Raw genomic sequence first — 128,167 nt, forward strand, 5'->3', positions numbered from 1 at the left:
GTCCTGAGAGGTATCGGGGTTCATATAGTGAGGCTTATATACCGCAGATGTTTTCTTTGCGATTGTGCAGCTGCGCTACGTAATGGAAGCTGCTCTATAAACTGCACCTTTAGTCGCTTTCTGATGCTGTGGGCATAGGGAGGCCATACACATTAGATACATGAGCAGTTGACTAATGTGCATGGGGGAGGGGAACCTCCTGACCCTCGCCTGATTGCAGATATCCCGTGAGATAAGGATCGGGTACAATGCAGGATGTTTTCTACTCCATTCACATCCAAAGCTATAGTCAGAACTCCGCCGATATCCTGTTGCCATAGATGAATCCATTGTAGGAGCTGTTAGAGGTCGTAGGTCACATGACTGACAGCGGGGTCAGTGTCTGAGGGCGCGCAGCCGAAACGTGTAAGGCCTGGATGTGAATAGAGAGAACGCTGCAATACAAATCCGCACTGAAAGGCTGAAGCAAAGCCTTTGCAAAATGACTCCACTTTTTATTTTACACCGTGAAATGTGATTAAAAAGGGCATAACAGGAGCCATTGTATCGATGGGTTAACAGCATGACGCGAGATGACTGGGTGAAGTCCGGGACCGCAGGCTCCGTAGAGGGATCAGACGGCTTTGGCGCTGCTCAGACATTTCTGTTACTGAGAATCTGATGCAATATTCTCGGCAAAGTCAGATTTGCAGCAACTGAAGTCTCCGAGCAGCGCCAAAGGGGTCTGACCTGTCTGTAGAGCCTTTCATCCTGGAAATCGGGGGTGGAAGATCACAGACTTGACCGATGTCTTCATACCGCCGTCTGTATATGTTACATGTGGACATCACGGGTGAATCGGGGTCTGTCCAGAAGAGAAGCAAGAGAAGTGTGGCGGCCCTGATGGTCAGAGAATTAACTCTTTGTATGCACTGCAAATCAGTCGTTTCTAACATAAAGTACAGATTCCAACATGAATGTCACCCTTGAACATCATTATTTAGGTGGGTCTCAAATTCTGTGCTGGTTAATTTTTGTTTCCTGTATATTTTTAGCTTGTGGACCCTCTGTCCCTCTGCATAGATAAGAAGTGAAATGATAAAATTCTGACTTCCTGCAGGTACCACTAGGGGGAGCTCACTGCATACTCGTTATAGTATGTATTGAACATATACACTCACCTAAAGAATTATTAGTGCCCCCATACTAATACGGTGTTGGACCCCCTTTTGCCTTCAGAACTGCCTTAATTCTACGTGGCATTGATTCCACAAGGTGCTGATAGCATTCTTTAGAAATGTTGGCCCATATTGATAGGATAGCATCTTGCAGTTGATGGAGATTTGAGGGATGCACATCCAGGGCACGAAGCTCCCGTTCCACCACATCCCAAAGATGCTCTATTGGGTTGAGATCTGGTGACTGTGGGGCCATTTTAGTGCAGTGAACTCATTGTCATGTTCAAGAAACCAATGTGAGATGATTGGAGCTTTGTGACATGGTGCATTATCCTGCTGGAAGTAGCCATCAGAGGATGGAGACATGTTCTCATTCTGTTTACCCCAAATTCGGACTCTACCATTTGAATGTCTCAACAGAAATCGAGACTCATCAGACCAGGCAACATTTTTCCAGTCTTCAACAGTCCAATTTTGGTGAGCTCGTGCAAATTGTAGCCTCTTTTTCCTATTTGTAGTGGAGATGAGTGGTACCCGGTGGGGTCTTCTGCTGTTGTAGTCCATCCGCCTCAAGGTTGTGCGTGTTGTGGCTTCACAAATGCTTTGCTGCAGACCTCGGTTGTAACGAGTGGTTATTTCAGTCAATGTTGCTCTTCTATCAGCTTGAATCAGTCGGCCCATTCTCCTCTGACCTCTAGCATCCACAAGGCATCTTTACCCACAGGACGGCCGCATACTGGATGTTTTTCCCTTTTCACACCATTCTTTGTAAACCCTAGAAATCCCAGTAACTGAGCAGATTGTGAAATACTCAGACCGGCCCGTCTGGCACCAACAACCATGCCACGCTCAAAATTGCTTAAATCACCTTTCTTTCCCTTTCTGACATTCAGTTTGGAGTTCAGGAGATTGTCTTCACCAGGAGCACCCCCCTAAATGCATTGAAGCAACTGCCATGTGATTGGTTGACTAGATAATTGCATTAATGAGAAATAGAACAGGTGTTCCTAATAATTCTTTAGGTTAGTGTATATCCTGAATAATTACCCTATATGCAGTAAGTTCCTGAGCTCCTTCTAGTGGTGGATTTATGTATCTGTATACAGTAAGCTCCTGATCTCTCCCTAGTGGTGGCTGTATATATCTGTATGCAGTAATCTTCTGAGCTCCCTCTGGTGGTGCCTGTATATATCTGTATGCAGTCAGCTCCTGAGCTCCCTCTAGTGGTGGCTGTATATATCTATGCAGTAATCTCCAGAGCTCCCTCTAGTGGTGGCTGTATATATCTGTATGCAGTAATCTCCAGAGCTCCCTCTAGTGGTGCCTGTATATATCTGTATGCAGTCAGCTCCTGAGCTCCCTCTAGTGGTGGCTGTATATATCTATGCAGTAATCTCCAGAGCTCCCTCTAGTGGTGGCTGTATATATCTGTATGCAGTAATCTCCAGAGCTCCCTCTAGTGGTGGCTGTATATATCTATGCAGTAATCTCCTGAGCTCCCTCTAGTGGTGGCTGTATATATCTATGCAGTAATCTCCAGAGCTCCCTCTAGTAGTGCCTGTATATATCTGTATGCAGTCAGCTCCCCCTAGTGGTGGATGTATATATCTGTATGCAGTCAGCTCCTCAGCTCCCCCTAGTGTGCGCTGCAGGCAGTCAGAATTCACTTGTTTAATGCTATGCAGGGGATTTGGAGATCTGTAACAAGAAAATCACACCGCAATACATATATATTAAGAAATTCATCAGGATGGAATGTGGACCTAAAACTGGTCTAGTGTTAATAGGTGGCCATTTGTAAGGACAGTACTGTTCAGACTGCGAGATATGAGGGGCTTCAGTCTGTGTACTCTGCACTGTATGTAATATGTATGACAATAAAGAATCATCTTATTTTTTCTATCCTCAGTAGTCTGTGGATAAACTGCTGCATCTGAATTCACCCCAAAAGTTAGAATCTTTTCCCTGACGTCCAGTAATGTAGAATAACTGATAATCTGCAGGGGTGTAGCTATAGGGGTTGCAGAAGTAGCATTCGCACCTGGACCCAGTGGCATCACATTAGAGCACCTCTCCAGTCCCGTTATTGCCGGATTAAAGGAATTTTGCCGTAAAATTCCCCACCTTGCAGTTTGGGGGTACATTTCCTATCCTTCTCTTTGCCGTCTGCCTGAAGTGGAAGTCTCAATGTCTCAGTGATTGCACCTCTGTTGACACCGTCATTAACGTTTCTGAACGTGCGGCGGAGCAGATGGTTTACAGGCGTAGACGCCGCGCTTAGAAAAACTACTTTGACAGAAAGGTCAGAAAAATCAATAAAACTGGAAAAAAAACAGAAGGTTCCAGCCAGCGGCAGAAGACGACGCTTCATGTGCCGGAGCCATGGTGACTGCTGCTGATACTGCACTGCTGAAGAGCCGGGAAAAGATGACGGGCAGGAGTCATTATACGGGGAGAATCGGCTATTCTGGGGGCATCACCTAGCTTTCCCACAACCCTGAACGCCAGATACATCACATACTCCCATCTGCTCAGGAAAGGACACATGGTGCTCGTAGCCTGTACCTTCAGCTCTGCTATGGAGTCACCATATGGCGGCACAGGCAATGCCTATGATTATGCAAAATGGATCTTTAGGGACTCCGGGTACACGACTGTGACACATCGATGGAGGACGTGTGCAAGGATCACCTGATAGTATATAGGACTGATGCACACATGCATATTACGGTCAACTCGAAGGTGGTACCCAGCCATAATATGGCATCCATAGACGACATACTTACTCTCTAGTGCCGCCTATAGGTAAATCAGTGTCCGGCCCAGAAACCCCCCTCTGTAGGTGGCGCTGTTTTGGAAACTGAAACCTTTTCTTGTGCAAAAGGACAAAAGTGAAAAACATAAGAAGACCTTGTAAAAATGACTCCAGTCCTTGGCGGTCCACAACCCCGCCGGGTCCGTTACTAATGAATCCAAGATGGTGAAAAAAAATCTGAAAATCTTATGGTTAACCACAGGCAGAGGGATCTATGATGTTAAGTTTAGGCTCTTAGGGCCCTTTCACACGGACGAGAATTCCGCGCGTGAGGTGAACGCATTGCACCCGCACTGAATCCGGACCCATTCACTTCAATGGGGGTGTGCAGATGAGCGGTGATTTTCACGCATCATTTGTTCTATATTGTGCGTTTTTCACGCAACGCAGGCCCCATAGAAATGAATGGGGCTGCGTGAAAATCACAAGAAAGTGCGGATGCGGTGCGATTTTCACGTATGGTTGCTAGGAGATGATCGGGCTCATCAACCCTGGACCCCATTAAAGTAAATTCACTGTATTATTTTCCCTTATAACTTTCCTAATACAGAATTCTTACAAAAATGTCGATTGAGGGGTTTAAAAAAAATTAACTCGCCTTATCCGATTGATCGCGCAGCCGTCTTCTTTCAGGACCTGCAAAAGGACCTTTGATGACGTAATCGGTGAGCGCGCTGATGTCAGCGCAGGTCCTGCTGAATAAAGATAGAAGGATCGTCTATCTTCATTCAGCAGGACCTGCGCTGACATCACCAGCGCGATTACGTCATCAAAGGTCCTTTTGCAGGTTCCTGAAAGAAGACGATGCCGGCTGCGCGATCAAGTGGTTGAGGCGAGTTAATTTCTTTTATTTTTTAACCCCTCAATCAACATTTGACTTGGCATTATGTATTCAGAATTCTGTTATTTTCCCTTGTAACCATGTTATAAGGGGAAATAATAAAACCTACAGAACACCTGAGCCAAACCTGAACTTCAGTGAAGAAGTCCGGGTTCGGGTCTGGGTACCACATTCAGTTTGTTACCACGCGCATGCAAAACGCATTGCACCCGTGCAATAAAAACTGAACAACGCAATTGCAGTCAAAACTGACACTTGCGCGGGTTTCCCGCAATGCACACGCGTTGCATCCGGAGCAAATCCGGGACACCCGTCTGAAAGAGGCCTTAGACATGATTTGTGCATCGGCCTATGGAAAGAGTAGCATAGACGTCCCCCCAAAAAAACTGCACACACAAGTCCAGGTATAGGGTCAAAAATTATTTTTTGGATCTTTTATGGATTTTGACAAAAAAAACAAAAACTGCACAAATCTGCACCGTGTGAACAGGGGTTCTCCCAAAGAACCTTCTAAGAGTGGTATAATGAGTTTGATTCGGTTTGCGGCTCTCGGTGACGTCCACGCCTTCTGGCCCTATAGATTTATCTCTGCCGCCGCGAGATTTCTCTATATTCAATTACTGCTCAGGAGACGGGGGTCAGATGCCTTTTTTGTGCATTTCCACCTCAGAGGTCATTTATCTTCCTCCTTCATTGGGGTAAGCACAGAGAGGTTTCAGTGGGCCATCCTCTCTTCCCATTACTCCGCCGGTAAGTCTGGATATGCTGCATTTGCAGTATACCCTTATTAATTCAGTATCCTCTGCCGTATCATTACCTCCTTGTGCAAATTGCAAAGCTTAAAGGGGTATTCCGGTTGTTACAAGTTATCCCCTAGCCACAGGATAGGGGATAACTATCAAATCAGTCGGGGTCCTACCGCTGGGACCCCCACCGATCATGAGAATGGGGGCCTAGTACCCCCTGCAGCTCCCCTGAAATGACCGGAGCAGCCAGTCACGCATGGGCGCGGCTGCGCCCATCATTTCAGTGGTGCTGCAGGGGGTACGGAGCCCCCGTGCTTGTGATCGGTGGGGGGTCCTATAGCCGATCTGATAGTTATCCCCTATTCTTTGGATGGGGATAACTTGCACCAGTCGGAATACCCCTTTAAAGGGGGTGTTACGGGATTAGAAAAACACGGCTGCTTCCAAAAGCAGCGCCACACCTGTCCACAGGTTGCATGTCGTATTGCAGCTCAGCCTCATTCACTGTGCAATACACATCTTAGGCCACTTTCACACTGGCGGTAGCCTTTTCCGGCAGGGGAACAGCCTGCCGGAAAAGGCTACCGCAAGTGTGAAAGTGGCCTTAACCCATGCACAGATGTTGCCGCTGTTTCTGGAAGCAGCCATGTTGTTCTAATCCTTTACACCCCCTTTAGTATCTTAATAGGTAGGGAAGATAGTCTAATTTATCATGCACAGATTTTAGCTAACCCCATAGCAAATACTGTCATTGGCTGTAGTGCTGAACATGACCAGCAGAGGGAGACTTATCACTGACTAGGACACGTAAAGATCTCGGGGGTTCACACATTTTTGCCCCATCATGCCACACCTGAATACAGCCGTCTCCTTAAAGAGGACCTGTCGCCGCCTCCCCTGACATGACAGTTTTAGTAACTACCTGCATTCCCCATGTTATACTAATACTGGAGCATCTATTCTTATGACTCGGTGTGGTAACATTCCTACATTATTCCTGCTAGAAGTTTACAAATAAATTCCCAGCAGTTTGCGATAAAGGTACTGCTGGGTGTTACCAGTAGCTGATGTATCTCCCTCTGCCCAATTAGTGCTGCTGGAGTCAGACTCTGCAGGGACCCCCCCCCCAACTGGTAATACCCATTTGTACCTTTAGTACAAGCTGCTGGCAATGCATAGTCATAACTTCTTAAAGAAATAACAAAGGAATGGCACAACATAGTCATAAGAATAGATGCTCCAGAATTGTTATTACATGGGAAATGCAAGTAGTTACTAAAACAGACATGTCAGGAGATGGGACGGGTCACACATTCCAATCCTGAAATACTCTGCGCTGCAGTGATTCCCATGACCTTACCGGCAAAGCTATGTCTGGTTTTGTTCATCCCCATGTTGTAGTTATAGGACCTATGATAAATGTCTGATTGGCGCCCCCACCGCTCACCCCCGTAGTGGTGGTCACACCTGCACATGGCAGCTTCATTCAAAGTCTATGGGACTGACCGATAGCTGAGCACTGTACTTGGCTGTTTGTCAGTCCCATAGACCTTCAATGAAGCGGCAGCACACACACACACGACTGCCACTCTATTCAAAAGGAGGGACCCCGGCAATCAGACATTTACCACCTATCCTAAGGTTTGATTCTGGGAAAAGCCTTAAAACGCGTCAGTCCAAACTAAATTACACCACAATATTGTTCCTCGTAATACGCAGGCTACAAAGCGGTCTCGTATCTTCTTGAGAAATGTAATTTAAAAGACTCCATGGCGTCTTATTCCCCGTGGACAGAGTCATCGCAGCTTTGTTAGTCCCCGACCCTGCGAGCGGAGAGCTGGATCAGAGAGGGGCTTTAATGACTGATCGCCGGCCTGACAGTAATAAACTAATGGCAGCCAGAGTAATCCTCCGAGGTCCCTTATCTCCCACCGTCCCTGACACTAGCTCATCCGTCCAGCTGTTTGTGCACCATATCTCCCAGCATGCTCTGCTCATCCTGACCATAATCTTCAGGTCAATAAAAGTCAGACCTTATGTAATGAAGGATGTGACTTATCAGAGTCCCCGGGACCTTTCCATTAGAAAACATAGATGATGAATGGTGCAATATCGAGTGAATGTCACCCATAGGATTTCTTTCCCCGATGTGCGTCATATAGCATGGATTGATGTTTAGAAATGTCACCAGTAAGAAAAGAATATTTTCCAAATTCATCCATTAGCCAGGGCAGAAAGGAACTACAAAGAGCGTCTCTTCCATGGATGTGGATGCTGGAGTGTGGCGCCACACATTAAGGGTATGATGCATGGATCTTCTGGTGAGTTTTCTGTACTGAGCAGTGGACAAGTACATAGCGCCAAGTGTACCTATGGCCGCCTTGTCATCTTGACCAGCACTGGGCTGCAGCCTTGCTTGGGACTGCCAAGTCTGAAGAGAGCCCTGGAAAGTGGTTCGGGGCTGCTTCCTGCAGGCCAAGGAAGGTCCCAGAGAATACTGCTGACCAGAGTCTAGAAGAGTACCAACCCAAGGTGTCCCATCAAGTCAGTGTGGGCTGCTCTAGAAGCCTGTTTAGACTGCAACCGATATACTGATTGCCCTGTAAGAGAGACTACAACCAATATGCAGTGTGTCCTCTAAGAGGGGCTGCAAATATATATGCTGTTTGCCCCTACTAGAGACTGCAACCAATATGCTGCGTGCCTTCTACTAGAGCCTGTAACCAATATGCTGTGTACCTTCTAAGAGAGACTGCAAAAGATAAGCTGTGTGCCGTGGGACAGAGACTGCAACCAATATTCAGTGTGTCCTCAAAGGAGGGGCTGAAAAGATATCCTGTGACCCTTACTAGAGACTGCAACCAATATGCTGCGTGCCTTGTAGTAGAGACTGCAACCAATATGCTGTGTTCTCTCTAAGAGACTACAACCAATATGCTGTGTTCTCTCAAAGAAAGAATGCAACCAATATGCTGTGTGCCTTCTAGTAGACACTACAGCCAATATGCTGTGTGCCTTCTAAGAGAGAGACTGCAACCAATATGCTGTGTGCCTTCTAGTAGACACTGCAACCAATATGCTGTTTGCCTTCTAAGAGAGAGACTGCAACCAATATGCTGTGTGCCTTCTAGTAGACACTGCAGCCAATATGCTGCGTGCCTTCTAGTAGAGACTGCAACCAATATGCTGTGTACCTTCTAAGAGAGACTGCAACCAATATGCTGTGTACCTTCTAAGAGAGACTGCAACCAATATGCTGCATGCCTTCTAGTAGAGACTGCAACCAATATGCTGCATGCCTTCTAGAAGAGACTGCAACCAATATGCTGTGTACCTTCTAGTAGAGACTGCAACCAATATGATGCGTGCCTTATAGTAGAGACTGCAACCAATATATGCTGCATGCCTTCTAGTAGAGACTGCAACCAATATGCTGCATGCCTTCTAGTAGAGACTGCAACCAATATGCTGTGTGCCCTCAAAGAGAGACTGTACTGCGGCCACTACTAACCACCAAGATCAGTGCCTTTAGTAAATGCGAATGCCAATCTTGTACCTGTTGTGACTATAACTATCAGGTGTTGTGTCCTATTAAAGTTCAATACAAGTTCACTGCTGCATGTCTGTTTCTTCATTCTGCCATCCGCAAATAGGGTCCTGTATTAGGGTCAGGGGCCACACACACACACATCACGCCCGTACACAACCCCATTTTTTTGTCTCTATAATGAGCCTTATTATGATCTTCTTGGTACCCCCAGGCTTGCATTCTACAAGTATTCAGTTTCCCTGCAGCACCTCTACAGGGGAAGTGGAGTATTACACAGACCTAACTGAAATCATGTGTAATGCATCGACAGAGCAAGAGATGATGTCTGTAGCTGCTTTCTTTTCTGGCTAGTAGATGAGGGTCCTGAACAGGACCCCCTGAAGGGAATACATTATTTGAGATATATTATAGGACCATAAGTAAAATGGAGCCAATACCCTGGGGTCCCCACCATCTTCTTCAGGATGATATATAGCATAGGCTACAAACTGCAAATCTCCCATGCCTGTCTTGAGAACTTGGGGCCATATTTTGGTGGTATTATTTATACCTGCCTGCGATATAGATGAACACTTGAATGTTGAAATTGTTCCTCTAAGGGTAAGAAAAAAATACTTCTGATTGCAGTGCCCCATGAGCCTCAGTTGCCCCCTAGGGTGCCTAAAAAGTATTTAAAAAAAGCACACCCAGCAAAGACGTTCCTGCATGGCTAATTACGACAAGGTACTAAATGGCCAGTTTGGTACCCTTCCATCGCAGGTGACTACAGCCAAACTTCTCGACACTGTGAGAACCCCAACATATAGCTCCTCATATCTCATCTTCTTGGATCGCTGTAACGGCGGGAAAGATTTGAGTGGCGATATTACTGCTCAACTCGCCACTTGATTTACAGATACAATAATCTACCACCGGAGGGCGCCAGAGGGCTAAATGTAATGAAAGGCATAATTTATGTACCAAGTTGTGACAGTTTTATTGCTGGGCGGCTTAGACCAATATATTAAATCTATATCGGGAAATCTACTTTCTTTTCTTAAATTTTCCTGTCTTTGGGGGTGATTTTCCACCGTTTTTATTCACGAGAGATGCTGATGTACAGTGTAATATATATATATATATATAGTGTATATAGCATGATGACACTACGTGTATGGTACCAATACGATTGCTTGAAATCTGCTCCAGAATTTACCATAGTTTTTCTTATTCATTGGTGATAAACGGGGTCATTCTGACTGTTCTGACAATTGGTCTGAGGGTTGGAGATCCATTTTGATCCATTTTTCTACATACGGATATTGACTTGGATTTGGCTGTGGATTCAAATTTAAATGGGTGAAATCTACGTCAGAAACCTGCTGTGTATTTTGACGTGCTGTGGACTTCAAATTTGCGCTGCAGGTCAAATTATGTGCAGACTCCGCGGAGGAAATGCTCTGCAGAGTGTGGATGTGGATCATCTACTTTGCTGCCACTGTAATGGATTTTTCACGTGGAATTTTGCTGCGGAAAATCAGCAACCTTTCTGCCATAAAATTCTGTCTGCCTGCTGCCACCACTAGGGGGAGCTCACTGGATATCACATTTATTCAGCCCAATGGACACTAAATAAAGTGTCCATTTGTGGTGAGCTCCCCCTAGTGGTGGCTGCAGACAGCAGTGACATTGGAATATCCCCTGGCTATTGGATGAAGTGGCCAGACGCAGTACTACTGCAGCCATGGCAATTCATACATAAAGAAAAGAAAACATTTGCGGTCTGTAATGAAGGAGCCGTGACTTGCGGGCCGCAGTGACTCTCAGATTAGGAAGCGAGATTACGTCTGCAGTACTTCGGGATCATTCATCATTTGTTTAATGTGTCTTTCCCTGCAGAGTCTTGCAGATTGAAGGAGCCAGCACTGCAGACATCAAATCCTTATTTAGTGGCACCTACATAACCGGACTGCATTGCAGAGACCGCATGCTGAATCGACTGTAATCAGGTGACATCTCCAGACAAAGCGGGGGAGGGGAGTGATCATCTACTCCAGAGGTCTCCAGCATCCTTCACTCTGCAATCCTCATCCTTCTCTGTTATCAGTTCATTTACAGAAGGTATCAACCTCTGTGCTGGGAAATGTGCATTACCTAAACCCGTCTCGTGTTTAGGGTCAGATCGGCCCACCAGAGGACAAGAGCATTTTCCGGTGGTAATCTTCACCAGTGGGGCACATGAGGAGACATGCATCTGTTCTATAGAGTTGCATATGTTTTCCAAACCCCCTGGATAGCCATAACGTTATAGGATAAAATTCTTGTCTGTCTGCAGCCACCACTAGGGGGAGCTCAGAAGCTCACTGTTTAGGCATATTTCCGTATGTAGTGAGCTCCCCCTGGTGGTGACTGCTAGAAGTTCTCCATATCAGACCTCCAATCCCAATAGAGATACACTGTGTACATTTCTTTCATACAGTCATGGCTCAGTAGTAGGAGAAGCTAGCTACTTCCTCCCTTGCTGATGTCCTCACCGAACTATTGTACATGGCTTGTTGGCAGCAATGGAGGCTGTGATTGGCTGCCGGGGAGAACTGAGAGAGGAGGGGGTGAACTCTCTGGGTGACCAGGTGACAGTAAAAGCAGCTCATGTGAGGGAATATGGCTGCCAGACCCCGAAGCTGAGCGTATAGGACTGCAGGTGTACACCGGAGGACAGCTGGGGGGCTGAGGAACGTTTCTTCTATCGGGGACTGCTAGGAGTCAATTCCTTAGGGACTGTCTTAATTTTAGCTTGTCTCCTTGGAAACATTTCCCCTCGTAACGTCCTTGTCTTTATTTTTATTTTTTTAGGCGTCCGCATTTCCTGTGGATACGAGGGGTAGAAGTGAATTATATTCATCAGTTCCTTGGAAAGCTGGGTGACGACCATTGTGACAACCGCTGCAGCTCTCGCCAATACCGGTACTACGCTCTACCCTTATGTTGCTACAGGATGTCTTGTTTTTCAGTAGACTGGGAAAGTTGGATGACGACCCCCATAGTCCATGGGATAGGATTGTGTTATGTTATGTCTCCATGTGGCGCCACCACATCCGCACCCACCCCGGAGCAAATGCATAAAACGGGTTTTCACCCAGCTTTCCCGACACCCTGAATGTCAATCTTACTTAATTCTGCATAAAACGGGTTGTCACCCAGCTTTCCCGACACCTGGAATGTAAATCTTCCTTAGCTATGCATAAAATGGGTTGTCACCCAGTTTTCCCGACACCTGAATGTCAATCTTACTTAGTTATGCATAAAATGGGTTGTCACCCAGCTTTCCCGACACCTGAATGTCAATCTTACTCAGTTATGCATAAAATGGGTTGTCACCCAGCTTTTCTGACACCCTGAATGTCAATCTTACTTAGTTATGCAGCAGTATGGAAGTGGGGATATGTAACTGGGTCATTAAGAGTCTGGTGATGGACATATGAGATGTCACCCAGCTTTTCTAAACACCTGAATGTCAAATCGGCCAAGTTACGCAGCAATATGAATGTATTACAGGATCTCCAGGCAGATTTGTCATTCAGGAGACTGGGAAAGCTGAGTGACCACCCTCTAATGGTTAACACATAGCTGTCACCCAGCTTAGATCTGCATCTCTATTCAGCAGTGTAGAAGAGGGGATATGTTACTGGATCTCTCGGCAGGTTTGCCATTCAGGAGACTGGGAAAGCCGAGTGACCTTTCCATAATGGCGACCATATAGTTGTCACCCAGCTTTTCTGAACGCCAAACCTGCCAAGGTACACAAAGAATATGATATTGGATCACTAGGCAGATCTGCCATTCAGGACACTGGGAAAGCTGAGTGACTGTCCCCTAACGGCAGCCATCATGGTTGTCACCCAGCTTTCCCACAGACAGATATAACCAAGAACCAGCTCTATGGGATGTTTAACCATAGGTGACACAAGGCTGAGGTTTACTGGGAATTTTCTTTCCTTTAGTGGTAAATGCCCCCTTTAATATCAGAAATGCCCCCCAGAAATGTGAGTGAAGGCGGCGGGAGTTTTATGTGTAATTTTCTTTTTCTGTCTTTCTCATTCGGCCATCAGAGACTGGAGAGAACGAGCGAGCGAGGAAGAGGAGGAGGAGGAGGGGGAGGAGGACCAGAGAGAGTCAGATACAACGTGCAAGCAGCGGAGGCACAACATGCTGGATGGAGTCTCCTGCCACCCCTGGTATCGGCCCGTCGGACCAGCACTACAGCCCTAGCAGCGCCCCCTCCGGCCGACCTCTAGGACACTGCCCCCTGGCAGGAGAAAGAAGTTCCTTATTGCCAAGTGAGATCCGAAGTGCTAGCGCCGGGGACGGGAATCACTCGGGGTAAGGGTTTCTCATATCATTTCTATAGGGGAGATATGGGCAGTGCCGGTGTCCAGACCTCGCCAGCTCCTGTGTGTGGTGGAGCTGGCACCAGAGAACTCTTATGCAATGCCAGGTATCCGAGAGCGCACCTGTGGGCGCAATGCGGCGCCTTTATAAAACGTAGCGCGCCCTTTTAAAAATGTTGTATTAATTTTTTCTCAAAAATAATGTGCAGCGGTTGCGCCGTCTTATGGTGAATAATACCGGTACGTGTGCACAACGGGCGTGAGGTGGCACGGGCGAGGGTCTGTGTGTCACATAGCGGGCACCGGATTTGGCACAACTTAGGCTCTTGTTCTTATTGGCTGCATATGACCACTGATACCCACTGACTATGGCATGCTGATGCTTGTAGTTCCACAGTAGCCAGAACATTGCACAATTGACTGAGTGTCTGACTACACATGCTGATACTTGTAGTTCCTCTGAATATGCGGGTCATAGGATGCAAGTCTCAGCTACAGACATCTAGCTAGCTGTGCATGCTGATACTTGTAGTTCCTCTGCATCTACGGGTCATAGGATGCAAGTCTCAGCTACAGGCAGATGGTTAGCTCTGCATGCTGATACTTGTAGTTCCTCAGTCTGCAGGTCATAGGATATATATCTTTCATCTGCAAACATCTTGCTTGCCATGCATGCTGATACTTGTAGTTCCTCAGCATCTGTAAGCTAGAGCATGCATGTTTCTCATCCACAGACATCGGGCTAACTGTGCATGCTGATACTTGTAGTTCCACAGTCTCTGGGGCAGTCCCAGGACTTTATGATTGCTGACACTTGCAGTTCTACACCCTCCTACCAGGAAGCCTGTGATCTCCAGACCTCGGAGCAGCTAAGCATGCTGCTGCTTGTAGTGCTGATAGTTCAGGATGCCTGCCTCTATAGAACCGACTAGAGGGCATATGGGACTTGTAGTGCAGCGTGGTTGGTCAGACATTTGCCATGTCTTGCAAGGGGCAATTGGACCCTGATTTTCTTACATTTCCAGGTGGTCAGATCCCTCAAGATTATGTGGTGCCAGGCATCTTAGCAGGAGGGTCATGACCATTGTGTATTTTGCTATAAAACAGGTGATTGAGGTTTTTTGGTGGAAAATTTAGGCTGGCAGTATATGGGGCATTGTGCCTGGCACCATTTAGAGACATTGAGACTGGCATTATATGGGTCATTCTACCTGGAGGAATACTTGTGAACCTTGAGGATGGCATTGTATGGGGCATTATGGCTGGTACTGTTATGGGGACGCTGTGATTGGCACTGTATGAAGTATTTGTAACTGGCTGTGTTATATGGGCACCGTGGTTGAAATTATATGAGGTATTTGTCACTGGCTTTGTTATGGGGATGCTGTGGTTGGCACTGTATTTAGTATTCGTAACTGGCTTTATTATGGGGGCACTGTGGTTGGCGCTGTATAAGGTATTTGTAACTGGCACTGTCATGGGGCACTGTGGTTTGTACTGTATGAAGTATTTGTAACGGGCACTGTTATGGGGGCACTGTGGTTGGCACTGTAAGAAGCATTTGTAACGGGCACTGTGGTTGGCACTGTATGAAGTATTTGTAACTGCCACTGTTAGGGGGGCACTGTGGTTGGCACTGTATGTAGTATTTGTAACGGGCACTGTGGTTGGCACTGTATGAAGTATTTGTCACTGGCACTGTTATGGGGGCGCTGGTTGGCACTGTATGTTGTATTTGTAACGGGCACTGTGGTTGGCACTGTATGAAGTATTTGTAACGGGCACTGTTATGGGGGCGCTGTGGCTGGCACTCTATTACACACTTCAGCTGCTGCACACCTTATTTTGAAAGTGGGAAATTCCTTTTATTCAATAATGAATATGAAATTTTCGCTTCCTGTTCAAAAAGAGGTTCTGCAGCAGCTGGGCTGTGCATGATGCGGAGTGATGCAACCTCTTACCATATATTATAAGAGTATTCAAAGTCGTCTTGGGCCCATAGTGTGTATAAGACCATCATACTGTGGCTTCTGTAATGTCCTGGCGACTTGTAATAATCTTATCATTTACGCTTTCTTATATAATGTAATATTCCTGTCGGCTCCTGGTTTAGAAGCGGAGGTTTCTGGGCACGCTCAGTACACGGGGAGGATTATTGTCATTATTATGATGAAAACCGACATGAACCTACAGCTGACAATAATCCTGACACTCACAGGGCAGTTGCGGGGCCTGAATGCAGCTTTTACAGAAGTGCAAGGGGTTTTGGGTGAGACCCGGCAGGTTTGGCCCTTGGACGTGGTGCGAAACCTGCAACTGTGTCCCTATATGAGTGCACGCTCACCGATGAGCTATCGGAGCGCACGCGCCTGGCTTTGTTATAGGCCTTGCTACCGCCACTTCAGGGCCTAAACCTCTCCAATATGGAGCAAAAGCAGCCAGCAGCAGGTTTTAAATGATAAGCGGCGCCAAATGTGTCTGCAGTCAGTTTATCTCCCTTCAAAAAATAATACTTGTTATAAATAATCATAAATATACATGACGTACTTTAAAATAAAGCAATTCTGCAAATACTTTTCATTAAAAAACGTTTTGTGTAGACAGCTCCTACGTGAGCTCCTCCTAGTGGTGGCTGCAGGAAGTAGAATGTTATCATTTTTCACTCTTTAGGGGGGACCTACACATTTATGTCATATCCTATCAAGCTGCCATAAAGGCCTAGATGGGACATCCCCTTTAAGCACTTTTTTTTTTTCTTTCGAATTAACAAATCATTAACCCTTTAGGTCCGTTCACCGAGCAGTGGGGCTACACGTCCTCCGCTACGTGTGATTCGGTTACCCCAGAGTCCACATACACCTGGAGCTGAAAAGAGCTATGCGGGTGGAGGGGACACATGCACACCGCTGTCTGCCCCCGGGGGAGCCTCGCTGTACAGATAAGCCGGCTGTCAGGTAGATATTGCCTCGTCTTCAGCCTCTCTTTGCTTGAAGTGATTTTGCAAGTCCTGGACGTGGTCCTGACAGTTCTCCCTGTCGCGTTCCAGCTGGCTGAACGTTTTATTAAGTGGATTTTCTGTTCCTTTCTATTACCATAACATTGGCAGAGATGCCGCTCTCTGATGTAGGTAAAGAGACTGTTTGTCTGTATTTTTATTATCAGCACAAGTTGTACCATACGCGGAAGATAAAACCGGATATGGCGGTTATGATTCTAGGATCATCTGCGATCTCCTGGTATATCGCACATGATCCTAGAATCATAACCGCCATATCCGGTTTTATCTCCTGCGTATGGGACAACTTTGTGCTGATAATAAAAATACTGAAGGATGTGTAAAAAAAAGAAATAAAAAATATGATATAAAATCAAGCAGACGTAATTACATCTAAGGGGCGCTCCATGCTGGGGGTCTGCATTATCAAATGATTAAGAGTGTATGCCTACCGTATAGACCAGTGATGGGGTTGTCAAGGAAATCAAATATTTTTGTACATGGAGAGATAATAGAGGTCGATAGATAGATAGAAAGATAATGTATTTTTCAGACTATAAGACACACCTTGGATTTGGAGGAGGAAAATAAGAAAAAAATATTTTCCATCAGACCTCATGGCAGACCCAAAATCAGACCCCCATTTTCCATCAGACCTCAGATCAGACCCTCATCGGACCCCACAGTCCCCATCAGCCCCCCAGCTCCCATCAGACTCTCAATCAGACCCCACAGCCCCCCAGCTCCCATCAGCCTCAGATCAGACCCCCCAATCAGCCTCAGATCAGACCCCCCCAGCCCCCAATCAGCCCCAGATCAGCCACCATCAGACTTCCAGTTAGACCATATCAGCCTCTGATCGGACCCCCCAGTCCCGCCACCTTGTCGCTGGTAGATGGGCCCGACATATTCTTGATAAAAAATATGCACAGAGACCTTCTACTTCTCATACAGTAAGTGCAGCAGTGATGACGTTTACACTTTCATGTATTCACCGTTCACCTGTGTCTTTGTGCATTAAGCAGGGTGCTGCTACTTGTAGTTCTACGCATTACGTTGCAGCCAAGGTAGCGTGCACCTGCTGGTTTATTCTGTTTGGTGAAGGTAGATAAGAGATAGAAAGATAGATAGAAAGATACCATGAGGGACAGAAGTATTTGAACACCCTGCGATTTTGCAAGTTCTCCCACTTAGAAATCATGGAGGGGTCTGACATTCACATTGTAGGTGCTTTCCCACTCTGAGAGACAGAATAAAATAAAAAAATCAGGAAATCACATTGTATGATTTTTAAAGAATGTATTTGTCTTGCGCTGCTGAACAGAAGTATTTGAACACCTGAGAAAATCAGTGTTAATATTTGGTACAGAAGCCTTTGTTTGGTCAAACGTTTCCTGTAGCTCTTGACCAGGTTTGCACACACGGCAGCAGGGATGTTGTCCCACTCCTCCACACAGATCTCCTCTAGATCTGTCAGGTTTCGGGGCTGTCGCTGAGCAACACGGAGTTTCAGCTCCCTCCAAAGATGTTCTATTGGATTTAGGTCTGGAGACTGGCTAGGCCACTCCAGAACCTGGATATGCTTCTTACGGAGCCGCTCCTTGGTTATCCCGGCTGTGTGCTTCGGGTCATTGTCATGTTGGAAGACCCAACCACGACCCATCTTCAGTGCTCTGACTGAGGGAAGGAGGTTGTTGCTCAAAATCTCACAATAAATGGCCCCATTCATCCTCTCCATATAACAGTGCAGTCGTCCTGTCCCCTTCGGAGAAAAGCACCCCCAAAGCATGATGTTACCCCCCCTTCCCCCATGCTTCACAGTAGGGATGGTGTTCTTGAGATGCAACTCATCCTTCTTTTTCCTTCAAACACGACGAGTGAAGTTTAGACCAAAAAGTTCTACTTTGGCCTCATCTGACCACGTGACTTTCTCCCCGGCCTCCTCTGGATCATCCAGATGGTCATTGGCAGACTTCAGACGGGCCTGGCCATGTGATGACTTGAGCCGGGGAACCTTCCGTGCAATGCGTGATTTGAAACCATGACGGCGTAGTGTTCTACCGACAGTGACCTCTGAAACTGTGGTCCCAGCTCTCTTCATGTCATTGACCAGCTCCTCCCTTGTAGTTCTGGGCTGATTCCTCACCTTTCTTATCATCAGTGATACCCCACGAGGTGAGATCTTGAATGGAGCCCCAGTCCGAGGGAGACTGACAGTCGTCTTTAGCTTCTTCCATTTTCTAACAATTGCTCCAACAGTTGATCTATTTTCACCGAGCTGCTTGGCAATTGCCCCGTAGCCCTTTCCAGCCTTGTGGAGGTCCACAATTTTCTCTGGTGTCTTTTGACAGCTCTTTGGTCTTGCCCATGGTAGTAGTTGGCGTCTGACTGACTGTGGGGTGGACAGGGGTCTTTAAAGAGCTCAGACAGGTGCCACTAAGTTAGATTAATGAGTGGAGTAGAAGTGGACTTTTTAAAGGCACAGTAACAGGTCTTTAAGAGCCAGAATTCTGAGGTGTTCAAATACTTATGTTCAGCCGTGCAAGACAAAGAAATTCTTTAAAAATCATACAATGTGATTTCCTGAATTTTTTTTATTTTATTCTGTCTCTCAGAGTGGGAATGCATCTACAATGTGAATGTCAGACCCCTCCATGATTTCTAAGTGGGAGAACTTGCAAAATTGCAGGGTGTTCAAATACTTCTGTTCCTCACTGTAGATAGATAGATGCAGTCTACTCTGTATAGTGGTTCTTGTTTTCTGGTGGGACTCTACTTAATACTGGCCGTATCTTTTCTGATATATGATACGGCCCCAGATGCTATGATTGGTGGAGTAGTACACAGTGGCCCTCTGTAGTATAAGAGCACATAGGCACAGGGACGCCTCTCTCCCCACGTGAGATAACTCACAAAAAGGGTTGTCCTTCCCTCCTTTGGGGAGTCCGGGGAGCCTTGTTGGAACCCATTTGATTGCTTCACCCCTGAGCCGGGCTCTGCTGGGAGGATTTTGGGAGGGTGCTGGTTGCTGGAGCTAGGGGCGCACAGTCTGTTCAGCAAAACAGCATATCCCACGTTCATGCGGCACCGTGGAATCTGACCGTAGGAGACAGCGTGGCCACCCCTGAAGCAAGGTGATACTTCTCATGTGGTGTACCAGGTGTGAACCAAAACTGTGAGTTGGACGGTGTAACATTGAAGAAGAGACGCTTGCTCCACTCTTCTAATGGCCGGACGGCCGCTACCCTAGAAGGACGTTCTTCAAAAGTTGACCAAACCGTGTCAGTGCCGTGTTCCTAAGCATTGACTCCAGGGGCTGCACCTAGCCACGTGGGAACGTATCTGATACCCCGAACGCGACCTTTTAGGGATAGAAGGACAGATGCACAGAGGTTCCAGCTGACCGAGCATTAAGTACTTCAGTGTCACTTAGAAATAAAAGATTCCCCTCCGTAATCTCGTCTGCATTTGAGAAGGACAGACTCGCTCGGGTTACTGCCTGGCTCCCAGCGCCATCATGACACTTTAGTGTGTGCCTGAGAATATTCAACGCCCGTCTCTATGGGAGCTCAGGCCAGAAACGGGAATATTAAAGGGGTACTCCCATCTCATACTTTGATAGCATATCACCCATCAATGTCAGATAGGTACGGGTCCCACCTCTGGGACCTGCTCCTATCCCCACAACGGGCCCCCAGAAAGTAAAGGAGAGCACAGAGCGCATGCGCAGGCACCCTCCATTCAGCAGTCCCATATCGGTTTTATTCGAGAGGTGGCTGTACATGCGCGAAGCGCTCTCCAATCACCGCTAGGAGACTTCCAAAAATAGCCGGGTGCGCTTGCTCAGCTATTTTTAGAACTTCCATAGCAGTGAATGGAGGGTGGCCGCGCATGAGCAGTGCGCTTTCGTTCACTTTCCCTAGAGGTGAGACCCGCACAAATCTGGCGACATATCCTAGCGATATGTCACCAATGTCTGAGATGGGAATACCCCTTCAACGCCGTGGATCCGTGGCAAGAGCACTGGAAGAGCTGCACGTTCTACACATGGATTTCGATGCTGCTTCACCCCAGAACTGAAAATCTGCCGCGCGCTTATTTTCCAGGTGGGAAAATCTTGTACCGTCATTGGCTGCAGCTTGGCGGGCCAGAATCGGCACCACATGTTTGCAGTAAATCCGCCATATCGGGACGTAGTCTAAGAGCTCAGCTACTAGGTTTGACTGTGAAGAGGAAGGTAACCACATACAGATCCTAAGCTGAGTGATGACTCTCGCTTTAGGCGCGACTGGAGGAGAAAATCGCTCCTTTTTTATATGGCTTTGATAGCACAATATTATGGAAAAGTGGAATGTACCTTTAAAAGCTTGTTAGCTCAGCACAGTCCCTTCCACGGAGGCAGAAGCACACACGAAAAAAAAAAATATACGGCGGATTCCGATGACAGCAAACGCATCAGGAGCATCAGACCTTAAATCCGCCCGAGGCGCTCGCTAATCCTCTTTACAACTAAAAGCATCGTGTACGTTTTACTCTGCTTTCATTGATTATCTCAGCCCGGGTACAACGCCAGGAAATTACCATTCCGGAAAAAAGCACCATTCTCTAAATCTAGAATTTTTTTCAAAAAATATTATATTATAATAATTTTTTTTTAAACGAATTTTTAGTAATTGATTCCACATGCTCCGTTATTAGGCTACTTTCACACTCGCGTTTGGTGCGGATCCGTTCAAATAATACAACCGCATGCATCGGTTCAGAACGGATCCGTTTGTATTATCTTTAACATAGCCAAGACGGATCCGTCTTGAACACTATTGAAAGTCAATGGAGGACGGATCAGTTTTCTATTGTGCCAGATTGTGTCAGTAAAAACGGATCCGTCCCCATTGACTTACATTGTGCGCCAGGACGGATCCGTTCGGCTCAGTTTCGTCAGACGGACACCAAAACACTGCAACCGTTCCAAAGCAGAATGGAGACGGATCGGAGGCAAACTGATGCATTCTGAGCGGATCCTTTTCCATTCAGAATGCATTAGGGCAAAACGGATCCGCTTTGGACGCTTGTGAGAGCCCTGAACGGATCTCAGAAACTGAAAGCCAAAACGCGAGAGTGAACCCAGCCTTAGGGTCGTCCGCATAGATTTATAATAAGGCTTCAGACAGGATATCATCGCCGAAGACGCGGTACGTGCGGCCGGGATAATTGTAGCAATTTTCTTCCCGAGAGACGTCATTGTTCTTTCTGAACTTTAAGCGACGTCAGTAGGAGAAGAACTTTGTTTTTGTCTTTGCCGCCGGCCCCGGTGGGATCTCCGCGGGGCAGACAGCGCCGTCTTGTACCTCGCACACAGCGCGCCTCGGGGTCACTGCCTCCATCAAGCTGCAACTCAAACCCTGTGATTAAGCCGTAGGAGAGTATTAAAGCGAGGAGCGGTGGCGTCAACTGTTCATATCCGTCCGAGTCTCTGTAGATGCGCTGCAGGAAGATTGCTGTGCATTGATCGCAGCGACGGCTTTATTCCCAGACCATGTTATGTATTTGGCATTAAAAAAATTTAGTACACAGTGACTCCACCAGCAGAATAGTGAGTGCAGCTCTGGAGTATAATACAGGATGTAACTCAGGATCAGTACAGGATAAGTAATGTATGTACACAGTGACTCCACCAGCAGAATAGTGAGTGCAGCTCTGGAGTATAATACAGGATGTAACTCAGGATCAGTACAGGATAAGTAATGTATGTACACAGTGACTCCACCAGCAGAATAGTGAGTGCAGCTCTGGAGTATAATACAGGATGTAACTCAGGATCAGTACAGGATAAGTAATGTATGTACACAGTGACTCCACCAGCAGAATAGTGAGTGCAGCTCTGGAGTATAATACAGGATGTAACTCAGGATCAGTACAGGATAAGTAATGTATGTACACAGTGACTCCACCAGCAGAATAGTGAGTGCAGCTCTGGAGTATAATACAGGATGTAACTCAGGATCAGTACAGGATAAGTAATGTATGTACACAGTGACTCCACCAGCAGAATAGTGAGTGCAGCTCTGGAGTATAATACAGGATGTAACTCAGGATCAGTACAGGATAAGTAATGTATGTACACAGTGACTCCACCTGCAGAATAGTGAGTGCAGCTCTGGAGTATAATACAGGATGTAACTCAGGATCAGTACAGGATACGTAATGTATGTACACAGTGACTGCACCAGCAGAATAGTGAGTGCAGCTCTGGAGTATAATACAGGATGTAACTCAGGATCAGTACAGGATAAGTAATGTATGTACACAGTGACTCCACCTGCAGAATAGTGAGTGCAGCTCTGGAGTATAATACAGGATGTAACTCAGGATCAGTACAGGATACATAATGTATGTACACAGTGACTCCACCAGCAGAATAGTGAGTGCAGCTCTGGAGTACAATGCAGGATATAACTCAGGATCAGTACAGGATAAGTAATGTATGTACACAGTGACTCCACCAGCAGAATAGTGAGTGCAGCTCTGGAGTACAATGCAGGATATAACTCAGGATCAGTACAGGATAAGTAATGTAATGTATGTACACAGGGACTCCACCAGCAGAATAGTGAGTGCAGCTCTGGAGTATAATACAGGATGTAACTCAGGATCGGTACAGAATTAGTGATGTAATGTATGTACACAGTGACTGCACCAGCAGAATAGTGAGTGCAGCTCTGGAGTATAATACAGGATGTAACTCAGGATCAGTACAGGATAAGTAATGTATGTACACAGTGACTGCCCCAGCAGAATAGTGAGTGCAGCTCTGGAGTATAATACAGGATGTAACTCAGGATCAGTACAGGATAAGTAATGTATGTACACAGTGACTCCACCAGCAGAATAGTGAGTGCAGCTCTGGAGTATAATACAGGATTTAACTCAGGATCAGTACAGGATAAGTAATGTATGTACACAGTGACTGCACCAGCAGAATAGTGAGTACAGCTCTGGAGTATAATACAGGATGTAAGTAAGGGTCAGTATTAGATAAGCAATGTGACCCACAATGTTTTATGTAAAGAGTTCCAAACTGGATGTTCCCTTTAATGTAAAAATGCAGCTGATCTGTGTTGACCTTAAAGGTTTATTCCCATCTCAGACAGTGGAGACATATCGCTAGGATATGCCTCCATTATCTGATAGGTGCTTGTCCCACCGCTGGGACCCGCACCTATATAGGAAACGAAGCCCCAAAAGTGGTGGAAGGAGCACTGCGCATGCGCAGCTGGCCTCCATTCATTTTAATGGGGTTGCTGAAAATAGTCTTTGGGCCCATAGAAGTGTATAGGAGCGGTGGCCGGTCATGCGCGGTGCGCTCCAATTCACTTCAATGGGGAGAGAGCGCTTGGTGGTGGCTGGACCGCACCCAGTTTGCGGGGCTCCGTTCCCGATATAGGTGCGGGTCCCAGCGGTGGGACCTGCACCTATAAGACAATGGGGGCATATCCTAGCAATATAACCCATATTATAACCCATAAGAGCCTTCACCCGCTGTGTGCAATTTATCATACTGATGTCTTAGAGGGGCACCTGGACCCCCTCACATTCCGAGGCCCAGGTGCATTGGTCACCTCCACCGCCCCTATAGCTGCGTCCCTACGACACATTTAAATTAATACAGCACAAAGCAATGAAATATCAACCTGTCACCAGAAATTCCCATACATACTGATGCAACAGCTGGGGGCGCGTCCCTCACCCATAAAAATGACTGATAGCAGAGTTATTTTTTTTCATTAGCCCCCATTTTGTAATAATCCACAGCAGGCGATCGTCTGATAAAACCTGTAGTGGGGTTAATGCAATTCTTTAGATAAATTGACCTCTTTGCCTCTCGTGAGCATCTGTATTAATGCAGAACCCACTACAGATTTCCCCCTCTCCAGCTGTTTACTGAAAGCCCAGGCCGGGTGGGGGCTCCGCCATCTCTAATTCCTCATTTATATTTTATGGACTGCTCTTGTAAATAATGTATCTCTGGGCTTTTAAGCTGTTAGAGCTCCTAATTTGGACTTGCTGGAGACAAATGAGATGGAAAATCCTTACAACGGCCAATTATCTATGATTTATATACGGTAGGTGTTTTATCACCGGCAAAATGCTGCCTTCTATCCTTCAAAGCCCTTACAAAAACAGACTTCCAGCTGCAGCTCCTGAGTGACTGATGTGTATCCGGAGCCCGACCGCAGGAACGCACAGCCGCACCGCTCCATATACTGCTACATAGCTATAAAGGGCAACTCTGAGCAGATATGAAGAATTCACATGAGCTAATCCATACTCTATAGGAGGCAGTATTATAGTAGTTATATTCTTGTACATAGGAGCAGTATTATAGTAGTTATATTCTTGTACATAGGAGGCAGTATTATAGTAGTTATATTCTTGTACATAGGAGGCAGTATTATAGTATTTATATTCTTGTACATAGGAGGCAGTATTATAGTAGTTATATTCTTGTACAGAGGAGGCAGTATTATAGTAGTTATATTCTTGTACATAGGAGGCAGTATTATAGTATTTATATTCTTGTACATAGGAGGCAGTATTATAGTAGTTATATTCTTGTACATAGGAGCAGTATTATAGTAGTTATATTCTTGTACATAGGAGGCAGTATTATAGTAGTTATATTCTTGTACATAGGAGGCAGTATTATAGTAGTTATATTCTTGTACATAGGAGCAGTATTATAGTAGTTATATCCTTGTACATAGGAGCAGTATTATAGTAGTTATATTCTTGTACATAGGAGGCAGTATTATAGTAGTTATATTCTTGTACATAGGAGGCAGTATTATAGTATTTATATTCTTGTACATAGGAGGCAGTATTATAGTAGTTATATTCTTGTACAGAGGAGGCAGTATTATAGTAGTTATATTCTTGTACATAGGAGGCAGTATTATAGTATTTATATTCTTGTACATAGGAGGCAGTATTATAGTAGTTATATTCTTGTACATAGGAGCAGTATTATAGTAGTTATATTCTTGTACATAGGAGGCAGTATTATAGTAGTTATATTCTTGTACATAGGAGGCAGTATTATAGTAGTTATATTCTTGTACATAGGAGCAGTATTATAGTAGTTATATTCTTGTACATAGGGGGGCAGTATTATAGTAGTTATATTCTTGTACATAGGAGGCAGTATTATAGTAGTTATATTCTTGTACATAGGAGCAGCATTATAGTAGTTATATTCTTGTACATAGGAGCAGTATTATAGTAGTTATATTCTTGTACATAGGAGCAGTATTATAGTAGATATATTCTTGTACATAGGAGCAGTATTATAGTAGTTATATTCTTGTACATAGGAGGCAGTATTATAGTAGTTATATTCTTGTACATAGGAGCAGTATTATAGTAGTTATATTCTTGTACATAGGAGCAGTATTATAGTAGTTATATTCTTGTACATAGGAGCAGTATTATAGTAGTTATATTCTTGTACATAGGAGCAGTATTATAGTAGTTATATTCTTGTACATAGGAGCAGTATTATAGTAGTTATATTCTTGTACATAGGAGCAGTATTATAGTAGTTATATTCTTGTACATAGGAGCAGTATTATAGTAGTTATATTCTTGTACACAGGAGCAGTATTATAGTAGTTATATTCTTGTACATAGGAGCAGTATTATAGTAGTTATATTCTTGTACATAGGAGCAGTATTATAGTAGATATATTCTTGTACATAGGAGGCAGTATTATTGTAGTTATATTCTTGTACATAGGAGGCAGTATTATAGTAGATATATTCTTGTACATAGGAGCAGTATTATAGTAGTTATATTCTTGTACATAGGAGCAGTATTATAGCAGTTATATTCTTGTACATAGGAGGCAGTATTATAGTAGTTATATTCTTGTACATAGGAGGCAGTATTATAGTAGTTATATTCTTGTACATAGGAGCAGTATTATAGTAGTTATATTCTTGTACATAGGAGCAGTATTATAGTAGTTATATTCTTGTACATAGGAGGCAGTATTATAGTAGTTATATTCTTGTACATAGGAGGCAGTATTATAGTAGTTATATTCTTGTACATAGGAGCAGTATTATAGTAGTTATATTCTTGTACATAGGAGCAGTATTATAGCAGTTATATTCTTGTACATAGGAGGCAGTATTATAGTATTTATATCCTTGTACATAGGAGCAGTATTATAGTAGTTATAATCTTATACATAGGAGGCAGTATTATAGTAGTTATATTCTTGTACATAGGGGCAGTATTATAGTAGTTATATTCTTGTACATAGGAGCAGTATTATAGTATTTATATTGTTATAGATAGGAGCAGTATTATAGCAATTATATTCTTGTACATAGGAGGCAGTATTATAGTAGTTATATTCTTGTACATAGGGGCAGTATTATAGTAGTTATAATCTTATACATAGGAGGCAGTATTATAGTAGTTATATTCTTGTACATAGGGGCAGTATTATAGTAGTTATATTCTTGTACATAGGAGCAGTATTATAGTAGTTATATTGTTATAGATAGGAGCAGTATTATAGCAATTATATTCTTGTACATAGGAGGCAGTATTATAGTAGTTATATTCTTGTACACAGGAGCAGTATTATAGTAGTTATATTCTTGTACATAGGAGGCAGTATTATAGTAGTTATATTCTTATAGATAGGAGCAGTATTATAGCAGTTATATTCTTGTACATAGGAGCAGTATTATAGTAGTTATATTCTTGTACATAGGAGCAGTATTATAGTAGTTATATTCTTGTACATAGGAGCAGTATTATAGTAGTTATATTCTTATAGATAGGAGCAGTATTATAGCAGTTATATTCTTGTACATAGGAGGCAGTATTATAGTAGTTATATTCTTGTACATAGGAGCAGTATTATTGTAGTTATATTCTTGTACATAGGAGCAGTATTATAGTAGTTATATTCTTGTACATAGGAGGTAGTATTATAGTAGTTATATTCTTGTACATAGGAGCAGTATTATAGTAGTTATATTCTTGTACATAGGAGCAGTATTATAGTAGTTATATTCTTGTACATAGGAGGCAGTATTATAGTAGTTATATTCTTGTACATAGGAGCAGTATTATAGCAGTTATATTCTTGTACATAGGAGCAGTATTATAGTAGTTATATTCTTGTACATGGCGCAGTATTATAGTAGTTATATTCTTGTACATAGGAGCAGTATTATAGTAGTTATATTCTTGTACATAGCAGGCAGTATTATAGTAGTTATATTCTTGTACATAGGAGCAGTATTATAGTAGTTATATTCTTGTACATAGGAGCAGTATTATAGTAGTTATATTCTTGTACATAGGAGGCAGTATTATAGTAGTTATATTCTTGTACATAGGAGCAGTATTATAGCAGTTATATTCTTGTACATAGGAGCAGTATTATAGTAGTTATATTCTTGTACATGGCGCAGTATTATAGTAGTTATATTCTTGTACATAGGAGGCAGTATTATAGTAGTTATATTCTTGTACATAGGGGGCAGTATTATAGTAGTTATATTCTTGTACATAGGGGGCAGTATTATAGTAGTTATATTCTTGTACATAAGAGCAGTATTATAGTAGTTATATTCTTGTACATAGAAGCAGTATTATAGTAGTTATATTCTTGTACATAGGAGGCAGTATTATAGTAGTTATATTCTTGTACATAGGAGGCAGTATTATAGTAGTTATATTCTTGTACATAGGAGGCAGTATTATAGTAGTTATATTCTTGTACATAGGAGCAGTATTATAGTAGTTATATTCTTGTATGTAGGCAGACTAATTCCTAGTGTACTTAAGACTTCTTTATCCCATTCCTGTTGGTCCCTTCCTATTATAAGCATACTGGGTAGACACATGTCCAATGCCACCAAATACTCCCCCCCCCCCCCCCCCCCCCCCCCCCAAATTTTACACTTGTTTTTTTAGTGTGTTGTTTTTAAATTTCATATTGCAAACTGGTAGCTGTAATCTAGTTGTTGATAGATCTCATACTTTCTTTAGAGCCATTGGATCTTCACTTAAGGTCCCTGTTATCCCTTTTTGACCGTTGAATCCCTTCTAAACCCTATAGCCTGCTTTTTACAGCGAAGGAATTTTCTGGTCATGAGTTCCTTCAGTTCTGTACGGTTTACTTCCTCGAGGAAGATCTACTTGGAGAGAACCTTTTACCACTCACACTCACTGTCCCTCTGGGGGTTCACTTACCTGGCTCTTGACCCTTCAGATGTTGTCAATGGTGAGTTATATCACTTTATGGTCCTTCAAACTCCATAACCTACACCTTTATGGTCCCTCTCGGAGCACAGGGAGCAGGTAGATCACAAGACAGAAGTCTACAAGGAGTGTGGCGGCTGCTTAAAAATTAATGAAGATACCAGCGCCTGGGAAGCAGAGACATTTGTGTCACCTGAATAATGCAGCATGAGAACAACTTGGTGTAAACTCTCCGGTAAAACTCAGACACTAATACGGGAAGTTATCCTATCCCTGGTGCCAGTAATGGACAGGACCAGACCAGAACCTCGGGGGCAGATATTTATGGGCCAGTCCTTAAAAATGGAGCAATGTCGTCTCTGTGTGCTCCATTTAGACACCCCCCTTTTAATTTGAAGCTCCCTGATGGCGAGTAGATTACAGAGATCCTATTACTGGAACCACCAAAAATCAGTATAACCATGCGGAGCTGCCAGCGCCTGGACATTGAAACCTATGGGCAACCATGTAGCATGTGATTGTGCCGATTCCTGTTTTTGCAGCAGTTTTCCTATCTGTCTAATAGAAGGGGTCCTGAGTGGATGATCCGGCTCTGCCATATCCTTGGAAGAGGTGGAAAAGCATATCTGCTTTCTTGAGCTGCAGTAAAGCGGCACGGCCACTGCGCACTGTATAGCGCTGTCTGCTTCTTAGATCCGGGTTCTGCGGCCCCTGCTTGCAGCTGATTGGCGGGGATGCTGTGTATTGGACTCCCCCATACACTATGTTAGTTCCAGCCCCAAAACTCCTGCTATCAACTAATTGGTGGGGGTGCCAGGTGGTGGGATCCCCCCATTAATGGGAGTCTATGAGATGGAATCTTTCCCTAAAGTGAAATGGTAAATTGAAGGCATTTATGAATTACAGAATAGTTTCTTCTTTGATTTTTGAATTACTTGATAAAATTCTGTCTGCAACCACCACTAGAGGGAGCTCATGAGCTTACTGCATACATTCTGTACATTGACTTTTATAATAAAACTGTATGCAGTCAGCGACTAAACTCCTCCTAGTGGTGGCCCCAGTCAAGCAGAATCACCGTTTGATTCTATGACTCTTTGAGAGCAAAACTGAGCTCCAGCCATATTAGGATCTATCCTTAAAAAATATTGTACCTGATATGCGTGTTTAAAGGTGGACATTTAATTGAATGTGTGACTTGCCTTTTAAGTAAGGCTGGCCTATAAAGTGCACACACACAATGTGAATATAAACGGTTGATCTCATTCATATTTGCATATAATTGCGGATCTGTTATGTTCGACATTCAACAGATTCTCCTTTATCACTGGTAATATATTGCATAGAAATCTAATAAACTGGAAAATAAGTCTGAACGTGCAGGACGGCACGGCGAGGCGAGATGCTGCAAATCGCATGTTACTGAGACACCTCGAGCAGCAGAGTTACAGGGCGAACAGGATAATTGCTTTATGCATCTGTGTCCATTCAGTTCTCTATAAAGGACCAGCATGTTCCAACAATTTTCAAGCTTTATTATTGGCGACGAACCTGACTGTTAGTACATTGCTAAAGTCACGTGCTGCCCAGCTTTCCTGCAGCCCTGACTGCCATGAAAATCTGCATTACTGTACAGTTTCATGCCATGTGCCATATGCATTAGCTGGTAAGGGTATGTTCACCTGTGGCAGATAGCCACTTTGAAGTTAAGTCTTTCCTTTCCCTTTTTGTATTTTGTTTGGGTTCTGTGTGTTGCATTTCCCTATTGTTAGTATTAGGCCTGAAGGAGACTCCTGTTCGTCCTTCCTTTTGGAGGAACAGGTAGTCTCGTCCCTGCCATTAGTACCAGGGTCCTATAGGGCTAGATAGGACTCTAGGTATTCCTGCGTACGAACTCACCTACCTCTGGGGCCTGTTCATACTGGTAGTCAGTCAGGATTTTGGTTAGAGTTTTACTAGGAGGTGTCCATCTTCCTTCCCTAGTTCTCAGGCCTGATTCCCTGTTCCCCCCTTTCCTCTTATGCTCGGTGTGGTGTTTCCCTCCCACACTGAAGCGTGACACATACGGTAAGAATCGGCAAAGTGAATGAAATGTTTTTTTACGGCGCATTAATTTATGCTGTGGATTTTCATCTTGTTTTTTACCCTCTGCAATGCATAGTGTGAATTCCACGTAACACGTGTGGCTTTTTGCATCAGAACTCTTTTGCGGAAATTCTATCCCACGTGGCCGTCCCTCTATGTGCCAACGTCTACAGGACTTCGTTCACACTTCTGCATTGCGAAGGGGGAAATCTGCAGCGTAAATTGACATGCTGTGGATTTAAAACCAGAATTTTTGCTAAGAATTTCTGTAGCCGGTGGAAGAGTTTTTTTAAATTCTCAGGATTTTCCGCATGCAGTTCAGTTGCAGGAAATCCACAGCATATCCATGTGGCCATAACCTGACGTGGATTTGTATTCTAGTCAATGTGCAAAGAGATATTTCCTATTAAAAGTGTCTCTTTTTGAGTCAAGATCCGACTTTCCAAAAAGCCTTGGGATTTGAGAAGAGATTATAGCCAATCACGGATCCATCCGCAGACAGTTGTTTCGGGGTGCTTGCCCTTGGAGAGCATTGCCAATAAGTCTCCATAAAGGCATTAACATGGGCCGAGGAGCAGCCGATTGTCAGGAAGGAAACGTTCCTTCCCGACAGTCGGCTGCTCGTTCAGTGGAGGTGAAGTGTTGCATTTACATGCAGTGATCACCTCCACAGTATGAGGACGAGCAGTCGCTATTGCAATCGCTCGTCCTCATACAGCTGCATTAGACTCCTCTGCTCCCTAGAAACGATAATTTAGGTGCCTGCACGAACGACAGGATCGCCCGATGAACGAGTGTTTCGCTCATTCATCATGTGATCTGCGGCACCTTTAGACGAGCAGATTGTTGGGAACGAGCATTCGCTGGAATGTTCTTGATGGGCTTTGAATTTTGGCCTCAGAGGGGGTTGCACTATCTCACTCAGCTTTACGAACGGGGTCTTTTTAGGTCTTTTAATAGTCCAGCATTGCCTTCACAGTTATTTCCAACATCGCCCATGCCTGCACTGCCCAATTTGGAAAGGGTCCTCTGATGCTCAAATGTTGTCCTGCTGAGTCAGTGGTGGCGACGGTTCGATGATCTAAACCGGTTTTGACCATATTTGCGACATTGATGGCTGAGCAGGGCTCTCCCCTTGACAAATCCTTTGCCAAATGGAAGCATGATATTGATGACCTGGAGGTGGCCCATATGAAGGAACTAAGCTCCACTTGGTGGTCCACAGTTGTTAGTGCCAAAGACCAAGCCTATGACGAGTCTATTGGGTCTGGTAAAGATGTAATTCCCCTTAAATATGGTAGAACACTGTACCGATTGCTTATGTATTATGCAAGGAAAACCATTCTCCATAATCGGAAGTCCCCTAAGACTCCTACTAATCAACACTGGATACAACTGACCAACCCAGATCTGACTAATCAGTTCCTTAATATATGGGATCCTCGGATCAACGCCCAAAATGTGATACCTTAACTGCTCAGACCCTTCTGTTTTTTGAATCCTGTGGAGGAGTGAGTGCATGATGTGTGTTGGGTACTTAATGGAGGAGATATATCAAGACTTGCAGATCCATCCGCCAGTCTCGATCTCCCTGCGTTGGTCTGAGATGCACCTGATCAGGCCATGTCGCATGCGCCTGAAACTGAAGACTACGCAAGCTACAGGCCTGCGTAAACTTCAGCTGTAACTTCCGCCACTTTCTGGCGAAAGTTATAGTAAATGCGGCGGCGGCGAGAAGTCATGCCCCCTTCCGCTAAGCCCCATCCCTTTTTTCTAGGCACTTCTGAAAAGTGCCGAAAAGCTCAAATAGTCATAAATTATGGTGCACTCATTCTATGAGTCTTTTTTACGCCACAGTTGATAAACGTCCCTCATTATGTTTATTTTCATCACTCCCGGTCTTATTTTATATATTTCTTTTTGATATTTGCAATGTATTATTGTAGCCCTATTGTGCTAATTGGATGGGGCTGGTCCTGTTGTGATTGAACGATTGTCTGATTTATTGTTATGGAGTATATTGTGCTGTGTATTGTAAAAAAAAAAACTATTAAAACAAAAAGGTACTCCATGGTATGGAGACTTATTGCTAATACTCCATAAGGGCAAGCACCCCGAAACCGCTGTCTATTCCCTTGTCAAATCCCAAGGCTTGATGGAAAGTCAAATCTTGACTCATATGGAGCCACTTTCAATAGGTGGCGCCGGCGAGAGGGTTCTTTTTCTTGGGAGATACCTCTTGGCATGTTCATGGTCCCATGGAGCATTGCCTATAAGTCTCCTCCATACAGGACTGGTCTCTTTAAGTTTAGTCAATGTACAATTTTAGGGCTTATGCACATGACCGTATGTATTTTGTGGTCCGCATTTGTGGTGCATCCGTTTTTTGCAGATCCATTGCAAACAATTGTCTGCAAAACGGATAAGAATAGGACATGTTCTATCTTTTTTACGGATTTTTTGCAGACCCATTGAATTGAATGGATCTGTATCCTATCCACACCAAAAAAAAACGGAACGGATATGGAAACAAAATACGTTTGTGTACACAAGCCTTTAGACTTCATTGGTCTCTATGGGACCGATATGAATCCATAGTCACTCTTTTTGCCGTCTCCAATCAATTCTTTGTTTATTTGGAAGTTTTCAAAAATGTACTTTTTTAATGTTTTTCCAGAGTGAAAGCAACGCAGTTGGATGTTGTGTCAACGGAATAGAGCCCCAGTGACGACTATGGGAATATCGGAAGCATCTGACGTCCTCCTCCTGTCGGACCTTAATACTGGAGAGACTATTGACGCTGGATCTATAGATTCCTGCCCCAGGGTCATCAGATGTTGACTTCTATCGTCACCTCCCTAGAAGCCCTGGCTCGTAATCGATGGGATCATTTCCCTTGGCTGGCTGACCTGTATCACTCATCTCTAGTTGTCTACAATGCCGGTTTCTATCATGGCCTCCAGTGGCATCACGTCCCTCTACTGGGAAGTTTTTCCTTTGATGCCCACCTGTCGGGTTTATTGCACACCGACATACCAGGATGGGCACTTGTACGTGATGGGAGGTTGTAGCAAAGCGGGACTTCCTTTGGACACGGTGGAAATGTTGGATGTGGTGTCACAAACTTGGACTGCGCTACCTTCGTTGCCAACCCCTCGAGCCGGAGCAGCGGCAGTGACGGTGGGGAAACAGGTCCTGGTGATTGGGGGTATGAATTATGAGCAGTGTCCGCTGGCAACGGTAGAGATATACAACAGCGACGAGGGAAAGTGGGAGAAGAAGGCTCCACTGTGCCAACCGTCCATGGGGATCAGTGCCATTGAAAAAGGTGAGATACGGCTATATGTCAGTATACAACAGTTAGATGGTTATGGGGGAGACTGACTTATCCTGGACTCTCATTCTCATTGGACAGGTTGAAATAGGTCCAGAATCAGCACCAATTTTGTCCATGGACCGTGTCTAGTAGTGCAGCTAAACCTCATTTATATGAATATGGATGAGCTGCCGTACAGGCACAGCACAAGGCCAAGTATAGCACTGGTTACAGAAAGAAAATCAGATCCACATCCTGTATTATACTCCAGAGCTGCACTCACTATTCTGCTGGTGGAGTCACTGTGTACATACATTACATTACTTATCCTGTCCTGATCCTGAGTTACATTGTGTATTATACTCCAGAGCTGCACTCACTATTCTGCTGGTCCAGTCTCTGTGTACATACATTACATTACTTATCCTGTACTGATCCTGAGTTACATCCTGTATTATACTCCAGAGCTGCACTCACTATTCTGCTGGTCCAGTCTCTATGTACATATATTACATGACTTATCCTGTACTGATCCTGAGTTACATCCTGTATTATACTCCAGAGCTGCACTCACTATTCTGCTGGTGCAGTCACTGTGTACATACATTACTTATCCTGTACTAATTCTGAGTTGCATCCTGTATTATACTCCAGAGCTGCACTCACTATTCTGCTGGTGCAGTCACTGTGTACATACATTACATTACTTATCCTGTACTGATCCTGAGTTACATCCTGTATTATACTCCAGAGCTGCACTCACTATTCTGCTGGTGGAGTCACTGTGTACATACATTACTTATCCTGTACTGATCCTGAGTTACATCCTGTATTATACTCCAGAGCTGCACTCACTATTCTGCTGGCGCAGTCACTGTGTACATACATTACTTATCCTGTACTGATCCTGAGTTACATCCTGTATTATACTCCAGAGCTGCACTCACTATTCTGCTGGTGCAGTCACTGTGTACATACATTACTTATCCTGTACTAATTCTGAGTTGCATCCTGTATTATACTCCAGAGCTGCACTCACTATTCTGCTGGTGCAGTCACTGTGTACATACATTACTTATCCTGTACTAATCCTGAGTTGCATCCTGTATTATACTCCAGAGCTGCACTCACTATTCTGCTGGTGCAGTCACTGTGTACATACATTACATTACTTATCCTGTACTGATCCTGAGTTACATCCTGTATTATACTCCAGAGCTGCACTCACTATTCTGCTGGTGCAGTCACTGTGTACATACATTACATTACTTATCCTGTACTGATCCTGAGTTACATCCTGTATTATACTCCAGAGCTGCACTCACTATTCTGCTGGTGCAGTCACTGTGTACATACATTACTTATCCTGTACTAATTCTGAGTTGCATCCTGTATTATACTCCAGAGCTGCGCTCACTATTCTGCTGGTGCAGTCACTGTGTACATACATTACTTATCCTGTACTAATTCTGAGTTACATCCTGTATTATACTCCAGAGCTGCACTCACTATTCTGCTGGTGCAGTCACTGTGTACATACATTACTTATCCTGTACTGATCCTGAGTTACATCCTGTATTATACTCCAGAGCTGCACTCACTATTCTGCTGGTGCAGTCACTGTGTACATACATTACTTATCCTGTACTAATTCTGAGTTGCATCCTGTATTATACTCCAGAGCTGCACTCACTATTCTGCTGGTGCAGTCACTGTGTACATACATTACATTACTTATCCTGTACTGATCCTGAGTTACATCCTGTATTATACTCCAGAGCTGCACTCACTATTCTGCTGGTGGAGTCACTGTGTACATACATTACTTATCCTGTACTGATCCTGAGTTACATCCTGTATTATACTCCAGAGCTGCACTCACTATTCTGCTGGTGCAGTCACTGTGTACATACATTACTTATCCTGTACTGATCCTGAGTTACATCCTGTATTATACTCCAGAGCTGCACTCACTATTCTGCTGGTGGAGTCACTGTGTACATACATTACTTATCCTGTACTGATCCTGAGTTACATCCTGTATTATACTCCAGAGCTGCACTCACTATTCTGCTGGTGCAGTCACTGTGTACATACATTACTTATCCTGTACTGATCCTGAGTTACATCCTGTATTATACTCCAGAGCTGCACTCACTATTCTGCTGGTGGAGTCACTGTGTACATACATTACTTATCCTGTACTGATCCTGAGTTACATCCTGTATTATACTCCAGAGCTGCACTCACTATTCTGCTGGTGCAGTCACTGTGTACATACATTACTTATCCTGTACTAATTCTGAGTTACATCCTGTATTATACTCCAGAGCTGCACTCACTATTCTGCTGGTGCAGTCACTGTGTACATACATTACTTATCCTGTACTGATCCTGAGTTACATCCTGTATTATACTCCAGAGCTGCACTCACTATTCTGCTGGTCTCTCAAATGTACCTTTGCAGCAACCAAGTGGAGGAGATTTTAAGAAACCTCCTTTACTCGCAGTGGAGGTCGACCTGTAACGTTTATCCTGTTAGTTTTTGCTGTGGATGACGGTGCAAGATCCATTTTTACCAACAGTCCCAAATAGTCAGGGACTGTCCCAACAAAAGGAGGCTGTCCCGGTGGAAAATGGGTGGAGCTTGTCAGCAGGATGGGTGGGGGAAATTCTGCCCCCCTGTGGCCACCAGGACATGATTATACACCTTGATCTGAACAGACGGACATAAGTCGTATTTAGCGCCAATATTCTCCTTCTCACAAGCGTCGTCTTCTGTCTTTTCATCGTCAAGACTCATTAATTCTCTCCCAAATGTCAGGCGTCTAATTACCAATTTACACAACTGATCTTTAAAACGCTTTGAGAAAAAAAAAGTCATCCCGAGAGCTTCATCCCGGCGTCCGGCGAGAGCTTAATGGGCGACACGATGACTAATTAAAACGTCTTGTACGGACAGACAATTAGCGGCGAGGTTCTCGGGCCGTCAGTCACCGGAGACGCGGAGGAGAAGCTGCGCTCCTGTGATAAAACCTATACAAAAAGTAAACAGGCCCTGAATGTTGCCCTGGTAACCGAGCTGAGGGTTGCCATGGAGCCGCCCGCACATACATTATACTGACCTGCGTATAATTAGTCTGACTACCGCGCGTCTTATTAACCTCTCCGAGGGCTGAGGACCGGTCACTTTCCTGACGGCTCCCGCTTTGTGCGAGCTCCGCGCCCCCGGGTCACATTATATAACACAAATAGAAGTCCTAATGTTCAGAAGTGGGAAATGGGGGCAGGTGTATGGGCATTACCTGTACTCCTCAGCCGGACATAGTGCCCCCATCATAGTGTCTGCCCCAGTGCCCTGATAATGGCAGTCACAGTGCCCCCATAACAGTGCAAGCCATATTAGTAATAGCCACAGAGCCCCCACAACTATGACAACCACAGTAATCCTCATAATATAGCCACAGTGCCCCCACAACTATGACAACCACAGTAATCCCCATAATATAGCCACAGTGCCCCCACAACTATGACAATCACAGTAACCCCCATAATATAGCCACAGTGCCCCCACAACTATGACAACCACAGTAATCCCCATAATATAGCCACAGTGCCCCCACAACTATGACAACCACAGTAATCCCCATAATATAGCCACAGTGCCCCCACAACTATGACAATCACAGTAACCCCCATAATATAGCCACAGTGCCCCCACAACTATGACAACCACAGTAACCCCCATAATATAGCCACAGAGCCCCCACAACTATGACAACCACAGTAATACCCATAATATAGCCACAGTGCCCCCACAACTATGACAACCACAGTAATCCCCATAATATAGCCACAGTGCCCCCACAACTATGACAACCACAGTAATCCCCATAATATAGCCACAGTGCCCGAACAACTATGACAACCACAGTAACCCCCATAATATAGCCACAGTGCCCCACAACTATGACAACCACAGTAACCCCCATAATATAGCCACAGTGCCCCCACAACTATGACAACCACAGTAACCCCCATAATATAGCCACAGTGCCCCCACAACTATGACAACCACAGTAACCCCCATAATATAGCCACAGTGCCCCCACAACTATGACAACCACAGTAACCCCCATAATATAGCCACTGTGCCCCCACAACTATGACAACTACAGTAACCCCCATAATGTAGCCACAGTGCCCCTAAAACGATAACTAGCATAGTACCTCCATAATAAACGTAACCACATTGCCCCCACAACTATGACAACCAAAAAAAAAACCATAATAATCATAGCCTCTTTGCCCCCACAACTATGACAACCACAATACTGCTATAATGATCATGGCCACAGTGCCGCCATAACTATGACAACTACGTTAATCCCCATAATATAGCCACAGTGCCCTCAGAAGTATGACAACTGCATTAACTCCCATAATATAGCCACAGTGCCCTTACAACTGTGGAAACCACAGTAACCCCATAATATAGCCAAAGTGTCCTAACCGCTATAAGCACAGTACCCCAATAATAATAAGAGCCCCCACACCCCTATAATAATCATAGTGACAGTTCCCCACAACTGACAACCACAGTAATCCCCATAATATAGCCACAGTGCCCCCACAGCTATGACAACCACAGTAACCCCCATAATATAGCCACAGTGCCCGCACAACTATAACAATCACAGTAACCCCCATATTATATCCACCGTGCCCCCACAACTATGACAACCACAGTAACCCCCATAATATAGCCACAGTGCCCCCACAGCTATGACAACCACAGTAACCCCCATAATATAGCCACAGTGCCCCCACAGCTATGACAACCATAGTAACCCCCATAATATAACCACAGTGCCCCCACAACTATGACAACCACAGTAACCCCCATAATATAGCCACAGTGCCCCCACAGCTATGACAACCACAGTAACCCCCTTAATATAGCCACAGTGCCCCCATAACTATGACAACCACAGTAACCCCCATAATATAGCCACAGTGCCCGCACAACTATGACAACCACAGTAACCCCCATAATATAGCCACAGTGCCCCCACAACTATAACAAGCACAGTAACCCCCATATTATAGCCACCGTGCCCCCACAACTATGACAACCACAGTAACCCCCATAATATAGCCACAGTGCCCCCACAGCTATGACAACCACAGTAACCTCCATAATATAGCCACAGTGCCCCCATAACTATGACAACCACAGTAACCCCCATAATATAGCCACAGTGCCCGCACAACTATAACAAGCACAGTAACCCCCATAATATAGCCACAGTGCCCCCACAGCTATGACAACCATAGTAACCCCCATAATATAGCCACAGTGCCCCCACAGCTATGACAACCACAGTAACCTCCATAATATAGCCACAGTGCCCCTACAACGATAACTAGCATAGTACCTCCATAATAAACGTAACCACATTGCCCCCACAACTATGACAACCATAATACCCCCATAATAATCATAGCCTCTTTGCCCCCACAACTATGACAACCACAATACTGCTATAATGATCATGGCCACAGTGCCGCCATAACTATGACAACTACGTTAATCCCCATAATATAGCCACAGTGCCCTCAGAAGTATGACAACTGCATTAACTCCCATAATATAACCACAGTGCCCTTACAACTGTGGAAACCACAGTAACCCCATAATATAGCCAAAGTGTCCTAACCGCTATAAGCACAGTACCCCAATAATAATCAGAGCCCCCACACCCCTATAATAATCATAGTGACAGTTCCCCACAACTGACAACCACAGTAATCCCCATAATATAGCCACAGTGCCCGCACAACTATAACAATCACAGTAACCCCCATATTATATCCACCGTGCCCCCACAACTATGACAACCACAGTAACCCCCATAATATAGCCACAGTGCCCCCACAGCTATGACAACCATAGTAACCCTCATAATATAGCCACAGTGCCCCCACAGCTATGACAACCACAGTAACCCCCATAATATAGCCACAGTGCCCCCACAACTATGACAACCACAGTAACCCCCATAATATAGCCACAGTGCCCGCACAACTATAACAAGCACAGTAACCCCCATATTATAGCCACCGTGCCCCCACAACTATGACAACCACAGTAACCCCCATAATATAGCCTCAGTGCCCCCACAGCTATGACAACCACAGTAACCCCCTTAATATAGCCACAGTGCCCCCATAACTATGACAACCACAGTAACCCCCATAATATAGCCACAGTGCCCGCACAACTATGACAACCACAGTAACCCCCATAATATAGCCACAGTGCCCCCACAACTATAACAAGCACAGTAACCCCCATATTATAGCCACCGTGCCCCCACAACTATGACAACCACAGTAACCCCCATAATATAGCCACAGTGCCCCCACAGCTATGACAACCACAGTAACCTCCATAATATAGCCACAGTGCCCCCATAACTATGACAACCACAGTAACCCCCATAATATAGCCACAGTGCCCGCACAACTATAACAAGCACAGTAACCCCCATAATATAGCCACAGTGCCCCCACAACTATGACAACCACAGTAACCTCCATAATATAGCCACAGTGCCCCTACAACGATAACTAGCATAGTACCTCCATAATAAACGTAACCACATTGCCCCCACAACTATGACAACCATAATACCCCCATAATAATCATAGCCTCTTTGCCCCCACAACTATGACAACCACAATACTGCTATAATGATCATGGCCACAGTGCCGCCATAACTATGACAACTACGTTAATCCCCATAATATAGCCACAGTGCCCTCAGAAGTATGACAACTGCATTAACTCCCATAATATAACCACAGTGCCCTTACAACTGTGGAAACCACAGTAACCCCATAATATAGCCAAAGTGTCCTAACCGCTATAAGCACAGTACCCCAATAATAATCAGAGCCCCCACATCCCTATAATAATCATAGTGACAGTTCCCCACAACTATGACAACCACAGTAATCCCCATAATATAGCCACAGTGCGCCAATACTAGGAGCAGTTCCCAGTTAACAGAGGCAAGAACAGATCCCCCATAATAGCGCCAGCAGTGCCCCACAACAATCACTCACATGTCAAATCGTTTATAAATTTCCAATCGGAATAACAGAGGAATGCCACCACGTAGAGTTTTAAAAACAGATGCTCCAGCATTGTTATTACAGTATTTACTAAAACAGACATGTCAGGAGAGCGGATAGATCCTCTTTAAAGGGGGGGCCGCATTTGGCAATCAGAAGAGTCCACCACAGAAGACACGTCATGGGTGTGCCACTGCTGAGCCCTGCAGAGATCAGCTGTAATTTGTGGAGGAACTTGGCAGCAAAAATACAGTTGTGTGAATGGGGCCTTAACCAGATGCGTTAACAGGGCATTTTTTACCGCTCACGTTCCTTTTTTTCCCGGTCCATTTGGTCTTTGCGGTTCGAACCTCTTGGTATTTCTGTACACACGCGCAATCATCGCTCTGAACCCGCCAAGACATTTGGCCTCTTTTGATGTCAGCTGAGATAGAAGACGGAAAATGATGGTTTTACTTCTTCGAGCAAGATGTCAGGATAAATTAGAGCACACTGGGTGACCAGACCGGCGGGGATCGGCAGTCGGCCGCGTACACAAATGTACTAGCACCTCAGCCGGCGAGCCTCCTTGTCTCTTGCTGTACGCGTCTGAAGCTTTCCACGAGAAAAACGGCAAGAATGCCAACATCGACAGGCAGAACTAACATACTGTCTGCCGAAAATGTTATCAAAACAAATGACTAGGCAGGGATCAAATAACCCAAAGATACAGAGACAGGCAGATGGCACAAGCTAACGAATGTACTAATTAGATGTTCTGCATTGTCATTATTGGTAGGAGTCCATACAGATCTGACAGTAAAGAAGACGGCGCATGATTTTTTTTAACCATCAAACAGAACAGAGAGCGACTGCAAAGAACCTCCCGCTCTGGAGGAGCCGACGTGTCCATTACATAGAAAGCCCATTGTTTTTAAGGAGATTGGTGTAATACCTTATTTTCCCTGCGGGGGCACTGCAGGGAGAAGGAACTCTTGCTGCCAGGTTCCCTCACAGATTAAAGCTAATTGCTAGGGGTATCATCAGCGGGACACGTCTGTGATTACATCATCAAGAGGGGTTATCTAAAGTGGGCAACGATTTAATATTTAGATCATTGTATGTCATTTATTGCAAATGGAGGAGATACATTACCAGCTTGGTAGAATGCGTAAATTTAACAGTCTGCAAAAATTCTTTAAATTTGGGACAATCCATGGCTGGCGTACACACCAAAAATAAGGGAACGCCCGCTTTGGCGTAAAATTGCACAAGTCCCACCCCCTTTACGGTTGGCCTCACCCCCTTTCCCTGTACGATTGGATAGAATTCTGGTGCCTTTTGTTTAGCAAATTTCTCTCCATATTTTCATCTTTTTGACCTTTAATTAAATTTTAGAAAATTCAGATTTTTAATGCAGGTGGAAAATGTGATTTATAAGGCCACTTTGACATTGGCGGCACAGCTCTCCGACCGGCTGTTCCGGCGTAGAATGTCAGAAATCGGCTGGACAAAAATCGTTGTTTGCTGCATTTTTTGTCTGGCAGAATCCCGGCATATTTGCCGGGTATCTGCCAGATCTCCGCCCAACCTTAAGGCTGCGTCTACACGACGACACTTGTCGCTCGACATTTTGTTGCACTAATGTCGCGCGACAATTTTTATAATGGCAGTCTATGGTGTCGCACTGCAACATGCAACATGCTGCGACTGCGACGCAACAGTCGCAGGAAATCCATTCGAGATGGATTTTTCTGCGACTGTTGCTTCGCAGTCGCAGCATGTTGCATTGCCACACCATAGACTGCCATTATAAAAATTGTCGCGCGACATTAGTGCAACAAAATGTTGCGCTACAAATGTTGCAGTGTAGTTGTGTCCTATAAGTCGTGCGACAAATGTCGTCGTGTAGACGTAGCCAGGCCCCTCAGAGGGGAATATACTTACCCCGCTCCCTGCGGCGCTTCTCCCTGTACACGGATGGGGTGTCGGTGGGGAGGAGCCAATGACAGCCAATATTTAATGGCGACATTCCATCTGCATCTGGCAGTGCTGCATGCAGTGAATTCCAGCAGGATGTTCTCTGCCGGAACAGCCTGCTAGAATTCACACTGCAGCTGTGAAAATAGCCTTAAATGTTAAGAAGTCTTTTATTGATGTGGAAACATGAAAGAAAGTAAGAAATGCAAAATAAACAAAAAAATGCTAAATAAACTACACTTAAAATAGTGGAAGAACAGAACTTTCTTAGTGAAAAAGAAGAGAAAAAGACCAGTATTGTCCTCATGTGTTGCAACAAGGAAGGCTAGAATGGCATTTTAAATTGCACTTTATAGTCTTTCTCACACAAGAGCACTTCATAGTTTGGGAATTTTTCTGGCACAGAAGCAATGAAAATGTTCTCAATAAACTACACTTGTAAATTATAAAATAGTGGAATAACAGAACTTTCTTACTAAAAAAACTACAGAAAAAGATCAATATTGTGTTGCAACAAGGAAGGCTAGAATGGCATTTTGAATTGCACTTTATTGTCTTTCTCACACAAGAGCACTTCATAGTTTGGCACCTGTTCTTGCACAGAAAAATTGAAAATGTCCTCAATAAACGACACTTGTTAAAAAAATAGCGGAAGAACAGAACTTTCTTACTGAAAAACAAGAGAAAAAGATCAGCATTGCCCGACCTCACTTGTGTTATGGCTCTGTATTGGGGGTGACTTTATGGTGCTATCGCTATGAGACGACCTCTAGAAGGGAGGATTTTATACTTTCCCGATTTGCCTGACGATTTCTGGGAGGGAGGATTTTATACGTTGGCAGTTTGCCTTTAGGCATTATATAGAATGCCTAGGAAATGTGTGAATTATTAAACAGGCATTCTATAGAATTTCATCCATTGCCTGTTAGGCTACTTTCACACTTGCGTTGTTCTTTTCCGGCATAGAGTTCCGTCACAGGGGCTCTATACCGGAAAAGAACTGATCAGGTATGTCCCCATGCATTCTGAATGGAGAGTAATCCGTTCAGTTTGCATCAGTATGTCTTCAGTTCAGTCGTTTTGACTGATCAGGCAAAAGAGAAAACCGTAGCATGCTACGGTTTTATCTCCGGCTAAAAAAACTGAAGACTTGCCTGAATGCCGGATCAGGCATTTTTTCCCATAGGAATGTATTAGTGCCGGATCCGGCATTCAGAATACCGGAATGCCGGATCCGTCCTTCCGGTATGCGCATGCGCAGACTGAAAAAAAGGTGAAAAAATAAATGCCGGATCCGTTTTTGCCGGATGACACCGGAAAGACGGATCCGGCATTTCAATGCATTTTTTCGACTGATCAGGCATTTTTAAGACTGATGAGGATCCTGATCAGTCTTACTAATGCCATCAGTTAGCATACATTTTGCCTGATCCGGCAGGCAGTTCCGGCGACGGAACTGCTTGCCGGATCTCTCTGCCGCAAGTGTGAAAGTAGCCTAACATCTATATTGTTCTCCTTAAAGAGACCATTCCTCCTTTTTCTCAGATCTTAAGTTCATTCCTCTTAATTCCTCTGGAACTAGAGGAGATGAGACAACCCGAGTGGTGACCGCTCTGGATCCTGACATTACTTGACTCCGTTAAGCCCTCCATTATTATAAGTGTCGCTGTAAATCATAGCCGCATCTACTGCAGATGAAACCAGTTGTCCGATAAAATGTCTGCAATATGCGTGGTCACGTGCGGAGGTTTCCCGACCGCGCCATATGTTTGGAAGGCTTTTCAATAGGGGGTTAAGTGCAATTAAGCTGTATGGGCTCAGCTGGAATCGTTAGAATTTTATTATCTGGGTCGGTGGAGACGGGTAACTGATGACAACACGTCGCTGACAACTGCTGTACATTAGACTTGAATTACCGCTTCGAAATAAGCTCAGCTGGGGCCCCCTGCATCCTGTACTGTGGGGGTCCACATTCAGCTAGATACAGTTGGTTTATATCTTAGGTTCAGATCTAGGAGCGTCCCCCCCCCTTCTGACACAGGGTTGCTCTATCACCTTCTCCTAATTAAGGATCCTCTGGGCAATAAACGAGCACCAAACGACGATATACAAGTCCGTCGATGCAAAGTGACCCTTCTTGCTCCACCGCATATCAAGCAAATTACAAAGTACAAAGCCAACTAGCTAACCGGCGGCTGCAGGTCTTCTGAATTTACTCCTAGGGACGTCTCTCGGGTCTTTTCTTTGGTCCAGGCCATTTTTGTTAGAAGTATCCCCTAAAGATAAGCCTCTTGCAGGTTGTCCTGCTCCTAGGACCCCCAGCGATCATCTGTAATCTTCACAGGAACCAACTATTTAATTCTTCTGCAGCACTCCCGCAGGACAAATTAAGTATTACACCATCCCAATTGAAATCAAGAGCCCGTCTGTGCAATGCATGGACATTCTGGGTCTTCTAGAGAGATAGATCTTTTAGAGCTGCTGTAGATAACAGGTAAGGGTCCCACTCAGGGTATTAGAAGATGTTCTTTGTTTTTTTGGGGTGGGGGGGGGGGGGCCTTCTTATCTAATGCTATGGCAAAAAGATGTCCCCCAAGTGCACGCAGGTGTTGTCGCCTCCCCCGGTACAATGCAGGTACACAGCATTATATACAGATGCCAGCGTAATGCATAGTCACGTTGCCATGGAGTCTCCAGGGAGACAAGTGATTAAAATTAGATCCAATCTTCTGTTGTGTTTGTAGTATTTACGCGTCGGCTGCGGGGGGAAGGGGAGGCCATGTTACTAAGCCGGCCGGATAGTGAGAGATTTGTGTGCATCGTGTGCCGAGTAATGAAGTAAAAAGTTCATGTGTGGATTTACCCCCATCCCCCCCGTCCCCATCACCATCTATAAGTTAGTTTTGGGGTGTTTTAAAGGGCATCTGTCAGCAGTTTTGTCCCTATGACACTGGCTGACCTGTTACATGTGCGCTTGGCAGCTGAAGGCATCTGTGTTGGTCCCATGTTCCTATGTGCCGGCATTGCTGAGAAAAATTATGTTTTAATATATGAAATGAGCCTTTAGGAGCAACGGGGGCGTTACCGTTACACCTAGAGGCTCTGCTCTCTCTGCAACTGCTGTGTCCTCTGCACTTTCATTGACAGAGCCAGACCGTGCAAATGTCATCACACCCGGGCCTGCCAATCAAACTGCAGTTGCAGAGAGAGCCTCTAGGTGTAACGGTAACGCCCCTGTTGCTCCTAGAGGCTCATTTGCATATACTAAAACATCATTTTTCTCAGCGATGCGGGCACATATGAACATGGGACCAACACAGATGCCTTCAGCTGCCAAGTGCACATGTAACAGGTCAGCCGGTGTCATAGGTGCTGTCGGAGGTCCTTTAATAGGACCACACAAGTCCCAGCTCTGAACAGAAGAACATACATTTACACCAGTCAGCAGTCCTGATTTTTATTGGATGTTAATTTTTTGACTCATTGAGGGTGCTATGTCTACATCTATCTATCTATCTATCCATCCATCCATCCATCATGCTATGGTTCCGACACTGCAGTCAGGCAGTAGATAATTGAAAGTCATCTGAAGGTAAACTCCTTGTCCACGGGACACTTTGAAGCTTGACAATGCGCAATTACATTTTCTTGAGCCCATTAAATATTAACTGCAGAGGACGTTCCTGGGAGATGCCCGCCGAGCGCCGGGCCCCGACATAATCTAATCTCAGCTGGGCGAATGTTATCTGCGGATATTTGCCAAATGACCACATGGTGCAGAGCACAGTAATGGCCTCTCTTGTCTGAAGATGTGAAATTAACAGGGCGTGGACAATCAACTTTTCTCGTAAAACTGTAAAGTCATCGCATACGGCGGAGGAGAGAGATGAATGTTCTCATTACCCTGCTGCTCAATACCCAGAGCCGTGGTAATTTACAGAAGTGCTGATGCAGCAGCGGGCCTGCATGTCCGAGGAGACTGCATAACTGCAGCTACCTGCAATGAGGAGGTCTGGGATACAGAGCCCCCCTCCCCCTCCAGATAGCTCAATGCAGTGTAAACTAGTAAATGCAGGTTGCATAAGTATTCACAGTGCATTAAGAGGTGTGTACACTTTTTTTTTTTGTAGCTCAGATGCATCTAAAATAAAAATATAAATCTAGCAAGTTTGGAAACGGTCTTGATTCAAAATGTCCTACCGTTTTGAGTATACAGCTCCTATGCACGCCTACAGTATGTGTCTCCAAGTGTAAAGACTATAAGCAAATCCAGTGTGTAGTCTGACCCTGTAGTCACGTGTTACTCTGTTCCATCTGCCCCATCCCTCCCGTCTGTAGGTCTGTACATTGTATCTGCTTGTAGTCTGTAACCATGGAGACACATTGTTCCGCATAGCAGATCTGTACACTAAACTCCAGGAGATTCTTCTTTTAATCAAGACTAGTTGCAAAGTAAAAAAGTAAATAAATCTTATGTATTGGAGTATTACACCAACTGACTGCAAAACTATACATACCCTTTAAGTTTGGCCAGTAGTCATGTGCAGTTTCTAAAACTGGCCTCCTCTTATGGCCGTGGGGTTCTTGGGACCCTCAGGCAACAGGATCCAGGTGCAACATCAACCTCTGCACCCCCTATAACCGCTGTATGTTGCACCAAGTTGAGATGTAATCCATCTAGGCAGTACAGAACCAGTTTTCCTTGGTCAGGACCACCAGACTTGGCAGGACAGTCTTGGATTTCCTATACTGTTCTATCACCCAGGGCAAGAGCTTAGCTGGGTGGGCTGGAGGCTGGCGGATCATGTGCCAGGATGCCATGGAGGTGCCAACATATCCTTCTCAGCTATGACTAGTGTGGCAGTCTTTGCCCAAGATAAAGGAAAACCAAGATACCCCTCTGGTCCCAAGACTCTCCACTTCTGGTTGTGCACTGGATAAGCTTTCTGAGGGTTTTGATGGCAGCTTCATGAAGTGATAGGTTGAGGTTTGAGGCTGGCCTTTATGGTTTGAATGGCCAGCTTCTGCCACCAGTGAAACACGTTTTGTCCTCCGGGCCCATTCAGCTGCTTTATCTCCATGTTTATTGAGTTTCCTCGGGGGCAGGCCTGTACAGTCATGTGATCCCTTGATCAGTCTTTGGTCACTCCTACGCAGTCTTCTGTCATAATTATATCACAGTGAGTTACATGAAATGATAAACTCGGCTATGCTACATTTTCAAACCCATTATTCATCAGAGACCGCTAAGAATAGCAGCCTGAAACACCACAGATTTTGCACGCCTCACATCATAAATATCTGCCATTTAAAAGGTCGTTTACAGACGACCATTTGTTGTAAATGCATTTCAAAGGAGCCAAACGATATTACGTCCCGTGTGCGGCTTATCTCCTGGGCAGCCGCGAGAAAATCCATTTTAATTAAGAATTTTTCTTGTCTTCTTCTCTCTCTTTTTTTTTTGCCCATCCTCACAGAGATTTCCATAAAATCTGCATAACGCACACAGGCCTCGTCTGCCGCATATTTCCCACAGGTAAAAACTGTCAGGATCCTTGGCAGAGAAAGAAAAATTCTATGTGTAATTAGTTTGAAGTTCGGCGGCGTACCTGTCCGTGATAGAACGGGAGACATCAGGACCGCGGGAGCTCAGGGATGATATCGCCGCTGTATTGTCACCGCTTATCACAAATAATTAGCAAATCCTTGTTCCCCTGAGAGGATAATTATAAAGGAGAGATTTATAATGAACTATGATCGAAGCTGCTACTTTGGAATGACGGAAAGGTCTGCAAAACCAGGGATAGATCCAACTGGGTGTCACCCGTCACCAGCGATTGATCTTATTGAAGTTAATTACAAACGCTATTTTCAGAAAACGAAAGGGCGTGCAGACCTTTGCAATCACTGTATTTATTGTACAAAAGCATAAAATAATAAAAATGAAGCAACAAACAAATAATCTTAGATTAAAAATATCCTACCGTTTTGTGTGTACAACCCCTATGCAGATTACAAACAAACCCTGTGTGTAGTGTGATGATGCCGTCATGCCTCCTCTTTTACTGTTTGCAAAGAACAGGAGTAAAGAGGCATCTCTCAAGGAAAGAGAACCATCTCGCTAGCGCCACCTTGTGGAAGTGGCTTTCTGAGTCAAACTCTGACTTTTTAACAAGCCTTGGGACATGACAGGGGAAAATATCCAAACCAAATATCCGCAGACAGCTGGTTCGGGGTGCTTGTCCCCAAAACAGAAGCAAAGGGGAAAAGTCACACCTGACTACACAGGGATTCCTTGTTGTCTGTAACCATAGAGAATAACAGGCCTTTCTGGGAGCTGTGGACGCAGAACGGTAGATTTATTTATTTATTTTTTATTATAGACCATTTGCAAAGTTTTTTCATTCTTAATTTTAGATGCAATAAAAATGATTGGTTGCACAAGTATACACACACCCTTCAAAGCATAAGGCCTCTTTCAAACGGGCGTTGCGGGATAATGTGCGGGTTTTCCGCGCGAGTGCAAAACATTGTAATGCGTTTTGCACTCGCGTGAGAAAAATCACGCATGTTTGGTACCCAAACCCGAACTTCTTCACAGAAGTTCAGGCTTGGGATCGGTGTTCTGTAGATTGTATTATTTTCCCTTATAACATGGTTATAAGGGAAAATAATAGCATTCTGAATACAGAATGCATAGTAAAATAGCGCTGGAGGGGTTAAAAAAAAATAATAAAAAATTTAACTCACCTTAGTCCACTTGATCGCGATGCCGGCATCTCCTTCTGTCTCCTTTGCTGAACAGGACCTGTGGTGAGCATTCATTACAGGTAAAGGACCTGTGGTGACGTCACTCCGGTCATCACATGATCCATCACCATGGTAAAAGATCATGTGATGACCGGAGTGACGTCACCACAGGTCCTTTACCTGTAATGAATGCTCACCACAGGTCCTGTTCAGCAAAGGAGACAGAAGGAGATGCCGGGCTGCGCGAGCAAGTGGATTAAGGTGAGTTAAATTATTTTTTATTTTTTTTTAACCCCTCCAGCGCTATTGTACTATGCATTCTGTATTCAGAATGCTATTATTTTCCCTTATAACCATGTTATAAGGGAAAATAATAATGATCGGGTCTCCATCCCGATCGTCTCCTAGCAACCGTGCGTGAAAATCGCACCGCATTCGCACTTGCTTGCGGATGCTTGCGATTTTCACGCAACCCCATTCACTTCTATGTGGCCTGCGTTGCGTGAAAAACGCAGAATATAGAGCATGCTGCGATTTTCACGCAACACACAAGTGATGCGTGAAAATCACCGCTCATGTGAACAGCCCCATAGAAATGAATGGGTCCGGATTCAGTGCGGTTGCAATGCGTTCAACTCACGCATCGCATCCACGCGGAATACTCGCCCGTGTGAAAGGGGCCTAATAGATCAGTGCTAAGAGATTGCAACATTGTTGCGTTGGTGAGTCACTAGAATTTTTTGGCAGATCCTTTTTGTTTACAGATTCTGTGGAATGCTGAAGTCACATGTGAATGGGTTCCATTGATGGGGCGGACATCATTGTCACGGAGCGTACCAACAGTGGAACCTCTAGTGCCGTAACAGGTTTGACACTGACTGCCAAAGGTAGGGCATGTAAAAGGCCTCCCTGTTCCTCACCCTTAATCTTCTCATGGAGGTATGGGCTTTCCCAGACAGAGCCACAGTTTTCCACCCCTGTAGTAGTCACCAAGTGGCAGCAGATAGGCTACTGATGATATAGTTACCTAGTTAATATGGTTAAAAAAAGACATAAGTCCATCAAGTTCAACCAAGGATGATGTCAAGGGATGATGTTGTGATGGACAGAAGTATCAGGCAAGTTTTGAGATGTAGCCAGAAGACAAGGTCAAGGTCATCATCAGAGAGTCCATGTGAAGGAAGCAGGAGCAGGGAGTACAGTAGCGACAGTAGGGGTTGCCTAGTCTGAAAACGTTTTTTTCAAAAAAGGGTCAAAATGCCTTAAAAAACTATGCTCATCTTACCGATCCCTTGATGCTCCCATTTCAGTGCTTCCAAGGTTCGCTGCCGATCTCTCCTTCCTGGTCCCTCTTGACACAGAAATGTGTCTGCTCAGCCAATCACTGACTGAGGTGGGCACCACTGCTCCTTTTTAAAAATATTTTTTCCCACACATTTCAAATTTAGTGCAATACAAGGATATACCTTGAGCATTCAGGAACACACCTGAATGTCAGGTAAGGTTTAGGTGGGGGCCAGGAGCCTTAAAACAGGTCATCTGTGATCATTGTAGTGGGCCACTCTGGTCATAATGGCAACCACATGAGTTTTCGAGCGGAATGACTCCAGCGTGGTGCTGGACCGCAGTGAAGTGAGTAAAACACATGCAAAAATTGAGTTCTTTTTGTTTAGTTCAGAGGTGCAACTTGGACCCCAGTGCAAAATCTGTAACATGACCTCCCACCTACCTGGTGTTATTTATAACACTGGTGTCTTCTTATGTGGCATAGGGGATTTTCGGATCCCTCAGGCACCGGAACTGCTCGCTCAACACCCCCTCGTGTTGATTATGTTATTGCTCCTGTCCTGTCCTCCAACACAATTCTCTGGTTGGAGACATTTGATCTAATAATATCGTTTTGTATGAGAGCGCTCACTGAGGGTAACTGGAGTGTGAATGAGAAATTGGCGATGAGCCAGAGGAGGCAACACGGCCGATCCTATTGGTGTTCTCCGGCAGCGCGGAGTAACGGTGCAGAAAACATTAATTACATCTGCTTGCACAGCTTTTATAATTACACACGCAAGAAAAGCGATGCCGCCAGGACGAAACGATTTCTCTATTGTGTTACAGAGACTTCAGTTTAATAAATTACAATATGTTACAATGGAAATATTCACAAATGCTTCATTATCTGCAGAGTCTGCTGGAGAAATATCAAAATGGCTCTGATGTCGACATCTGAATGGAAATCATTAAAATTCATTATTAATTAAGAAGTCATCTCATAAGTTTTTGTTATTTATACTGGAAGTTTATCTGCTTTGCACTGAATACAATGTAACAAATCATTTGCCTAAAAATAGAGTTAAAAAGATAAAATTCTGGTTGCCTGCAGCCACCACTAGAGGGAGCTTAGTAAAGACAGATTTATCATTGAGTTCAGTGGTACACTACACTCCCCCTAGTGGTGGCTACAGGCAGAATTTTATCTTTTATCTCTATGGCTATGTGAAGAAGCTGAGGTTTTGGAGATTTGTATTGGTCTGTTTTTCCCCCAGAAAAGGGGGGGAGGGGAGGGGGGGGGGGGACACATCATATTTATGGGCTGTGTCTGGTACTGCAGTTTAGCCATATTGACTGGGTATTGCCATCTAAATGCATCACCATATGCCTCAAATTTATGTCTTATGGGGGTCCGACCCCAGAGACTCTCAGTGATCCTAAGAATAAAGGGGCCACACTACAGATTTAGCAATGTGTCCCCTTCTAAACTTTCCTTGCTTAGAGATGCCCTTGGCCGTCTTTGGCACCGCTCTGTTGGTAAAAACGGTGCACTAACCTACAACTGCAGACCCTTCATTCACAGGATTGGAGGGGGTCCCAGAGGTCATGTTCACCTTACTAGATGGGTAAAAGCTTTTACATTGAGTAAGGATGAGCTGCAGTACCAGACACAGCCTGTGGATAAGTGAGGCGCTATTTGGGGTGTGAAATTAGATCTATTTTTCATAGACATGACGTAGCTGCCCTCTCTCCATGCACAAGCAAGTCATGACTGTAACTTGACATGTGGGTCATGTGTCCTGCTGGGCTGGAGACATCTTCTTTTACTCGGTTTCATTGTCTTGCAGATGGGAAGATTTATGCACTTGGAGGAATGGGTGCGGACACCTCCCCTCAGGCCTTGGTAAGACTCTATGAACCAGCTAAAGATAACTGGGTGCCGCTTCCCCCCATGCCCACGCCACGTTACGGAGCCTCCACTTTCCTGCGTGGAAACAGAATCTATGTCTTAGGTAGGCTGCGTTATTCCTTACTTCTTATTCATGTCATAGGGGCGCGTTTGTATCATTGTAGTCTGGATTCTGAGACGCTGTGGAGGTCCACACGCTGCACATTATACGGTTCTCCCCTAGGGGTATATTCACATGTCGCAGATTTAGTGCAGACATTTCTGCAGCTGAAATTCAGTTCCATTCATCTGGATGCCGCAGCGAGTTCATGCAGATTTCTGGGGAAAATTCAGATGATTGAGATAGTCACATGCACATGAGCAGGTCCGTACGTGGAACCATTCACTTCAATGGGTCCGCAAAAAAAAAAACCTGCTCCATCGGCATTCCGTTTCTGTATGCCCGAATGTCCGTTTCGCCAAAAAATGCGAGAAGGACTGGCATTGTTACAATGGATCTGCAAAAAACGGATGCAACAAGGATATCATCCATAGATAGATAGATAGATAGATAGATAGATATGAGATGATAGATAGATAGATAGATAGATAGATAGATAGACATGCAGACGTGGGACAGTTGGACGCCCTCCAGTGCTGATATAGGTGGCACCAGTTGCAGACTTGTATGACGTCATAGCCGGCTGAGATCTGTTAGATGAGTAGCTGCGTTTTGGCAGATCTCGGTCTCGGGGCCACATCTCATTCTCCGGTTTCTCTGCTCTTTTCTTCCAATTCCTCCTTTTCCACATTAAGCTGAAGGACAATCTAATCCCGGGTCCCTCAGAGAATTCGGGGCCAAGCAGTGAAGCGCCATCCAATTACACTGTACAGGTTCACGTTAAAACTAAACCGTCTCCTGGGCGGAGGTGTTAAACCGCTAACAGCGGAGGCCCACATATTGTCCACAGGGAGAGCGCTGAGAAATAGCTGAGACTGAGCGTCCTCCATATTTACTGGAGAGCAGAGTTACATCAGTGCAGGCGGATTTAAAGGGGCTACACCACCTTCTTACCAAATTTGGACTACCAGTTGGATCAGGTAAAAGGGTTTTCCGGGACCAGCATATTGGGTAGCCCATTAATGTCAGGTCTGTGGGCGTCCAACTCTTGGCGCTCCGCCGATCCGCTGTTTGAATGGTCGCTGCAGCTTCTCATGGCCCCTCCCTCCGTAAACTTGCTAAATCGATAGGGGTCATGTGACACATCCGAGCAACCTATGGAAACGCTTAGTAGAAATGCTCTAATGTGTAGGTGTCAGTATTGGTGGCATGGTCCCTTTAAGAACATCACTGAGCGCCTTCCAGGAGCCGTCGCCTTTTTCCGGATGAGATGGAAATGTTTCCACTGTTAATGTGTTTTACATATTTTAATATACAAAAAAAAAACTAGATTGATCTATGGATGGGCTCAGTTGTGATCGCCCGCAGGCTCCAGCGATTAATCAGCGCTGTGACGGGGGTCGACGTTATGTACAAGGTCACCGCCGCCATTATAATCGCCTCCGAAGGAAGATAAGATCCTTACATAATTCTTCTATATCGACCGCCCGAGTCCCAGAGGGCGACATTCATGAATACATTGTTCTAAATATATATCACATTATGCCGGAAACGCTCAGAGCGCGCCGCCTGTAAATACGTCCTGGAGTCATTCAGAGCCGAGGAGCAGGAAATTTACATAGGACTGCTTATCTGAATAGAAATGTGTTCACAAGGGTTAAAAACAAAACATATCTGGAAATTTCCATAATCTTTCCCATTTGTGGCCCCCCATGTGCAGATACCGTATGAGTGGCCCCTATGTGCAGCGCCCATGTGCAGCTGCCTTAGATGTGGCCCCCATGTGCAGGGCCCATGTGCAGCAACCTTATGTGTGGCCCTCTTGTGTAACCACCATATGTGTGGCCTGCATGTACAGGACCATATGTGTGGGCTCCATACGCAGTGCCCATGTACAGCCATGTACTTATGTGTGGCTCCCAAGTGCAGCTACCATATGTGCGGCCCCAACTTGCAACCACCATATGTGTGGCCCCCATGTGCTGGATTATTAGACTTCTACTAACATACTTGGAATTCTCCATGATTGAAGCAGGTGAGTCCTGCCCCCAGCGATTAGTTGCAATCTGCTGGGTAGCCTGGCAGCAGGTGATCATTTTCCCTACAGTGCCCCCACAGGGGAAGTGAAGTATTACGTGGGCCACCTTGAAATCAATAGGCTTATCAGGCTGCCCATGAGATGCTGGTGACAACTCTTGGCACCCAGTACAGAGTCCATAGGTGCTGATAGTTGTTGTCCATATTAGAGACATCTTATTGGAAAATGAGAGAGATCGTAAAGCAAAGTCAGTGTCACAAATTTCTCCTTTTTTTTTTGGTAGGGGGTAGGCAAGGAAAACTTCCGGTAACAGCCTTTGAAGCCTTGGACCTAGAGGTAAAGAGCTGGACTCGTTATCCCAGCATCCCAAGCAGGCGTGCCTTTGCCAGCTGCACCATGACAGAGACGTCTTTCTTCAGTCTTGGTGGTTTACAGCAACCCGGACCCCACAACTTCTACTCCCGGCCACACTTTGTAAACACCGTGGAGATGTTTGACTCCGAGCAAGGTGAGTGCAATAACTAATACCGCAATCTGGCATGTGCGGCATAGATATTCTACATCGTACATTTGAGGACATGTTTTCAGTTTCTACGTAGGATACAGCTATACCATTATCCATAGGAGCAGTATTATAGTAGTTATATTCTTGTACATAGGAGCAGTATTATAGTAGTTATATTCTTGTACATAGGAGCAGTATTATAGTAGTTATATTCTTGTACATAGGAGGCAGTATTATAGTAGTTATATATTCTTGTACATAGGGGCAGTATTATAGTAGTTATATTCTTGTACATAGGAGGCAGTATTATAGTAGTTATATTCTTGTACATAGGAGCAGTATTATAGTAGTTATATTCTTGTACATAGGAGCAGTATTATAGTAGTTATATTCTTGTACATAGGAGGCAGTATTATAGTAGTTATATTCTTGTACATAGGAGGCAGTATTATAGTAGTTATATTCTTGTACATAGGAGCAGTATTATAGTAGTTATATTCTTGTACATAGGAGGCAGTATTATAGTAGTTATATTCTTGTACATAGGGGGCAGTATTATTGTAGTTATATTCTTGTACATAGGAGCAGTATTATAGTAGTTATATTCTTGTACATAGGAGCAGTATTATAGTAGTTATATTCTTGTACATAGGATCAGTATTATAGTAGTTATATTCTTGTACATAGGAGCAGTATTATAGTAGTTATATTCTTGTACATAGGAGGCAGTATTATAGTAGTTATATTCTTGTACATAGGAGCAGTATTATAGTAGTTATATTCTTGAACATAGGAGCGGTATTATAGTAGTTATATTCTTGTATATAGGAGCAGTATTATAGTAGTTATATTCTTGTACATAGGAGGCAGTATTATAGTAGTTATATTCTTGTACATAGGAGGCAGTATTATAGTAGTTATATTCTTGTACATAGGGGCAGTATTATAGTAGTTATATTCTTGTACATAGGAGGCAGTATTATAGTAGTTATATTCTTGTACATAGGAGCAGTATTCTAGTAGTTATATTCTTGTACATAGGGGCAGTATTATAGTAGTTATATTCTTGTACATAGGAGGCAGTATTATAGTAGTTATATTCTTGTACATAGGAGGCAGTATTATAGTAGTTATATTCTTGTACATAGGAGGCAGTATTATAGTAGTTATATTCTTGTACATAGGGGCAGTATTATAGTAGTTATATTCTTGTACATAGGAGGCAGTATTATAGTAGTTATACTCTTGTACATAGGAGCAGTATTATAATAGTTATATTCTTGTACATAGGGGCAGTATTATAGTAATTATATTTTTGTACATAGGAGCAGTATTATAGTAGTTATATTCTTGTACATGAGGCAGTATTATAGTAGTTATATTCTTTGTCAATTGTCTTTTTATTGAAAAGCATATCAAAAGAGATGTTTACATACATTGATGCACAAATCAGAGTTATTACAGACAAGTCTAAAGCGTACTTTGACAGTATAGTGCATAGTATACATATGACATATATAAAGTGCATGTCTTCAGAGCAAGGTCATCTAGAACCAACTAATTGACATTTGGTGTGTGACCTGATGTAGGTAGGTCAAACAAACATATAAAAAGGGGGGGGGAGGATGGGGGATGGGGGGGGGGGGGTGTCCTTAGAACTGGACAGATACGGTCTGAGGCTGTTAAGATAACCTTTGATGATTCCAAAGGGAGGAAGAAGGTTTAGCACCCTCCATTCTCACTAATGTGTCGTTCCTGTCTGGGGGGACATTTTCAAAGTTGTTTGTCTGTTGAAAATTGTTTAAGATGTTGGTGTACCATTCGCATATCTATATGTAATCCATGGGGCCCATAGCTTTTTGTGCTTCTCATGTGCCCTAAGTTCCCAGCCCGCTAGCTCTTCCATACGATGAACGTGATCTAGTTTGCTTAACCACTGAGAGGTGGTGGGGGGTTCTTTACTCAGCCACTTTTGGGGGATAAGTAGACGGGCAGCTTGAATCAAGTGTATAACAAGTTTGTTCCTTGATGGCGATAGTTCTTTTGTTGGAAGCCATAAAAGAACCAACTCTGGGGTTAATGTCAGGTTAGTGTTTAGAATTTCATTAATGGTCCGAGAGACGTCATCCCAGTATCCTCTTATTTTAGAACAGGACCAAAAAATGTGTAGAAGAGTGCCACTCTCTTCCCCACACCTCCAACACCTGTCATGATCACTCAGACCACTAAGAAATAGTTGTTTAGGGGTGAGGTACCACTGTGTGAGGACCTTATATGAGTGCTCTTGGATCTTCACGCAGCGGGAGAAGCCATGCGAGTGTGCGTGCATACGGAGAATATCTGTCTCCGAAAAGGTAACCTTAAGGTCGTTAGCCCAGGTGTGGACATATTGTGGAGTAATGCGACGTTGTGGTGAGATCAAGGCCAAATATATAGTGGATATCAATTTGCGTTGAGGGGAAGGGGGGGTTGCTAATTTTTCAAACCATGTCGGGGTCATTACACATGACTTCTGAGTAGTTAGTTGTTTCCCAGCAGATTTTATAGTTATTAGGTCTAGAAAGTTAAATGTACTCCAGGCTAAGCTAAGGGGATGTTGATCCGGTAAAGTGCCGTTTACCTTTCCTATAAAGTCAGCTGTGGAGAAACCTCTTAATCTGTGCCAAATCTGCGAGACCTGAGATCCTGGAGGCTGAATCGAGTGTGGTATGAGATCTGCTGGCATTATACTAGGGGGGTTCTGTAGGAGCCCATGTGTCTTGTTGAGCTGTTTAATGACTAGGCTAGTGCCCTTTAAGAGGACATGTGAATGGAGTGATGCATTTGCCTGACCCCATAGTGCTGCTTTCTGTGGTTGGGTGAGCTGCATTAGTTCCAGTTCCGTGCCCAATGTGCGGTAGACAGGGGAATAAAGCTGCAACCACCTCCTCAGGTGAATAGCCCTGTAATATGTTTGGACATCCGGCAGTGCTATACCTCCATGACCACGCCCCAGTACCAGCCTCTGGTGAGGAGCCCTAGCCTTCTTGCCGCCCCATAGGTAAGTCATAAAAAGCCTGCGAATCCTTGTAAAATATGAGTTAGGTAAAAATATTGGCAACATCTGTAGTACGTACATAATTTTTGGGAGGACAAACGCTTTTAGTATATTCTTCCTTCCCATCCAAGAGGAATAAGGGAGGCGTAGCGATTGGAGCAGGTTTTGGACCTCTGATATTAGGGGAGTATAATTAAGCCGGAATAAATCTTCCGTGCTGGCGGAAATCCTAACTCCTAGGTAGGAAACACAGGAGGACTGCCATTTAAATGGTGTATTTGATTTCAAAATGGCTATGGAGCTCGCCGGAGCATTAACGTTTAAAGCTTCTGACTTGGTATAATTCATTTTGTAGTTTGATAGCCTACCATACTCTTTAAACAGTGTCAAAAGATGCGGGAAGGCCTCGACCGGGTTAGAAACCATGATCAGTAGATCGTCAGCATATGCCACGTTAATGTATTCTATGGCGTCATTTTCTGTTTTCACACCACGTATATTTACATGGTCTCTAATGGCCTGAAGAAGGGTCTCCATGACCAATATATATAAGGCAGGAGATAGGGGGCAGCCCTGACGTGTCCCGTTGCGAATAGGGAAGGATGGGGACAATGTGCCATTGACCCTGATTCTAGCACTCGGATCCTTGTACAATGACATGACTGCCTCCTGAAATCTCGTCGGGATTCCAAACCTCAGTAGAGTCCTCCTCATAAAGTCCCAGCTCACCCGGTCGAAGGCCTTCTCCGCATCCACACTGAGCAGCGCCAAGGGGAGGTTTTTCTTTTTGGCCCACTGTATTGCTGTGATTAACCTACAGGAATTATGATTCCCTTCCCTCCCTGGAACAAAGCCAGATTGGTCAGGGTGGATAAGTTTAGGAAGTAGATTTCCCAGACGTGTCGCCAGAAGTTTGGCCCATATTTTTATATCTACGTTAAGTAACGAGATTGGCCTAAAACTACCGCAGAGAAGGGGATCTTTCCCCGGTTTGGGGAGGATGGTTACCGTGGCCTCCAGTGATTGTTTATGAAGGGTTTCACCATTTAGGAGTGCATTGCACCACGTTACCAGGTGGGGTATTAATATATCTGAGAATTTTTTATAATAGCCCACTGGAAAGCCATCTGGGCCAGGACTTTTACCCATGGGCATAGAGGCTAGTAACTTTTTCACTTCTAGTTCGGTGACTGGCTCTAATAATGTGTCACTTTCTTGGGAGGTTATCTGGGGTAGATTGAGGCCTTTCAAAAACAGGTCTGTTGCTTCTGGTATTGATGGATCTGGGTGATTAGGGTCTGACAGGCCGTATAGTTGCTTATAGAATTTTTGAAATTCTTCTGCAATGTCAGCTGTTTTATGCAGCATATTTCCAGTACTGGATTTGATATTGGGTATGAACATGGACTCTTTCCTTTGTTTAATAAGGGAGGACGTCAGTTTAGAACCTTTATCCCCGTGTGAGTAGTGTTTAAATTGGGCATATTGATAAGCCTTTGCGTTTTGAATGTTTAAATGGTCTTTTAGTTGTGATCTTAGCTGGGTCAGTTCAGTCTGGACTTTTATTGCTCTAGACCGTTTATGGACCGCTTCTTTATCTGCTATCTGAACCAAGAGATCGTGAAGGATCTTTTGTTTCTCTTTTTTAACCCTACTACCTAAGGCTATTAACTCTCCCCGGATAACCACCTTGTGCGTCTCCCACAGTGTCGTCTGGGGCATACCTGGTGTCGCATTATCTATAAAGAAGTCCTTTAATTTTTGCTCCAGGATTGAGGTATCTGCTTGTCTATCTAGCAGCGTCTCGTTTAAGCGCCACTGTCTAACTGAGGCAGGCAAGCTGGAAAATCTGAGGGCAGCAGAGACTGGGGCATGGTCAGAGACGGACACAACACCTATGTCAGCCGAGTCCACCATATCCACGGCATTGCTTGACAGTAGGATATAGTCTAATCTTTTATGTGATTTGTGTGGGGCCGAGAAGAAGGTGAAGTCCCTAGTGTCTGGGTGGGCTAGTCGCCAGACGTCCAGCAGATTCATGTCTGATATGTACCTATTGATGCACCCCAGTGCTGATTGGGTCAATTGGGAGGAGCCGTCAGAAGCATCAATCAAAGGATTCAGTGTGACATTGAGGTCTCCCCCAATCAATCTAATCCCCTCTGCAAACAGATCTAGTTTACTTAGTGTGATCTTGATCCATTGTTTCTGGCCACGGTTAGGGCTGTACAAACTAGCGAGTGTAACCTTTTGTGTACCTATGAGGCCTTTCACGAAAATGAAGCGGCCCTCAGGGTCCGTCAGGGTAGATATCAATGTAAATGGTACTTTTCTAGAAATTGCAATACCCACTCCTCTTTTTGCTTTCTCAAAGGCACTGAAATACCAGTGTTGGAAGTATGGGTTCTGAATTTTAGGTACATTTGTTTCTCTAAAATGCAGCTCCTGAAAGAAGCAAATATCTGTATTGTTCTTTTTTAGCAGACGGATGACCTGAGAGCGCTTTTGTGGGGTGTTAAAGCCCCTTACATTATACGTTGTACATTTAATTGACGACATCATTGAGAAAATGGGGTGACTTTGGAACCGGAGAACTCCAGTTATTCACATCGACCGTATCTAGGGAGTGAACAAGTAACATCACAACTAAAGTTTCTGTCAACATGACAAGTATAACAGTGCAATGACTCCCATGCCAGCAACACCTCAGCAGGTCACTTAGCTGCAGTGAAGCGGGCGTGAGCAGCCATTTAATCAGGCACATGTACCAGGTCTGTGCCAAGATAACCCTGGTAGGTAGGGGGGGTACAAAGTGGAACCATATCTTCATAATGGTGTCCACATTGCGCCACCTGCTGAACTGGTGCGGGATAGCACCTTACATATTATGGTCTAGGTTGAATGCAGTAAAATAACATTGCAAAGCAGAATGTCTGCTCTGCAGATTACAACAAGAACGGGAACAATTCAGGACTCATGACAGACAGGTATACTTGCAGACTTAAGATGTGATATAATCAAGTAAGAACCTGTCCCTCTATGATGTCTGTGGAGAACTTCATCTGAGGTAAGATAACTCCTCTGTATAGTCTCTAGGACTTCAAGTGTCTCTTGATCTGTGCTGGTTCCTCTTCTTCTGTGGAGCTTTAAGCCATCCTGAGGCCTCTGGGAGATCTGGCAGCTGTGTTCCCATCTCAGCAGACGGCAGCCATGATGGTACATCTAGTGGATCTGTTTGCAGCAGCTCCCAGGCCGCCTGGAGATCTTGTGGCAGGCGAATGGTGCAGCGCTTCCCATCTACAGCAAAAGTGAGGCCAAAGGGGAATAGCCATTTGTATGGCACCTTGTGATGGCGCAGATGGTCAGTGAGGGGCCGCAGCGCCCTCCTTTTATTCAATGTGGAGGATGCCAGGTCCTGATAGATGGAGATTTTAGCCCCCTCATATATGATCTCCTTCATATTTCTGGCAGCTTGCATTAGGGCAGCAGTGTCCACATACCTCAGGAGACCGCATACCACGTCCCTGGGGTTCTCTCTCTCTTTTGGCTTCGGCCTGAGCGCTCTATGGATTCTTTCTATTTGAATCTCGGCCGCTCTGGAGCTTCCCAGGAGCAGGGAGAAGATGGCGCCGGCAGCTTCTGGTAAGCCTTCATGTGGGGTGCTTTCAGGCAGGCCGCGGATGCGGAGGTTTTTCCTCCTATTCCGATTCTCCTGGTCTTCTATGAGGGAGTATGCAGTGTCCAGTGAGGCTGCCAGAGCCATGGTGTGATTGCTTGCAGCTCTGATGTAATTCGAGATGGACGCCTGGTTACTTTCCAGTGTTTCCACCCTCGTGCCGATATGCTTCAGGTCAGCTTTAATCTCCTGCAGATCCTGAACCACTGGGGCCAGGGCTGCTGATAAAGCCTGCTGCAGGAACTGCCTGGATATCGGGGCAGCACTTTGTGATGTGGGGCCTGCTGTGTGCTCTGCAGCAGCTTCATCTTCTCCCTCCGGATCCCTGCCCCAGACATCTAGTTCCGGCAGCACCATCTTAGGACCGGCCGGCACAGGAGCTGTAGTTTTCTTGTTGAGATATTTATCCATGTCGGAGGCACCGCGCTCCGGTTTGCTGACTTCAGGTTTCTCTCTGGGTATATATCTACCGACTTTTCCCATTCTTGAGCAAATTAGACCGCTGAATTTACCAGTTAGCAGAGTGGTAAGGAGGAGAGCTCTCCTACATGTGTCCTGCTAGGTCTGCAGCCAGGCTCCGCCCCCTATAGTAGTTATATTCTTGTACATAGGAGCAGTATTATAGTAGTTATATTCTTGTACATAGGAGGCAGTATTATAATAGTTATATTCTTGTACATGGGAGCAGTATTATAGTAGTTATATTCCTGTACATTGGAGCAGTATTATAGTAGTTATATTCTTGTACATTGGAGCAGTATTATAGTAGTTATATTCTTGTACATTGGAGCAGTATTATAGTAGTTATATTCTTGTACATAGGAGGCAGTATTATAGTAGTTATATTCTTGTACATAGGAGCAGTATTATAGTAGTTATATTCTTGTACATAGGAGCAGTATTATAGTAGTTATATTCTTGTACATAGGAGGCAGTATTATAGTAGTTATATTCTTGTACATAGGAGCAGTATTATAGTAGTTATATTCCTGTACATAGGAGGCAGTATTATAGTAGTTATATTCTTGTACATAGGAGGCAGTATTATAGTAGTTGTATTCTTGTACATAGGAGCAGTATTATAGTAGTTATATTCTTGTACATAGGAGCAGTATTATAGTAGTTATATTCTTGTACACAGCGGCAGTATTATAGTAGTTATATTCTTGTATATAGAAGGCAGTATTATAGTAGTTATATTCTTGTACATAGGAGGCAGTATTATAGTAGTTATATTCTTGTACATAGGAGGCAGTATTATAGTAGTTATATTCTTGTACATAGGAGCAGTATTATAGTAGTTATATTGTTGTACATAGGAGGCAGTATTATAGTAGTTATATTCTTGTACATATGAGGCAGTATTATAGTAGTTATATTCTTGTATATAGAAGGCAGTATTATAGTAGTTATATTTTTGTACATAGAAGTTGAAGATGACACATTATCCCTTTGTATTTTAAGCAAAAACTATTTTTTATTTTCATCTTTTACATTTTCAAAATAACAAAAAGGGAAAGGGGCCTGAAGCAAAATTTTTAGCCCCTTGCATGGTTAGTACCTAGTAGCACCCCCTTTGACTAGTATCACAGCTTTGTAGCCAGCCAAGAGTCCTTCAATTCTTCTTTGAGGGATTTTCATTGTCCATTCTTCCTTGCAGAAGTCTTCCAGTTCTGTGAGCTTCCTGGACCATCTTGCATGCGTTGCTCTTTTGAGGTCTATCCAAAGATTTTCAATGATGTTCAGATCAGGGGTCTGTGAGGGCCTTGGTAAAACCTTCAGCTTGCGCCCTTTGAGGTCGTCTATTGTGGATTCTGAGATGTGTTTAGGATCACTATCCATTTGTAGACACCATCCTCTTTTCAGCTTCAGCTTTTTTACAGTTATTATTATGTTTGCTTCCAGAATTTGCTGGAATTTCATTGAATCCATTCTTCCATCTACCCGTGAAATGTTCCCCGTGCCATTGGCTGCAACACAACCCAAGGCACGATTGATCCACCCCCATGCTTAATTACTACTGAGCAAATGGAAACCTGAAAACGCTTTGCTATCTTCTTGTAGCCTTCTCCTGCTTTGTGGACCTCGTGTTAGGCAGCTGTATAGAAGAACCTATGGCTACTGTTTTTTGGCACAAGGTTAGAGGATGGTTTGAAATTTTCATCACCTTGTGCACAAGCCTTAACCCTAACAGACTATTTAAGGTCTGAGACCTCGGTCAAAGTTATCTGAGCGCTCATCTTTAACTTTATGCCTTTTGGAGATCATTTCAGCTTCAACTTGCTTCATTTGGACAAGGGGTGCCCGTACTTTGGCATGGTACTGTACATAGAAAGTGATTTTTATCCTTTTTTTGTGGGGGTAATCTTGTCACGAAGCCACACATAACCCAACAGATAACAATAGTTGTATTGTGGCGATGTTCCATGTGTAAATGGATCCATTAGATTCAAACAATGTCTGATCTACAAACCTTCATCCAATCATCACGATATCTATGATTACAGTATATTATCAGTGACCAGGAGGAAGACCCCATTGGCGGTATAATGGGGTGTTATTTTAGAGTGGAACATTTTCCCTCGTGAAGTCTTCTTGTTATCTTTAGCACTTATGGAGCTGTCATGTAGTCACAGTCGCATAGCTACCCCTCTTTCCTCTATGACTCCTCATGGTTAGCTTTACACCAAAGCCTGGTTTATGGCCTATCAGAGATTGGTTCCAACTACAATTGACCACCTTGAGAAGTCACTTTGTCCTCCTTTTCCTTAACTTTCACCCTTTTGAAAAACATGGCTGCTTTCTTCCAAAAACAGCACCCCAACTGTCCACAGGTTGTGTGTGGTATTGCAGCTCAGCTAAATTTACTTCATTGGAGCACATCTACAATACCAGTGACAGCCCGGACAAGTGTGAAGCTGTTTAAAAAAAAAAAAAAAAATTTAAAAACGTGGCTGATGGTGATCAGTTGATCGCCCCAAGTCCCACCCCAGGAAAAGAGCAGGCAGTGGCCTCTACAGGAGAAATGCATCATTACATGAGTTATTCTGATCAAGGACCATTCTTGTAATATATGGACAGTTCAAACAGGAGCTGCTTGTACAACGTGAGTCTCTGTTCTGTTGTGACCCTCCTCCCCATGATGTCCATCCTCTAATAGGACAATTTTGGGTGCCACAACAAATCGGTGATCACCCATCAAACGAGTGTGTCACTCATTTGTCAGGTAATCTACAGCACATTAACACTGTCTAGTTATGAGGAATGAGCATTGGTAGGAACCTTCTTACCCCATAGTTGGCCTAATCCTTGGCCGTGTAGGGCCCTTAAAGGGTAACTGTCATGTTAAAATCAATTTTAGCATATATTACTGCTGCAGCAGCATTATGCATAAAGCAATCTTTAGTTTCTTCACATGCCACTGTTTTCTTAGAGTTTTTCCCTTAGTTACGGCTGTTTAAACATTTACAATATGAGGACCTTCTCAAGATAGCTCCTCTGCAAGTTCTCTGAGGCCAAAACTGCTTTCCCTCACTTCCCATACACATCCCTGTCAGCCAATCAGATTGGATTACTGAGAGACACGCCTCCTCACTCTGAAGCCTAATGCAGCCATGCAGTGTGAAGGACCGCCCCTCTGTCTTCTGTTTATACTAAAAGGAAGACAGATGAGCCCTAGCAACGGTCTTTTAAGGGAGCAGTGGAAAGGGACAGAGGACATTAATGAAAGTTGTTATTATAAGGTAATTACAGATCTTTTGACAATCATTGACAGACTAACTCAGGTATACACGCCTAGATCTAATAAACTAGCAAATAAAAAAATATGACAGTTACCCTTTAAAGGAGATACATCTTCTGTCATTTTCATTTATTAGTCTCATCCAAAAACAGGTAACAATGGCAAGGAGCCAGCAACAAAATGACTGTCTACCAAGACTGGTCTGGTATCTTCGGCGAGCCGTCTCTGCTGGACTTTAGTCCCCTATTATTTTTTCTTCCTGTTCCTGTGGTTTATTATTTTGCTGTGTTCCAGGTAGATAAATGTCCAGGCAGCTCTGTAATCACCATGTAATTTTCTGTTAGTGCCATGAAAGGTTGATGCTGTCAGGAGCGGTAAAATAAGCGGAAAGGGAAGCTCAACTGCCTCTACATCTCAGGGAACCTCATCAACGCCCTAGGACAGCGGCTGTCCGTCACCGCATATTAATAGTAACATACTTTTCACATCGCTGTTCAATCAGTTCCGACATAATAAATTATCAGAGCAGAACAGCAATAAATCACACGCTGGTGTAGAACAAGTATATTTCGCCTGCTGTCTCCGTCTCGAATTTACTAAGCATTGTGCCATTATACTGGGTAACTCTACGACCAAAGTTTTCAAGAAGGTGGCCAGAACCCTACAGAGATCCCAGACTGGCCCATCATTACTACTGATCTTAGGTCATAAAGTTGAACTTCTCAGTTGCCAACTTTCTAAAAACAATTTCACGGGGCCAGTGTCAGATTGGGGTACTGTGGACCCACTAGGGGAAATTGAATGGTCAATGAAGGGTGGACCATTGCAGCCCATTACTCATAGTTGCCAACATAATGTGGGACATTTAAACTCCTCCCTTGGACTACCCCTCAAACGTCCACTGACTGTCCTCTTTTGGGGTAAATTTACACAAACACTGCCTCTGCCTGCACATGTAGTGGCCAGGTTTGGGGTGACCTCAATGTTACGCTGGGTGCCCCTGACACCGTAGAGGTGTCATCATGTGTTGCTGCTCTTCGGAAGGGGTGGTAAGGTATGGTGCATCCCAATGGGAAATAAGTCCAAAGAGTCAGTAAATCAGTGTGCTTCCTTATTGTAGGAACTCAAGTGCAAAACAATACAGGCAGTGCACTCATCTGGCTTCTCCAGTCTCCTCCCTGGCAAACGGTTCTGTGCTGAGGAAAGGACTTAGCTAGCTTTTCCTCTTTCTCTCAGAAGTCTAATGCTCTGGCCAAAGGGCTTCTGACCCAGGGTCTGCAGCTAAGTTCTCAGACTGGAGCTCTGGACAACGGCTGTTAACCCAAGGTCTATGGCTCAGCATCCCCATCTAAACATCTTCTTCTGGTCACTCATGCAATCTGGAAGAGTCTCTTCTACTAAGCACTTGTCCCTATCTGTAGACAACTAGAGGCTCTGACTGTTCTCCTTTTATACGGTTTCTAGCTGAACTAGAACCTTCTAGTGGGAAGGGTGGCATGGAAAAGCACAGCCTAAACAAAAAAATGTTCCAATTTTAGTCTGTCATAGACTTGTATGCAGCTTCAATGCAAGTCTATGTGAATGAATAAGCAGTTTTTTTCAGATCTAAACAAGTCTTTAGACATAAACAACAGAGCTACCAGACAGTCAGAAGGTCGGTGTGTCTCTTTTGTTCTGTCCAAAACCTTTCATAGGTCTAAAGTCTCAAAGTCTCTCAGTATTAGCTGGCCGTGCAATAACCCATTCCGCAGTGCAGCTATATTGTTATAACTGTGCAAATAAACGGGATATATTACAATAAACATATAAATACAGTGCAACAATATGAAACAGTATAAGTGCACACAACAGCATAAATCACAGTGCAAGTTAACCCTTCAAAGTGCAATAAAGTAGTGAGATGATGGCTTTGCATAGTAGCAATAGGGACAAATGTCCACAAATATCCATAGTCCAAAGTACCCTTGCTCCAGGGCACTACACACTTTTACATTGGGTCCCACTGTGTTCCGTGGGACGGTCACAAGTATGCATTACTGTGCGAGAAAATGGGCCCAACAGGGGATACTCTGATACCTTGGTGGACAAGTCTGACTCTGCTTGGGGCCCCAACCAGCCTACAACCCACAGGCCCCACTGGCTACCCCACCCAGAACCCCATGAAATCATTTTACATATTTGTTCCCAGAGGCGTAACTTAGTTATTAGGCCCAATGCAAAATTTGTAAGCCCCTCATAGACATAAGTGCATCGGTTGCTGTCACATCACTTGGGAGCAGAAATTATTGTGGAGCCATAAGGATCATTGACCCTCCAGAGGTCACATGAAGAATATTTTAGGTATTACACGTTTCCTTGACAAGCATCACAACATCCTTTAAATAGAATCTTCCCCTTGAAGATGGATTTATCAGGATCGTTTAGCTTGGTCTGACAAGGTCGATCAGATCTCAGGAGATGACTCAATTACTCAGTTCTCCATCTCGGTTCAAGGAAATCAGGAACATAATTCCTGTCATCCATGTGTTGGTGGCGGCGGCGGCATATGAAGAGGCTTTATAAAGACATCAATCTTACTTGAACTGTTTCTGCTCCCATGTGCTTCACCGTGCCCTCGGAGATCCATCTATTCCACACCTGACATCTGCTTGTTTAATGTCTTCACTTTATTAACATGTAAATTAGAAGGGAAGCAATAGGTAATGGAGGAGACCGAGATAGAAAGTGTGAGTCTGGGGGGGAGGAAGCAGAAAAAGTGCTCTATCTATCTATCTATCTATCTATCTATCTATCTATCTATCTATCTATCTATCTATCTATCTATTATCTATCTATCTATCTCATATCTATCTATCTATCTATCTATCTCATATCTATCTATTATCTATCTATCTATCTATCTATCTATTATCTATCTATCTATCTATCTATCTCATATCTATCTATCTATCTATCTATTATCTATCTATCTATTATCTATCTATCTATCTCATATCTATCTATATCTATTTATCTCATATCTATCTATCTATCTATCTATCTATCTATCTATCTATCTATCTATCTATCTATCTATCTATCTCATATCTACAGTGGGGGAAATAATTATTTGACCCCTCACTGATTTTGTAAGTTTGTCCAATGACAAAGAAATGAAAAGTCTCAGAACAGTATCATTTCAATGGTAGGTTTATTGTAACAGTGGCAGATAGCACATCAAAAGGAAAATCGAAAAAATAACTTTAAATAAAAGATAGCAACTGATTTGCATTTCATTGAGTGAAATAAGTATTTGAACCCTCTAACAAAAAAAGACTTAATACTTGGTGGAAAAACCCTTGTTTGCAAGCACAGAGGTCAAACGTTTCTTGTAATTGATGACCAAGTTTGCGCACATTTTAGGAGGAATGTTGGTCCACTCCTCTTTGCAGATCATCTCTAAATCCCGAAGGTTTCGAGGCTGTCTCTGTGCAACTCTGAGCTTGAGCTCCCTCCATAGGTTTTCGATTGGATTAAGGTCCGGAGACTGACTAGGCCACTCCATGACCTTAATGTGCTTCTTCTTGAGCCACTCCTTTGTTGCCTTTGCTGTATGTTTTGGGTCATTGTCGTGCTGGAACACCCATCCACGACCCATTTTCAGTTTCCTGGCAGAGGGAAGGAGGTTGTCGCTCAGGATTTCACGATACATGGCTCCGTCCATTTTCCCGTTTATGCGAATAAGTTGTCCTGTGCCCTTAGCAGAAAAACACCCCCAAAGCAAAATGTTTCCACCCCCATGCTTGACGGTGGGGACGGTGTTTTGGGGGTCATAGGCAGCATTTTTCTTCCTCCAAACACAGCGAGTTGAGTTAATGCCAAAGAGCTCTATTTTGGTCTCATCAGACCACAGCACCTTCTCCCAGTCACTCTCTGAATCATTCAGGTGTTCATTGGCAAACTTCAGACGGGCCTGCACATGTGCCTTCCTGAGCAGGGGGACCTTGCGAGCCCTGCAGGATTTTAATCCATTGCGGTGTAATGTGTTTCCAATGGTTTTCTTGGTGACTGTGGTCCCTGCTAATTTGAGGTCATTAACTAACTCCTCCCGTGTAGTTCTAGGATGCTTTTTCACCTTTCTCAGAACCATTGACACCCCACGAGGTGAGATCTTGCGTGGAGCCCCAGAGCGAGGTCGATTGATGGTCATTTTGTGCTCCTTCCATTTTCGAACAATCGCACCAACAGTTGTCACCTTCTCTCCCAGCTTCTTGCTAATGGTTTTGTAGCCCATTCCAGCCTTGTGCAGGTCTACAATTTTGTCTCTGACATCCTTGGACAGCTCTTTGGTCTTTCCCATGTTGGAGAGTTTGGAGTCTGCTTGATTGATTGATTCTGTGGACAGGTGTCTTTTATACAGGTGACTAGTTAAGACAGGTGTCCTTAATGAGGGTGACTAATTGAGTAGAAGTGTCTAACCACTCTGTGGGAGCCAGAACTCTTAATGGTTGGTAGGGGTTCAAATACTTATTTCACTCAATGAAATGCAAATCAGTTGCTATCTTTTATTTAAAGTTTTTTTTTTTTCGATTTTCCTTTTGATGTGCTATCTGCCACTGTTACAATAAACCTACCATTGAAATGATACTGTTCTGAGACTTTTCATTTCTTTGTTATTGGACAAACTTACAAAATCAGTGAGGGGTCAAATAATTATTTCCCCCACTGTATATCTATCTATCTCATTCTCATATCTATCTATTTTCTCTCTTTCTTTCTTACTTTTTTTTATATGAAATAAGGACATATTTGGACTTGGAAAGCATGTCAGAGATGCATTTGTGTTTTATGCTGTTTTATATAGGACGTACAATCTATAAAAATGTTAAATAATTGAATAAGAAGCGTGCGGCGCTATTTTTATAAATACAGAGGAAACACAAGGAGATGGTTTTGGTGGCGTTCTGTCTAGGAGAGTGACGTGTACCCAGTATAGAGATGGAATCACTCTTCTCATGACCCACTTTTTCCAAGATTAATGAAAATCTGAATGTTAATAGACTGTGTAACTGCAGTTAGTTTTGCCTTCAGTTTTGTAAAAAAAAAAAAAAAAAAGCTAATAAAATTGATTTAAAGGGAACCTTGTAGTAATAGAGACACGCGTGATATTATGTGTAAAGTGCAATCACCCTGTAAACGTGGTCACCTATAAATACAGCAGGAGGGGCAATTTCTAAATAGATTGCCTTACTAATGGTTCACAGGGTATGTAGACTTTTGCAACCAATGTTTTATTGCTTTGATAATCTTGATTAGGGGTGTCCCGACTCAGGGAGAGAAGGGTCAGGCATGTTGGATTTCCACAATTCCAATCCTTTTATTCTTTAAAAAGATAGAAGATAAAAAACAAAAAACAAAAACACATGTAGATAATATGTATGTAGACATGTTATAAACACATGTAGACTCGAGCATAGTCGATGTTAATTTCTTCCTAAATTTTCAGGAGTAATAATAGAGGACACTAGAAGTAACTTTCTACAAGAGACAACCCCTTTAAAGAGAGTCTGTAAGCCGTTCTGACTGTGCTAAACTGCGGACAACACTAGGCTAAGGGGGTAGCTGGACAAACACACCCTTTGTGGAGTTTTTAGCAGGAGTATTGTGAATATGAAGTTTTATTCTGCCAGAAGGCGGGGCTTCACTGTGAGTTGCTCACTGCCCCTCCCCTCTGCTTTAAGAGACAGCTGCTGTGGTCTTCTGAATGAATGCTACAGCTGTCATTCAGATCAGAGGGTGGGGCTATCAATGCAGAGAGCACTTCCCACTGAAGCTCTTCCTCCTGGGCTCTGGCACAAGCAAAATCAGACAAAATAAAACTTCATATTCACACTACTCCTGATAATAAAAACTCCACAAAAGGTGTGTTTGTCCAGCTATCCCCCTAACTAGTGCTGTCAGCAGTTTAGTATGGTCAAAACTGCTTACAGACTAAACCAATTAGGAACCAATGTCCACTCCACATCCAAAAAAGAACCATTAGGAGGATCCAGATCCGAAAAAAATAAGGGTGGGTGCTGTATTTTGTCCTGCAGAATCATGGACACCATATCAAAAAAGTTTTTTTTGGAAAATGCAGCGGGGATGTGAGCTCTCGGATATAACCCTTCCTCTTCATTAATTGGATGACTGATTTCCTAATCTCCTTAGGCTGACCGTATCACTAAACGCAGCAATCAGCGCGGCCGCCTCTCACACGTCCTATACCCTTCCTGAACAGTAAATGAAAAAGCTATTTTTAGTTACTGAGTAATCAGGGTAAGACATTTGCCCTCCTTATCCCCATCCACAGCCCCCGCTGCTCACGCTTGAAATGCTGTTTTATTTCTTCCTTTTCCCTTTTTTTTCACTGGGTGCCAAAATTGCTAGTGGTTAATGACATTCATAGACTGCGCAGCAAACTATGTAATTCTGATGTTGTGTGACCCAGGAATTGAAAGGAAACAGCAATTATCTGTGATGCACCAGCCCCGACCAGCAGATAAGTAGGTGTTACTGAACTTTAACAAACCCGCCATCCAACTCCAGTAATTGAACTCCAGATAGACAAGAGAGCCGTCACATCTGCACCAACTGACTGCATCTTCTCTATAACAACGCACTGAGTTATGGTGGCCAGAAACAGTATTATAGTAGTTATATTCTTAGTTATATGTAGGAGGCAGTATTATAGTAGTTATATTCTTGTACATAGGAGGCAGTATTATAGTAGTTATATTCTTGTACATAGGAGCAGTATTATAGTAGTTATATTCTTGTACATAGGAGGCAGTATTATAGTAGTTATATTCTTGTACATAGGAGCAGTATTATAGTAGTTATATTCTTGTACATAGGAGCAGTATTATAGTAGTTATATTCTTGTACATAGGAGCAGTATTATAGTAGTTATATTCTTGTACATAGGAGCAGTATTATAGTAGTTATATTCTTGTACATAGGAGCAGAATTATAGTAGTTATATTCTTGTACATAGGAGCAGTATTATAGTAGTTATATTCTTGTATATAGGAGCAGTATTATAGTAGTTATATTCTTGTACATAGGAGCAGTATTATAGTAGTTATATTCTTGTACATAGGAGCACTATTATAGTAGTTATATTCTTGTACATAGGAGCAGTATTATAGTAGTTATATTCTTGTACATAGGAGCAGTATTATAGTAGTTATATTCTTGTACATAGGAACAGTATTATAGTAGTTATATTCTTGTACATAGGAGGCAGTATTATAGTAGTTATATTCTTGTACATAGGAGCAGTATTATAGTAGTTATATTCTTGTACATAAGAGCAGTATTATAGTAGTTATATTCTTGTACATAGGAGCAGTATTCTAGTAGATATATTCTTGTACATAGGAGGCAGTATTATATTAGTTATATTCTTGTACATAGGAGCAGTATTATAGTAGTTATATTCTTGTACATAGGAGCAGTATTATAGCAGTTATATTCTTGTACATAGGAGCAGTATTATAGTAGTTATATTCTTGTACATAGGAGGCAGTGTTATAGTAGTTATATTCTTGTACATAGGAGGCAGTATTATAGTAGTTATATTCTTGTACATAGGAGGCAGTATTATAGTAGTTATATTCTTGTACATAGGAGCAGTATTATAGTAGTTATATTCCTGTACATAGGAGCAGTATTATAGTAGTTATATTCCTGTACATAGGAGCAGTATTATAGTAGTTATATTCTTGTACATAGGAGCACTATTATAGTAATATTCTTGTACATAGGAGCACTATTATAGTAGTTATATATTATATAGCATTTTTCAAGTTTGACCGACAATTGATTCTCTCTGAGGATACCAAGCACTTGTTTAAGATGGGAGACATGGGATCTCCAATCCGGACAGAAAATCAAGATATCGTCAAGGTAAACAATAACAAATCTACCAATAAGCTCCCTGAGAATATCATTCATGAATTTTTGGAAAACTGCTGGGGCATTGCTAAGGCCGAAAGGCATGACTAAATACTCAAAGTGCCCCTCTGGGGTGTTAAAGGCAGTTTTTCATTCATCTCCCTCTTTAATGCGTATAAGATTATAAGCCCCTTTCAAGTCAAGCTTGGAAAACCAGGAAGCCCCCAAAATCTGGTTGAACAAGTCAGGTATCAACGGGATAGAATACTGATTCCTAATGGTGATCTTGTTCAATTTTCTAGAATCGATACAGGGCCTGAGACCACCATCTTTCTTTTTGACAAAAAAGAACCCTGCACCCATGGGGGAGGTGGAAGGCCTAATATATCCTTTTTTTAAACTCTCCTTCAAATATTCCTTCATGGTGTTGCGTTCGGGGCCAGAAAGGTTGTGAATACCCAGCCTCTAATTCAATGGTGCAGTCATAGGGTCTATGAGGAGGGAGAGTCTCCAATTCGGATGAGGAGAAACATCTCGGAACTCTTCTAAATAAGGAGGAATTGACATTATATCAGAAGAAACCCCTGCCTGGACAAGGGTTAGACAGGAGCTACAATTGGGACCCCACCTTTCTAACTCTCCCGTGGTCCAGTTAATGACCGGGTTGTGGAGCTGCAACCAGGGCATTCCTAACACCATCTCCACAGGCAAATTCTCGAGAACAAAGAACTAACCCCGTTCTGAATGACATACCCCGACAGACAAGGTTAATTCAGGAGTGCATAATTTGACGGTTCCTCCCAACAAGGGAGTGTTGTCAATGGCCACAATACGGATGGGAGTGGGCAGATTCAGGACCGGAATTCCCACCTGACCCGTGAACCTGAGATCAATAAAACTAAAGGCAGAACCGGAATCAATAAAAGCTCTACCTGATCCCCTGACAGTACCAAAGGTAACAGAAATAGGTAATAACAACTTCTTTCTTACCACCTTCGGGAGTACCTTGCTTTTGGATCCCTCAAACTTGGGTGGTCTTCCTGAGGGAGGGATCTTTGGACATTGATTAACCCAATGTTCCGAGTCGCCACAGTAGAAACAGGCACCCTGTAATCGGCGTTGTTCTCTTCGAGTCATACCCAGCTGCATAGGCTCGTCCAAGTGAGACTCCTGGCTAGGTCCCACGGGTGCGGGTTCAGGTCTGGAGGGTCCCTGGGGAAAGAAAAGATGTTCCCGCTGTCTCTCGCTGACACGTCTGTCCAATCTAATGGCTAGGGTCATAGTCTCCTCTAAGGTTTCTGGACAGGGGTAACCCACAAGCATATCCTTGAGATTCTCTGCGAGGCCTGACCAGAACTGACTTTTGAGCGCCGGTTTGTTCCACCCAGAGGGTACGCACCACTTACGGAACTGGGTACAGTAGTCCTCAACTGGTCTGTCACCCTGAGTGAGGGACTTGAGATGGGACTCGGCTACAGAAGCTTTATCGGGTTCGTCGTACAGAACCCCCAGCGTCTGGAAAAATGCCTTGACGGATCGAAGACAAGGAGAGTCCGGGGGCAAGGCGAACGCCCACTCCTGAGGGTCGCCTTGGAGGAGGGAAATAACTATCCCCACCCTCTGCGGGTCGGAACCCGATGAGTGGGGACGCAAGCGAAAGTACAACTTGCAGCTCTCCTTAAAGGCCAAAAAACACTTGCGATCACCAGAAAAACGGTCAGGCAATTTCACATGAGGCTCAACCTGCGGCGCAGTCGGGGCAGCAAGTGGGAAGACTGTGCCAGACTCTGCACGTGGTCAGTAAGGCCTTGCAGAGGGTCCATAGTAAATGTAAAGGCCTGTGATTTTGTCACGCCGCCCCAGAAGGAGAGAGGGAGAGCGTGCACCCACTAGTCTGCCACCCACTCCCCTGTCCCTGCCTACTTGCACTTACCCATCCTAGGTGACGGAGCGCAACTGGGCGGCGATCCCTAACTTCAGTAAGTGCGGGAGGGACAGAGAAAAGCCGAGACAGGCAATGGGCGGCGTGCGGTGACAAGAGCGTACAGCAGTCGAGAAGGGTCAACAAACTAGCAAAGGTCACAACAAAAGGTCACGTCAAACTACGAGGGAGATGCAAAGACAATACCAATAACAAGCCTGAGGTCAAACCTGGAGGTCGCGTCAGAGTACAAGGGAGAAGCAGGAGCGTGGTCAAATAACTAGCCGTCGGTCAAATTCAAGAGCAATGGAGCAGAGTATCAAGAGCCTATATAAACAATATCACAGGCAACCTGTGGCCAGCAGGTTGCCTGCTTATACACTGAGGGGCTAAGGTCATGTGACATGGCCAGCGCCACATGACCTGTCCCAGGACTGATAGCTGAGTGCCGAGTGTCCAGCTCGGCGCTCAGCGCACACAGGTATCCTGGCAACAGAGGACGCTGGCCGCACATAGAAGAAGCGTGCGGCTGGGCACGCCCTGCCCTCGGTTGCCATGGCAGCGGAGACGCCGAGCGGCTCCCCGCTCTGCGCGGAGGGCACCTCCTGCAGCTGCCGGAGAGGAACAGGACGCAGGCGGCGCAAGGGGAAGGACGCGCGTCGCCGGCGTCCTGTGACATCATTGCTGAAAAACCTCATAGAAGTTTCTCTTGTATCATACAAGAGAAACTTCCATGAGGTTTTTAATACAAGAGGAACTTATTTTTTGTGGGACGATCTGTCGTTTTTGACAATATCATTTTGGGGTGTGTATGACTTGATCACTTTGTATTCAATTTTCTTCAGAGATAAAATGATGAAAAAAACACGAATTGTCCTTTTTTAAAAAAAATTCTGTTACGCCATTTACCATATGGGCTAACTTTTTAAATTATTTTAATAGTATCAGCATTTTCGCATGTGGCGATGCTCATAATGCAATTTTTTTTTTGTTTTATTTTTATTTTGGGGAATTTGTAATATTTTCAAAACTTTTTTTTTTATTACTTTTTGTTGAGTCCCCCAAGTGGACCACAACTTACAATCGTCAGATGTAAATTTCTACATTAGTCTGTATAGAAATCACTATCTCACAGTTCAGTGCTGCCATCTAGTGGCCTAAATTCGGATATTCCGACAATGAGCCTGGAAGCCTAGTACAGGCTGTGGCTTATTTATAGAACAGGGTGCTTTCCCTGATCTCCGCTGGAGGAAAGCGCGCCCGAAGAGGAATATCTTAGCACTCTTAGATGCCGTGAGTGAGGGGAACTCATTGCTACAGGGGAAAGGACAGGGAGCGTATTCTGGGGCCATGAGGGTGCAGATCTGTGTGAGGAGCTTTATGGGGTGTAAATCTGTGAGGGAGCGCCGGAATCAACAGAATGTAACTGTGTTGTTAGTACATTATTATAAGATTTGGGGCCCCACTTTTGATTTTGCCCAGGGCCACATTTTGTCTAAAACTGGCCCTGGGTACAGCAATAATTTTAATAAGTGCTGGATATTTATTTATATTCATATGTCCCCTTACAACCTAGTACACCTTGGTATTTGCCCTAGTGTGTCCATACTAAGGCTACTTTCACACTTGCGTTTTTGCTGGATTCAGCAAAAACGCTTCCGTTACTGATAACGGATCCGGTTTTATTATCTTTAACATAGCCAATGAACTCTATTTAAGTCAATGGGGGACGGAACCGTTTTCTATTGTGTCAGATTGTGTCAGTGAAAACGGATCCGTCGCCATTGACTTGCATTGCTTCGCATCCCAGGACGGAAAGCAAACTGCAGCATGCTGCTCTCCGGCATGAGAACGGAACGGAATGCATTTTGGAGCGCTCCGTTCTGTTCAGTTACGTTTTGTCCCCATTGACAATGAATGGGGACAAAACAGAAGCGTTTTTTTTTCCGGTATTGAGCCCCTATGACGGATCTCAATACCGGAAAATATTAACGCTAGTGTGAAAGTAGCCTAAGCTGAGAGCGGAGTTGTTCGGTATGTTTCATGTGGCCCTTCATTTACATCCTCTGCTCACAGCTATTGCAAAATGACGCGTGGAGAGATTTCTCCTGAGCCTCGTTTATCTATTAACTTCAGCACTGATTTAATAGACAAGGTCAGAATGAGTTATCCCACGTCTATATGGAGGATTCCTGGGGCACCTGGAGGAGTCAGTGCAAGCAGAATGTAACAACCAGTAATGGGAGGAATAAGACCAAATGTTCATTCCCTTAGGCCTCTTTCAGACGGGCGTTGCGGGAAAATGTGCGGGTGCGTTGCGGGAACACGCACGATTTTTCCGCGCGAGTGCAAAACATTGTAATGCGTTTTGCACTCGCGTGAGAAAAATCGTGCGTGTTTGGTACCCAAACCCGAACTTCTTCACAGAAGTTCGGGCTTGGGATCGGTGTTCTGTAGATTGTATTATTTTCCCTTATAACATGGTTATAAGGGAAAATAATAGCATTCTGAATACAGAATGCATAGTACAATAGCGCTGGAGGGGTTAAAAAATAATAATAATAATAATAATATATATATATAACTCACCTTAATCCACTTGATCGCGAAGCCCGGCATCTCTTCTGTCTTCATCTTAGCTGTGCAGCAACAGGACCTGTGGTGACGTCACTCCGGTCATCACATGATCCATCACCATGGTAAAAGATCATGTGATGACCGGAGTGACGTCACCACAGGTCCTGTTGCTGCACAGCTAAGAAGAAGACAGAAGGAGATGCCGGGCTTCGCGATCAAGTGGATTAAGGTGAGTTAAATTATTATTATTATTTTTTTAACCCCTCCAGCCCTATTTGTACTATGCATTCTGTATTCAGAATGCTATTATTTTCCCTTATAACCATGTTATAAGGGAAAATAATAATGATCGGGTCCCCATCCCAATCGTCACATAGCAACCGTGCGTGAAAATCGCATCGCATCCGCACTTGCTTGCTGATGCTTGCGATTTTCACGCAACCCCATTCACTTCTATGGGGCCTGCGTTGCGTGAAAAACGCAGAATATAGAGCATGCTGCAATTTTCACGCAACGCACAAGTGATGCGTGAAAATCACAGCTCATGTGAACAGCCCCATAGAAATGAATGGGTCCGTATTCAGTGCAGGTGCAATGCGTTCAACTCACACATCGCATCCGCACGGAATACTCGCCCGTGTGAAAGGGGCCTTACTGTTCCAATTCTGCATTGGAGCAGATGGATGCCACCGTCTTTGTGATGCTGGCTACAGTTTGTGGTGCACAAAGCGACAATCGTGCATCAATTTCTTATCAATAAAACCGGACATTTAGCAAAACTGCAAAGGAAAAGTGAAGCATTTGCTGCTTTTATTTTTTTGCAGAGCGATGTTGATATGAAAAGGGCAAGGGATGGTCATAGCGCTGAAACTAGAGCTGTAAGGATCATGCACAACTGTGGCATCTAGGCAGGATCACAAGGACAATTCTGCTGGCCGGGCAGTGTGCGGTACGTAGGACATAAGAGAGAACACAAGCAAGCGGTTAGACCTCGGTGGGACCATACGTTGGTTTGGCAGTATTGTATGTATTCGTTATTTAGCTTTCATCTCGGCGATTGTGGCCTCGTCTCTATCTCCAGGCTGCCCCTCAGCCTCTACATCTCCACTGTGCAGAGAACAAACAGCAAGTGCCATTATTATATCCAAAGCGCTGAGCTCTGCTGCATCGATCCATCTCGTTCTGAAAGACTAAGCGTCTCCACTAATCACTTCTGTATTATCCACACATGATCACAGCGCCAGCCTGCAGCCTGAGGGCACATGTCTCCATCTATCTGCAAGATAAGCACTGCTCTATTGTGCTTTTCATCCCATATGACAAATGGGACTTTTGGTTTGGCTTGTGATCGAGTATTCATTTGCTGAGGATTTGCAACTTCTGCAGAAGAGTTTTTCCCTCCCAGATAAAAAAAAATAGGAAAAGTGAGTTCTCTAGACAGTCACTCATGAGCTAATAGTAAGTGGTTGCCGAGAACCAGCATCATAGTCATTGCAGCCCAGGCCTTGAAAAGAGTCAAATCTACCTGAGAAGAGTCCTGGTTATTCCTAATCTCCTGCTTTCCCCGACCATCTGCTGATGATTGGCAGTTCTCTACTAGACAGAAAGAGAGAAAACTAGGTAGAAGACCGTCAGTCATCAGCAGGTGGGCAGGAGAGCAGGACTTCATGAATAACCAGGACTCTTCTCAGGTGGCCGTGACTCTTTTCCATGCCCAGTCTGCAATGATTGTGATGCTGGTTCTCGGCAACCACTTACTTTTAACTTATAAATACTTTTAACCTGTCTCTACTTTATTCTGCCGTTAGTATGGGCAGCACAAAGTTGATGACAGGTTCCCTATAAGATGAGAGCAGATCCCACAGGTGGGACCGAAACCTTCTGGACATTTATGGCATGTCCTATCAATATGCCATAAATGTCCACATGGGACAACCCCTTTAAGAACATTTTATTGTATTTTACTCAATATGGGCTAAAAAAAATTTTTTCAATTGGTCTTTAAAAATTTGCAGCCGTGTCAGAGATACAGGGGTTAAACAAATCAGTCTGTTAGCAGAGTATCACTCCTCTATGATCTCCTGACTTCATAAACAGTCATTTTAAGGGCCCTTTACACGAGCCGACAATTTAACAGGTCATCTCTACTAGTAACGCTGGTAAGCGATCAGGGGCGGACTAGGAACTTAAAGTGGCCCCGGGTAAAAATACTAAAAGTGGCCCCGTTTTGTAGTTGGTTCCAAATTGATGGAAGACAGGGCCAGCAATACCATATTGTGGCACATTATACCACCCCAACAGCGCCAAATACCACAGTCCATCACAAAATACTGCCGCCAGCAGCACAAAATACATTCCCAAAAACTTCCACTGGCCGGCCATGAGGAGGGCCCAGGTGGCCCCCTAGGGCATCGGCCCACCGGGAAGTTTCCCTGTAAGGTCTTTGGCCAATCCGCCCTTGTTAGCGATGATCTGGCAGTGTAAATGCACTGCCGATTACCCGTTAAACAAGCAGAACACTCGTTCATCGGGTAATTGTATCTTTTGTGCAGCACAAAAGATCGTCGTTCCTGGTGGTGCTGTGTAAACACAATCTCCTGCCAGGAAACCGCGAGACATTATGGGGAGGAGTGATGGCATTAGCAAGTAGGAGATCGCTGCATGTAAATGCACCAGTCTCCTCTGCTAGTGATCAGTAGATTGTCAGGAAGGATCTGCTAGATCGTCGTCCCGTGTAAAGGGACCTTAAGCCATATTCTTAGCCGTATGATAAGAGTTTAGCTACACTGAATGTTTATGAGGTCAGGAGATCAGGGATAACATGATCCATCAGCTGACGGGAATGAGTAGTGATACTGTGCAAACAGACAGATTTTTTCTTTAACCCCTGTAGCTAAAAAATGACTGAACATTTGACCAAAAGACCAATTGAAAAAATATATTTTTAGCCCAAAATTAGTAAAATGCAATCGTAAAAAAAATATTGCCATAGCTGTAAGTCTGTGTTGCCTGCAGGAGTCATTAGTGTAAGGCTCTTTTCAGACTGTTCCCGCCCCATCTGATAAACTGACCCATACACCACCCACGAATAAAACCATTGCTATACTTTTTTTTTACTGTATGCCTGGCCATTGAATAATGCAGTTTGTTGCAAAACTATATGTGGGTAAAAAGGGGCCAAGCCGAGGCCAAAAGATTACTCTTCTCCCGTCTGTCGGTGTAATGTAGGCCCATTTAATGGACGCCTGTAAGATTTCCCATCTCGCATGGTAACAAAAGATGCAGTGTAAAAATTGCCTTATGCATGATACCATTTGGTCCTCTATGGCAAAAGCCACTCTTAACTTGGAGGTTAACATAAGCGGGTCCAAATTGGTATGACCCCCTGTTCTACATGGCTAAATGGTCTTTGTCCTTCACATACCCTAGTTGGGTTTTCTAGTGAGTACAGGGAAGTTCTTAATTTTGGGAAAGAGCAACAAAGTGTCTTTCACTCTGTAGGACCCGACACACCTATGCATTACATGGCCAACATGCTGATTTCAATGGGACTATGTAATGCCACATTTCTCCAGAGGTGGCACTGCAGGGAAACAGAATACTTGTTCCCCCGCTGATTAAAGCTGATCGCTGGGGATCTAAGCAGAAATCTTAGATCTCAGTCATCTTATTTTTGTGAGAGTACTTTAACAGAAATGGGATTGTCCAAAGTGGAGAACCCCTTTAAGCTGACGACACACATTTTTTGGGTGGAATCTGAAAACATTTACAGATGGTATAAAGCAATTTCTTTAATTACCATGACAACTAACAGCCAGATATCTTGGTCCAGGCAGCCGAGCAGATGAAGGAATTGGCCACACTTTAGGCAGGATCACAGCTGTCTCAGCGCTGCATTTCCTGAGGGGTGTGAGAGATAAGCACAGGCTGTTCCTCGTCTTTTTTCGCTCTACCCAAGCAAGGTTTGCTGTGTGCCAGCCTGGAACACACTGATTCTTTAACTCTCTGTGATAGTGGTAACTAGTGATGAGCGAAGCGAGCTTCGCATGCTACATCCGAAGTCGATTTGCTCAAAACTTCGTATTAATGCTGTACTTCATCGCCGTACTTCATTAAAATGTACGGCCTCCTATGAGGCGAAGTTAGTTCTTCGTGAACACTAGTACTTCGGAACCAAAACTGAGTTCAGGTCCAAGTTTTAAAGTGGTTTTCCACTTTATGAATCAAATACCGAAGTTATTTAAGAAAGTCTTGTGCGACGGATCTCCGTACAGTATTATTCTGAAGTTTTGAGTGAAGCGACTTTGGATGTAGCATCGGAAGCTCGCTTCGCTCATCACTAGTAGTAGTGGATGATGAGTCGATAGGGGTTCAGATGGCAATGAGATGGCGACTTTCCTAGGCGGACTAGCACAATGCAGAAGAGAAGTAGAAAGAGTTAAAATTGTTAGCATGAATGTTAATATTTTGATATGCAATCTACTTTAAACTGGAAGCAGTACTATCTGTACTTACATCATCTACAGGGAGAGACAGGGAGGCAGTAATATCTGTACCTACATAATTTACAGAGAGAGAGAGGGAGGCAGTACTATCTGTACTACATAATTTACAGGGAGAGACAGAGAGGCAGTACTATCTAACTACATAATTTACAGAGGGAGGCAGTACTATCTGTACCTACATCATTTACATGGAGAGAAAGGGAGACAGTACTATCTCTACCTACATCATTTACAGGGAGAGACAGGGAGGCAGTACTGTCTGTACCTACATCATTTACAGAAACAGGGAGGCAGTGCTATCTGAACCTACATCATTTACAGAGAGAGACAGGAAGGCAGTACTATCTGTTACTACATCATTTACAGAGAGAGGGAGGCAGTACTATCTGTATCTACATCATTTACATGGAGAGAAAGGGAGGCAGTACTAACTGTACCTACATCATTTACATGGAGAGACAGGGAGGTAGTGCTATCTGTACCTACATAATTTACAGAGAGAGACAGGGAGGCAGTACTATCTATACCTACATAATTTACAGAGAGAAACATGAAGGTAGTACTATCTAACTACATTATTTACAGAGAGAGGGAGGCAGTACTATCTGTACCTACATCCAGGGGTGGGATTCAAATTTTTAACAACAGGTTCCCTACTCAACGACATGCATGCGGCGTCACGACACAAGTTTAGATGTACATACACAATATATATGCAACACACATAAAGACACCATATAAATGGTACACATACATAAATACACCATATATACACTACACACACATACCACCCAACTTTCAAAAAGCCAAAGGAGCTAAACTATCAGAGGCGTGCAAAGCTCGTCGGAACAAGTTTTTTAAAGCACTGGACCACACCTCTAACTCCACATAATGTCGATCTGCCTAGTCTCCATTGTGCCCCCAAACAGTAGTTATGCCAGTTCTAGGATGGTTGGGAGGTATGCATATCTAAACAGACTGTATAGACAATACACTCACATAATCACATATAGGGTGCACTTACAGTAGATTTACCTACTCCATATACATTTCCTACACATTTGTACCTAGCACTAAAGACATATTTGCATGCACATTATATTCAGTGCTATCCAGAATACAGCGCCCCATACCTCTTACATCCAGTGACGTCTCCTCTGATGTAGATGTTCTCTTTCCTCATCTTCTTCTTTCAGACCAGACCACCATGGTAATTTTTCACCCATCTCTCGTCTCTGCAGTTTGACAAAAAGACATCTTAGGCTCCTACTTTTCCATCCTCCTACCTTCTGAACAGCTCATCCTGCCACATTTAATACTGTGCCCGCTGTACTCCCCAATACTATACTACAGAATCTGTACACCTGAAAATGCCAGTACCACACAGATAGTGCCCCCAGTACTATGCCCGCTGTGCTACCAACACTAAACAGCAGAAACAGATAAACCCCCTGATAACACTAGTACCACACAGATAGCGCCCTTCAATAATTATTGGCAGACACTGCCCTGCAAATAACTGCGCCCATCTAATAGTGCCCCTGACACTAAAAGTGTAAAACATTATGTCCCCCTGTTACTACTGGCTGACTATGGGTTACTATTATGGGTACTATCTGAGCATTATTACTTCTGGGGCACAGTGGGGACATTATTACTACTAAGTGCACTCTGACAGAGAATTATTACTATTGGTGAAACTTTGGAGCAGTATTACTGTGGGGGGCAAACTGGCCACTTAAAATGAGCACCACTACAAAGAATGCCCCTTAATAATGTGCACTAGTTCAAAAATGCTCTAGTTCTGTGTGCCAGTACAAAAAATTCCCCCTCTTAGTGCCCCCTGTTGAGCTAATATCCCTATAGTGCCCCCACAATGTGTGCAAGTATAAAATTCCCCTATATAATGCTCACAAAGTTCTCCTCTCCCCTTACCCATAGTGTCCCCCATAATGTGCCTGTATAAAATGCCCCTATATAGAGCCCCAAGTAGATGCCACCATAGTGCTCCTTCCCTTTCCCCATAGTGCCCCCATAATGTGCCTATATAATATGTCCCTATAATGTTCTCCCCCTTCCAACCCCATAGTGCTTCCATAATGTTCCATTATAAGATTCCCCCATAGTGTCCCCAATGATGTGCCAGTATAAATACCCCCAGTAGATGCCCCTATAGTGTCATGCGCCAGTAATGCCCTCATAGTGTCCCCATCATGTGCCAGTAATGCCCCCATATTGTTGCCCATCATGTGCCAGTAATACCCCCATAGTGTACCCCATCATGTGCCAGTAATTCCCTCAGTTGATGCCCTCATAGCACGGCACATAAAAGAAAAACAGAAAAAACACTAATACTTACCTCCTGTGAGTCCCGCACAGTGCAAATCTCTGCTCAGGCAGATGCGATGATGTCATCGCTCCACCTGCACCAGCCTCTGATAGGCTGCAAGCACTAGGCTTGCAGCCTATCAGAGGAGCAGGAAAGGGAGACGCCTCTCCCTTGCTCTGCTGCTGCTGCCGAGCTCTGGATCGGGATTCAGCCAACAACACGGTTCTGCGATCCGGCTGTAATTTTATCAATCGTATCTGGAGAACCGGAGGGAACCGGCTGAATCCTATGCCTGCCTACATCATTTACAGAGAGAGGGAGGCAGTACTATCTGTACCGACATCATTTACATGGAGAAAAAGGGAGGCAGTACTATCTGTACCTACATCATTTACAGAGAGAGGGAGGCAGTACTATCTGTACCGACATCATTTACAGAGAGAGGGAGGCAGTACTATCTGTACCGACATCATTTACAGAGAGAGGGAGGCAGTACTATCTGTACAGACATCATTTACAGAGAGAGGGAGGCAGTACTATCTGTACCGACATCATTTACATAGAGAAAAAGGGAGGCAGTACTATGTGTACCTGCATCATTTACAGGGAGAGACAGGGAGGCAGTACTATCTGTACCTACATCATTTACAGAGAGAGGTAGGCAGTACTATCTGTACCGACATCATTTACATGGAAAAAAAGGGAGGCAGTACTATCTGTACCTACATCATTTACAGGGAGAGACAGGGAGGCAGTGCTATCTGTACCTACATCATTTACAGGGAGAGACAGGGAGGCAGTACTATCTGTACCTACATCATTTACAGGGAGAGACAGGGAGGCAGTACTATCTGTACCTACATCATTTACAGGGAGAGACAGGGAGGCAGTACTATCTGAACCTACATCATTTACAGAGAGAGGGAGGCAGTACTATCTGTACCTACATCATTTACAGGGAGAGACAGGGAGGCAGTACTATCTGTACCTACATCATTTACAGGGAGAGACAGGGAGGCAGTGCTATCTGTACATACATCATTTACAGAGAGAAGGGAGGCAGTACTATCTGTACCTACATCATTTACAGGGAGAGACAGGGAGGCAGTGCTATCTGTACCTACATCATTTACAGGGAGAGACAGGGAGGCAGTACTATCTGTACCTACATCATTTACAGGGAGAGACAGGAAGGCAGTGCTATCTGTACCTACATCATTTACAGGGAGAGACAGGGAGGCAGTACTATCTGTACCTACATCATTTACAGGGAGAGACAAGGAGGCAGTACTATCTGTACCTACATCATTTACAGGGAGAGACAGGGAGGCAGTACTATCTGTACCTATATCATTTACAGGGAGAGACAGGGAGGCAGTACTATCTGTACCTACATCATTTACAGGGAGAGAAAGGGAGGCAGTACTATCTGTACCTATATCATTTACAGGGAGAGACAGGGAGGCAGTACTATCTGTATCTACATCATTTACGGGAAGATATAGGGAAGCAGTACTATTTGTATCTACATAATTTACAGAGAGAGACAGGGAGGCAGTACTATCTGTACCTACATCATTTACAGGGAGAGAAAGGGAGGCAGTACTATCTGAACCTACATCATTTACAGAGAGAGGGAGGCAGTACTATCTGTACCTACATCATTTACAGAGAGATGGAGGCAGTACTATCTGTAGCAAAATCATTCTGCAAACACAGGCATATAGCTCTCCTCCTAACAAGGTGATGGCTGCATTACTCAGAGACAGTGGTCATCTCTCATATGTTCATATATTTGTTAGGAAAATAATGATACAAAGAGGGCAGCACTATTCAGTTATATGAAAAAGGAGTAAATTATATCAGGAAAATATGCTGGAGTTTTCTTTACTAATGGAAACATTATAATGGGTGACATGTTAAATATTAAAGGAAGAATCCAGAGAAAGGTATGCCCTGTGTCATGCCTTGTGTGGGGCCTGAGGGGGTGGAGCCTGACACAGAGATGAAAAAAAAAACTGAAGAACAATTTCATGCTCCTTCCCCAGGCCCTGTACCAGGTATACCGCATTGGATCAGTTTTTCCTGTAGTGTTCCTTTAAATAAAATGTGCCTCTATATAAGCCAGCAGAATGGGATGTAGAAGTTGTTTTTTTGTCTCCCCCATGAAGGCAATCATCAGGTATTTTTACCTGTGCACCAGGGCGGCCATTACAAACCTTCATCTGTCTGAAGATGACAGGTAACACGAGAACACTGTATCTGGCAGAGAATAGAAGCCGCCACCAGATGTGACAGTCTAGCTGCAGCCCATCATTTCCTTGTCACCTTCCTCCTTGTGATAGTCCCAGCATGTAATCACAATCCACATCCCTCCTGCTTGTGGCCTCCCATCGAGTCTGACAAACACAACATATCGAAAACTAAAGGGAAAACAAGTGCCATCCGGTGCTCGGGTAAATTTGTCACTACGTTCACCGAGGAGTTGATGAAATCTGTATGTTTTACAGGAATCTGGAGCAAACCTTGCCGGTCCACGCGGATGAGGGAAAAAAGAGCGGACTTTGTGACGGGGTACCTGGGGGGCCGAGTGGTGGTGGCAGGGGGACTAGGTAAGTCTGTGCTCATGTCATATCCACTAGTGGCGACATGTAATCATGGTCAGGACAACCCACTCATTAGTATACTTACCATCATTTCAATCCCAAATGCCTACAAGCAGAGTGCCCCCATAGCTCCCATTGAATGCAACATCTGTCCAAGATCCATCCCCTTTGTGGAACCTATTCTAGGACTGTTGGCCTCTGTGCATCACAACCACTGACCATCAGGAAAACACACCCACACTCTATGCATGTGCCCGTTTCTGCTGGCATTGCCCGTTGCTGGTCATGTGCCAGGACATACCGTATTTTTCTGACCATAAGACGCAACTAAGAAATAGAGGAGAAAACTAAGCACAAAATATTTTTCATCAGACCTCAGATTAGATTACTATTCTTTTTTAGACCTCAGATCAGACCACCATAAAAACCCCAGGCTCCATCAGACCTGAGATCAGACTCCCATTCCTCCTCATACCTCAGATCAGACCCCCATCAAAACCCCAGGCTCCATCAGACCTGAGATCAGACTCCCATTCCTCCTCATACCTCAGATCAGACCCCCATCAGAACACCAGACTCCATCAGACCTGAGATCAGACCCCCATTCCTCCTCATACCTCAGATCAGAACCCCAGGCTCCATCAGACCTGAGATCAGACCCCCATTCCTCCTCATACCTCAGATCAGACCCCCATCAGAACACCAGACTCCATCAGACCTGAGATCAGACCCCTATTCCTCCTCATACCTCAGATCAGACCCCCATCAGAACACCAGACTCCATCAGACCTGAGATCAGACTCCCATTCCTCCTCATACCTCAGATCAGACCCCCATCAAAGCCCCAGGCTCCATCAGACCTGAGATCAGACCCCCATTTCTCCTCATACCTCAGATCAGACCCCCATCAGAACACCAGACTCCATCAGACCTGAGATCAGACCCCCATTCCTCCTCATACCTTAGATCAGACCCCCATCAAAACCCCAGGCTCCATCAGACCTGAGATCAGACCCCGATTCCTCCATCAGACCTCAGATCAGACCCCATCAGACGTCTTTTTTAGACCCCAATTCCACCTCAGATCAGACCCCCATCAGACCTCTTTGTTAGACCCCCATTCCTTCATCAGACCTCAGATCAGACCCCCATCAGACCTCTTTGTTAGACCCCAAATCCCTCCTCAGACCACAGATCAGACCCCTAAGCTCCATCAGACAAAAAATAAATAAAAAAATAAACTTACCTCTCCTGCTCTGGACCACGCGCTGTTCCTGCACTCATCACGTCCAATGCTTCTGCGTTGCACTGTGACGTCGCATTGCGTCAGGTCATAGTGGGCACCTACATGCACTACGTTCTGACGCTGTACTCAGTAAGGACATGGCACAGCGGGACCTGGAAGAAGACCAGGGAGCGGCGAGTATAGCCAGTGGATCACTTTAATTGCCACCTCTCCGCACCTCCTCCATAATGAAAGCGGTCATTAGCATTCGACTGTAAGACACACTGTCATTCCCCTGAATTCCCTCTCCCATTTTTGTGTGGAAAAAGTGCGTTTTATAGTTCCTTCCAAGCAAGCTCCACGCTTTTAAAAATTCTTATTTTTATTTTCTTACTGGCTCATAGTCTCATAGGCCCCTGCAAATAGCCCAGCGCTGCCTTCAGTCCTCCTTACTAAAGACTTAATGAATACTTGTCACAGATGAAAATAACCACGGATCAGACTCAATCGCCCACCATTATCTCCTCATTCATCTTCAGACGTTTCCATTTATAACAGAACGGCTGCTTTTCGTGACGCGGTTTCATTATGGCTCTGTGCATCACATTGCATCAGCGCGAAATATAGATCTCGTTTATTCGAAAATCTTCCCTGTTGACCAAAGCGTTCATGTCTTAAACTGCGCCGGATAAATGAAAGCTGTGCTGTGATTGGTTGATATGGGCCACAAGGCCTGGCTTTTCTCTTTGACCGTTGGGGTACCGTATCTGTTCTGATACTGATATTCCTGATAAATCCGAAACAAAAATGTTATTTCACATGCCAGATTAGTGACATTAGCGACCGGATAATATAAAATTGCGCAGAGGACTATTCTGAACTGTTATTCTGGGGAATGACCCTAAAAGGGGTAGGGCATATGCAAATGGCCATAAAAGGGAGTTTCTGTGAGATTTTGTGGGCGTTCACAGGCTGATGGGACGGGGCTTAAAATGGGGGGGTTCAAATCTTGGGAGGTTTATCACATATAAACTACAGACATATTATTATGAAGGCCAGTAAACAAAGGGGTGGTGAGGAACCCCCTTTATGTGCCTATTGTCGTCCCCCTAATTTGTGCAAATTATCTTTTTTTGCAAAAAAAAAAAAAAACTCCCACCGTTTTGTGTATACAGATCCTTTACAGAGCTATGCGTTTCCATGATTACAAACTAAAGGCGTGTTACGCTGCTCCCTCTTCTTGTTAACCTACAGTCAGTAGAAGAGTAGGCAGATGGAAGAGAGTAACACATGCTTTCCGTATCAGACTACACATGATTAGTTTGTAGTCTGTTACCATGGAGACAGACAGGTCTGCCTAGAAGCTTTATACACAAAATAGATATTCAGTCAAAACGGTTTGCAGAGTTCTTTCCTGTTTTATTTTAGATGCAATGAAGCAATAAAAACAAAAAGTTGCAAAAATGTTCACACCCTTTCATGTAACATGGATAGATAGACTTAAAACGAAATAGATGCTGTATAATCAGAACGTATAACCCCAGGGTTGCCCTCCTATATGTTACTTACAGCCACATAGCGCATATACAGCGGTGACGTTTTGATGCCTCCACGGAGTTCAGCTAGAAACGTTATTAAAAGCAAATGAAATCTCTTCAGGGAACGGGAAAAAAAGCTTTGGAGTTCTGATTGAGTGAATCCCGTTCTGGTCTTGCCGTCTAATTCCTAATAGCAGCTGCCGGATTCATTAGAGCAATGTCCCAATTTGTCTCAGCAGCTGATGCTCCAGTACACAGTCATTTACTGGTAGAACATCATAAAGGAAATATGCAGATACTATTGGCGCTCGCGTCTTTTTTCGTTCCTTTGTAATTTCACGGCATTGGGTTGATTTTTTTTTATTAAAGAGCTCCCCCAGTTAATATGAATCGACCTGAGAATATTTCTAGCTAAGAGGAAAGGGGGCATTCATTTTCTTACCTCTCTTATGTACAGTTGTGTTCAAAATAATAGCAGTCAGACATCACTAACCTGATCAATCACTGTTTTTGGTATAAATGATATTTCTACATGGCAAATAACTTACTAGCAGGTGTAGTAGAGCAATAGAAACCCAACAGACCCAACATCCATGACGTGCATTTTGCTGATTCTCTGAAATTCATTCACTTATTGAAAGGGGCATGTTTAAAATAATAGCAGTGTGGAGTTCATTGAGTGGGGTCATTCATTCTTTGAAAAACAGGTGGCAATTATTGCCCTTATTTAAGGAAGGAAGGAAGGCAGCACATGTTGTACCTGCCGGTTACAGTGCATTTCTCTCTGAAATTCTGAGGAAAATGGGTCGTTCCAGACATTGTTCAGAAGAACAGCGTACCTTGATTAAAAAGTTGATTGGAGATGGGAAAACATATAAAGAAGTGCAGAAAATGATAGGCTGCTCAGCTAAAATGATCGCAAGTGCTTTAAGATGGCAACCAAGACCTGAAAGACGTGGAAGAAAGTGAAAAACTACCATTCGAATGGATAGAAGAATAGCCAAAATGGCATGGGTCTAGTGGCCGGAGACAGTTTGTCAGACGACCCCCAAACACTGAATCCAAGCCTCAGTACACTGTGAAGACAGTAAAGCATGGTGGACAAGCATCATGATATGGGGATGTGTCTCATACTACGGTGTTGGGCCTATTTATCGCAGACCAGGGATCATGGATCAGTTTGAATCCATCAGAATACTGGAAGAGGTCATGCTGCCTTATGCTGAAGAGGAAATGCCCTTGAAATGGGTGTTCCAACAAGACAACGACCCCAAACACACCAGTAAACGGGCAATATCTCGGTTCCAGACCAACAAGATTGACGTTATGGAGCGGCCGGCCCAATCCCCGGATCTTCATCCAATAGAAATCTTGTGGGTGACATCAAAAATGCAGTTTCTGAGGCAAAACCAAGAAATAGAGAAGAACTGTGGACTGTCGCCCGATCCTCCTGGGCCGGAATACCTGTTCACAGGGGCCGAAGGTGGTGACTCCGAGCAGCACAGACGTCCAGCAGTTCTCAGAGACAGCGGTTATACAACTAGATATTAGTGACGGGATTCAGAGGGAAGCAAAATCTTCAAACATTCTTCAGTTTATATAGTGAGTGTTTGAGTTTGTAAAGAAGAATACAAACACTGCAATTTTTTTTAACAGTCTAATATTCACTTTTCTTATTTTTTTTTTTTTAGAGGAACACACATTTTATATATTTTTCTTTATGTTTTGATTTGGAATAGATTGTGTAGTGTTCCCAATGCATTTGTGTGTATGGAAATAAAAGCTATTAGAAGGATTTTGAGCTTTATTCACTTTTTTAAACACACTGCTATTATTTTGAACACAACTGTAGCAGCTACCTTGCCATCCTAGCCAGCAGGCGTCAAATCACATGACATCAGGTGCCCAATCATCTGACAGCAGTCGCCAAATCACATGACAGCAGCTGGCAAATCACCTGACATCAGGAGCCCAATAATCTGACAGCAGGTGCCAAATCAACTGACCGTAGTTGGCAAATCACCTGAGGCCAAGAGCCAATTCATCTGACATCAGGTACCAAATCACTTGACAGCAGGCATCTGCCAATTCAATTGATAGTAGCAGGCAAATCACCTTGCAGCAGGTGCCAATTCATCTGACATCAGGTGCAAAATCATTACAGCAAGTGTCTAATAATCTGACAGTAGTCGCTATAACAACTCACTGCAGGTACCAAAACAAATGGGAGCAGACGCCGGGCCGACTGCCCATACTGACTATAGAAACAAGCTGCAGAGTGCCCTCCACACTCCCTGCCAGTCCTCTGGTGTATATAATACAGATGGGGCTCCACAACCAAAATCACATGGGGCCGCCCTACAGACTTGTTGTTTTGCCTCCGCCATGCGCTTATCACGACCCTTGGTCGTATCCGTTATTCTCTTGTTTTCTAACAATTCCTTTGGAGAGGGGAGTCCTGCAAAGGCATTGGGTCAACTAGAGCTCAGCTTCATTCATCCAAGGGCCACATACAAGCTGCATAGTCTTATTGATCTTTTTTTTTTCCAGAAGGGACACTAAGTTCCCAAAAGAATTGCCTCATCGTTGTTACATACTTTCTTTCCCCTTATGGGGCCCTCTTGTCTATCCAGCAGAGCGGAGTTGTCTCCTCGTGGGCGGGGCTTACTTGTTTTTGGCCCTTTCTGGTACTTTCAAGGGATGTTTAAATGGATGTAAGTCGACTTTAACGGATCAACTGGCACCCCGACTGAGTACCTCCGTTGATGGATGCTCCTAGCGTTTCCTGAGGTTTCCAAGCACTCTGGCAGACACCACAATCACCGAACCGAAGAAGCATATAAATCCTCTCAAGCATATGAATGCTGTAGACAGTTGAATAGGAAACCATACGAATAGGTTTACACTCCTAGCAGTCAAACTGGAACAGCATACAATAAATCCTCCCCCAAGAATGAGACGACACTTCACTTTGAGGGTTAAAACGGGAACACTTTATTGAGGGCTACCCGCCCGTATTTATGCAGATTCCCATCTGGTGGACACGCCCCTAGGGGACCAGAAGGAAGACTGTGACACAGGACAGATACGTAGCAACTCAGGATACACAGACACAACACATCCCCACAATGCATCATGGTTTCCTCCTCTCTGCCCTGGAGACACCCGAGGAGCAATTCAATTATCTCTCAGGACAAAGGGAAATCGCCAATACACATGTGGAGACAACAGGACAGAAATCACCATTTAAACACACAATGTCACACCCCCACAGCAAACACAGACATTTAACATATCCCCAGATAGCTCAAGTCTGAGTGCATATCATTAGGTGAATGGCACTCAGAATACACAAATACAATAAAATTAGCTATCTGGGTACCCTCACATAACAAAATACAATTCCAAAGACAGAAAAATACATGAACTTATATAACTACGCCCAAATATTGCATTCAAACGTACAAATTTACCAGGGGCCATAGTCAGCAGGTAGGAGGCAGGTAGCCAGGCCTCTCCAATGCCCAGTGGCGAGGCGGGTTCCGCCACATAGACCCTCTAGTTCAGCTTTGAGGCAACTTGTAAAAATCCCTGAAGGGAAACAAAATTTCTTATGGATAGGATTCGAGGATCTAATCCAGGTCTAAACTAAGCAGCAATATGTGACAGTCCGGATAGCGCTCCTATTTATGGCACCATAGTGAACAGTAAGTTCTCCAGCAGTGAAGGGGTTAACTGTCAGGTGCCTGGACTGATTGCCATGATTTTCCCTCTCAGGGCTCATTAGTCCCAGGATCCAGATTTACCGAGCCACAAGGGTGAAGGCGGTGATTGACACTTCTTCTCTGAATGTTTATTCCTGATTCATGCAGATCACTAATGACCTGTTCACACTCAGACGCGGGGTCAGTCCCAAAAACCGACCTATTTATACCGCACATATAGATGCATTACCTCCCCACCTTCTTGGTCGGTCTCCTTAAGGGAAACGGCAATCTCAGTAGAGTCCTTTAAAGGCTATGGACTTTATCTGCTATATCCATCTCATATCTATCTAATATATATTTAATATATATCTATCTCTATTTATCTATGTCTGTCTATCTATCTATCTATCTATCTATCTATCTATCTATCTATCTATCTATCTATCTATCTATGTATCTCATATCTATCTATCCATCATCTATCTCATATCTTTCTATCTATCTATCTATCTATCTACCTACCTACCTACCTTCTATCTATCTATCTATCTATCTATCTATCTATCTATCTATCTATCTCATATCTATATATCTACCTACCTACCTTCTATCTATCTCATATCTATCTATCTATCTATCTATCTATCATCTATCTTTCTATCTATCTATCTATCTATCTATCTCATATCTATCTATCTATCTATCTATCTATCTATCTCATATCTATCTATCTATCTATCTATCTATCTATCTATCTATCTATCTATGTATCTCATATCTATCTATCCATCATCTATCTCATATCTTTCTATCTATCTATCTATCTATCTATCTACCTACCTACCTTCTATCTATCTATCTATCTATCTATCTATCTATCTATCTATCTCATATCTATATATCTACCTACCTACCTTCTATCTATCTCATATCTATCTACCTATCTATCTATCTATCTATCTATCTCATATCTTTCTATCTATCTATCTATCTATCTCATATCTATCTATCTATCTATCTATCTCATATCTATCTATCTATCTATCTATCTATCTATCTATCTATCTATCTATCTATCGCTCTCTATCTATCATCGGTGTATGTTCCTCACCCGCTCGGTTCCTGTATTAATACCATGATGTGGTAGTGATTCAGTCTCCGCTCGGAATGATCCCTGGAATATTATATGGAGAGGTTGGTTCTGTCACTCAGACGCAGGGATGTGGTCCAAGGCTGCAGAAGATGAGAAGGATGTAGGTGGCCCTGTATTATTTATTAGCCCCATACACACTCTCTGTTACACAATTTCACAAACATAAAATGTCGGGACCCATGTACGTTATTTTCCATTTCCTCTGGTTTGTTCCACGCTTCGGGAGCTGAACAAGATGTATTTCAACCCTGTTGATGAATTATCCCTGGCGGATTGAGATGGGATTATTGTTTAATGAGGACGGGTCCTATAGATTTCCATGGCAACGGTGACTGTAAAGGAAGCGGCGGGAAGGTAGGAGCACCTAAACGGAGCGTGCTCCATTGTGCACACATAAAGCCTGACCTTTTCCTACACAATGGCGCTGATCTCCCGGGCTCTCGCTATGATGGAAGCTTCTCATCACAAATGCCTTTTCTTTCTCAAATTACCAAATGTCGCTCAGGTGACGGCGCGAAATACTCCATTACATTGGTGGCATTCTGAGGTATTGTCTGAAAAATTACAATTACTTGGTGCCAACCGGACCACGAAAGGGAGGTTTTTATGCTAATTTGCATTAAAAAAGACAGATTTGGTCCTGTTCAAGGAGGAACATGAGCACTGTGTCATATTTCCCACTGGTCAAAATGGAGAGAAGCCATTCTGGTGAAAAAAGGGAGGAGGGGAGGGGGATGCAGCTGCAGTATATCTCTCTGCATTGTGAGACTGCATGCTGTGAGAGGGGATGGGGAGACGTCTATGGACAGAGACAGTACCTCCTTATACCTCCAGGTATGCGCCATCAGATGCCGTATTCTGGAGAAATATTGGGCTTCGGGGAGACTATCTCTGTAATATGATGTTAGGCTCCATGTGGTGGCACACAGGCACCGTACGGGCTTCGTGCACATGACACTACCATGTGCATGAGGCGTTAACCAAACTGGAAAACTCCTTTTTCCTTGCTAGATCTTCGGTGTAATGTTCTTGTCGGGTTTGGATATGAATTTCTACATGATCTACCGCCTGCACTCAGCGCGGTCATGTATATTACAGGAGACCTTATTTAGCCACTTTCTGCTCATCCTCAGGACGGGCGGTGAAGCCGACAGCACCCTTGGTTGCCCGTACAAGATGACAGTTCTGCACTGACTAAAGAGAGTTGTGCCATTTCATGCACATCGTAAGGAAATCTGCTGGGACTTAGAAAGTCAGAAAGCATTTCGATAAATTTTGCTGCAGTTTGTGCCAAATCAAACACCTTTGACATTATTGATTAGTGAACACCGGTGCAGACTTCCTTTTTAAAGAACCTTGGAGCTCTGAACATTGGTGCATTGGTCATCTCAAGATGGCAACGTATCACCTATAGAAAGAATAGGTGCTAAGTGTCTGATCATTGAGAGTCCCACTGAGAATGAGAGTCCCGTGTCCACCCATATAAGTGGACAGTCGAGCATGCATGTTGCCGCTACCTTCATAGGCTTTGGGACTACCAAATAAAAGCTGTGTACAGTGCTTGTCCGTTTTTGGCAGCCCCATAAAGTTTGAATTGTTCAGCAGCGTGCATGCAGCACGGGACTCCTGTTCTTGTGATTAGCATGACCCCAGCAATCAGACCCTTATCACCTATTTTCATGGATAAGTCATAAGTTACAAACTTGAAACATCACCTTTTAAAGGTACCGTATATGCCGGCGTATAAGACGACTTTCTAACACTAAAAATTATTTTCAAAAGTCGGGGGTCGTCTTATACGCCGGGTATACTCATATCCGATGGTATATTCTAGCCCCCAGGCGTTCCCATGGTGACCGGGACGCTTGCCTGGGGGTTAGAATATACAGGGCCCCGCCGCTCACTACATTTATTAACTGTAATCTATAACTTTAACTTTAAATGAGCGCTCATGTCTTTACTAGGGTACCTTACTCTCAGCTCCGCTAACAGGCAGTGTGGGCGGTGCTCACTCATTGACGTCTGACGTTACGTGCCTGCTCCTCCCACTAGGCAGCGCGTGACGTCAGTGAGTGAGCGCCGCCCGCCTTGCCAGTGCCTATTACCAGAGCTGAGAGTAAGGTACCCTAGTAAAGACATGAGCGCTCATTTAAAGTTACAGATTACAGTTAATAAATGTATACTCCTCTGAGCGTCGGGGAGGGGGATCTGTGGATGGCACTGTTATGGGAGGGAGATCTGTGGATGGCAGTGGTTAGGGGGGGATTTGTGGATGGCACTATTTGGAGGGGGGTCTGTGGATGGCACTGTTATGGGGAGGGGGATCTGTGGATGGCACTGTCATGGGGGGATCTGTGGATGGCACTATTATGGGGAGGGGGATCTGTGGATGGCACTGTCATGGGGGGATCTGTGGATGACACTGTTATGGGAGGGGGATCTGTGGATGGCACTGTCATGGGGTGGATCTGTGGATGACACATATAGCATAAGATGCTATATAGTGTCATCCATAGATCCCCCCATAGCAGTGTCATCCACTGATCCCCCTCCCCATAGCAGTGTCATCCACTGATCCCCCTCCAAATAGTGCCATCCACAGATCCCAGTCAGTTCCCTGGACTGGAGAAGATCGTCTTGAAGACAGGGAGGGCTGGGCATTCAGGGGTAGTCTTATACGGCGAGTATAGCCCAAACCCTATATTTTAAATGGAAAAGTTGGGGGTCGTCTTATACGCCAAGTCGTCTTATACGCCGGCATATACGGTATTAGGAAAACATGGCTGCCTTCTTCTGGAAATGGCACCACATCTGTCCATGCGTTGTGTCTAGTTTTGCAATGGCTCTATTGAAGTGAATGGAGTCCCAATACATACACATCCTGTTGACAGGTGCTGTTTTTGATAAAAAGCTACCATGTTTTTATAATCTTGAGAAACCCTTTAATTCTAGTTATGGGGTTATTTAAAAGTGAACAATACAATACTCAGAACCAAGAGTGCTCCAATGGGAGGTATGAACCTATGTAGTGCTCACCACCATCATCCCAGGGATCCAAAATGTTAGAAGGTGACAAGTCCAGGGTTCATACCACCATTATGTTCTCCTAGGATTGGGAGAGAAAGCTTATAAGAGCTATCCTCCCCTGACCCAAGATGAATTTAAATAAAAGTGTGTGCCACCATTTGACTTTTGATGTTAGGGCTACACCAGGAACACTTGATGCTTTGTCGAATGTTTCTGTAAGACTGTAATTATACAGTGTGCATGTTTTTGTGCCAACAGGCAATGAACCGTCCCCCCTTGAGCTCCGTAGAAGGCTTCAACCTGGTGAAGAAGAGATGGGAATTTTTGCCCTCCATGCCTACAGGAAGATGTTCCTGCTCAACCATCCAGTCCGACAACATGCTCTTCATCATCGGCGGGGTGGCACAGGGACCCAGCAGTGCTGTGGAAGCTCTGTGTGTCTTGGAAGACGTATGAGAAGAACCTTAAAAAACATAACACAAACTCAACCAACAATGTTGGTAGTGGAAAGTGCCTGATCATCTCTTGTCATGTAGATCGGAGACCTACAGTGATCGGTTTATCTGCTGTTCTTCAGTCAAAGGTCCTTTTTATTGACAGAAGATGGATGAAGACCAAGGAGAGTTATCTCTTGATGAGCCCGGACATTACCAGTCTTGGTCACCTCTGTATGTAAGACCAAGTATAGATCATCTGAGTAGCACAGTAGAGTAAGACCAACAAAGTATTATTCTAGCAGTAGAAAGTTGTATCCAAACTGATGTACACCATATGGATGACGACGATACAAAAAGATAAAGTAGACCAAAAAAACAATAGAAAGTAATATTTTACTAGTCGACAATCCTTCTTGTAACAATTCAAAAACTTGTCCGTTGTCGTTAAGTTTGAATGTGATTTAAAGCCAAGCCGGATTCTTACTGTACGTTTTTGGACGACGTGTGACACTTTAGAAGGGATTTATTTTTTATTAAGATGTTTGGTTTTCTGTTTTCAACACACAGCTGTCTTAAAGAATATTCAGTGTATGCATAAACTGTATAATAAAAAAAAAGTTGTAGCAAAACGACCAGCCCGTTCTGTTTATTTCATTCTCTTTTTGCTTATGCTGAGCACTAAAGCCGGCTTAGGGGAAACTTATAAGCCAGGCAATGCTCCCTGGAAAAAAGGATTAGGGATGACTTTCTTCCAAGAGAAAGAAAGTTGAATCTTGAGAGCCACCTAGTGAAGGTAGCTACCCTGTAGTCAGTGTAGAACCCTTTAAAGGGAGTCTGTCACCTCCATATGGCCATATACTGTGCTCCGGCGAACGGCGCAAAACCAGCGGCATTGTGGCGTTTGCCGGCGCATGCGCATTAGTTAAAGCGATGCAGTGCCCACAATGGGCATCGCAGTGCGCATGCTCCGGCGAGGCAGTGCACAGTCGCAGGATCTCGGCTGGACCGAAGGATGACGCAAGGGAATAGGAGGGCGGGAATATGCAGAGGCTGGGGCGGGGGGGAACAATTGAAAAAAGGCAGAGCAGCCTGGGCACCAACACAGTGAACGCTGCCCCTGGGCACTTGTGAGTGCTTATTTGCATATCAAAGTTCATTTTTTCAGCTTCTGCAAGTGTAAAGACAAAGACAAAGGTACCATTACATTCATGTATAGGTGTTCGATAGGACAATGTAAGCACTGTATATGGCCATATGGAGGTGACAGATTCCCTTTAACTGGCCTTGCAACATGATATTAACCAAGTCAAGAGCCGTCTTTGAAAGGGAAAGACCTTTCTGGAGACGGCTGTTTCAGGGTGTTCACACCTTGTTAGTACAGAACAGGGTGCGTGATTGGCTAGGTAAGAGGCTGATGCTGTAGGACCTGGGTCACAGTTTCTCCTTGCATATAAAGATTAGCTTTCTTCTAAGAGAAAGAAAATTGTCTAGGAAAACAGCATGTAAATGAGTCTTCCTAGTAAAGCTCAACAGCATTGCTAAAGAGAGTCTGTCTTCAGCGTTTTACTGAGCGCTGAAGACACTGTGCGTAACATACAGAGTCTTCCAGCCTGCCTGTTGTTACTACTTCAGTCCCTAACTATGTACATGTGCCCTATAACCGCCCATCACCCTGCCTATCTGACTTGTTACACACAGGTGTCTTCAGTGCTCAGCAGAACGCTGAAGACTGAAGACATGCTCATTTACAGCTTTGTTGAGAAGACTTTTTAAGCCCTATTTTCTAGTACTGTCTGAAATGTCTTACACTATAAAGTATACTATGAATAATTTTTATATCCCTGTCCCTATGCATATTAAACATGAACCTTAACCAAATAAAATAAAAACTTTGGGAAAAATATTTTTTTATTTGAATCGCCATATTATGTGTATAAACTTTTTTGATCACATTTTATTCCATTTTTTGGAGGTAGGTAAGCAACGTAAAAATGCTGAATTTGCCATTATCACTGTGCAGTTCACTGTGACAGTTGTGGCCATGTAGACTGGCTGCAGGTTCTCTCGCGTACTGGCTGCAGGCTGCCTCCTGTGTATGCTGGTTGCTTGGGGCTGCGTGCTGGCTGCGGTGTCTTGTGTGAACCATGCCTGTGTATGTGTGTACTCACCATGTCTGTATCTCACTGCAGTTCTTGTCACTGTTGCCGTGTAGGCTGGGTGCAGGTTCTCTCGCGTACTGGCTGCAGGCTGACACCTGTGTATGCTGGTTGCTTGGAACTGCGTGCTGGCTGCGGTATTGTGTGTGAACTGTGGCCTATGTTTGTGGCTTCCTGTGTTTGTATCACAGTGCAGTTCTGTCTCTCCTTGTTGCTGTGTAGGCTGGCTGCCTGTCAACCTTGTACTGGCTACAGTTGTCCTGTGTATGCTTGTTGTCCATTCGGGGCGTGCTGCTGCAGCATTCTGTGTCTGGTGTGAACTGACACTTGTGATTGTATGTTCTATGGTTTCTGGTACTCCTGGTTCTGCTGGGGTTAACATTCCCTAATCTGTTCCTCTGTGTGGCTTATCAGGTGCCCTCATTATGCAGCTTTTCTATCTGTGAGCTGTGGGGCTTGCGTTCAGTCTATCTTCTGCCTTGCTGGGTGTAGCACCTTGCTGCTGACCCAGGGGGTTTTGCCATCTGCCCTTGTTTGTGGTGTGTCGTCTGTTATTGCATTGATGTTATTGCCTTGTCTGTTGTTCTGTACCTGTTCTATGATGTTTATCCTTGTTCATGCCTTGCCTGATCTTCTGTACCTGTTCTGTTCCATGTTTAGCCTAGCAGTGCTCTAACTGTGTCTGATAGCTGGCAGTGCTAAACTGCTTCTGATCCTGCCTGCTCCATGTCCAGCCTGGCAGTGCCTACTGCTTCTGATATAGTCTGTTCCTTGTCTGTCCTGCAATGCCTTACTGCTTCTGTTCCTGTGTTTATCTTGCCTTCGTGAGAGGGTCCCTGGGTTCTCCGGGGGCCGCCATGCTTCCATTCCGCTTGGGGTCCAGGCATCTGCTTGTGTGTGCTGGTTCCTGTTTGTCTTGTTGTCTGATCCATGTCCTGTGTTTGCTTGGGTTCCAGTTCTGTTGTCTGTCCCGCTGGCGCAAGCTGGTGTTTCTTTGCAGGTAGGTGCCAAGTGTACCAGGACCTTCCTGGAGGTGCGATCAGTGAGCCCTCGGCTAGTTCATCCCCACCACCAGGGGCTCTGTGAAGAACGGGGCTCACTGGCTCTCCGCCCTTTGGGTTTTGCCTCTGGTCTCCCGGTGCACTTGGTTCTGCGGTAGTGCTACCACTATTGCTTAACCTGCTGTATTGTCATGTTCCTTTATTACATGTGTAATAAAGTACTCTGTTGGTCCCTGGTCTGTATCTTGCCTGTGTCCAGTTTGCAAGACGTCCCGGAGGTCTGCCTTGGGCCACCGACACGTGACAGCCATTTTCATTTTCTTCCCTTATGGCGTGCGCCGTATGGGATAAATACATTTAGATTTTTATAGTACAGATATTTTAGAATGCGGTGGTGCAAATAATCATTATTTTTCTTTGTTTACTTTTATGGGGGAAATGTGATGATTTGAATATATTCTTTTTATTTTGTTTTGCATATTTTTTAAAACTGTTTTGGACATTATTTTTTTTTTTAAGTCCTCTAGGGGACCTTTAACACTCAATCATCTGATTAGTTCTCCCACTGCAATGAAAGTGCATTTAGTTTATAGGAACCATGCTATCAAAGGCATAGAAGTTCTAGGCTACGGCAGTGTATGAGCATCTCCCCTGAGCCGTTCAGGTCCCAGGAGCACAGCGTTCCAGGAGGGACAGCCTCTCAGATGCCGTGGTCACAATTAACCACAGCTCTGAGGGGCTAAATGTCTGCGATGGAGTTATTGTTGATTGCAGACATAGCTTTCGAGCATCTGCTGTTTAAAATTGCAGAAACGTAGCAGCTATTGCTACCTGGAGTGGATGCCATCTTTAAAGACCCTACTGCTGATGTATATTGTCGTGCGGCAGGTAGGGAAGTGGTTAACAGGCCTTTCTGCATGACAAAAGGCTATTAGCCAAAATTGAGTTAATATTCAAGCACATTGCTCTGTACTGACAAGGGACAAAAACCCTGAAACAGCTGTCTGCAGATGGTTCCCCCTTTTCCTTTTGGAGAAGGCTTTTGGTTTTGTCATAATATCCTTAGTCATATTGCATGTTGCCGCCAGCTGCATTGTCAGGACTCAGCAGCAGAATTCGTATAGACTGTCCCTGTGGGTCCATCCTGTAGGCTAAGGACTTCAGTTTTCACAGGCAGAGTGAAAATAGCAGCAGGCAACATGAAGTGTTAGGACTGGAGTAAACACGGAGCGAGGGTGACAGCCTTGTCCTATCTCATTGCAGATTTTAGCCATGCATTGAATTGCTTTGAGCACCCTGTCATGTTCTGCCATTGGACAATCTGTGATTTCTTTGTTAAGTTATTTAAGGTTCCACCAGAATTTTCTTTCTTTTTTTCCTTCGATTTTTTATGTTCCTTTCCGTTTTCTGGCTTGAAGCTACTCTTCACCTTGTGTGTCAACACCGCCTCAGAGAACGAGTTGCCTCGCGGTCCGCAACACTCAGTCAAAAGTCAGCTTTCATCTTTTGACCTGCACTGGAAATAATAAAATATAAAGCCCTTGACAACATGGGTCAGGGTTAAAAGAATACTTTTAAAGGGTTTGCAACAATGTGGAACATGCAATAAATTAAAATGGTTACATTATGACAAACAAGAACTGGTCCCTGCTGTGCTTTACCACTGGTTTACACTGCTGAGCAGCCCAGCGTGGGTGGGACTACGGCATGATTGGCGGCTCTGCACTAATATTCTAGATCTGATACCATGTTAGATCGCTCCACAAAGCATTACAAAACCCAGGCACGCATACGTCTGATAGGTGCTGGATTTTCTTTGCAAGAGTCGATGACGCTTTGGAGTATTGAGTATCGAAAGACCCAGACAATTGCAAAACCTTCTTAAAATGTAAGTGCGAAAAGACAACAGACTATAGCTAACCAAAGCGACATGTTACCATGATATTTGTTGGTGAGGGGCCCATGACCTTTAAAGGGGTATTCCCAACACACACAAGGTAGGATATGCCTTGGTTGTCTGAGTCTACTGTGTTCTACCCCTGGGACCAGCGCCTAGGTGGAGAAAGGGTTCTCCACCCAGGTGGACTGCCATCCACCCCAACCAGGTGGAGAATGAATGGAGACGTAGCTGAGCATGCAGGTGACTTTTTCAGTTTAAAACATGGCCACCTCTCCATTCTCCAGCTGAATGGGTTCAGATCAGGGTGCAGGTGTAGGTCACAGAGGTGGGACCCGCATCTATCAGAAATTTAGGGTAGTGCTTTACGGCGACATGTGTGGAGCAACATTTCACGTAATGTATTTCAATGGTGTCGCCATGCGACAGCTTGCATGTGTGACACAACAGTCGCAAAAAAATCCAAGTGTGACAAACTGCCATTTGCCACTGGGCCATTGTAGAGGACTTATGGCTAGCCTCCTGCCCTACGACTATGGCCCCGGGGACATGTTGCCCTTCAGGAACAGTGTGACAGAACTGGTGCCGCATGTCTGGACTGTTGGTGGGACCGAACGCGGTCAGCGGTGTACACTGCGTGCAGAATTATTAGGCAAATGAGTATTTTGACCACATCATCTCTTTTTGCATGTTGTCTTACTCCAAGCTGTATAGGCTCGAAAGCCTACTACCAATTAAGCATATTAGGTGATGTGCATCTCTGTAATGAGAAGGGGTGTGGTCTAATGACATCAACACCCTATATTAGGTGTGCATAATTATTAGGCAACTTCCTTTCCTTTGGCAAAATGGGTCAAAAGAAGGACTTGACAGCGCTCAGAAAAGTCAAAAATAGTGAGATATCTTGCAGAGGGATGCAAGCACTCTTAAAATTGCAAAGCTTCTGAAGCGTGATCATCGAACAATCAAGCGTTTCATTCAAAATAGTCAACAGTGGTCGCAAGAAGCGTGTGGAAAAACCAAGGCGCAAAATAACTGCCCATGAACTGAGAAAAGTCCAAGCGTGCAGCTGCCAAGATGCCACTTGCCACCAGTTTGGCCATATTTCAGAGCTGCACCATCACTGGAGTGCCCAAAAGCACAAGGTGTGCAATACTCAGAGACATGGCCAAGGTAAGAAAGGCTGAAAGACGACCACCACTGAACAAGACACACAAGCTGAAACGTCAAGACTGGGCCAAGAAATATCTCAAGACTGATTTTTCTAAGGTTTTATGGACTGATGAAATGAGAGTGAGGTCTTGATGGCCAAATGGATGGGCCCGTGGCTGGATTGGTAAAGGGCAGAGAGCTCCAGTCCGACTCAGACGCCAGCAAGGTGGAGGTGGAGTACTGGTTTGGGCTGGTAACATCAAAGATGAGCTTGTGGGGCCTTTTCGGGTTGAGGATGGAGTCAAGCTCAACTCCCCAGTCCTACTGACAGTTTCTGAAGACACCTTCTTCAAGCAGTGGTACGGGAAGAAGTCTGCATCCTTCAAGAAAAACATGATTTTCATGCAGGACAATGCTCCATCAACACGCGTCCAAGTACTCCACAGCGTGGGCTGGCAAGAAAGGGTATAAAAGAAGAAAATCTAATGACATGGCCTCCTTGTTCACCTGATCTGAACCCATTGAGAACCTGTGGTCCATCATCAAATGTAAGATTTAAAAGGAGGGAAAACAGTACACCTCTCTGAACAGTGTCTGGGAGGCTGTGGTTGCTGCTGCACGCAATGTTGATGGTGAACAGATCAAAACACTGACAGAATCCATGGATGGCAGGCTTTTGAGTGTCCTTGCAAAGAAAGGTGGCTATATTGGTCACTGATTTGTTTTTGTTTTGTTTTTGAATGTCAGAAATGTATATTTGTGAATGTTGAGTTGTTATATTGGTTTCACTGGTAAAATAAATAATTGAAATGGGTATATATTTGTTTTTTGTTAAGTTGCCTAATAATTATGCACAGTAATAGTCACCTGCACACACAGATATCCCCCTAAAATAGCTAAAACTAAAAACAAACTAAAAACTACTTCGAAAAATATTCAGCTTTGATATTAATGAGTTTTTTGGGTTCATTGAGAACATGGTTGTTGTTCAATAATAAAATTAATCCTCAAAAATACAACTTGCCTAATAATTCTGCACTCCCTGTATGCTGGGGATTCTGTGGAGCTGGAATCGGATGCGCAGATACACGAACGCCGCTGACCCTTACCTTCTTCCATACTGAACTTTCAGCTCCAGAGACTAAGTCCCGTTCGAAGATGGGGACTTAGTCATTTTTCTGCATGAAATTGACAGACCGCACAGCCCAAATCTATGGAACTGTTTTGGGCAGGAAATTGTGCTTGCGGTCGGTCATAAAGGACTTCCCACTTAACTTTTGATCCGATGGAGGGATTTGTGTGATTTTTGGAAGTGTTTCTGTTTGATGTATGCTGAGTTTAATATGTAATTTTTATGGAGATGGAATGTATGGTTTTAAGTTACAGTGTATGTTTATAAAACTGTATTTTTACTGTCTGTGTTAGTTATGTTATTCCAATAATTTTATTTCAAGACACGGAGGCTTCATATTGCTTAACCCTTTCTTTACTTTACACAATTAGCAGCAAAGAATTAAACAACAAAATCCACCATGGGCATACAGCCCCCTCCCCCTAGCCACAGTTTAAAGGGAACACCCCATAAGTCCTTCCTCCTCTTTCTTTGCTTGCTGCACAAGATAAGTATCCACCCTCCTGCTTGCAGGGGTGGTGGTATTACGGTTTATATATATAATTCTACTGTTTATTCCATTTTTAGGGTGATTTATTGCCCCCCTTATGGTTTATTGTCTATTCTGACCGTTTTGCTGCGCAGGTTTTGTCTTGCCATTTTTCCTTACAGGCTCCGGTCTGTTTCTCCCACCTTCCCCCCCCCCCCCCCTCTTTTTCCCTTCCCTTAGGATCGGGGGGTCTGTTGTGACTATTTTCGGTATTTATCCTCTTTGACTTTATACCGGCGGTTACCTTATCTTCCGTCGCTCCGTCGCGTCCGAGATCTCGCGGCGTCTCGCGGGATCTCGGCCGCCATCTCATCTTCCCCTACCGCTCGTTCCCGCCACTCCGGCTGCTACGTCCGAGATCTCGCGTTACTTTAAGCGGGATTTCGGACGTCTTCTGAGGTGAGCCGCACTGCTGTATTCATTCGGCTTGCGGTCTCTCTTCTCCTTCAGCAGTCCGGAACGGCGGCTCCTCCTGCTACAGGGTGACTAACTCTGTGGGCATTCCTGGTCAGCCCTTTGGTTAGGTTATTTAGTTAGTTTCTGGTAGTTTTTTCCCTGGACCATTATCCCCTGTTACTGTGCAGGATTATGTCAGCCCAGAAGGCTCCACCTGCGGCCCTTGGGACCCCCTCTCATGGGGACTCCCCTTGTCTCCCACAGAACATGGGTATTATCCAGGTACAGGGGGGGGCTTCTCCGGTACCATCTGACCCACAGGCCCTGACTCTGCAGAGATCTATCTCTGAGGCCATTATCTCTGCCATGGGCCCTATGTCATCAGTGTTAACACACTCTATATCCCAGGTCCTAATAGCCAATACCTCATCTTCGGTGGCCCCTCATCCCATGCCTATACCAGCCCCTAATGCCCTCCAGAACTGTTATGACTGTGGCCTGGTTCCATCCAATGACAGCGCGCCTCGGCCGCGCAAAAGAGCCTGTCCGCGCCAGGCAGAAAAAGCACGGCATTGGAAGTCTGCTCGGTCCCACCCGAGCTAGATTCTGATTCCAACGGTGAATCTGAGGAGGAGGCTTTGATTGAATCCTATAATGATTCAGAGGAATTTGACGATGATGTGTCACCTGCTCAGGGGGACATCTGTCTCCTTTTCATCCTTGCCTCGGCGACCGTAGAGGTCGACCCGGCGGATCCGATCCATTCTGTCCAAAACAGGGATTTTAGCCCCAAAAGAGGGCCTAGGACTCGGCCCTAAACGCTTGCCAAGACCCAAGCTACTTGACATTATGGGGCCCTTAACAAAGATTTTTGATTTGCGGAATCCGCCAAGGCTGAAGCCAAATGGTCGACCCGGACGAACTCCGTGTTGGCCCAAAGAGCCATTTGCATGGCAGGTAATGCAAACACCGCCCTCAGTATAGAACGGCGCAAAGCCATTTTGTAGAAAAATTGAGACCAAAATTGACCATATGGCTTTGTCGGAGTCCGGCAAGGATGCCAGTGGATTTCCTCTTTGGGGATCCCTTTATTAAGGAACTAGGAAAGTTTGTAGGGACCTTTACCGCATTGGATAAAGCCCAAACATCGATGCGAAGGGTTTTCAGTGGTAGGGTTTCCACCAGGGCCGGCAGTATCAGGGGCCGCCTGTCCGGCCGTCCTCTTTCCAGACCCGAGGTTCGGGTCGAGGCTCCTTCTCGTCATACCGACCGCCTACCCATGAACAGAGACATCAACCGTCCTTCTTCCCTTCCCGTGGTGCTTCCGGACGGGGAAGACCTTACAGAGGAAACCCAAACCTCAGACGCCCATTCGGTAAGTCTACCTCCCCTTCTTCCTTTTTCGGAAACTGTGTAGGGGGCAGACTCCAACATTTTATTCATGCTTGGGCGCTCATTACAAACGACCCCTGGGTATTGTCCACGGTTCAGGGGTTCCACATAGAGCTAGTCGCCCCACCGGTGCTTCCATCCCCACTGTATCCCACAGTCCGTTCACAGAAATCCCAAGACCTTATAAATGTGGAGCTACGGGCTTTGTATCTCAAGGGGGCAGTAGAACCGGCCCCTCTCGATCACGAAGGGGTATTCAGCAGTATTTTCCTGGTGGAGAAAAAGGGAGGCCAGTTCCGTCCCGTTATCAATCTCAAGGCACTGAATGTATTCGTCAGGTACAGACATTTCAAGATGGAGGGCATCCATCTTCTAAGGGACATGCTACTGCCCGGGGACTGGATGGCCAAGTTAGATCTCAAAGATGCTTACTTGACGGTTCCGATTTCTCCTCCTTCCAGGGATCTTCTACGTTTCCATTGGCAGGGGACGGTTTGGCGCTTCTCGTGCCTCCCCTTCGGTCTCTCGTCCGCCCCCTGGTGTTTCACCAAACTGATGTGTCCGGTAGTGGCATGGCTCTGCTATCGGGGGGTGAGACTCATAATCTATCTGGACGATATTCTGATTATGGCGGAGGACCGTCCCTCTCTGCTGTCCCACCTGCAGATGTCAATTCATCTTCTTTCAGCTCTGGGCTTCATTATCAACCGAGAGAAGTCTTGCCTAATTCCTTCTCAGTCCATGGAGTTTCTCGGATTCCAACTGGACTCTCTGTCCTTGACTCTCAGTCTTCCCAATTCGAAGGTGCGTTCGATCCGCAAAGAGTTGCGTCGCACTCTATCCCTTCCGCAGATGTCTCTACGTCATTTGGCCAGAGTGATAGGTCTATTGTCATCTTCCATTCAGGCTATCTTTCCGGCTCCCCTCCATTATCGGGCCCTGCAGCGCCTCAAAATCGCACACCTGCATGCCGGTGCTTCTTATGCGGACCTGATCTCTCTGGATCAGGAAACGAGAGACGAGTTGGAATGGTGGATTGCCAACCTCTCTGCCTGGAATGGCAGGGCCCTGTTCGGCCCTCGCCCGGATATAGTGATAGAGTCGGACGCCAGCCTTCACGGTTGGGGTGCCCATTGCGAGGGTGTTTTCACGGAAGGTCCTTGGTCCACAGTAGAGTCCCACTTGCACATCAATGCTCTGGAGCTTCTGGCGGGTTCCTTTGCCATCCGCAGCTTCACCAGTGGGAGGGCCAAGGCCTGTATTCGCCTTCGCATGGACAATATCTCAGCAGTCCGGTACATCAATTCCATGGGAGGTACCCGTTCGAGGATGTTGACACACCTGGCCAAGGATTTCTGGGATTATTGCCTGTCCAATGGTGTTTCGGTAGTGGTGGAGTACCTACCGGGACTACACAACACGCTGGCCGATTGGAACTCTCGCTACATCTCAGACGCCAGCGACTGGAGGTTAGACATGGAGATATTTTCTATCATCAAATCTCTCTGGGGCCCGTTTTCGATCGACCTTTTTGCGTCACGCTGGAACGCCCAACTGCCCAGATACTTCAGTTGGAGACCGGACCCGTCCGCGGAGGCAGTGGATGCTTTTCTCCAGCATTGGTCGGAGGACGTGATGTATGCATTCCCACCGTTCTCGATGATTCCTCGGACTTTGGCCAAGATACGTCTTCAATCTTCGGAGCTGGTGCTGATCCTTCCTTTCTGGAGCGCACAGTCGTGGTTTCCGCAACTGTTGGAAATTCTGGTGGAGATTCCCAGGTTACTTCCTCTCCGGTCATCGCTACTGCTGGATCCGCTGAACCATCCTCATCCGCTGGTACTGGAGGGGTCCCTACGTCTTCTGGCGTGCAGAGTGTCGGGTTGTCCTGGCAGACCGAGGGACTTTCGGAGACAGCTATTTTCCTATTGGAGAGCGCATGGGCCCCAGGGACCAGAAGAGCCTATCGGACAGCTTGGCGATCCTGGGCTGGTTGGTGCAGCCTTCGGAACCTGGATCCCACTATGGCCGCTGTAGGCAATGTGGTTCAATTTCTTAGTTCTCTTTATGAAGAAGGTAAAGCTTATCGGACTATAAATGTTTTTCGATCGGCTATTTCTTCCGGACATAAGGGCTTTGACGGTTGTTCTGCGGGACGTCACCCTTTGGTGTGCCGGTTACTTAAGGGTTCCCGTTTTGCGCGTCCTCCCAGGCCTCGGTTTTCTAGCTCGTGGGACGTTTCGTCCGTTTTATCTTTCCTGTCATCTTGGCATTCCAATGAAGATTTATCCCTGCGCCAGTTATCGGCTAAATTGGTTACTCTTTTTGCCTGATCTCTTGTAAAAGGGTTTCGGACGTCCGGGCATTAGATCATGACGCCCGGTCCCTTTACTCCTGAAGGGGTAACATTCAATATTTCCCGGCGTACTAAAACAAATATCACTTCGGTATCTTATCCCTCTTTTCCTTCTTCTGTGGCGGTCTGTCCAGTTACATGTCTGAAGGAGTACGAGTCCAGAACTTGGTCTTTAAGGTCATCCTCTGCTTCCCAGTTGTTTATTTCTTTCCGTAGGCCCTTTGCTCCGGTTGCCGCGGTAACTCTGTCGCGTTGGGTGAAGTGGATTTTGTCTCTCTCTGGTATAGATACTTCCATTTTTACGGCACATTCTGTTCGCGGCGCTTCCGCAACTTCATTAACTCTGTCCGGTGCGCGCCTTGAGGACGTCATGAAGCTGGCTGACTGGTCGCGTGTCTCCACGTTTAGGGAGTTTTATTTTAGGCCAGATTCACATGTTTTCGCTTCTATTGTGAATCGACTTTAAACTAGCAATATGAAGCCTCCGTGTCTTGAAATAAAATTGAATGATTTTCCTAAAATATGACGTAAAGTCATGATTTTATGAAAGACACGGAGGCGAGTATTGCCCCTCCCATGTATTGTCCCTCCCTGGGGTTTATTTGTTATGTATATATTTCTTATATAAATGTTTTCTGTCATTATTGTTATTTATGACGATTGTGGATATTGTTGAATTATTAACTTTTTTCTTACCTTGTCTGACGCTATGTCACATCAATAGGATTAACGCTTTGACGTTGCTGGAGATTATCTGTTTGTTTTCTATCTCTTTTTTAAGGTTGATCTCATCAGACTCGTTGAAAAATGGAGAGGATCTTCTTCAATTTTTGTTTACCGTCTTTTCTTCAAGTCGGTGGTTCAAGACATGTTGGTCTTCCGGTTAGAGTTCTCCTGGTTCCGGTTCCAGTTTGGTTCGTTGGTGGAGTTATGAAGACAAAGAAAGAGGAGGAAGAACTTATGGGGTGTTCCCTTTATACTGTGGCTAGGGGGAGGGCTGTATGCCCATTGGTGGATTTTGTTGTTTAATTCTTTGCTGCTAATTGTGTAAAGTAAAGAAAGGGTTAAGCAATACTCGCCTCCGTGTCTTTCATAAAATCATGACTTTACGTCATATTTTAGGAAAATCATTCAATTATATCACAGACAGAAGGGAGGATTTTGTGTATTCGGGTGGGGATTCCTCTCCTATTGTTCCCACATGTGTATTGGTGATTTCCCTTTGTCCTGGGAGATAATTGAATTGCCTTCGGGTGTCTCCAGGGCAGAGAGGAGGAACCATGATGCATTGTGGGGACCTGCATAAATACGGGCGGGTAGCCCTCAATAAAGAGTTCAGTTCAGTTCATGTTTTCCTAACCCTTCAAAACGCAGCCTCGTCTCGTTATTGGAGGGAATTGCTGTATCACGCTGGGGATTGCTATGCTCTGCATATTCCTTGGAGGAGAGATCTTTCCCACACGGTCCTGAATGCTGGAGGTTCATTCAGGGTGGAAAGAAGACGGCGCGGCTCCAGTTAAGCTACGGCGGTTGTGGAGTCTGCGGTGGTTGTGGTGTCCAGTGCGGTGCTTGTGGTCCTCGGCGCAAGCTAGGAAGCGTCCATTAACGGGTGATCCGTTACACCAAGTCAGATTTTTTTTGCAATTGTTTAGTTGCATTTGCAGCATGTCACCTTACGAGACTATAAAAATACATTGAAATGTTGCATAGACATACCCTTATGGCATATCCAGAGGATGCCCATTTTGGAATATTTCTTTAATGCCTAGGGGTTAGATTACTCTGACTCCTTCCCTGTCTGGATTGATTAAAGGAATGTCACTATACACATTGCTTTGCATTCTTCATCTATAGTTCTCCTTTTGTGTACATGGGTTCTGGAGATATTTTTATCCTTCCAGTGCCCAGTGCACACATATTACCATAAAATCCCGTTATCCCAGCGCAGTACAAGCACAATATACCTGTCTTTTATTTCTGTAAATTGACATCGGGATCTGTGGCCTTACACTGACCACTAATCTCTGCTATGTGAGTACAGGTGACCCCCACTTATCTCAATCCCATGGCTAATACTTATAAGGATTCTGCACTTCTAGAGCTTGTTTAAACGCCAAGACAAATCCATTTTATAAGAAATAATACCTGCCAGGGCAGAGCCGCACAACAGCTGTTACCAGGACACTGAGATGAGATTTAGAGGTAGGAGGATGAAAGGCCTCGCGTCTCCGGCATAATATACTCAGTTTCATTGGAATTTTGCTTTGACAAATAGATATTGACAAAAAAAAAAAGAGTTCACCTCTGATGCCTAGGAATATCCATGAGCTTGAACAAAAAATAAATATACAGTATATTTATATATATATATTGTGGGGGATTAGCTATTTTCCGGGGGTCATTCTCACAATCATCTCCACAACAGCCGGGTTGCACGTCCAAACGTGAGGTTTATTTTCAGAGAACAAAACAAAACAAAACAAACACCTTGCCCGTCTGGGCTCTAACTAAACAGGAGTATTCCTACCTCACTTATAACACCGTCCACACACGGTACGACCATGCGGCTTTTCCAGCCTGTGCTCCAGCACTTCCTAGGCTGTAACTGTAACATCCCAGAGTTATGTTACTAAGCTCTTTCTCCCCGCTACATCCTGTTAAGTGTATTTATCCTGTCATCTTGTGTAATTTATATCACATCCTCAATAATGTGCATTATTCTAAGCCTGTTATATATATTTGCTGTAATTTCCATGTACACCAGCAGGTGGCAGCAATGTCTAGCACGGTCTTAGTAACAGTTTAGTGTTTCTAGACTGGAATAGTACATTCCAGTTTAGCTCCCCCCTGTTTGAGGAGGTGTGGAATGTTCCTACATCCTGCCTCATGGGGAGGAAAGGAAGTTACAGTTAGTGTACCAGCTACCCCTGCTAGGGGAAGGCTGTGCTTGTAGGAGCTCCCAGAAATGGGGATCCAGGCCAAAATCTAGTCTCGGCTGAGACCAAAGATCACCATCCCCAGTCTGAGCCTTCAGCCTCAACTGGTGACAAGCAAGCAGCCACCTCCAGATCTCCAAGACGAACCATTCCCTGTGAGCATAACTGTGAGTAACTATCCAGGGACCAGGAGAAGCCAAATTTCTCCTCAGCTAGTCAGTCCCATACACAGCAGAAGATAGACAGAGCAGAAGACCGATTCCTGCCATATTCTCCAGGCACATGATAGGAGCAGAAGAGATAGTGATCCCTGCCACATATTGCAAGTACCTGCTGGGACCCAAGACTATTGCTGTATCTCATATGGATTAAAGCTGCAACCAGTAAAGACAAGTTGAACTTTATTCCAAGTCTGGATCTCATTCATTACTACCAAAATCCCTCAATTACTCCTACTAGCAACACACTCATTTATTGCAAGTGAGCCAGGATCCAGGATCCAGCCGTACCAAGGTAGGAGACACAGTTGACACTATACCCACTACTATACAGAGACATTACACCACTCTGACATTCCTCACCTGGTACGTGAGTTGCAACACCTTAAAGGGCCCTGAGACTGTACCCTGCGCACGCTGCAATTGGCGTTACGAACAAAAACAATAGACTATTATACTCATATCCGGACCCACTGCATAATTTTGGCGTACGCCTAACCGTACAGTGTCCTGCTCATTGCATAAGTGGCGTCATGAACAGGATCGAGCTGTGTGCCAACAGGATCGAGCTGTGTGCCAACCAGACCCAATTGTGTGCTTAACCGGATCAAATTGCATGTTTCACCGTACTGCAAGCTTTACAGATTGTGCAAAAACCCTGAAAATTTACTTGGTTGCTTTGTTGCTGTGCCAGAAAGCACCATGCGGTGCCCACGAGTACTCAAAGGGTTAATTCGCCATATTCGCAAAATGGCGCCGCCTCTCCATGCTTGTCGGAAGCGGGGAAAGTTAAGAATGCCCTCTCAAGAGCGCGAAGATGCCGAATACGCCCCCCTTGAAGCCGGAAAACTAAAGACTGCCCACCACGAACTTTACATTGTGAGCCAAAGGAGTGAAGACTCCTCCCTCTGGGCTCCACCCTCACTTCCTGAATGCACCCCGACAGAGGAGCCAAGGAAGATGGCGCTCCCAGTGCCGAAATGTAACCAAATGGTTATCGGAGGAGAGCCGGTGTATGAAGATCACCCGCCAGAGATTCAAGTCTCTCAGCTAGTGTTGTTACAAGCCCAGAGAAGAGAAGGTCGCTGTTGCTTTAGAGTCCTCTGCATTTTTTGATATTTTGGATCCTATCCTGTACTTCATTTTAGAAAGGAAGAAGCAACCTTACATTTTTTATTTTTATTCTATATATATTTTATATTTTATGCTTTATATAAAGGATGTCCTTTTGAAATACACTTTTTTCTAGGGATTTTTTATTTAGTATCTGCATGTGTATTGATTGTAGTGCTACTGCTTTTATTTACTACTATTAAAAATTCTACTGACTAATCTGAATCTATGTGATCCCATCTATCAGAGTGCCCATCCATCTTTATAATTTTCTTCTACTTGGTGAATAGGGTGTAGCACTAGTTTGGAGCACCTATACATCACCAATTAGAAGGTGAGCCGCCCTTTATTACCTCTCACAACATATATATATATTTGAAAAAAATACACTGCTCAAAAAAATAAAGGGAACACTTAAACAACACAATGTAACTCCAAGTCAATCACACTTCTGTGAAATCAAACTGTCCACTTAGGAAGCAACACTGAGTGACAATCAATTTCACATGCTGTTGTGCAAATGGGATAGACAACAGGTGGAAATGATAGGCAATTAGCAAGACACCCCCAATAAAGGAGTGGTTCTGCAGGTGGTGACCACAGACCACTTCTCAGTTCCTATGCTTTCTGGCTGATGTTTTGGTCACTTTTGAATGCTGGCGGTGCTTTCACTCTAGTGGAAGCATGAGATGGAATCTACAACCCACACAAGTGGTTCAGGTAGTGCAGCTCATCCAGGATGGCACATCAATGCGAGCTGTGGCAAGAAGGTTTGCTGTGTCTGTCAGCGTAGTGTCCAGAGCATGGAGGCGCTACCAGGAGACAGGCCAGTACATCTGGAGACGTGGAGGAGGCCGTAGGAGGGCAACAACCCAGCAGCAGGACCGCTACCTCCGCCTTTGTGCAAGGAGGAACAGGAGGAGCACTGCCAGAGCCCTGCAAAATGACCTCCAGCAGGCCACAAATGTGCATGTGTCTGCTCAAACGGTCAGAAACAGACTCCATGAGGGTGATATGAGGGCCCGACGTCCACGGGTGGGGGTTGTGCTTACAGCCCAACACCGTGCAGGACGTTTGGCATTTGCCAGAGAACACCAAGATTGGCAAATTCGCCACTGGCGCCCTGTGCTCTTCACAGATGAAAGCAGGTTCACACTGAGCACATGTGACAGACGTGACAGAGTCTGGAGATGCCATGGAGAACGTTCTGCTGCCTGCAACATCCTCCAGCATGACCGGTTTGGTATTGGGTCAGTAATGGTGTGGGGTGGCATTTCTTTGGAGGGCCGCACAGCCCTCCATGTGCTCGCCAGAGGTAGCCTGACTGCCATTAGGTACCGAGATGAGATCCTCAGACCCCTTGTGAGACCATATGCTGGTGCGGTTGGCCCTGGGTTCCTCCTAATGCAAGACAATGCTAGACCTCATGTGGCTGGAGTGTGTCAGCAGTTCCTGCAAGACGAAGGCATTGATGCTATGGACTGGCCCGTCCGTTCCCCAGACCTGAATCCAATTGAGCACATCTGGGACATCATGTCTCGCTCTATCCACCAACGTCACGTTGCACCACAGACTGTCCAGGAGTTGGCAGATGCTTTAGTCCAGGTCTGGGAAGAGATCCCTCAGGAGACCGTCCGCCACCTCATCAGGAGCATGCACAGGCGTTGTAGGGAGGTCATACAGGCACGTGGAGGCCACACACACTACTGAGCCTCATTTTGACTTTTTTTAAGGACATTACATCAAAGTTGAATCAGCCTGTAGTGTGTTTTTGCACTTTAATTTTGAGGGTGACTCCAAATCCAGACCTCCATGGGTTAAAACATTTGATTTCCATTTTTTTTTTTTGTGTGATTTTGTTGTCAGCACATTCAACTATGTAAAGAACAAAGTATTTCAGAAGAATATTTAATTAATTCAAATCTAGGATGTGTTATTTTTGTGTTCCCTTTATTTTTTTGAGCAGTGTAGTTAGACCAGCACCTCCAACAAATGTGAAAAAAGGGGTTCAGGTGCACGCTACTATGGCTGCAATGTAAAAGCAAACAAACACTATTCACAGCAGCACATTGCCATGTACAAAGACACATCCAAACAATAGAAACATGAATAAATATAAATTGCATTACTGCTATACTACAAAATTTAGGGCAATGTAGAATCCAGCTATATGATACTCTGATTAGAAGCCCTGGGCAAGTGTAGGTCTGGAAGCCACTTTGTCATTGGTATATGGGCCCGAAATAATTTTGATTTAAAAAAATGTGTGCAAAGAGCTTCTAATTTTCATATAGTAAGTATAGCAGTAATACAATTTAAATTTATTCATGAGTATACTTTTACTGTGCTAGTATTTATTTTGCATTAGCTTCATTTAGTGGCCATTTGTGCAAATAGTTTCTAGCGAGCCAGCATTTCTTTAATTTCCTTGTATGTCCCATGTAAGCCACTGTATTTTATTACCTGTGACCCTAATGATATCATCAACTCCGCTCATAGAAGCCATCTTTGCCAAGATCAACCAAAATCATCCTCCTCACCAGACCTGAAGTGGCCTCGCTGGTACGTTTAGACTATTAGTTAGCATTGCAGGATTGTATATTCATGCTCATTTATATGCTATGCTGTATTTAGCCTGTATTTCAGGCACATGCCTTTTTTTTTTGCATAGTTTTTTACTATAATGTGTTATAGCACGGGTGTCAAACACAAGGCCCGCGGGCCGAATCCGGCCCGCCAGACCTAGTCGTGTGGCCCGCGCAGCGAGTGATCTGGCGGCGGCTGGGCACAGGGAGATGAACGCTTCCATTGTGGAAGCGTTCATCTCCAGTCATCTGTATCGCCGTCCTCAGGACAGCGATACAGATGCCTGCCTGTGCTGCGGTAGGGGAGGGAGAGGCGTGTCCCTTTCCCTTCCTCTGATAGGCTGCCGGCCTAGTGCCTGCAGCCTATCAGAGGCCGGCGCAGGCGGCGCGATGACGTCATCGCGCTGCCTGAGTTTTATAGCGTGGGACACAGGCCAGAAGAGGCTGCATCGCATCACTGACATGCAGGTAAGTATGTTTTTTTTTTAATTATTTTTATTATGTACAATACTTATACTGGCGGGGGCTGTTATTACTAGCAAAGGGGGGGCTGTTTGTTATTACTGGCAAAGGGGGGCCTGTTATTACTGGCGGGGGCTGTTATTACTGGCAAAGGGGGGGCTGTTATTACTGGCGGGGGCTGTTATTACTGGCACAGAGGGGCTCTTATTACTGGGGGCTGTTATTACTGGCACAGAGGGGCTCTTATTACTGGGGGCTGTTATTACTGGCACAGAGGGGCTCTTATTACTGGGGGCTGTTATTACTGACACAGAGGGGCTCTTATTACTGAGGGCTGTTATTACTGGCACAGAGGGGCTCTTATTACTGGGGGCTGTTATTACTGGGGGCTGTTATTACTGACACAGAGGGGCTCTTATTACTGGGGGCTGTTATTACTGGCACAGAGGGGCTGTTATTACTGGGGGCTGTTATTACTGGGGGCTGCTATTACTGGCACAGGGGGGCTGCTATTACTGGCATAGGGGGCTATTATTACTGGCACAGGGGGGGGGGGGCTGTTAATACTGGCACATGATTGGGGGCACTATAGGGGCATCTACTGAGGCCATAAAGAAGGGGTATTTTATATGGCCTCTCTGTACAGTACAATTTTATACTGGGACACGTGGGTACTATGGGGAAGGGGGGAGAGGAGTACTATGGGGTCATCTACGGGGGACACTAAGAAGGGGTATTTTATACTTGCAAATTATGGGGGACACTGAGGGCATCTACTGGAGCATTTTATACTGGTACATCATGGGGGGCACTAGGAGGAAGGGGGGAGAGGAGCACTATGGGGTCATTTACTAGGGGCACTATATAGGGGTATTTTATACTGGCACATTATGGGGGCACTATGAGGACATTAGCTCAAATGGGGGCATTACAAGGGGTTATTTTTTGCACTGTCACATTATAAGGAGAATTATTACTACTGGAGGGGGCATTATGGTGGGCTTTATTACTCCCCGTGGTATGACCCCCTAGTAGCAGCACCGGCCTCTCCCTGCTCTGCTATCCCTCTGCCCCTTCTCCAAATACTTATTATGAAATCTTTCTCATTAGGATAAAACACCTCATCAGCTCCGCCGAGCCCCCGGCCAAAGTGTGGAAGTGGCGTCCGAGATCCCCAAGGGCCAAACCAAGTAACTGTAAGTTTTCCGGCCCTTAGAGGGTGACCAAACTGCTGATGCGGCCCCCGATGAATTTGAGTTTGACACCCCTGTGTTATAGCATATTGCCACATGTTTTCATAGTTTTATAGCACATTTTCTTTCTGTTCTGTTTTTCCCTATCCTTGCAATAAAAGTTGGAGTTCATACTCCTGTGTCAATGGAGGGAGTTCAGCTGCTTGTCACTCAGACAAGGAGGACAGAACAATATTTATTTATTTTACGCACTTATATAGCACTACTATATTCCTCAGCGCTTTACAGACATTAGCATCCAACTGTCCCCAATGGGGCTCACAATCTAAGTTCCCTATCAGAATGTCTTTGGAGTGTGGGAGAAAACCGGAGAACCCGGAGGAAACCTACACAAACACGGGGAGAACATACAAACTACATGCAGTCCTTGGTCGGATTTAAACCTAGGACCCCAGCACTTCAAGGCACCAGTGCTAACCACTGAGCCACCATGCTGCTATATCTATCTATCTATCTATCTATCTATCTATCTATCTATCTATCCCATATCTATCTATCTCTATCTATCCTATTTTATGCCCAAAAGAACTCCCACTATTGAAAGGCAATGATATCATGATTTTAAAATGAATGTGCCTTGTTTAGGTCTAAAAAAAATCTGGCTGCCTGATGCCACCACTAGGGGGAGCTTATTGAAGACAGCTCCAAGTTCTCCCTAGTGACAGAATGTCATTGTATAGCTCCATAATAAAACGTGATATGAACTTCTGGGTCTACAAATAGAACAAGTGGAAAAAAAAACATGCATAATGTGTGCTGTGGTGCAGATTTTTAAATCTGCTACATGTCAATTCTTTCTGTAGATTTTCATAGAAAATTTTCAATGTAGTGGGGTGACAGATTTCATAGAAATCCAGATATGTAGAGAAGGGAGGGTCCCTCATGGCATCTACCATACACATCACTCTAGGACAGTGATGGGGAACCTTTTAACCCCTTAAGGACTTAGGACGTACCGGTACGGCATGGTTCCCGAATCCTTAAGGACCCATGACGTACCGGTACGTCATGGCTTTAATTTGCTATTCCGGCGCCGCGGGGGTTAATCGGAACGGGATTTCGGCTGAAATCATTCAGCCGGCATCCCGTAACAGTGCAGGGGGGGGTCATTTGACCCCCCCGTATCGACGATCACAGAAAACCGCAGGTCAATTCAGACCTGCGGTTTTCTGCGTTTCTGGTCCTTTCGGGTGTCCTGTGACCCGATGAACCGGAAAAAGACTGCGATCGGTGGCGTAATTATACACCACCTATCGCAGTCCAAGGATTTGGAGAGGCGGTGCTGGCCCTGGTGCTGAACGCCGCTGTCCAGGGTGCTGATTGGTGCAGGGGAGAGAGGCGCGAGATTCAAACTTCCTGCGCTCCTCTCTCCCCTCCTCTTCCTGTCCAGCACCCTGACCGTGCAGCATCGTCCAGCACCAGCTCCTGAGCCCCCCTAATCGTAATCCATCACCCTCCTGCACCCATCGCCACCCAGGTAGGTTAGGGTCAGTGAGGGAGAGGCACCGTTAGGAAGGGAAAGAAGGGAAAAGTTAGGAAAAAAAAAAACTTTTACTAAACTTTCTTTTCTTTCTTTCTGATCCATCAGACCCCAGACCCCCCCCTGCCACTTGCCCCCCCCACCAGCCCCCCACCACCACCAGCCCCCCCACCCCCCACCCTTCCCCCCACCATCCCCCACCTCACCAGCCCCCCCCCCCTTTCACCACCAGCCCCCTTACCACCACTTTTTTTTTTTTTTTTTTTTCTGCGTGCGCTGACTGTCCGGCACTTTTTTTGTCCGGCCACTGTTAGCGCATCGCCCGCCCCACCGCCCCACCGCTGATCAGCGTTGTACCGCTGATCAGCAACTTTGAACTTTTTATTTTTTTTTCTAACACTTGCCCCTTTTTTTTCCTTATTTAGTACGCGAACACCCGTTGCCCCCACACACACGCACATATAATAAAGTTTGCCACACACGCACACATACACGCACACACACCCATGGCCCGCCGGATGTTCTCGGCCGAGGAGGCATACGCCCAGATTGCCTCCGACTCCGAGAGCCCCAGTGAGGATGAGGATGACCCCACGTTCCTTTTGTCATCCGCATCCTCCTCATCATCATCGGATGACGATGAGCCACCAAGGCGGCGGAGACGCCGCCAGGCGGAGCCAGGGGCCCCACATGCTAGGGATCCTGTGGCCCACCCTAGTACGAGCCGCCCTGGGGTTCGTACTGGTTTCCCGGCCCACCAAATAAGTCCACCGGAGCCCCCTGCCGATGAACTTAGCTGGTGTCCCCCAGTGGACTTTGAGCCTGAGATTCCGGATTTTGCTGGCAATCCAGGAATCCAGATTCCCACAGTGGGGTTTACTGAAATTGACTATTTTAGTTTTTTTTTCAGTAACCCACTGGTGAATCTGATGGTGGAGCAGACGAATCTGTATGCCCAACAGTTCGTCGCTCAAAACCCAGGCTCATTTTTGGCTAGACCCGGTGGCTGGACGCCGGTCAGTGCAGCCGAGATGAGGACATTTTGGGGCCTCGTGCTGCATATGGGTCTAGTCCAAAAACCCAGTGTCAGACAATACTGGAGTGGGGACGTCCTATACCAGACCCCACTGTACAGTATGGTTATGACACGTCCCCGGTTTGAGGCCATCCGGAAATGTCTGCATTATTCCGATAATGCAGCATGTCCACCCCGAGGTGATCCTGCCCATGACCGTCTGTATAAGATACGGCCGGTCATCGATCACTTTGGGGCCACATTTCAGCAGGCCTACGTACCTGGAAGGGAGGTCGCGGTTGATGAGTCTCTCGTTGTGTTCAAGGGGAGACTCAGTTTCCGCCAATATATTCCCACAAAGCGGGCGAGGTATGGCGTGAAGCTATACAAAATTTGTGAGAGTACCTCAGGGTACACTTACAAATTTCGTGTGTACGAGGGGCGAGATTCCCGGATTCAACCCCCAGAATGTCCCCCCACTCTGGGTGTTACCGGGAAACTCGTGTGGGACCTTATGTACCCACTGCTGGATAACGGTTACCACTTGTACGTGGACAACTTTTATACCAGCATTCCCTTGTTCAGGTCCCTTGCCGCCATATCCACGTTCGCTTGTGGGACCGTGCGGAAAAATCAACGCGGCCTCCCTGCCCACCCCCTCCAGGTACCTATCCCCAGGGGTGAGACCCGTGCACTTACCAGTGGAAACCTGTTGCTGGTCAGATATAAGGACAAGAGGGATGTCCTTATGCTGTCCACAATCCACGGTAACAGCACCACCCCAGTCCCTGTGCGAGGTACCGCGGCAACGGTCCTCAAGCCTGATTGCATCGTCGACTACAATCGGTATATGGGAGGAGTTGATCTCTCTGATCAAGTCCTCAAGCCATATAATGCCATGCGCAAAACCCGGGCATGGTACAAAAAAGTTGCGGTCTACTTGGTACAGGTTGCCATGTACAACTCTTTTGTACTATCCCGAAGCGCTGGCAGCACAGGGACATTCCTCCAATTCTATGAGGCAGTCCTCAAGGCCCTGATCTTTTCGGACCGGGAAAGAGCAGGCCGGAGTACCTCGGGAATTGGAGGCGCCCGGATCGTCCCTGGCCAACACTTTCCAGGTGTGGTCCCCCATACTGGAAAGAAGGGACGAACCCAAAAAAAGTGCAGAGTGTGTCGCAGGAGGGGGATACGGAAGGACACCACCACTCAGTGCGACACTTGCCCCGATCATCCGGGCCTCTGCATTATCAATTGCTTCAGGGAGTATCACACTTCCATGGAGTACTAAATTTTTAGAATCCCCAACAGTCCACTAGAGAACATAAAAAACTATGGCTCTCAGACTTTGGAGACACGGAAACAATTTTTTTCCCCCAAAAAAATATTAGTTTTAGAGCAGGCATCCTCAAACTGCGGCCCTCCAGATGTTGTAAAACTATAACTCCCAGCATGCCCAGACAACCTACAGCCATCAGCAGGGCATGGTGGGAATTGTAGTTTTACAACATCTGGAGGGCCGCAGTTTTTAGGATGCCTGCTTAGTGTCTCCAAAGTCTGAGAGCCATACATATTGGGCATCGTCGCGTGCGTAAAAGTCGTCGCTATAAAAATAACTTTTGACCAAACGCCTCGGATGAACGGTGTTAAAAATATAAAATAAAAACGGTGCCAAAACACCCATTTTTGGGCAAAATTTCCATTTGAATCCTTTTTGCCGGTAATAAAGCAAGGGTTAACAGACAAACAAAACTCAATATTTATGGCCCTGATTCTGTAGTTTGCAGAAACACCCCATATGTGGTCGTAAATGGTTATATAGCCGCACGGCATAGAACGAAGGGAACTCCATACGGTTTCTGGAAGGCAGATTTTGATGGACAGTTTTTTTTTTTACACCATGTCCCATTAGAAGCCCCCCCTGATGTAGCGTAGACTAGAAACTCCAAAAAAGTGACCCCATCTAAGAAACTACACCCCTCAAGGTATTCAAAAGTTACTTTACAAACTATGTTAACCCTTTAGGTGTTCCACAAAACTAAATAGCGAATGTAGAAACAATTTTTAATTTTTTTTTTTTGTTACATTGCCTCAAAAAAGAGTAATGAAGAGCAACCAAAAATCATATTTACCCCTAAAATAGTCCCAAAACAACAACCACCTGATCCCGTAGTTTCCTAGATGGGGTCACTTTTATGGAGTTTCTACTCTAGGGGTTCATCAGGGGGCTTGAAAGGGTACATGGTGTAAATAAACCAGTCCAGCAAAATCTGCCTTCCAAAAACCATATGACGTTCCCCTTCTTCTATGTCCTGCCGTTTAGCCAAATAGTAGTTTACGACCACATATGGGGTGTTTTTGCAAACTACAGAATCAGGGCAACCCATTTTAAGTTTTGTTTGGCAGTTAACCCTTGTTTTACTCCTGGAATAAATTGATTATATTGGAAAATTTTCCAAAAAATAGAAATTTCTAAATTGTTTCTCCATCTTCCATTAACTCTTGTGGAACACCTAAAGGGTTAACAAAGTTTGTAAACCCAGTTTTGAATACCTTGAGGGGTGTACTTTCTTAGATGGAGTCACTTTTTTGAAATTTCTATTCTAGGGGTGCAACAGGGGGCTTCAAATGGGACATGGTATAAACAAAACCAGTCCTGCAAAATCTGCCTTCCAAAACCCATATGGTGTTCCCCTCCTTCTATGTGCTCCCGTTTGGCCAAACAGTAGTTTACGACCACATATGGGGTGTTTTTGCAAACTACAGAATCAGGGCAACCCATTTTGAGTTTTGTTTGGCAGTTAACCCCTGTTTTACTCCTGGAAAAAATTGATTATATTGGAAAATTTTCCAAAAAATTGAAATTTCTAAATTGTTTCTCCATCTGCCAATAACTCTTGTGGAGCACCTAAAGGGTTAACAAAGTTTGTAAACCCAGTTTTGAATACCTTGAGGGGTGTACTTTCTTAGATGGAGTCACTTTTTTGAAATTTCTATTCTAGGGGTGCAACAGGGGGCTTCAAATGGGACATGGTATAAACAAAACCAGTCCAGCAAAATCTGCCTTCCAAAACCCATATGGTGTTCCCCTCCTTCTATGTGCTCCCGTTTGGCCAAACAGTAGTTTACGACCACATATGGGGTGTTTTTGCAAACTACAGAATCAGGGCAACCCATTTTGAGTTTTGTTTGGCAGTTAACCCTTGTTTTACTCCTGGAAAAAATTGATTATATTGGAAAATTTTCCAAAAAATTGAAATTTCTAAATTGTTTCTCCATCTGCCAATAACTCTTGTGGAGCACCTAAAGGGTTAACAAAGTTTGTAAACCCAGTTTTGAATACCTTGAGGGGTGTACTTTCTTAGATGGAGTCACTTTTTTGAAATTTATATTCTAGGGGTGCAACAGGGGGCTTCAAATGGGACATGGTATAAACAAAACCAGTCCTGCAAAATCTGCCTTCCAAAACCCATATGGTGTTCCCCTCCTTCTATGTGCTCCCGTTTGGCCAAACAGTAGTTTACGACCACATATGGGGTGTTTTTGCAAACTACAGAATCAGGGCAACCCATTTTGAGTTTTGTTTGGCAGTTAACCCCTGTTTTACTCCTGGAAAAAATTGATTATATTGGAAAATTTTCCAAAAAATTGAAATTTCTAAATTGTTTCTCCATCTGCCAATAACTCTTGTGGAGCACCTAAAGGGTTAACAAAGTTTGTAAACCCAGTTTTGAATACCTTGAGGGGTGTACTTTCTTAGATGGAGTCACTTTTTTGAAATTTCTATTCTAGGGGTGCAACAGGGGGCTTCAAATGGGACATGGTATAAACAAAACCAGTCCTGCAAAATCTGCCTTCCAAAACCCATATGGTGTTCCCCTCCTTCTATGTGCTCCCGTTTGGCCAAACAGTAGTTTACGACCACATATGGGGTGTTTTTGCAAACTACAGAATCAGGGCAACCCATTTTGAGTTTTGTTTGGCAGTTAACCCCTGTTTTACTCCTGGAAAAAATTGATTATATTGGAAAATTTTCCAAAAAATTGAAATTTCTAAATTGTTTCTCCATCTGCCAATAACTCTTGTGGAGCACCTAAAGGGTTAACAAAGTTTGTAAACCCAGTTTTGAATACCTTGAGGGGTGTACTTTCTTAGATGGAGTCACTTTTTTGAAATTTCTATTCTAGGGGTGCAACAGGGGGCTTCAAATGGGACATGGTATAAACAAAACCAGTCCTGCAAAATCTGCCTTCCAAAACCCATATGGTGTTCCCCTCCTTCTATGTGCTCCCGTTTGGCCAAACAGTAGTTTACGACCACATATGGGGTGTTTTTGCAAACTACAGAATCAGGGCAACCCATTTTGAGTTTTGTTTGGCAGTTAACCCCTGTTTTACTCCTGGAAAAAATTGATTATATTGGAAAATTTTCCAAAAAATTGAAATTTCTAAATTGTTTCTCCATCTGCCAATAACTCTTGTGGAGCACCTAAAGGGTTAACAAAGTTTGTAAACCCAGTTTTGAATACCTTGAGGGGTGTACTTTCTTAGATGGAGTCACTTTTTTGAAATTTCTATTCTAGGGGTGCAACAGGGGGCTTCAAATGGGACATGGTATAAACAAAACCAGTCCTGCAAAATCTGCCTTCCAAAACCCATATGGTGTTCCCCTCCTTCTATGTGCTCCCGTTTGGCCAAACAGTAGTTTACGACCACATATGGGGTGTTTTTGCAAACTACAGAATCAGGGCAACCCATTTTGAGTTTTGTTTGGCAGTTAACCCCTGTTTTACTCCTGGAAAAAATTGATTATATTGGAAAATTTTCCAAAAAATTGAAATTTCTAAATTGTTTCTCCATCTGCCAATAACTCTTGTGGAGCACCTAAAGGGTTAACAAAGTTTGTAAACCCAGTTTTGAATACCTTGAGGGGTGTACTTTCTTAGATGGAGTCACTTTTTTGAAATTTCTATTCTAGGGGTGCAACAGGGGGCTTCAAATGGGACATGGTATAAACAAAACCAGTCCTGCAAAATCTGCCTTCCAAAACCCATATGGTGTTCCCCTCCTTCTATGTGCTCCCGTTTGGCCAAACAGTAGTTTACGACCACATATGGGGTGTTTTTGCAAACTACAGAATCAGGGCAACCCATTTTGAGTTTTGTTTGGCAGTTAACCCCTGTTTTACTCCTGGAAAAAATTGATTATATTGGAAAATTTTCCAAAAAATTGAAATTTCTAAATTGTTTCTCCATCTGCCAATAACTCTTGTGGAGCACCTAAAGGGTTAACAAAGTTTGTAAACCCAGTTTTGAATACCTTGAGGGGTGTACTTTCTTAGATGGAGTCACTTTTTTGAAATTTCTATTCAAGGGGTGCAACAGGGGGCTTCAAATGGGACATGGTATAAACAAAACCAGTCCTGCAAAATCTGCCTTCCAAAACCCATATGGTGTTCCCCTTCTTCTATGTGCTCCCGTTCGGCCAAACAGTAGTTTACGACCACATATGGGGTGTTTCTGCAAACTACAGAATCGGGGCAACCCATTTTGAGTTTTGTTTGGCAGTTAACCCCTGTTTTACTCCTGGAAAAAATTTATTATATTGGAAAATTTTCCCAAAAATTGAAATTTCAAAATTGTTTCTCCATCTGCCATTAACTCTTGTGGAAGACCTAAAGGGTTAATAAAGTTTGAAAAAACAGTTTTGAATACCTTGAGGGGTGTAGTTTCTAGAATGGGGTCATTTTTGGGAGGTTTCTATTATCTAAGCCTCACAATATGACTTCAAACCTGAACTGGTCCAAACTTTGAAATTTGCTAATTTTTCTAAATTTTCGGTAAAAATTGTATTTTTTTATGCAAAAAAAT

General features: G+C 44.6%; 1 protein-coding gene across 2 annotated transcripts; it reads left to right on the plus strand.

The window, feature by feature from the left end:
• Positions 1-13,259: 13,259 nt before the first annotated feature.
• Positions 13,260-99,802, plus strand: KLHDC8B (kelch domain containing 8B). 2 transcript variants are annotated; one of them, XM_040407210.1, is made up of 6 exons: positions 13,260-13,468; positions 33,520-34,170; positions 53,124-53,288; positions 55,607-55,831; positions 88,043-88,144; positions 99,047-99,802. In XM_040407210.1, exons 2-6 carry the CDS (start codon positions 33,780-33,782, stop codon positions 99,304-99,306), a joined length of 1,143 nt encoding a protein of 380 aa, XP_040263144.1. In that variant the 5' UTR covers positions 13,260-13,468; positions 33,520-33,779; the 3' UTR covers positions 99,307-99,802. The 2 variants fall into 2 exon arrangements, with proteins under 2 accessions (XP_040263144.1, XP_040263145.1); XM_040407211.1 differs by having other exon boundaries at positions 88,043-88,152; positions 99,047-99,244.
• The last annotated feature ends 28,365 nt before the right edge of the window (positions 99,803-128,167 follow it).

This window comes from Bufo bufo, chromosome 9, assembly GCF_905171765.1.
Source record: "Bufo bufo chromosome 9, aBufBuf1.1, whole genome shotgun sequence".
Lineage (NCBI taxonomy): Eukaryota > Metazoa > Chordata > Amphibia > Anura > Bufonidae > Bufo > Bufo bufo.

What these genes read in the sequence shown, in the direction of transcription:
- KLHDC8B (XM_040407210.1), top strand. Translation starts at nt 33,780, where the DNA reads ATGCCGGTTTCTATCATGGCCTCCAGTGGCATCACGTCCCTCTACTGG. An exon ending in GATCAGTGCCATTGAAAAAG is followed by an intron (nt 34,171 to 53,123) that starts GTGAGATACGGC and finishes ATTGTCTTGCAG; the next exon opens with ATGGGAAGATTTATGCACTT. An exon ending in AAACAGAATCTATGTCTTAG is followed by an intron (nt 53,289 to 55,606) that starts GTAGGCTGCGTT and finishes TTTTTTTGGTAG; the next exon opens with GGGGTAGGCAAGGAAAACTT.